At 43.8% G+C, this 144179-nt stretch overlaps 1 protein-coding gene across 1 annotated transcript; it reads right to left on the bottom strand.

The window, feature by feature from the left end:
• Positions 1-51908: 51908 nt before the first annotated feature.
• On the bottom strand, positions 51909-130902 carry edar (ectodysplasin A receptor). The gene is made up of 12 exons (XM_060929051.1): positions 130689-130902; positions 99377-99450; positions 96547-96669; positions 93692-93873; positions 88527-88612; positions 86844-86924; positions 82892-83017; positions 80576-80650; positions 79531-79573; positions 62683-62875; positions 60936-60996; positions 51909-53640 (listed from the first exon to the last, which is right to left on the bottom strand). The coding sequence occupies exons 2-12, from the start codon at positions 99425-99427 to the stop codon at positions 53312-53314; spliced, it is 1350 nt and encodes a 449-aa protein (XP_060785034.1). The 5' UTR covers positions 99428-99450; positions 130689-130902; the 3' UTR covers positions 51909-53311.
• Positions 130903-144179: the final 13277 nt, after the last annotated feature.

Raw genomic sequence — 144179 nt, 5'->3', positions numbered from 1 at the left:
GAAGTCGAGACAAAGCAAAAAACTGAGCCTCTGGAATCTCTCCCAGCCTACCAGTCACCTCCAGCATCGGTGCCTCCCCTTGCTTCTCCATCACACACGAGATCCGGTCTTGCATATGGCAACGGAAGAGACACTCTCCTGGACCTGACCACATGCTCACCACTGGGTCCACAAGGCCATAACCTAAAGTCTGAAGTCCTTCATCTTCCAATGGTGGAAGTGGCTGGAGCTGACAATGTGCTTCTAGTCCACAGACCCTGGACGACAGCTGATATCAAGGAAAGCATGGCTTCTCTTCTCAACGTGAGAGAGGTAGGAGGAAAGAACTGTTGATGTTTTGCAGAGAATTCCAACCGACCATCCATGAACTCCGCCACCCACTCATGACCAAGATGGGTATAGATTGGAGCAAGGTTTCCAGAGAGTGGCCAGAAGCTGACCAGCGGATGGCAATAGTGATTTATAGAAATACCCTCACTGCTCTCTGTGCTTGTCTGATTGAAGCTTTTCCCTTGAACATAGACATGACTAAGAACAGTGTGTAAGCAAGAACATGGTGGTGTCAGCGTTTCTCATTCGTCTCACTGCCGCGCATGAGAAACACAGTGGCCTGACCAGGCCCGTGACCCTGGCTGCAGTGGAGGGCACTCCTGAGCCTCACCAAGATCGAGCAGTACGCTGTGCACGCAGAAAGGCTGCTGAAAGAGAAGGAGAAGACAGTCAACAAAAAGAGACCAAGGACCTACATGCCGCCACTCTCACTCTTCTCCGGACTGCTCAGCCTGGACCCAAAGGAAGAGGTCAAGGTAGGGGCTGAGGCAGGATGACCCGGGGTGACCCGTCCTGGATAAAAGGCGCAACCTGCTACCACTGCAATCAGAAGGGACACATTGCTCAAGATTGTCTCCACAGTAGCAGCCAGAGGCCCCGTGAGGAGTACAGCAAAGCAGACTGACGGGCGGACTCCGGGAACGGGCCCCACACAGAGAACAGGGGAGGTAACACACACACACACACACACACACACACCTGATGATACACATAACGTTAAACACATTAGTAGCAGCACCTGGATGGAACAGCAAGACTACACAGAAATGCCTGATACACCAGTCCAGGTAGATACACCTGAAGTTGCATTAAGTTTGTTAAAATACACAACTACTCCCTTCTCTAAACTCCTTTGTATGCCCCTCACTGCATGTGGGCATGTGTTGACTTTAGTAGATTCTGGAGTGGGACACTCAGTGATACAACATGGTCTTCCAGTGAGTCTTCCAGTAGACTCACCGCTCAGCACAAATTCTATTCAGATGATGGGCATCTCAGGATGACCTGTAACCGAAACTTTGTCAATCAGTCAACCTCCCGTGTACAAGCGAGGGAGGAATAGTTATGTCCCACTCATTCCTCATCTCACATACATGTCCAGTAATTTTGTTAGCATACGATTTAATGTGCAAATTAGGAGTAAATCTCACGTCCACTCCAGATGGACTAAATATTGAAGTAAGTGAAATGAGCAGTGTGCAGTATGGTCTTGGAAGCCCCCTGTATGTGTGTGTATGTCTGGCGGCTCTGCTCAGATCAACTCACACAAACTCCCAAACACCTTGTACAGCTCGCACACTTGAACACCTCATCAGTTGACACAGATTATATGAAAGAGAAAGATTTGCATTGCACAGCACATGTTCACCAAGGGCAAGATGTAGAGTTTGAAAAGACTTGGTTTGCAGACTCCCATGCACGTGAAAGATTGACCCTCAAAACTACATATTGGCCTAAACATTATTGCGCTGTGCAGGTTCATCTTACTCGTTGTCCGAAGAGCTGCATCAATGTTCATCGTAGTGTTCTCAAACATGTTATGCGCGGCCTCGTGTCCGAGGACTCTGAGGTTGGCTGCTGTCAGCATGATTTCTTTGACATCATTAATTCCATACCCCATGTCTCATTAGCAAAGCCACGAGCCGCCCATTGGAAAGATGTGAGGAAATGGGTCAAGAAGTGCACAGCCAATGGCAATGAATGGTCCCAAACAGAGGACCCTAGTGTGTTGTTTTACCAAAGGCTTGGGGTCTACAAACAGTCATGCTGTGTGTGTGCGCATGCATGTTGAGCGCAGCGTAATATTAGCCACTGATGACCAGGGTCCTAGGGACCCCGGCTATAGTGGCCTGTTTGCCTCGGTTTCCACAGGCATAACTCCAGCAGAGGTGCACCCCAAATTGGCGGGAGTTCCAAATTCCGTCTGGGCGAAGGGTAAACATGATGTAGGCCCCCGGCTATAGTGGCCTGTTTGCCTCGGTTTCCACAGGCATAACTCCAGCAGAGGTGCACCCCAAATTGGCGGGAGTTCCAAATTCCGTCTGGGCGAAGGGTAAACATGATGTAGGCCTAATAAAGAATGCTGAACCAGTGGTGATCACCCCCAAATCAGATTTCAGGCCTAAACAGACCCAGGACCCACTCAGACCAGAAGCAAATCGCAGGTATAAGACCGGTCTTTGATTCGTTGCTGAAGGCAGGTGTAATTGTCCCTTGCCCGGACTCTCCAGTGCACACTCCTATTTTCCCCGTTAAGAAGGCAAGAAAACCGTCCCAGCCCGATGAGTGGAGGTTTGTCCAAGATCTGCAAGCAGTCAATGCTGCGGTTGTTCCACATGCACCTGACGTCCCTAAAGAGCGCTCTGCAGACCACACCCACTCTGAGATTGCCTGACCCCAATAAACCATTTGTTCAAACAGTAGATGAAAAGATATTGTGAGGTATTCTAACCTCACCCTTTTGGTCCCACATGCTGTCTCCCTGCTTCTGTTGGAGAAAAAGACGTCACATTTGTCAACACAGAGATGGTTAAAAGTATAACACTGTCATACTTGATATGCCTAACATCATTGTAAAACGTTGTACTGTTCTGAATCCTGCCTCTCTTCTCCCTATGGAGAACCACATGACTGTGTTGCTCTCACTAATGATTTTTGTTCCCCCAGGGCAGACTTAAAGAGCGACCCTTTGGAAAATCCAGACATGGTCCTCTATGTGGATGGTTTAGCCTCCAGAGATGGGAAAGAACAAAGTAGGTTTTGCTGTAGTCTCAGATCACGATGTCCTCAAGACATCGTGTTTGCCCTCAAACCTGTCGGCGCAGGCTGCAGAGCTCTGTGCCCTTATCGAGGCATGCAAATTGGCTGCAGGGCAATCTGTCAATATTTTTACAGACAGCAGGTACGTGTTTGGCATTGTGCATGATTTTGGCACCATTTGGAAAAACAAATTCTCTCACTAGCACAGGATCTCCCATTGCACTTCATAAACTGGTCTCCGAGTTGTTGGATGCTATTCTACTCCCTAGAGCCAATGCTGTGTGTAAGTATGCTGCCCATACTAATAATACTGATCTTGTGTCTCAAGGAAATGCCAGTGCGGACGCAGCAGCTAAGTTTGCAGCCTCAGCTTCCAGTTCACACTCTAACCTTGCTTTTCCTCAGGTTTCTACCCCCTGTTTACAGCTAGCGGACCTTCAGAGCACTGCTACCCAGGACGAGAGATGAGTTTGGAAACAGGCCGGCTGTATCTTTGCAAACTTGGTCTGCGTTTGTCCCTCAGGCCGTCCCCATCTACCAAAACACATGCTCCCTTTCTATGCAAAATTGGCACATGGGCTCACCCATGTGTCAAAAGAGGGGATGGTAGCAGAAGTAAAGAGATGGTTCACAAAGGGGTTTTCAAACTATGCTGCGAAATTTTGCAAGCAATGCTTGATACGTGCACAACAATGCAGGTCAAGGTATCAAACTAACTCAAGCAGCACACCCAATACCAGACAAACTGTTTGATCATCTCCAAATGGACTTCATTGAACTGACACCTAGTGAGGAAAAAAGTACTGCCAGGTAATAATTGACATGTTTTCAAAATGGGTAGAAGTATTCCCCACACCTAAACAAGACTCGGAGGCAGTAGTCAAAGCACTCCTGAGAGACATAATTCCTAGGTGGGGTATACCTAGCAAAATCTCAAGTGACAATGGAACACCCTTTATTAATGCAGCCCTAAAGAAAATAGGAGCATTCCTAGGGATAGACCTGAAACAACATTGTGCCTACCATCCTGCCAGTGCGGGAGCAGTGGAGAGGGAAAATGGGTCCCTTAAAAATAAACTAAGCAAAGCTTGTGCAGAAACAGGGCTAGGATGGACAAAGGTCCTCCCTGTAGTACTCACACAAATGAGGATGCAAACTAGGCCTAAACATGGGTTAAGCCCATTTGAAATTCTGTTTGGACGAGTATCCAACAGACCAAGGAACACTGCCAGACACCACACTGTGTGATGATGCAATGTTGAATTACTGTGCAACGCTGTCCTCCGCTTTGAAATCTATCCACAAACAGGTAAAAGAAGCGCTTCCCAAGCCCGCTGAGGGACCTCTGCATGATCTACAACCAGGGGATTGGATAGTGGTGAAGGACTTCCGATGAACCAAGTGGAACAAGCCACGGTGGAATGGCCCATACCAGGTCCTGCTCACGACCCCAAGGGCAATGAAGGTCACAAGCAGAGTGACGTGGATCCACGGTAGCCACTGCAGGAGGGTTCCTGAACCGACTGAGCAGGAGGAAGAGGAAGGCCTGAAGGATCTAGGTGCTGACTAAAGCGTGCGAGGAAGAAAGGCATCACTGCATGGAACAGTGCGAGTGTCACATCAATCACGCATGCACTCTCAATAGGGAAGAGTATTTCAGTGTCTAGGCGATAGACAAGTCTTAGGGTTTTCGAGTTTCCTCCAAGACCCAGTGAGGTGGGACGAGGGCTGATGGGGCTTGCCCACCCTCTGAGCACCAGCAAACATCGAGAAGGGCAATGGTTAACTCAGTAACATCACTGAGGCACTGAACAAGATGCGCAAGGTTGCTGAACAATTATGAGCAGATGAACATGGAGGAGTCGAAGACAGTTGGTGGCGTTGGTTCAGTGGATGGAAGATTCTGATTCCATCCACCATACCGGTCCTGGGCTTAGTGATTGTGATGCTATGTTTGCTCCCCATCTTCTGTCAATGTTGTATGTCTGTTTCAGAGGCAGCTGACAAATATTGGCTACCAGATGGCAAAAACAGACCCAGACGACTTGCCTGACTGGCCTCCAAACCCACACAAAGACTATAACACACCGTTTGACGACGTCAGCACAGCTGATATGAAATTAGCCCTAGCTTAAAACACTCATTTGTGGTAATTTTCTATTGTTTCCTGATCTATGTATATAGCTTGTTAGCATTAACTTAAGACGTCCATGTCTTATAAAACAGCCTTAGCATTATCCCTTGTGATGGAAACTTCTAATACACACTTCAGAACCCTTAGCAGTTGTCTTTTCAGTTATTTATTATAGTAGATCATATAAAAGAGATAAAATAGGAAAGGAAAAAAGAAGAGGAAAAGAAAAGACATCACTTCAGTGATGCCGAGAGTATGCACTCTGAGTTGTTTTCATGGCTGTTATCTATTATACACTAAAGGCATTCGCTTACTGCTCGCATCTTCACGTGATTGGCTCAAGATTTTCTATGAAGCTTTGTTAAAGCCTGCACCTGGCGTGCTCTGGGATGTGCAGGAACTCAGACACCCTGCTTATCACCAGCCAAGGCCACAGAAGAGCAATTACAGCATGTGGGGAAAACAATGCAGTACACTAGGCCACTTGAGCTCAACACACAGAAACACAGAGAATAGGAATTTCATTCACTAAATTTCCTTCGCATCCTGTACACTCAATGACGTGTTAAGTCGAATCTCTCCAGGAACTCTTACCACTGAAATTGTGTAATTTCTTTCCTTTAGCAATTATTATCCTGTAGGATAAGGGGGAAATGTGAAGGAAATTTAGTGAATGAACATTCCTATTCTCTGTGTTTCTGTGTGTTGAGCTCAAGTGGCCTAGTGTACTGAGAAAAATTTTCCCCCCTCAACCTGTAATCGCCTGTGTCCTTGGCTCAAGGCTGGTGATAAGCAGGCTGTTTGTTTCATGTTATGCCTAACCACGCATCCGCTGAGCATCTCAGAGCACACCAGGTGCATGCTCTAACAAAGCTTCAAGGAAAGCCTCAAGCCAATCATGTACAGATGCGAGCAGTAAGCGAATGCCTTTAGGAGTATTATAGATAACAGCCACTAAGACACAACTCAGAGTGCGCACTCTCGGCATCACCTGAGGTGGTGTCTTCTTTTCCTGTTTTATATCTCTGTAAGATCTACTATAATAAATAACTAAATAGTGGGCGGCGCGGTGGTGTAGTGGTTAGCATGGTCGCCTCACAGCAAGAAGGTTCTGGGTTCGAGCCCAGCGGCCAGCGAGGGCCTTTCTGTGTGGAGTTTGCATGTTCTCCCCATGTCTGCATGGGTTTCCTCCGGGTGCTCTGTTTTCCCCCCACAATCCAAAGACATGCAGTTAGGTTGACGTGGGGCGGCCTTGGGCTGAGGTGCCCTTGAGCAAGGTACCGAACCCCTGACTGCTCCCTGAGCGCTCTGGTGTGGCTGCCCACTGCTCTGAGTGTGTGTTCACTGCTTCAGATGGGTTAAATGCAGAGGATGAATTTCACTGTGCTTGAAGTGTGCATGTGATGAATAAAGGTTTCTTCTTCTTAACTGAAAAGACAACTGCTAAGCGTTCTGAAGTGTTTATTAGAAGTTTCCATTACAGTATCATGGACTTCATGAAGTACCAGGAGACTGCAAATGAAAATCTAGTTGCCTCTTCCAATAAGGTACAGTTGGGTCAGCTGGGTTGTGGTTGAACTTTTCAGCAAGACAGTGATCCAAAACACATGCAAAACTGCTTCAGTGACTATAGAAACAAGCTTTTCACATGACAGTCCTTCAAAATGATCCCAAGGCATGCACTGTGCCTTTCTCAACAACCATGATTGGTTAAAATAAATTGTAATTATTGAGTAGTGAGTTAACATGTCAATCCTGAGATCAAGATGCTGAACTCTTCTGCTCCTCGGACCTGCCTGATCCATCCTGATGCCCTATGTCTGGTTGGAGTCTCATCACATCGCTCCTGTGGAGGACAGCCCCATATGGACAGTTGAAAGTCACACTTGGAAGACGCTCTGGACACTTACAGTAACACTTATGGCTGAGTACTACAGTTGACTTGCTAACTTTAGGACTGCAGTTGTCATGAACAGTTTTGCACTCAAGTTTCCATTAATGAAAAGCTATAACGAGACTAACTTCATGTTAAAACTGTTAATGTTATAGTCATGTTGTCTGTTGTTGCCCAAATGAGGATAGGTTCCCTTTTGAGTCTGGTTCCTCTCGAGGTTTCTTCCTCATGTCATCTGAGGGAGTTTTTCCTTGCCACAGGCTTGCTCATTGGGGATAGGTTAGGGATAAAATTAGCTCATGTTTTTAGTCATTAAAATTCTGTAAAGCTACTTTGCAACAATGTTTATTGTTAAAAGCACTATACAAATAAACTTGACTTGACATCAAAACGTTATTATCAAGCACTAAGTGTTTATGATGTAATTACAACCTTATTGTTGTGTAGTAAGGTGACTGGAGTACAGCTGAGCTTTCCAGGCATTGATGGTGAGGAAATTGAGGCATTGATGAAAAAAGGCAAATTATGTTAATAAATTCAAATCCATGTTTAGTTAACAGGCCAGACTGTTTACAAACACAAACATTTGTGACATAAAAGAAAATGGTGCATCCTCAAATAATCACTCAGCAGTATGGAAAATTTTAAGGGTAATAGAAGTAGAAACAGTCAGACCTTCACATGTGAAGCTTGCTTGCAACTACTCGCTCGAGGTAAAGACACGCATCATGCTCCGCCCCCGGACATCCACTCTGGAGATTATGGATCTCCCATGCCAGCGCCAAGCCGGGACAGGAATTCCCTCTCACCCGTATTCACTTCCTGGTTTTCACTGCTGTGTATACATTTTTTTTTAAAGTTTTTTTTGGGCTTTTTTCACCTTTATTGGATAGGACAGTGTAGAGACAGGACAGGAAATGAGTGGGAGAGAGAGACAGGGAGGGATCAGGAAATGACCTCGGTTCAGAATCGAACCCGGGTCGGAATCGAACCCGGGTCCGCGGATTTATGGTATGGCGCCTTAGCCACCTGAGCCACGACACCCCACTACTGTGTATAAATAAGCCGTTTTCAGACTCAGACTTTGCCAGAACGTCTCGTTTTGCTATTCCAGCCGTTTCTTTGCCTTTATTGCATTTCATGGTTTTTGCTCAAGCTATTTCTTATGGTTTTTGCACTTAGGGTTTTCTTCTTGTTTGTTTTTTTTGCTCTAGCGTTTTTGTCCTTATCTGCCTTGTGTTTTTGTCAAGTTTTTTGTCTATTTTTACCTGGACTATTTTGCTATTTGTTTGTCCCGTTTGTTCACCTTTTTGCCACGCCCTTTTTCCCTGGATTAAATCACCTTTTTTTTATTGGATTACTGTCTGTGTTCTGCTTGTAGATCCTTCTCACCACACTTCCACCTCCCCTAACAGTACGTTCTGGCCATCATGGATCCAGCGGAACTCACCCATCTGAGAATGGCCATCCAACAGCAAGGGATTCTCCTCAGGACCCATCAACAACACCTCCAGCAGATCACCCAGAACCTCGCCACCCTGTCCAACTCACTCAACCTCCTCACCACACGGATGCAGCGCCATCAAGCTGTGCCTACCAATGCCCAGCCATCACCTACTGCAGCTCCTGCCACTGCTCTTCTCCACAAACCAAGACTTCCAGCACCTCAGCCCTATGATGGAGAACCAGGTACTTACAGATCGTTTTGGTCTCAATGCTCTTTGAGCCTAGAACTGCAACCTCTGGCCTTCCCCACAGAATGCTCCCGGGTAGCATATACAATCACGCTTCTCACTGGCAAGGCATTTGGGAACCGTGTGGGGAACAGTGGTCTGGGATGCCGATGCACTCTTTTGTTCCTGTTTCAAGGATTTCTCCGAGGAGATGAGGCGAACTTTCGACTGCTCTCTGTCCAGCCAGGAGGCGGCTAGAGGGCTCATGGAGCTGCGGCAGGGGTCCCGGTCTACCTCAGGCTACGCCATCGAGTTCCGGATGTTAGCAACATCGTGTGGTTGGAATGAGAGTGCCCAGATTGCCGCGTTCCTGCAGGGCCTGTCTGACGCCATTAAGGATGAATTGGTATCACGGGAACTGCCGTCGAACCTCTCCAACCTCATGGACCTCGCCAACCACATCAATGCCCAGGTCCAGCAACGAAGGAGAGAGAAGAACCGCCCCAGCTTCACCTCCTCTCCACCCCCCGTCATGTCCCTGCAGGGCCTGTCTGACACCATTAAGGATGAATTGGTATCACGGGAACTGCCGTCGAACCTCTCCAGCCTCATGGACCTCGCCAACCATATCGATGCCCAGGTCCAGCAATGGAGGAGAGAGAACCGCCCCAGCTTCACCTCTTCTCCACCCCCCGCCGCATCCGTAGAACCCATATAGGTAGACCGGGGTCGGGTGTCAGAGGAGGAACGACAGCACTGGCAGAGCACGGGGCCTGCTTCTATTGCAGTCAGCGAGGACACATCTGCTAAGCCTGCCCACTAAAGGGAACGAGACCACCAGTGAATCAAGGGGCCCTGGTGAGAGAGACACTCAGAACCAGCCCCCCACTGATGGACCGTTATTCCCGGTCATCGTCATCCACGACAACCAGCATCACCATCTCCAGGCTCTCGTTGACTCAGGGGCAGACAGGAACCTGATCTGCTCCGCCACCGCCAAGCGTCTGGGAATTCTGATACTCGTCCTTGACGTCCCTCTCACAGTCCTGACACTCAGTGGCACTGGCTTGAGCACAATCACCCACCTTACTGCCCCGCTCATCCTGAGGATTTCCGCCAACCACTCTGAAACCATCCAACTCCATGTCATGAACAACCCCCACATACTCATCATCCTAGGATTACCCTGGTTAATGCAACACAACCCCCACCTAAACTGGGCTGATAATACCATCCTAGGCTGGAGCCATTCCTGCCTAGCTTCCTGCCTGAACTCCGCACTGCCTCCCGCCAAACCAAACCAAGCCTTCAGCCAACAAGTTTCCCAACCTCGCTCATGTGCCTCTGGAATACCTGGACTTAAGACTTGTTTTCAGCAAGACCCAAGCAGCATCCCTCCCTCCTCACAGACCCTATGACTGTGGAATCGACCTCCTGCCCAGGACGGCACCACCCAAAGGGCGACTCTACTCTCTTTCTCCCATTGAAAGGCAAGCCATGGAGAAGTACATCCCCGAGTCTCTGGCAGCTAGGATAATCTGCCCTTCCTCCTCCCCAGCAGGGGCGGGATTTTTCTTCGTGGAAAAGGACAAGTCGCTCCACCCCTGCATTGACTATCAAAGTCTCAATGCCATCACCATCAAGAACCGTTACCCCCTACCACTCATGTCTATGGCCTTTGAACTACTCCAGGGAGCCAAGATATTCACCAAGTTGGACTTACGCAATGCCTACCATCTTGTCAGGATCAGGGAGGGGGACGAGTGGAAGACGGCCTTTAATGCCACCACTGGCCACTATGAGTACCTCATGGTCCCTTTCGGCCTGACCAACGTGCCCGCAGTCTTTCAGGCACTCATCAATGACATCCTCAGGAATTTTCTTAACATCTTCATTTTTGTGTACCTGGACGACATCCTGATCTTCTCTTGCTCCCTCGAGGAACATCGGGGCCACGTCTGGCAGGTCCTCCAGCATCTGCTAGAAAACTGTTTGTCAAGGCGGAAAAGAGTGAATTCCACCAGAGCTCTGTCTCATTTCTGGGGTTCATCATCTCCCTAGCTAGGATCCAGCCAGACCCCCTCAAGTTTGAGGCAGTCGCCGACTGGCCTACCCCCATCCTTGCAACGAGAGAGTGCCAGCGTTTCTTGGGAGTCGCTAATTTCTACAGGCACTTCATCCACGACTTCAGCACGGTGGCCGGACCTCTCACTACCTTAACCTCAATTAAGACCAAGTTCAAGTAGGGGGAGGAAACAGAGAAAGCCTTCTGCATGCTCAAGCACTTGACGGGAATTGAGCACAGCACCCATTCTCACCATACCCGATCTGACCAAACAGTTCATCGTGGAGGTCAATGCTTCCAAGTCCAGGGTTGGAGCCATTCTCTCCCAGAGGGCCAGTGATAACAAGGTCCACCCCTGCTCCTTCTTCTTGCACTGGCTGTCCCCCGCTGAACGTAATTACGACATAGGCAACAGAGAGTTGTTGGCCATCAAGCTAACCTTGGAGGAGTGGAGGCACTGGCTTGAGGGGTTGGGTCTCCCCTTCCTAGTCTAGACCGACCATAAGAACCTGGAGTACCTCAAGTCTGCCAAACGTCTCAATTCCCATCAAGCCCGTTGGTCTCTCTTCTTCTCCTGGTTCAACTTCACGCTCTCCTACCACCCAGACTCCAAAAACGGCAAACCCAACGCCCTGTCCAGGATGTTCTCTTCCCGCCAAGAGGAGTCCAAGCCACCCGAGACCATCCTTCCTCCACGCTGCTTGGTGGGAGCCACCATTCTAGAGGTTGAGACGCTCATGCAGAAGGCCCTGGAGCAGGACCCCAGTGAAGGTAACTCAAGCAACATACCACCTAACCATCTGTTTGTTCCCTGTTCTGTGCGAACCCAGGTGCTGCAGTGGGGTCATGGCTCCAAGTTGGCTCATCACCCGGGAGCTGCTCGAACCCTGGTACTCGTCCAACAGCGCTTCTGGTGGCCATCCATCAAGGAAGATGTCCAGGAGTTCATGGCAGCCTGTGACACATGTGCCCGGAACAAAACAGCCAATCGACCCCCTGCCGGCTTGCTAAGACCCCTCCCAATTCCTCATTGACCCTGGTCTCGCATCGCCCTGGACTTCATCACAGGAATCCCCAACTCAGGTGGCAACACGTGCATCCTCACAGTTATCGACATGCAGTTTTCTCTCAAGATAGAGGAGTCAAGGGGATCTGCCAATATCCCTTTGTCAAATCCAGTGTCAAAAAGCACCTAACCGATTGAGCAACTCCTCAACGCGAGGCACTGGGTACACGGCAAATTTAGACCCCACGTTGACTTTTCTATAGTCCACACAGAACTGCACTAAGCCATTAGCCTTGGGTACTCGGAACACCGGGCTGCTCCAGTCACTGTGTGACTCCTTGATTATGCCCATATCGAGCATGACCTTGAGTTTGCCCTAAACCACCTTTTTTTGTGTTTGGGTAAGTGGTACAGACGGCTACGCACCACCACCCCGGGGGCATTTCAACGTGGTGTTCTAGGAGATGGGTGCGGCCGGAAAGGGGCGAGAACACGTCAGAAAATTCCTCCTACAACTTGGCTACCTCTGCAACTTGGGCCAGTGAGGGGTGGTCTCCACAAGGAACCGGAGTAGTTTGGGTTGTGGTTGTTTTTACCTCCAGCCCCAGCTCTGCCTTCTCTGGAACTACCGACGCCAACGCCACAAAGACCCCTCATTCCAACGCTTTAATAGATTGAGGTGGTATATTTGTAAAGCCCCATCCCTATCTGTTCGCCTCACCTCATAGTCAACATCCCCGACTCACCGTGTGACCTTGAAGGGTCTTTGCCACTTGGTGACTAATTTGGAACTCGACATGGGATAATACGAGTACTTTGTCTCCTGGAGTGAACTCCCTAAGGTGTGTGCCCCATCATACAGCAGGGCTTGATGTTCTTGTGCCTGCCACAAATTCTCCTCGGTTAAGTGCATGAGAGTGTGACGTTTTATGGCAGGACCCACTCCCTACTATATATTCCAATAAAGTTCGAAACCCTGGCCAATCAGTCCCCAAAATCAGCAAGTGGGTGAGATGAGAATTGACCACCGCCTTAACTCTATGCTTTTGGCCCTGAAATAGAATATGGACAGACACTAGAGGATAATTGTGAACATCCCCATGTGCACACAACACCTTCACTGCTTGGGCTCTCCCCAATGCCTCACCTTGCACCAGGCGTTGGTAAATTGAGGTCCGATTACAACCGGAATCCACCAATGTGTGATATGTATCCCCTTGAACGCTTACCAGTATGCAATACATTCCGGCATGATCAGGGATGGTCTCTGGTGCATCGGGGATGTGGATCACAGCTCCCACCTCTGCTGTGGAGCCCTGGCTTAGGAGATGCTCCGGCTCCCCACCGCACCAGCAGACTGGGCCCAGGCTTTCCCCCTGCACCAGGGTTATGAGCGCCACTCACCTGAGGGGGAGGAAACACCACAGGTGCAACTGGCCGCCTCAGGAGGAGCCGGCCGCTGCCTCAGGAGGAGCCGGCCGCCGCCTCTGTGGTGGGGGAATGGGGTGGGGGGGAAGGAGAGAGAGAGAAAGAATATATGGAGAGGAGCCTCATCCGCCTGCCATCAGAACCGCCTCCAGATGGTCCGCCACCAACTCGATGGCTCGTTCTAGCGATGCTGAGTGATGACACTGGACCCATTCCGCTGTTCCTTCTGGAAGTTGAGAGATGAGCTGTTCTAGTGCCACCAGATTGATGATCCCATCAGCGTTGCGGTCTTCCGCCCTCAGCCACCACTGGCAGGTGTCCCGGAGTCGCTGGCCAAATGCGAATGGCCAGCCAACCTCCTCCAACACCAGCATCCAGAAGCGCTGGCAGCGTTGTTCCGGGGAGTGGCCGATGCACTGCAGGATGGTTTTCTTCAGGTCAGCGCACCTGAACTGGCTGTCAGCAGGCAGGTGCAGCGCTGTGAGCTGCATCTTGCCAGTCAGAAGTGGGAGGAGGCGCACCACGCGCTGCTCAAGTGGCTACCCCCATGTTTTGGCTGCTTGCTCAAAAAGAGCAAGGAAAGCTTCCGGTTCATCCTGTGGGCCCATCTTCATGAGGGTGGCATGAGGAGGGTCTGCCGTGGAGATGGTCGAAGCCGCTGCTGACGCGAGCAGATAGCGGAATGCCTGGCGATCTTCCTGCTGGGCCAGCATCAAAGCCCAAAGCGTTGCTCTTGCTCCTTCTGGAGGGCAGTAGCAAGGGCATGGATGAGCTCTTTGAATGGGGAGGACTCCATGTGGTGGTTCCCTTCTGTAGGTCCTGGATTTCAGCACCACTATAACAGTTCCCTGATGTGGGTGGAGCACAGAAGCATGGCAGGCAGGAGTTGATCTTCACACACACCATTTGTTTCCGTAGCTTTCCAGCCACACACTCACTCTCCCAGTCGGTCAGTGTCTCCATCTGCCTGTCTCTCTCTCTCTCACACACACACACACACACACACACACACACACACACACACACACAGGTCAGGAGAGCATCTTACTCTTTCCCTCCTTTTCTATCCTCTGTCACTGCAACACACAACATTAATTAGGCACAGGTGCATTGACACTGCCACTCACCTTCCTTGGCCTTGCCCTCCATTCACAAACCAATGCTACTAGGCCATGCCCCCGCTGCTACACATATCCATACAGTAAATATAGCATATATATTTACTCTATGAGGCAGTAGCCACAAAAATGAAGCGTAATCCAAAAATTAACAGTTTAAAAGTCACAGAAGTAAAATATACCAAGTGTCTGTACTTTATATCATTCTACTCTTACCTCTTACACTTTTCGAAACTGAAACCTCCGAACCGAGGACGACATACACACACCATCGCCATGACAAACTCTTATTTCCTGAAAATGGCCTGGAGCCAGGGCTCAGTGGAATGCACTTTTCCTCTGTAACAGTGGTCTCAAAGTTTAGGGGAATAAAAGGGTACGAGGCAGAGAATAGGAGGGTACAATTAAAAAGGCTGAAGCCCTTCACCGTGAACCATAGGCGAGAAAAATGGAAAACTGGGGTTATTTGAGAGACAGTTTCAAAGCTTTTGGGGAAGAATTTCCAATTTAATGTAAACAGCAAAATGGACTGTTTCTCTTCGAGCTATTGAACAGACCAGGGGCTCAGTTCAGTTTTCCTGAGGCTTTTTTTTTTTTAAGGGTGATTGGCATAGATTGGCGATGTTATATCTAACTTTAGAAGAAATATCACCACCCACACACATTCACAGGTTAGGACATCTTTATCACTGATTTTTACACTGCTCTTTTTAAATATATGTCATTCACTTCACTTTCTGATTCTTTACTATTAAGTTAACAACACCCATAATGTCTCAGGAAACTGAGGCACGTGTCCACTGACTTAACGTCACTAGTAAAATTGTCAGTTTAATGAAAATCTCATTTTTCGCTCACATCTCTCTCCTTAGACACACATTCTAAGCTACATTATTATATTACAACATTCAAATTCCCAAATGACAACCAAGACAGTTGTTTTCTATTAATCTCTTACTTTTGTGAGGGTGAAAATACCCAGGGGCTATCGCCCAGAAACTGAGCTCCCCAAAGTCGCTTGCCGGCTGACAGCACTTTCAGTTTAGCTTTTTTTTTTTTTTAACCGACCCCTGTATTACTGACACTGCCAGATGTGCTCGGGGATGGTGGGGTCTGAGTGTGCCTTCCCCGTGACTGTTTCGGCCCTTAAAATCATCTTCAGTGCTTACAGAAGTTTGCTTAAAAAAAAAAGTTTAGACTGCGCCACTGTGTGGTTCACACAGAGATTACTACACGCCCACACCAGGCCGATTAAGACGCACTGTGAGGTCAAAAACTTGGTGCTCATGTGTAGTCGATTTTTATTGGTCACAAGAACGCACTCACTGTTCACACTCCAGCTTCCCAAAGCCTCTTCACTGGGGCTGGATTTCAGCAAATGGAAGGATTTCTATAAAAGATGACTTATGATCATGATGACACACAGTCACTGTGACGACTGCTAGTAATTTTCTCTTCGTCACTGATGGATTATGCTCATCAGTGACAACTGTGAGGAGCGCCAGCGGGAGCCCTGGACATTATTTAGTTGAATGAAACTTAGTTTCACATCGCACTGCTCAGTTTTGCACACATATGTAAACAAAAAAATTTTTTGTTACTCAGTAAAAAATAGATGGCGGCAAATCCTACTACAGACGGTGATTTGCCGCCGCTGACCGGCTACTTTTGAGACCTCCGCTGTAATAAGCATAAACATGTCTGAAAGAGATTTCTTTAGTCTAGTCCGTAGCTGGCAAGGTAATAATAAAAACTTCCCTGCTCTGTTGATTTTATCAATGGGGTTTAAAAGTGGGCGTGGCCAAAACCCCTTCCTTTGCATATGTACACAAACTACGAAACCATCCAATGACAACACATTGTATGCAAATGAGGGAGGTAGCGATCCAATAAGAGTGCTTGTGGGAAGAGTCTTTCCAAGTCAGCACTCCTACAGTCTGAGGTTTTTTTTTTTAAACCTTTTTGGGTCACCGTGACCTTGACCGGATGACCCTCAGAATGTTGGAGGTTCTATTTGAGACCAATGCCCATCTATCCTGAAAGTTTCATGAAGACTGCTCCATAATGTTGCTTTAAAAAAAAAAAACCCAACCAAAAACAATACTTCGCCTCACTCAGTCCATAGCGGGCGAGGTAAACTAAATAAATAAATCAATAAATAAAACAGGAAGAACACCCCCTCCCACATACACGTCAAAAAAACTGAAGGGCCCAGATAAGTGCCAATGCCTCCTTCTCTATGCAGGGGTGTAGCTAGGATTTTTCGGGGGGGGTGTCTCACACTGACTGGCAGCCTGAGTACATTAGAACAGAATACTAGAAACGGCACACAAACTTGGCTTCGAAACCACAGAATGCAACTTTGATGGAAAAAAAAGTATAATAAATTGCTTACCTCTCTTCATGTCAAAAGGGAGGAGGAAAGTTTCACTTGTTTTGACATGGCGAATTATTAAACACGAGGAAATTCTCGTAATTCGCAACTAAAAAGACTGCAGCTACACTGGCAGCTTGACCACTTTGTGTAAGATTGAATTTACTAAACTGAAAGGTGAAACGTTGTTCAAAATTGCCATTAAAATAAAGATGGCGAAAATGAGTACAATGCCTCTCAAAAATGCTCTTAAATCTATGGATGGTGTAGAAAGGAGGACATCCTGTATCTTCTAACGTGAAACGTTTCCATAACACGACCATGTGAGATAGCTGCAGCAGCCTTTTGCAGGTACTCGGCAAGCTATGGAACACTGCCGAGAGCAGTAGGTGCTTCATAATTTTCAAGATTATTTCATCTGGCAAATCAAGAAAGCCTACATCGACCAAAAAGAATGGATGAGCTTACTGACCGTACAAATGTTTTGGGCTAATTCTATCAAACCAAACAGTGACCATAGCATAAGCAAACCAAGCTCACTCACCGGCAACTGCCACTTGGGCTGGTGTTTCTTGGTCTGCCAAAGGCAATGATGCATCTTGTTTTGAGTCCGTTTTATCATGAAAAAAAAAATTGACTTAGTACTAGAATAGAACTATGAAAAATATGTAACAAAGAATAATTACCATTGCTAGTTTTAAGTAGCTTAGAAACCGGCTCTTCCATTATTGCTGTTTCTTCCATGTTTTCTTGATGTGTTCTAGAAATGGCACACTAAAACTTCGAAGCCACAAAATGCAACTCACGTCGAAAGGAGGAGGAAAGTTTTGCTTGTTTTGACATGGCGAATTATTAACAAGAGGAAATGCTCGTAATTCGCAACTAAAAAGACTGCAGCTACACTGGCAGCTTGACCATGCTTTCTAGTGCGATCGTGTTGCGCTTGCACAGAACTGGGTTTTTGTGCCTAAACCACAGGAAGTCCATACAAGGTTATAGAAACTAATGAGGCGGAGGGGACAATATAGTTTGGAAAAAAAAAAAAGGTTACAAAAATTACAGTGGGCGCTTTTCTAATATTCTTATGCAGCTATTGAAAAAAAAAGTATGATCCAACAAAGGGGGGCACCCCAGGACCCCCCGCTACACCCCTGCTATGGTGGAATAATTGAGCTGATGTTTACTGAACTTCTTAAAGAAGAAAGGCATGGGCCCATCTATATCATCCATCTGCAACAAAACAGTACCTGCAGCTACCTGACTGGCATCCACATGAATTTGAAAGGGCTGATGGTGCAGCCAGGACAGGAGCAATGCTCAACAATAATTTTACAATTTCAAAAGCTTTCTGACAAACCAGAGACCATTCAAATTTAGCATTAGCTTTTAAAAGATCAGTTAATGGAGACACCACTGCAGAAAAGTTCACAAAAGTTTCTGTAATAACCTACAATCCCCAGGAACCACATCAGTTCCCTCTTGGAGGTAGGTGGCAGAAAACAATCAGTGGCACAAACCTTGACATATACAGGCTGCACCTGCCCTTGTCCAACCACTTTATCTAAATACATGACAGCGACTCTTGAAAACTCGCATTTCACTAAATTGACCATTAAAACAGACCTACTCTAATCTCAGAAACAGCACACAGATGTAAGCTATGTGATCTTTGGACGCATCACTGTATATGACCACATCAAGATAAACCACAACCTTCCAGGCCAGCAACCACGCAGTTCATCAAGTGCTGGAATATTGAGGGTGCATTTCTAAGACAAAAACTCATAACGTTGTACAAATACAAACCAGACGGAGTAACAAAAGAATAAATTTCTTGAGCCGAATGAGACAGTGGAACCTGATAACCTTTAAGCAGGTCAAACCTGCTAACAAATCTTGTCACACCCACATGGTCCAAACAGTGTTCCATCCTAGGAAGGGGAAAAGAGTCAGGCTTTGTTATACTGTTTAGTTTCCTGTAATCTGTACAGAACCAGTACATGTCAGGTTTACTGATCAAGCATGGAGAAGCCCAGCTAGAAATAGAAGGCCTCACTAAGCCATGATCCAACCTTACCTCTGCCTCTAAACACTGGAGAGACTGTGAAGGAAATTTAGTGAACAAACATTCCTATTCTGTGTTTCTGTGTGTTGAGCTCAAGTGGCCTAGTGTACTGAGAAAAGTTTTCCCACATGCTGTAATCACCTTTCTGTGCCCTTGGCTGGTGATAAGCAGGGTGTCTGAGTTCGACCTAACCATGCATCTGCCTGCACATCCCAGAGCATGCCAGGTGCATGCTTTAACAAAGCTTCATAGAAAGCCTCGAGCCAATCGCGTACAGACGCGAGCAGTAAGCAAATGCCTTTAGAGTATAATAGATAACAGCCACTAAGACACAACTCAGAGTGCGCAGTCTAGGTATTACCTGAAGTGGTGTCTTCTTTTTCCTTTCCTGTTTTATATGATCTACTATAATAAATAACTGAAAAGACAACTGCTAAGCATTCTGAAGTGTTTATTAGAAGTTTCCATTACAAGACTCAGTAAAAATGTTGGCACATAGGTGATACATCCCCCACATCTATGTCATGCTCAATCAGATGGGCGCATGTTGGAATATCACCAAACAAGGCGGGAAAATCAGAAATCAGTTTCTAAAAACAGCACATCTCTCCGCAGACAAATAATAGAAAAGAATCTAGATCTACCAACTTCTCAGAATTCTGAAGTCTAGGCTGAAAAACAATCATTGGGAGCACTCACATCTTCCTCACAACATTCTGCCACCACACTAGAAGTGACGGACTGAACCTGTTCACCGACTGACAGTCCTACCAGTTTCACCTCAGCCTCTACTCCTTCCTCCACCACAGAAGACTGACAAAAATATGGCTTCAACAAATTAATATGACAAAGTTGAGTAGATTGCTTACGATCTGGGGGTGGAGACCAAATAATTCAACTCAGACACTTGCTTAACCACAGAGTACAGACCAGAAAACTTTGCAAAAAAAGGAGAACCCGAAATGAGTAACAAAAGTAAGCACCTTGTCCCCAGGACTAAAAGTTCTATGCACAGTGGATCATACCACTTCATATTTCTTTGAGCTTTAGCAAGGTTCTCACAAGCTAACCTGCCAGCTAAACACAACTTGCAGCAAAACCCACTGATATAATTAAATCAAATTCAATGGTGGTTCAGAATTCTCCAAATTCCCTTATAGCACTGCTAAAGGACCACGCACCTGGTGGCCAAATACCAGGTTATTGGGACTGGTCCCCGTACTTTCTTGCGTGAACTCATGTGCTGCTAGAAGAAGCCACGGGAGACCATCCTCCCAGTCCTTATTCAGTTCATTGCAGTAGGCACGCAAGCGTGCTCCAAGGCCCCCTGACTTTAAGCATGATATGCACTGCTTTGTTGGTGAGTGACACCTAACTGCTTTAAAACCTCCTCAAAACATATGAGGTGAAATTTGAACCCCTGTCTGTCTGTATAGCCTTCAGAATACCAAAGATAGAAGTGAATTAGGACAGTGCCTTAAACACAGACTTTGTAGTAACTGACCTCAATGGATATGCCACTGGGTACCAGGTGCGCTGACATTACTGTCAGCAAATAGACAGAACCAGACTTGGAGGGACTCGATGGACCAACACAGTCCAAAATTAAATATTCAAAGGGTTTGCCAACTGATGGTATAGGATACAGGGGCACAGGTTTCATTACCTGATTTGGCTTCCCTGTTAACTAGCAAGCCTTGACAAAACAGGAAACATCTTTCTTCAGACGTGGCCAATAGAAATACCACATGACCCGGTCATAGGTCTTTCTGACCTCGAGATGGCCAGACACCTCACCATGATTAATCTTTAAAACAAGGTCTCTGTATTTAGTTAGAACAGAGGTCAGCAACCCATGGCTCCGGAGCCACATGCGACTCGTTCATCCCTCTGCTGTGGCTCCCATGGCTTTGAGAGAGCGAGCTCATCTTGGGGAAAAAAAAAGTGAATAAATAATGGCCATCTAATTTAAATTGATTTTTATTTTATTTCTTTAGTTTTTTCATTGTAATAGTTATATCTTTGGAGATTGAGGTGTTCTTGTGACATTAAAATAAAACTTGTTTTAATATTTTGTCGATCAAAATACGCGTCACGTCCTGTATGTGACACCCTACAAGGGTCAAACGGATGGCAACGGCCCAATATGTCCCAGTTCGAGAAAACAGCTTCAAGTACAGAAATGATGCAAAATCACAAACAAGTAAATGAGGTCTAAATGAAGAAACATGCTGCAAAAAACAAAGACAAATGCATCAAACGCAATGCAAATAGAGAAACGATCTGCAACGAAAAACGCTGCATTACCTGTCACTACAAACGGAGATGCTCCAAACCTGCAGGAGGCACTCTCAGCGTAACAGCTCAATAGAGAGACACACGGGCTGGAGAGAGACAGAACAGCTGACTGAACCACAACAGTACATGAAAATACAGCAGGAATGCACCGTTGTGGTTCAGTCAGCTATTCTGTCCCTCTATTGAGCTGTTACGCTGAGAGCGCCCCCTGCAGGTTTGGAGCATCTCCGTTTGTAGTGACAGGTAATGCAGCGTTTTTCGTTGCAGATCGTTTCTCTATTTGCATTGCGTTTGATGATGCATTTGTCTGTTTTTTGCAGCACGTTTTTTCATTTAGACCTCATTTAGACTTGTGTTTGAGTTTGTGATTTTTGCATTGTTTCTGTACTTGAAGCTGTTTTCTCGAACTGGGACGTATTGGTCCGTTGCCATCCGTTTGACCCTTGTCGGCCACCGTAGGGAGACACCTGTTGCTGCCAGACAAGTTGTTACGAAATGCCATTTGAATCAGCCGCATGGTGGCGCAAGACCTGCACGCGCCACCTGACCGTGGTGTGAAGGAGCAGCGCGGTGGTCGCCCTGCACTCCCTTAGTCTGGCACCTACCCCTCAGCTGTACAGACATGCTACGTGGCGGGGGTTAGCAAGACACACCCCTGGGTTATCAGACTCATTTGAGTCTGCTGTTATGAGCTGGTGAAGGTTCCCGGCGAGTTCAGGTGTAGCTTTTCGATACATGGAATACCATTCCCGTCACTTATATGAACATGAAAGTATGCATTTGGAGTCCTGTCGATTTTTGTATCCACATACTTGTGCAAGCAGGTTTTTTCCATCATGCACTACATCAAAAGTAAATGTCACTCGCGCCTTACAGATGAGAGCTTGCAATCCTGCACAAAAATCAAAGTGACGTCTTACAACCCTGATATGGATAAGCTGTGCAGTGAAGCTCAGGCGCAGAATTCACATTAACCACGTCTACACCACGTGAGGAAATTAAGGAACTGAAATAATCAAAATAAACTGGGATTTCTTGTTTGCCCTTTATGCTGCAGCTGTAGGATTTTACAATGTCGGTGCATGAAAAATTTATTTTCAGTTAAAAAAAAAATCCTCAAATAAGGGAAGGACTCAAACAGGCCTGCACTGAATATTTTAGTTGAAAACTTTAAATGCCAGTGCCTTTTTTTTTCATATGTAGTGAAAGTTCATTATGTCTACCTATTGAAACTATTCTTTAAATTCGTTTCTTAAGACAAGAATTCTTGTCTTAAGAAACTAATTTAAAGAATAGCTTTTTTTTTTCCTTTCAGAGTTCAAAAGAATTGTGTTTTGCATTGTTAAAAATGGGAAATAAAAAGTCAGCTGTCTTCTGTTTATACAGTAGTTTATTAATTTCATAAAAGCAACACACTATAGTTCATATATGAAGCATAACTTTAAGGAAACTATATAATGGAGTGTTACCTTCAATTTAGCTGTCAAATAGGTTTTGTGGCACAGAGTGGCTTTTAATTTGGTGAGAAACAGGCCCAGATGGCTTTTAATGCTAAAGGCTGCCGACCCACGTTAGAACCACAACCTGATAAACAGGGCTAGCTATCTCTTCACCACTAAAAGGTAGCCACTTGCACACTAAAAGATCATCCTGCAGAAAATAACCACAAGACACCTGATTCATCTGCTCCATGGGTTGAATTGCTGTAAACAAGTCAGCCAAGCCTGCATCCTCTCACTGTGCTTCAATCAGCTCACCACGAGAGAAAGGAGCAGGGAAAGTCGGCAAACAAAATAGATTTCTCTGACTTACGGCCAGTCACGAGAGCATCCTCATTTGACAAAGAATAGCTCATAGCGCAAGTCACTACACAAGATGGAAACAAGAAAAATCTATGGCACAGTTATCAGGTTCAGACACAGATGGTACATTTCTGACAAGGGGTGGTGTTACATCACGCCAAACATGTCCACCTGGCAAATTATTCCCCAGTATCACAGCTACTCCTTCCACAGGCAGAGATGGGTGAACTATCAGATTTGACTGCAGGGCACCCTTATGCAAAAGAAGCAGAAAAGGTTTGCAGTCCAATACCTTTAAATCAGGACACTGCAACCAGTACTAGACTGTGGACAAAATGGCAAAACAGACTCTAAAATAAATGACTCAATCATCTGTGTCACAAAGTATCTCCACAGCCACCTCCTCTGATCTGCCAACCAGACACACAACCCTCAGTGATAAATGGAGCATACTCACACTCAACATCCATAACTTTTTCAACAGCACTTTTCAGACACAAACCTTACCTCAGAACACTTTATAGACTTACTTGTTTGAGTCACCAACACAACTGGCCTAGCCTCTTCAGACCCAAGTGAAAGACACTTCTGCCTGACCAGACTTTGACACGCTGGCCAATGCCACTGGCCGGCCAGAGTCATGCCTTTTACCTGACTTAGTTCTAGAGCACAACAGAAGGCATTCATTCTTCCAATGCCCATGCTGAAGGCAATAATGACAATTGGAACTAAAAATCACCTTTAGACTTGGGATTAAAACCAGCCCTGGGTGTGGCAGACAGCACCAAACCTTCCCTGTCATGCTTCCTTACAACCACACTCATAGCGAAAATTGTAATCCCTGCTAACAGTTTTATGGTTAAGGACAGACTCCTCTGCCAACACAGCAGCCTCTGCTGGAGGCTTCACTTTAGGCTCATTGATACATGTAGTTATACAATCTGGGACAACACTTAAATTGCTCCAACACAATCAAGTCACACAGAGCATCAAAATCACTCACCCCTTCTGACACTAACCGATGGCAAAAGTGAGTGTTCAGTTCCCTGGCCACCTCTACATGAGCCTACTTATGCCGCACTGGGTGGCACAGTGGTTAGCACTGTTGCCTCACAGCGAGAAGGTTGTGGTTTGCACCCAGTGGCTGATGGGGGGGCCTTTCTGTGTGGAGTTTGCACGTTCTCCCCGTGTCTGCATGGGTTACCTCCAGGTGCTCCAGTTTCCCCCACAGTTCAAAGACATGTGGTTAGGTTAACATGGGGCAGCCATGGCCTGAGGTTGGGCTGAAGTGCCCTTGAGCAAGGCACCTAACCCCCAACTGCTCCCTGGGTGCTGTAGCATAGCTGCCCACTGCTCTAGGTATAATGTGCGCGCATGTGTTCACTGCTTCAGGTAGGTTAAATATTTCACTGCATGCTCAAGTCTGTGCTTGAGTGTATACGTGGCAAATAAAGGCTTATCATCACCAGTTCCTAAACCACTGGTGGTAAGCCTTCACCACCAACTCATACATGTTCAAGACAGCTTCTTTAATGGACTTGTATTGAACAGGCCCTGGCAGAGATATACAAGCCTCCTGTGCTTTACCAAAAAGAACACTTTGCAAAAATAACACCCTGTCTACATTACCCCAACCCCTACTATACTTTCAAACAGAGGGGGGAAAAAAAATCCAGATCTCATTAAAATGTGGCAACATCACATGAGCAATATTAATGTCCACTGATCTTGCATCTCCAGAACCTAATGGCTCTGAACCATCTGAAGACCCAGCACTAAGCTTACCCTTGGCAATTAAACAAAGCCGTTCAGCATCATGAGCTTGATAAGTTGAACACTTTGCAAAAAGCTTTTTCTTCCAATTGCTGTGAAACATGAATTCTCTCCATTTCAATCTGACATGCAAGCTCCTGGATAGTTTGCACTTTAGCGGGCACAATTCCACCATACTGTATTGAGCAAATTTAAGCGGGGGTTCGGGGGCAGCAGCCCCCATGTTATCAGTGATAAAAGCTTACTTTGTTCTATTAGCTGTTGAAGTCATCAAAACTGGTGTTTGTCTGTGCTTTGGGATTAAACCATCATCTAGCTGCATTGGCTTTATAGGCACAGCAGCTGGTGCATGAGCAGTCGACATTGCGACCTGCTCCTCAGCATCTGAGAGAGGAAAATGCCAACACCTGTCTCTCTACCAATTTCTTTTTAATAACATGTATTGTGTTTTAGTGACCTTAGTTACTGTAACTTCTATCTGAAAATATGTTTAGCTACTTTACACAGCTGGTCTTTATTTAAACCCTCCAAACCATCCTCGGTTGGAGACGCCAACAATACACCAACCATATCCATTTTATGACTTCAGATTAGGTTGTGTACTATAGATAACTAATCAGACTCAATAATGAAGGTAGGCTGCTTACTAATTCGCTGTGCACTCAATCAAATCCTTAAACTAAAAAAAAAAACAATCACAGTGTGACTTTAAATGACTGATGCCTTAAATCCTATTGAGCAAAAGCTTCCCCCATAATCTATTTAAATGCACATAACACCATTCACTAAACACAGAAAATATACCAACAATCAGGAGCTTCCCCACATCTGACTAATACCCATTCAATCTCTCAAACATGCCCACATCTTGCCTTCCCCAAGAACCGAGATCATTCCTGCACAATACTCCTGGAAGCAGACTATCCAGGTAAAGCCTCTCAAGCCTACAGACCATGACAGTGCCCTCAGCCCAGGGAGTAGCATGCCTATCAAGAACAAAAGTGGTCTACAATCTAACGCAGGGTTTCACAATACTAACCCCCCCCCCCCCCCCCCCCCCCCAAAAAAAAAAATTTCCATCCACATCACAGTCCAGCAACCAATGCCATATGCACTTACCTAAATACAGTTGTTGCTCACAAAACAGCCTGGTAAAATACCAGACTGGTTTCCCCTTCTACATGCTTTAAACGCAAGCCAACACCCCCCACTTTTTTGCCATCAAGGCGATTCCCACACGGATCTCCCAAAAATATTTCCCAAAGGCCTAAGGTGCAATGAAACACAATCGAAGTGGCCAGTCAAGTATGCTAATCACCGCAGCAACAGGCTGCATCCTCAGACCGCCTACCCATTCACAATTTCAGGTGGTACAAATCACTTACCAAAGGCCCTGATGTTAATCCCGGACGAGCCCCCAAATATTACCTCACCAGGCTGCAACATAAAGAGAGACCACGTTTGACAATAGAATTATTTTTTAAAGTAAATAAGTATATTTAAAAAAATTCCTTCAACGTGATGGCAAGAGATAAAAAATATAATACAAATCAGTCATGCGCTATAATGCAAAACAAAAAGCAATGCTTGTTGAAACGGAGAGGGGGAAACACAAAACCCCTGCCAGGTAGTCCTTTTTAAAGTACCAGTACTACCATCAAATGACTAGCCACACCTATGCATTAACTCCACCCTGTAAAACAGGCAGGCAAGCTGTGTCAGTCTAGCGTGCTTTGGCACGTGACTCTCTAGGCACGCGCGCTGTTAAAGGTGGAGTACGAGATTTTTTTCCAGGAGTATTTTTTTACCATATTGCTTGAAAAGCTCCTCACACCCATATTGCAAGCAGTACAATAGAAGGTTTGACCCCAAAATGAAATATTTTAATCCAGTCTACAGTGTAAAATAAAGGAAAAACGCTATCAAATCCTATCAAGGTACCACCTCAAAATGATTGGATACTGACACGTCAATCAGACTGAAGCCCGCGAGCAGCCCGTCCCTGTGTGTATGTGTGAGAGAGCGAGTATCCCCTCCCCCAACCCACGCGCTGCGAGCAGAGTGTCACACAGAAAGCGCAGGATTTTCTCAGTGCGCTCCCTCCAAACAACGGGGATTTACACGAAAACGGAAGGAGATATTCACACAATTCTTTCACAGTGAGCGCCACAAGGCTCTCCTGAACACACTGATGTAATTATTTTGTCTGTAGTGTAAAAAATGAGGTCACTAGAGCGAGTTAACAATGAGTGACTTTTCTGCCAATTTTATAATGGCAGTCTATGGGGCTGCGCGCCTCCCCTCTCCTCACTTTCAGGCTTCTCATTCAAAAACTGCAAGTCCTATCGTGTAGGTAGACACATTGTGTGAATCAGGACAAGTGTGGCTACTACTTTTGAGAAAATTGTGTGTGTGGAGTGAAAATTGGGGCTGAACACACAGTTTAAATGAGAAAGTTTGAGCTATTTTTCCAAGCTCTGTACACTCTAACTTAACGAGCTCCACTGGTGTGTAACGCAATAGACACCCATTATAAAGTCTGACTTTCTCAGGCTTTATAAGGGGGAGGAGGGGTGGAGACGCGGGGGGTGGGAGCATGGCGAGGGCTGCTGTGTTTCTTTTCAAAATATGGCTTGCGGGAACCGTTATTCCAAAATCTCGTACTCCACCTTTAACTATGCACACCTGCACATGATTGAGGGGCAATATGTGCACCTATATAAGACTTAAACGCGCGCTCAGTGCGAAGCATTACCAAGCCTTATTTCCCGTGATTTTCTCTACCTATGACATTCCGTTTGTGCCTCACCCGACCCTTTGCTCATTTAATGGTTTTTTATATTGCCTGCCGATTTGGACCGTTTACCTGTGTGCATTTCCACTATTATTAATACATTTTCTTCTGCACATACACCCGCTCCTTATGGCGCCCTGACAGGCTGCAACAGACCGGTCCAAATTTATGGGGCTTTTCCACTACCAACGTGGCTGAGTTGGGCTGAGTCGAGCTGTTGGGGTTGCATTTCGACTACAACGGCGCTGAATCGTGCTGGCTGGAAGTGGGTGGACACATTGGGTGGAGTTAGCGAAAGTGGGTGGACGTCACGTGATGTCATTAGGCGATGCAAACAGTGACATCAGTGACCCTTTTAAGCGGTAGTCTCACGACCCGAATAGTAAACAATAAACATGGAGGACATGGAGTCGTTAGTGTTGCTGGTCTTGGTGCTGTGGCTTGTTGTCACCGACAACGCCAACAGATACCGGCAAGAGTGTATAGATGAGGCAAGGTGCATCATAGATTTATATAGAAGACTAGATGCCTCGTCCCCGTTGCCCGTCAATGAAGTCGAACGTCCGCACATGGCGGCCATCTTACCTCAGACAGCTGGGTTACCCATTACATTGTGTTGGTAGCGATATGTACTTTTCAGATGACCGTAACTTCCTCAAATTTCAATCGATATTCAAACGGTTTGGTTTGTTATATAAAAACAAACAAACGGATGTATTTATGATATTAATGATGAATAATCATTTTGTTTAAAAAAAAAATACGCATAGCTTGGCAAAAATATTTCAGTATACTACAGACTGTAAGACAGGATGCATGCTGAAATTCCTATGCTGTGAGAAGCCTAACACTGCATACTTATGGATAACTGCGGCCTTAGGACAAATAACCATACAATTTATTTCCAATTTTTAGTGAAAATATTTTTACATGTGATAGGGCCGTAGGGGAAGCTAAAGTTAAAAACAGCTTACTCACTTCTGAAACTTCAGAAATACTTCATCCACCTCAAAAACCTAATGCACTCACATCATAGCATAATAACAAATGTAAACTCACATCATAGCATAATAACAAATGCACTGCCCGTGTAAGTAAAACAGTGACAGCTACTTATAGTAGTTTGTGACAAAAAAAGCATTTAATCACATGTGGTTATACTTCCAAGGATAAAAAGATATCTTTACATTTACAAAAAGAACATTCAAAGCTGATCATCACGTCAAAGTCAATATATGTTAGCACAGAAGATTGACATTTCATTTGACTAGGCTCCAGTGTGCAGTTAAAATAAAACTAAACATACTGATATAAACATCTACAATTAAAACACACACAGACACACATCATCTTGTCATCAAAGTCAGTACTTTGATTTCCTGTAAATCATAATGCGAGTGCCGGGCTGTGCTGTGCTTGCGCAAGTCTTCATACCCCTCGTCTGTGGTAAGATGGCCACCCTGTGCGGACGTTCTGGAATACGCGGTGAGGAATCTAGTCTTCTATGTAAATCTATGAGGCGCATAAGGCTTCAGAAAGAGAATTCTTCTTCCGGGTTTACAGATCCCAGCGTGCTCGCGGGGCGTGTGTGGGCATGTGAGGACACTCCTCCTCACCAATCAGTGCACAGGGGAGTGTCTCCTCACGCCCCTAGCCCCACTCGGCTCAGTTGGGCTCACTTCAACCCCACTCCAAAACCGTGCGAGTTTTGGGTGCTGAGTAAGGCTGAAGTGAGCTCAGTCGTGCTGCTCTGAGGTAGTCGAAACGCGAGACGTGTTGGGCTGAAGTGAGCTGAAAAAGGGTAGTGGAAAAGGCCCATTACTGAAGTGAGTCATTTGTATTTTGTTGCTTTACACCATTGTAACCAATTTGCACCAATTTCTGTCGTCAGTTATGCACTTGGGAAATACACGGCTACACCACGTGGTTTGATCTAAATAACAGTTGTCTAGTTAAACGTTCTTAGACTGCCATTTTATGAAACACCAAGATCAACAGCACACAGAATTCATTCTAATGAGAAGCCTTGTGTGATCTGTAGCACACCACTGAGGGTGTTAATCTGTAACACAGCTCGAGGTCAAATGTATTTAGCATGCCTCGTTCTCGGTGAGGTATTAGCGGACTGTTAAGCCAGTTTGTCAAGTGCTAATCACTACTTTTCCTGACTAACGGGCATGCTGCAGAGTTATGGCTTTAAAAAAAAAAGTCCCAAAATGTTTATGGTTTGAGTCAAAATCTTGTCAGGACAAACCCTGTAACACATCCAGTCATTAACCTAGTTGTAATACTTTCCAAACGAAGTTGCTGTCTAACGTTACCTCGGATGAGACAATTACATAGTCTTTGCTAGCTCAGGGGAGATCCCACTGTCAGGAATGCAAGTGACAGACAAATGCAAAGGCTGATAAATAGCTTATTCAGGCAAACTAGCAGACAAATCCAAATCATGAGGCAAAAGGCAGAAAAAAAAATCAATGGTTAGAGACAAGGCACAAAGAGGATAGAGGCAAATGAGCAAAATCCAAAATCAAACCAGATATCGTTGGGCTGTGGGTCCCCATCTGAGCAGAGAAAAGGGAACATTGTAGCAGGAATCCCTTGCACTCAGATACTTCAAGAAGTTTTCAGAAGTGTTGGGGTTCATAACTGCCACAGGGTGGGCTAGAAGTGCCTGCCACACAGCATTAGTGAGTTGGGTAACACAGGTATCACGTTCACCCAGACATTACTGCTGTTCTCCTAGGAGATGACCCTGTGCAGACAAGGCAGCCTGGCTACTCACTTCTGCTACATCCATGATGTATTCTGTCAGAAATGCAGGCAACAGATGGATGCAAAAGCTGAAAGAGAGTTTATTTAGACAAATTGGCAGACAAATCCAAATATTGAGGCAAAAGGTAGAATAATTTTAAAAAATGGTCAGGCAAGACACAAATAGGGTATCAGAGGCAAAGGCAACCAAGTAAAAGTCAAATTATTTAGTAAAGTCAGGTACAAGGAACTTTACTTTGTAATAAGCATGTGCACTGAATGTCCTTAAATAATCTGGCTGTGTGACTGAGAAGTGATTGATTTCAGGTGTGTGTGATTAGAACTCTGGAGATTGTAAGCAGTGAGGTGCAGGATGGTTGTTGTACTCTGTGGTGGTCATATTTGAAAGCTGCTGTGAATTCTGGGAAGTGGAGGCTTGAGTGCAAGCAGATTCAGATGCGACACCCACAGTTGAGAGTAAGGGTGTATTCAGACCAGGATAGTTCGATAGTTCACTTGCTTTGGTCCGAACCAAATGTTTTTTTTATTTTTTCATTTTGGTGCGGTTCGCTTTCACACTGTACATTTTAGTAAGCGGACCAAAATCTGTCAACAAAGCCACGCGCCCTGAGGTCATTCAGCTATTGGTCAGAGACGACACACGCACAAAGCGTTAAGTTCAAAAGTAGTCATGGAGGCTTTCCGTGCTGTTATTCTTTTTAATGTCATCAAAGCTATATGTTTTTTCCAGTTTTTACTGTTTTCACAATTGTGCGATTACTATGCTGTTGTACAAGTAATTTATCAATGATGATGACAAAGGGCAAGGCGGCTACGGAGGATAGCGCTGATGAGCGCACATCATGTTGTGACAGTTCTGGCTCTTCACGCAATAGATGAATTTCTTTTTTGCGTCGCTAGTACCACCACTTTTTGAAAGAATGTCCCCGATTTTAATGTAGGTCTGATGGAGTTTCTTCACTTTTAGCTGACATTGTTCTGGGGAGCGCGTGAACCCCTTCTCCTTCATTTTCTCACTGAATACAGCAAACACGTCAGCATTTTTGTGTGTTCTCTCCAAAAGCTCAGATATGTGGACATCTGCCCATATATCCACAAGGGTACGCGTTTCTTCCTCGGCCCACGTTTGCCCCTACTCATTTTTTGTACTCTGTAGTCTAGCCTACCACTGGTCTGAATGACTGAATGACTGTTGTAAGGTTCCCTTGACAACCGAAACAGTTTTTGCATTTTGCGGTGGAGTGTCAAGACTCTGTTTCCCATAATGCTCGACAAACGACGGAAGCTCCCAAGGTACAAAAAAGCAAAACTGTCGGATTAGGTCCGGTCTGCTTTCACACCTCCAAAAGATCCGCACCAGGGTTCCTTTGGTCCAGACCGAGTCTGACCTTGCAGCTCAGTCTCGGTCCGCTTGTTTGGTCCGGACCAGAGTTCGGTGGTTTGTATTCAGACCAACCCAAAAGGTCCGGACCAAGGGAAATTTGGTTCGTTTGGTCCGGACCAAACAACGTAGGTGTGAATACGCCCTAAGACCAATGTCAATCCAAGGCAACAAATTGACAAGAAAACAACAGGAATTATAAATCACCGAAATGGCCAAAATCAGGTGAGGGAGAATTGTGGCAGAATTGTTCTGCTGATACTAAAAAAGGCAGGAACCGGGGCTGGACCTGAAGACATTATGAGGACAAGGAAGAAGTTGGCTGATTACAGAGCACTGAGCACATTCACTGGGCACATCAGCTCAATTTCTTTAGATATACCCAAAAGCTACCTGAGGACAAAACTGGATGTCACCAAAGAGCAGTGTCACATCACAGGCCAATCCAGAGACCAAGCAAGGACAACTACACTAGGAATGGCAGCTAAACACTAATCCCTCTCCCAGGATAACATTGACCTCTACAAACTTTGTAAAGTCTGTTCGAGCCATAAAAGTCAAGTCAAGTCAAGTTTATTTGTATAGCGCTTTTAACAATAAACATTGTCGCAAAGCAGCTTTACAGAATTTGAACGACTTAAAACATGAGCTAATTTTATCCCTAATCTATCCCCAATGAGCAAGCCTGTGGCGACGGTGGCAAGGAAAAACTCCCTCAGATGACATGAGGAAGAAACCTCGAGAGGAACCAGACTCAAAAGGGAACCCATCCTCATTTGGGCAACAACAGACAGCCTGACTATAATATTAACAGTTTTAACATGAGGACAGTTTTGTTGATGTTATAACTCTTCATTGATGGAAACTTGAGTGCAAAATTGTTCATGATAACTGCAGTCCTAAAGTTAGCAAGACAACTGTAGTCCTCAGCCATAAAAGCATTACTGTAAGAGTCCAGAGCATCCTCCAGGTATAACCCTCAACTGTCCTCATGGGGCCGTCCTTCACAGGAGTGGTGCGATAAAACTCCGACCAGACACAGGGCACCAGGATGGACCAAGCAGGTCCGAGGGGCAGAAGAGGCCAGCATCTCAATCCCAGGACCAACATGAAACTCAGAGGGACAGATTGGGGGGGGAAGAGAGAGAGAAAGAAAACACATGTTGTTAGGTATGCCCTAAAAATGACAAATATTAAATCTGTGTGGTAGGCTCGCAGAGACGAGAGTCTTTACATCAGGCATAACACACAACAATGGCATGTTAATATGGTAAAAAATATATCATGACCTGCTCTGGCTGGATGCTTGATTGGGTGATGGGAGCACACTCCTCAGCAATGATGAGATGCAGATGGGACCCTTAGGGCTGGCCAAGACAATTCAGTTACATTTCACCGGGTCTGGGACATGCGACAGAAAGTCTGACGGCTGATTCCCTGCAGGCTACAATAGCCAGTCGAGGTCTCCACCCTCTCCACCAAAAGATTTCCTGTTGACTCCATGTAACTCAGAGGGACAGATTTGGGATGGGAGGGGGAGGGAAAGAAAACACAGGTTGTTAGGTATGCACAATGTCACCTGAATAAGTAGGAGCAGTATACATATTATACTGAGTACAAGCAGGGACTCCGGCAACTAACTATGACAGCATAACTAAAAGGAGAGAGCCAGAAGGTAACACAGGCATGAGGGAGCCCCTGGACATAAAGCAGCCAGCCACTACACCGTCAACAAACTCGAGTGAGCAAGCGAGTGGGGACTGACAGCATCCATACATCCCAGTTTACCAAAACACTCTATGTCTGAGGACCCTCTAGACCCTCTAGACCCTTTACCTCATAAACACCATTAACAAAAGGCTTGACTAAACAGATATGTTTTCAGCCTAGACTTAAATGCTGAGACTGTGTCTGATTCCCGAACATTACTTGGAAGGCTGTTCCATAACTGTGGGGCTTTGTAAGAAAAGGCTCTGCCCCCTGATGTAGCCTTCACTATACGAGGTACCAGCAGATAGCCTGCACCTTTTGATCTAAGTAGGCGTGGCGGGTCATAGAGGAGCAGAAGTTCACTCAGGTACTGTGGTGCGAGACCATTTAGTGCTTTAAAGGTCAATAGTAGTATTTTATAGTCAATACGAAATTTAATTGGGAGCCAATGCAGTGTGGATAAGACAGGCGTGATGTGGTCATATTTTCTAGTTCTAGTAAGGACTCTTGCTGCTGCATTTTGAACTAACTGGAGCTTATTTATGCACTTATTGGAACATCCAGACAGTAAGTGTTAGGATTGCGCTGCGTGCTGTTCAGATGCGTTACAAGGAGTACTCCGAGGACAAAAAGAGAGCAAACCACATGACTTAAATCAATCTGGTTTATTCTCAGCCGTGCCCCAACGCGCAGCTGCGTCGGGGCTTTATATACACTCTTCACAGGGAGTATCAGCAGTGGAAAATTATGGAATGTGCTTTGCACACTCAGTCAAGGTCACACAAGAGTTATGCACAGTTCAACAGGATGTTTCACACAAAAACATAGACAAAATCAGGATATGAAACGGGAACAGAACATGTGGAAGTGCAAAATATACAGAGCAGCACGTATTGTAGCTGGCCTAAAGTAAACCCTAAACTGCTACACTACACGACAGTCACCCTTGGGCCGCGCATTTACAAGAGTAGGTTTAGGAGTATTCAGGATTATATTCTTACAATCCCCTCTTTAATACTCTGACGCAAGCCCAGAGTATTATTCACACCCCAGTGTATTGACAACCTTACCTCTGGGTCTGTATTGTCTGTCAGGAAAACCTTAGTTTGAGTATACGAGGGCCACAGGCTGAGCCGTGTCATATTAACCTTAGAGTAGTTAGACGGGGCTATTCGGACCGGAAAAGGAGCGCTGCTGTCATGGGGTAACAAAGAACACACATAACAGGGTTTACTCATATTCATTGATGTTTTTACAGTGAAGTTTACATATTTCCAAAACTCGTTATCCCTTGGGTCCCGGTGTATTGCTTGTGCGGGTAACCCTGCCCCAAGCGTTGAGATCAGCACGATGATGAAGAAAGTCATACTGGTCACTGACTTTGTTCTCTAATGCTCACAGGGTGCAGACGGCGAAAAATGTCACAGGCTCCCGTGCTTTTCAGACTCTTCAGCCCAGAACTTTGCAAGACTCACCAACCATCCCCTCTTTGTAGATCAGCCGAAACTGGATTGCTCCAGATGCTGGAAGGGGATCCCTGAAAAGGCCGTCAGCTATTGTCACAGCAACTTTCTGAAACACAAAAGTCTGTTAAGCATCAACAATATAGATTTCTATTACATTGGAGCCTTCTTTATTCTGCTGGCATGGATCCACTGTGGAAAAAGGTCCGTTAGCACAGCCGTGCGAGTTACAGCGAGTACATCGGTGGGCCCACTGTAGGGTGACTCCTCCATGGGAGCGTTTAGTTTAGCGAATCTCTTTACTAAAACTCTGTCCCCTACCTCAAAGGGGTGAGTGTGTGCCTCTGGAATGGGAGGCTTTTTGGAATTTACTCTCGCCCAATACTCATCCAGCACCCGCATGAGACCCACCGCGTACTCGCTGAGATGTACTTCAAGATCACCCGTTCCTATAACCTGCATGCCTCTACGCCAAGGGACAGGAAAGGGGCGTCCCATGACGAGCTCGTACGGAGATAAATTGTCGAGAGCGACCTGAGCAGTCATGCGCATATCAGCGAGGACCAATGGTAAAACTTGGACCCAATTTTTCGTGCCTGCGTCTTGCATAGCCTTACGCAACTTACCCTTAATTGTTCTATTCGCGCGCTCCACAATGCCAGAGGACTGTGGATGGTATGGGATATGAAAACGCCAATTGATCTTGAGGTCTTTACATAGCTCCTGCGTTACCTTAGAGGTGAACGGCGTTCCCTTATCAGAGTCAATTCCTACCGGAAGACCGTAACGTGGGATAATTTCCTGTGTAAGTTTGTTCACTGCTGTTCGGGCGTTCTCTTTGCTACATGGGAAAGCCTCAATCCACCGTGAAAATTTGTCAATCATGACCAAAAGGTATTTGAACGGGCCCTGCTTTGGCATGTGAGTGAAGTCGATCTGCCATTCTTGGAAAGGCGTGTCGGGTATGGGAAGGTGCTGATGTACCGCGCCTGGTTTAGATAGATTATTCTGGGCGCACGTTAAACACTTGTCCAGAATGTTGTGTGCGTCTGTGTGCAAATTATTGATGCAGAATGTTCTGTTCATATCCTCCACTACCCCTCTTCGGCTGCGATGAGTGGGACCATGGAACTCGCGGACGAGAAAGGGAGTACAGTGACGAGGTAAACAAAGACGGCCCTGTGCGTCAAGCAAAACGCCACTCTTCTCTGTCGCGCCCTAGGCGTCCCAGAACTGCATATCTGCCACAGAGGCCGAGGCCTGGATAGAAATGAGATCTATGTCAGGTAAGACAGCGCTAACCATGCGATCAGTAGAAACTAAAGCGCAATTAAAGCCTGGAGGCAGGACACCGGATGCAGCTGCAGCTTTAGCGACTCGATCAGCGAATGAATTGCCCTTTACTTCAAATGAGTCCCCTCTTGTGTGCGCGCGTGTCTTAACAATGGCCAACGTGCACGGAAGGAGACAGGCGGTGATTAAATCAGTAACAAGTGAAGAATGAGAAATGGGCTTACCGTCGGCTGTCATAAACCCCCGAGACGCCCAAATGCGGCCGAAGTCGTGCGCCACGCCGAAAGCGTAGCGTGAGTCGGTGTAAATAGTAACGTCTGTGTCTTGAGCCAAAATACACGCGCGAGTCAAAGCATAGAGCTCCGCAGCCTGAGCAGAAGAAAAAGGCAAAGAATGAGCTTCAACAATTTCATCAGGGAGGCGACAAACAGAGTAACCACACAGGAACACACCATCCGCAGGGCGGGAACAGGAACCATCTACAAAAAGAGAATCGCCTGTGGAAAGAGGGGTGGAGTGTAAGTCTGGGCGGATGCTAGTCTCAAAAACGATATTAGAAAGACAGTCATGTGAGTCAAACGCAACATCGTCATCCTGTGAGTTAAGAAGACGCTGAAGAGCGTGGGCGACAGAATCAAACGACGAGGAGGGCTTAACAGTGAGATGCTCTGTGGCCAAAAGAATAAACTCATAGCCAGAGCGACGCTGAGCAGACAAATGCTGAGTGCTAAGATTCCGCAGAATGTACACGACGTCATGTGAAGTGTGTAAAATGAGCGGATGCGACAAAACAAGTTTTTCAGCGTCCGTGACCATGAGAGCACACGCAGCAACAGCCCTAAGACAGCCAGGAAGCCCTTGTGCCACAGCGTCAAGAGTTTTAGACAGAAACGCGCAAGGTCGCATGCCCCCCCCCGTGCTCCTGAGCCAGCACCCCAGAGGCGGTCCCCTTCTGATTGCACACATACAGGTGAAACGGCAAACGATAGTTCGGCAGCCCGAGAGCAGGGGCTGAGCACAAAGCTTGCTTCAGAGCCTTGAAGGCCATTAGCATGTCCTCAGTCCAGACCAGGGGCTGAGTCAAAGGATCTGAGTGACTTATAGCTGAACGCAAACACTTGTCATAGATTGAACAGTCAGGGATCCATTGACGACAGTAATTGATGAGGCCCAGAAATGCCATGAGAGCGTGCTTGGTTGCAGGCACCTGAGTGTCCATAATGACTTGAACGCGTTCCGGGCTAAGCCTCCTGGAACCCTGGGAGAGGTCATGTCCCAAGTAGCGAACAGTTGTGAGGCAAAACTGCAACTTCGTGCGGGAGACCTTGAAACCCTTCTGCGCCAGGAGTGTGAGGAGAGACAATGTGGCGGCAGCACAAGCGTCTTGATCCTCCGCCGTTACCAGGAGATCATCCGCGTACTGGAGCACCGTGGAGCCCCGGGGAAGACAGAGATCAGCCAGCGCGTCCCGCAATACGGCAGTGAAGACCGCCGGTGAGTCAATGAAACCCTGTGGCAACCGCGTCCACGTGTATTGTCTTCCCCTGTGTGTGAAAGCAAACAGGGGCTGAGTATCATGGCCCACAGGAACACTGTAAAAGGCAGAGCACAAATCAATCACAGAGAAATAAGTATGGTCACACGGAATAGAAGACATAAGAGAAGGAACGTCAGGGACCACTGGAGCCACGGGAACGATGAGTTCATTTATTTTACGTAGGTCTTGAGTGAGGCGCCATGTGCCATCCGGTTTTGGGACCGGGTTCACTGGGGTGTTATACGGGCTGACACAAGGAACCACGACACCTTGCTGCAAAAGAGATTGTAGAATATTGTCAATACCATCGAGCTTACTAGGAGACAGAGGGTATTGTTTAACATAAACAGGTGTAGAGTGTTTAATAACAGCTTCATACGGAGAGCAGCTCACAGAGCCCACATCGTCCTTATGATCCGCCCACAGAGTGTTAGGAAGAGCAGAGAGAACAGGGGAAGGAGCTTGGGACGTACAAGCAGCGTTCAGAATGTTATGTGGCAGCACAGAACTGGATAGGGCAAAAACATCAGGCGGAGAAATACATAGTTAACTGCTCACGCAGGAGCTGCAAAGCATTCGGTGTGTCCCTCCAAAAAAAATGTCGACACGGTGCATTGACGCGGACGGCCACCTTCCTGAGCCGGAGCTATTTCTTCCTTTATATTCACAGCGACGTCATTTCTAGGTTGCAACACATCGACTATTTCGAGCAAACGCTCCTCATCATATAATCTGTGTCAACTGATGAGGTGTTCAAGTGTGCGAGCTGATCTGAACAGAGCTGCCAGACATACACATACAGAGGGCTTCCAAACCCATACTGCACACCGCACATTTCACTTACTTCAATAGTTAGTCCATCTGGAGTGGATGTGAGATTTACTTCTAATTTGCACATTAAATCATGTGCTAACAAATTTACTGGACATGTATATGAGATGAGGAATGAGTGGGACGTAACTATTCCTCCCTCGCTTTTACATGGGAGGTTGACTGAGAAAGTTTTGGTTTTGGAATAGCCTTTAAAACAGGTCTCGGGGTGTAAACACCCTTTGATTTATCCCATACCTTCTTCATGTCAAACCATTGCTTTCGTAAATCATACGGTGCGCTGAAGCAAGGAAACCTGGATTAAACGTCCCATCACGGGGATACGATGGAATCTGAGGATTTGCCTCCGTCCACCCAGCCAAATTGTCCAGCCACGGCGTAACGTAATAGCCTAAACCACACTTATTCATCCATTCCGCCGGGGTGTCTGTGACCTCAGGTTTAGGATACGAGCCCCCCATCGTACAGTAAAGCAAACGGATCTGAACAGAAACAAACAGCAGATATTTATCCAAATTTCTATAGCGCGCTCTTCCTGGACTCGAACCAGGGAAAACAAAGCCCTCCTTAGGGCGCTACACAAATTTCTATAGCGCGCTCTTCCTGGACTCGAACCAGGGAAAACAAAGCCCTCCTTAGGGCACTACGGAGCTACTTCCAACCAGGTAGTCAATCAAACATGTCTTACCTGATTGAGAGTATCACGTCGGGGTCACCAAATTGTTAGGATTGTGCTGCGTGCTGTTCAGATGCGTTACAAGGAGTACTCCGAGGACAAAAAGAGAGCAAACCACATGACTTAAATCAATCTGGTTTATTCTCAGCCGTGCCCCAACGCGCAGCTGCGTCGGGGCTTTATATACACTCTTCACAGGGAGTATCAGCAGTGGAAAATTATGGAATGTGCTTTGCACACTCAGTCAAGGTCACACAAGAGTTATGCACAGTTCAACAGGATGTTTCACACAAAAACATAGACAAAATCAGGATATGAAACGGGAACAGAACATGTGGAAGTGCAAAATATACAGAGCAGCACGTATTGTAGCTGGCCTAAAGTAAACCCTAAACTGCTACACTACACGACAGTCACCCTTGGGCCGCGCATTTACAAGAGTAGGTTTAGGAGTATTCAGGATTATATTCTTACAGTAAGGCATTATAATAATCCAACCTGGAGGTAACGAAAGCATGGACTAGTTTTTCTGCGTCACGCAATGACATTAAATTTCTTATCTTTGCAATATTTCTGAGATGAAAGAAAGCTATCCGGGTGATGTTATCAATGTGAGTTTCGAATGAAAGACTGGGGTCAATAATCACTCCGAGGTCTTTTACTGCTGCACGTGAAGAAACAGAAAGGCCATCCAGAGTCACTGTGTAATCAGAAAACTTACTTCTAGCTGTATGTGGTCCTAGCACAAGTACTTCAGTCTTGTCAGAGTTAAGCAGAAGGAAATTAATAAGCATCCAGTGTCTAATGTCCTTAACACATTCCTCAATTCTATTAAACTGATGTCTCTCATCAGGTTTTGCAGAGACATACAACTGTGTGTCATCAGCATAACAGTGGAAACTAATACAATGTTTACGAATAATATCACCCAGAGGTAACATATATAGAGAAAAAAGCAGTGGACCCAAGACAGAACCTTGTGGAACACCAGACTTTACCTCGGTACGTCTAGAAATATCACCATTTATATCAACATACTGATAACGATCAGTTAGATAAGACCTGAGCCAGGAGAGGGCCATTCCCTTAACTCCCACAACATTTTCTAGTCTATCCAGAAGAATGGAATGATCAATGGCATCAAATGCTGCACTAAGGTCAAGCAACACAAGTAGCGAGACACAGCCCTGATCAGACGCCAACAGTAGGTCGTTTACTACTTTAACTAGTGCTGTCTCTGTGCTATGATGAGGTCTAAATCCTGACTGATACATTTCATGGATGTTATTCCTATGTAAATATGAGCATAACTGCTGTGCCACAACTTTTTCAAGGATCTTGGAGATAAAGGGGAGGTTTGATATTGGCCGATAATTGGACAGCTGACAGGGATCAAGGTCAGGTTTTTTAATCAGGGGTTTGATAACTGCTAGTTTAAAGGATTTGGGTACATAGCCAATCGTAAGAGAAGAATTTATTATTTTTAGAAGCGGTTCAATTACTCCAGGCATTATCTGTTTGAATAGATGTGTAGGTAAGGGATCTAGTACACAAGTTGAGGCTTTTGATGTAGAGATTAATGAAAGTAATTCAGTTTCTTTAAGGGGAGTAAAACATTCTAACTGATGATCTGATACAGTTATATAGTTAACTACAAGGTCACTTTCATTGTCTGACCTTAAAGGAACAGTCCACCGTATTTCCCTAATGAAATATGCTCTTATCTGAATTGAGACGAGCTGCTCCCTACCTATCCGAGCTTTGCGCGACCTCCCAGTCAGTCAGACGCAGTCAGACGCGCTGTCACTCCTGTTAGCAATGTAGCTAGGCTCAGTATGGCCAACGGTATTTTTTGGGGCTGTAGTTAGATGCGACCAAACTCTTCCGCGTTTTTCCTGTTTACATAGGTTTATATGACCAGTGATATGAAACAAGTTCAGTTACACAAATTGAAATGTAGCGATTTTCTATGCTATGGAAAGTCCGCACTATAATGACAGGTGTACTAACACCTTCTGCGCGCTTCGGCAGCGCATTGATACGGAGCTCAGATATCAATGCGCTGCCGAAGCGCGCAGAAGGTGTTAGTATGCCTGTCATTATAGTGCGGACTTTCCATAGCATAGAAAATCGCTACGTTTCAATTTGTGTAACTGAACTTGTTTCATATCACTGGTCATATAAACCTATGTAAACAGGAAAAACGCGGAAGAGTTTGGTCGCATTTAACTACAGCCCCAAAAAATACCATTGGCCATACTGAGCCTAGCTACATTGCTAACAGGAGTGACAGCACGTCTGACTGCGTCTGACTGACTGGGAGGTCGCGCAAAGCTCGGATAGGTACGGAGCAGCTCGTCTCACTTCAGAAAAGAGCATATTTCATTATGGAAATACGGTGGACTGTTCCTTTAAATTAGTAGTTTGAATTTTTTGTCGGATATTCTCAATTTTGTCATTAAAAAAATTCATGAAGTCGTTGCTACTACATACTGCAGGTGTGCATGTGTCGATAGTGGACTTATTCCTGGTTAATTTTGCTACAGTATTAAATAGGAATCTAGGATTATTTTTGTTATCTTCTATTAGGGAGGAGATGTTAGGGTTTTGCTGGGATTTGAACCTGGTTCGTTGGTGTGATAATCCAGCAAACCCCCACTAGGCCACCAGGGGGATGACTCAAATGCAGAGGCGTGAGGCGGAAGTAGAAAAAGAATCAAAAGGTTTATTTAAACTATATACACTATATACAGGGCAAAACAAAAGACAAAAAAAAAAACCAAAGAGTATAATCCAAAAGAAAAGCAAAGTGCAAAAATTCAAAAGCTAAGAAGATCAAAAAACACAGTACAAAGGAAACTGGAGATAAACATAACAGCACAAAGACTCCGTGACAAGAGGACTGAACTCAGGGGTATAAATAGACAAACTAATTAAGGACACAGGTGAAGATAATTAGGCAATTAACACAAACACAAAACACAGGAACAGTGGCGGCCTCTAGAGGCCAAAATAAACACGACATGAAAAGGAAATAACAGCGGCCTCTAGAGGCCAAAACAGTCCTAGTCCTGACAGGACCCCCCCCTCTAGGAGCGTCTCCTGACGTTCCCAGGGCGATCCGGATGGGTCGAATGGAAGTCCCGACATAGTTCTTTATCAAGGACATCCCGAGCAGGAACCCAGCAGCGCTCCTCAGGACCATAGCCCTCCCAGTCCACCAGATATTGCAACCCGCCGCGGACCCGGCGGGAGTCAAGCAGGCGATTCACAGTGAACACAGTCTGCCCCTGGAAGATGCGGGGGGGTGGGGGGTTCCTAGGGGCAGGGGCATACGTAGACGTCAGTACGGGCCGTAACAGGGAAACATGGAAAGTGGGGTTGATCCTCAGAGTCCGGGGCAACTGGAGCCGGTAGGAGACAGGGTTCACCCTGCGCACCACCTTGAAGGGGCCAATGTAGCGAGGAGCAAGCTTGCGGTTCTCCACCCGCAGTGGAAGGTCCTTAGTGGACAGCCAAACACGCTGCCCAGGGCGGAAAGCGTGTGCAGGTCTTCTATGGCGGTTGGCCTGAGTCTGGTTGGTTCTGGAGGTCTGTATGAGGGTCTTCCTGACCTTGCTCCAGGTCTTGCGACACCGTCTCACATATTGGTTGACCGAGGGCACCCCCGCGTCCTCCTCCTGGTCCGGGAACAGAGGTGGCTGGAACCCGAATTGGCACTGGAATGGCGACAGCTTGGTGGCCGATGACTGCAGGGTGTTGTGGGCGTACTCCGCCCATGGCAGCCAGGTGCTCCACGATGTCGGGTTATCCATAGCCAGGCCTCGCAGGGTGGTTTCCAGGTCCTGGTTGAGCCTCTCCGTCTGACCATTGGACTGTGGGTGAAACCCAGAGGAGAGGCTGGCAGTGGCTCCGATGACCTTGCAGAACCCGTGCCACACTCGGGAGGAGAACTGGGGCCCTCGGTCTGAGACGATGTCCTGTGGAAGACCAAAGACTCGGAAGACATGATTAAACAAAAGTTTCGCAGTTTCAAGAGCAGAGGGGAGTTTGCACAGTGGTATGAAGCGGCAGGCCTTGGAGAATCTGTCAACTAAGACCAAAATGACCGTGTTACCTTGTGACTCAGGGAGACCCGTGATAAAGTCGACTGCCACGTGGGACCAGGGACGCCGGGGAATGGTCAGAGGATGCAGGAGACCCTGGGGACGCTGTCGTGGGTTCTTGGTTCTGGTGCAAACCTCACAGGACAGGACAAATGACCTTACTTCCTTCTCCATGTTAGGCCACCAGAAGCGTCTTTTCAGGAAGTCCAGGGTCCTCCGAGCTCCCGGGTGGGCGGTGAGAGGGGAAGAGTGACCCCACTGGAGAACCTTGGCCCGGGCTTGATGTGGGACGTACAAGAGGCCTGGTGGCCCCGTCCCAGGACCGGGGTCCTGGCGTTGGGCTCGTCGGACAGCCTCCTCAATACCCCAGCGGACAGGGGCCACAATCCGGGACACAGGGATAATAGGCCCGACTTCATTCTCCCTGTTAGTGGCAGAGAACAGTCTGGACAGTGCGTCAGGTTTGGTGTTCTTGGAGCCGGGGCGGTATGAGAGGGTGAAGTCAAACCGACTGAAAAACAGGGCCCACCTAGCCTGTCGAGGGTTCAGTCTCTTGGCTTGCTGGAGGTACTCCAGGTTCTTGTGGTCAGTCCAAACCAGGAATGGATGTTGTGCTCCCTCCAGCCAGTGCCTCCACTCCTCAAGGGCCAGTTTGACCGCTAGCAGTTCTCGATCCCCCACATCGTACCGGGACTCAGCAGGACTCAGGCGGTGGGAGAAGTAAGCGCAGGGGTGCAGCTTTCCTTCCGAACGTTGAGAGAGCACCGCGCCGACACCACTGTCCGAGGCGTCCACTTCCACGATGAATGGTTGGGAGGTGTCCGGGAGAACCAGAATGGGTGCCGTGCAGAAGCGGTCCTTGAGGTCTTTGAACGCCTTTTCTGCCTGAGGAGACCAGCCATAAGATCCACCTGTCCCTTTGGTGAGGTCTGACATGGGTGCTGCCACAGAACTGAAGTTCCTGATGAACTTGCGGTAGAAGTTAGCGAATCCTAAGAACCGCTGAACCTCCTTAACGGACTTGGGAGTAGGCCAGTCCCGGACGGCCAGGGTCTTGGCAGGGTCCATTTGGAGTTGGCCTGTCCGTACAATAAATCCCAGAAAGGAGACCTCGGGAACATGAAATTCGCATTTCTGGGCCTTGGCGAACAGATTGTTCTGTAGCAGCCTCTGGAGAACCTGGCGGACATGGTGGCGGTGCTCCTGCACGGTCTTGGAAAAGATAAGGATGTCGTCGAGGTAGACAAAAACGTATAGGTTAATCATGTCCCTTAAGACGTCGTTGATTAGGGCCTGAAAAACAGCTGGTGCGTTGGTGAGTCCGAAGGGCATCACCTGGTATTCGTAGTGCCCAGACGGGGTGTTAAAGGCAGTCTTCCACTCGTCTCCCTGTCGGATACGGATGAGGTGGTATGCGTTCCGTAGGTCCAACTTGGTGAAGATGGTGGCGCCTTGGAGCAGGTCGAAAGCTGTGGACATCAGCGGAAGGGGATATCGGTTGCGCACAGTGATCTTATTCAGGCCCCTGTAATCAATACATGGTCGGAGCCCCCCATCCTTCTTGCCGACAAAGAAGAAGCCGGCTCCAGCAGGTGAAGTGGAGGGTCGAATAAACCCAGAGACCAGGGCATCTTTGAGGTATTCCTCCATGGCCTTGCGTTCTGGCTGAGAGAGTGAAAACAGTCTGCCACGAGGAGGGGTAGTCCCAGGGAGCAAGTCGATGGCACAGTCGTAGGCCCGGTGCGGAGGAAGAACGGCGGCCCTGCTCTTGCTGAATACCTCCTTGAGATCCCAGTACTCTGTGGGAACTTGAGATAACTCGGTGAGATCAGGGGGCTCGACAGGAGACACAGGAGAGCTAGAGAGCAGACAAGAGGCATGGCATGCAGGGCCCCATTCCACAACCTGGCTTGTTACCCAGTCTATGCGAGGGTTGTGGCGAGTAAGCCAAGGAAGGCCTAGAATAACTGGGAACTCAGGTGAAGGAATCAGGTGCAGGGATATTTCTTCCTTGTGACCTTGAGACTGGAGGAAAACTGGAGAAGTAACTTGGGTGACTCTTCCATCACCTAACGCTTGGCCATCGAGGGCAGACACAGACAGTGGGACTTCAAGAGGTGCAGTCGGAATATTGATGCTTTGGGCAAAGTGAATATCCATAAAGTTCCCAGCCGCCCCTGAGTCTATCAAAGCTTGACAAGAGTGGACAGACTCACCCCAGGAGATGGAGACCGGGATGTAGATTCCTTGGCCAGGGAGTCCGGGAGAGAGGGTAGGCCCCGTCACAACCCTCCCTCGGCTGGACGGGGCGGTCCTTTTCCCAAGAGTTCGGGACATGATGCTCGGAAGTGACCAGGCTTGCCACAGTAGATGCAGCACTTGTCCCTCCTTCTGCGCTCCCTCTCAGATGCGGAGAGGCGAGTACGACCCACTTGCATGGGTTCTGGACAGTCACTGAAGGAGGTAGACGGTCTCCAGGTAGAGGTAGGGAGGCTGGGGGGGCTCAAGGCTTGGTGGCGTTCTCTCATCCTGTTGTCCAGACGAATAGCATGTGAGATGAGGGTTTCGAGGTCACTTGGGCATCCAATAGAGGCCAGACCGTCCTTGATGGGGTCAGACAGACCATGGTGGAAGGCTGACACCAGGGCAGTCTCGTTCCATCCACTTACTGCTGCGAGTGTTCGGAACGAGATGGCGTAATCTGCGACGCTTCCTCCTTGCCGGATGGACATGAGCTTTCGGGCTGCGTCGGTACTGATGTCTGCCTGATCGAAGACCCGAAGCATCTCTTCAGAAAACAGCTGGAAATCAAAGCACTCAGGTCCCTGTCTTTGCCAGATAGCAGTAGCCCAGGCTCGCGCCTTACCAGCTAATAAGGTGATCACAAAGGCAATCTTGCGGCGATCCGTAGTGTAGGTGGTAGGCTGAAGCTCAAAGGTGAGTTGACACTGGGTAAGGAACTCTCGGCACTCACTGTGCTTGCCGTCATACCTCTGTGGTGCAGGAAGGCTGGGTTCGCGAGGTGAAGAAGGCAGCATTGCAGGAGGCACTGGAGCAGGAGTGGGAGCTGGATCAGGAGCAGGAACTGGATCAGGAGATGCAGGCAGAGATGTCAGCTGTGCCAGGGTTTTCCCAATTTGCTGAAGCAGTTCCTCGTGGCGAGCGAGGGCCTCACGTTGGCTGGTGAGCGTACGTCCATGAGCGTCCATGGTCGCTCCGAAGCGTGTCAAAGCTGCCATAATTCCCTGAAGGTTGGCCGGGTAGACAGTTGAAGCAGCCTCTGCTGAGTCGGTCATGACGGAGTCTTTCTGTTAGGGTTTTGCTGGGATTCGAACCTGGTTCGTTGGTGTGATAATCCAGCAAACCCCCACTAGGCCACCAGGGGGATGACTCAAATGCAGAGGCGTGAGGCGGAAGTAGAAAAAGAATCAAAAGGTTTATTTAAACTATATACACTATATACAGGGCAAAACAAAAGACAAAAAAAAAAACCAAAGAGTATAATCCAAAAGAAAAGCAAAGTGCAAAAATTCAAAAGCTAAGAAGATCAAAAAACACAGTACAAAGGAAACTGGAGATAAACATAACAGCACAAAGACTCCGTGACAAGAGGACTGAACTCAGGGGTATAAATAGACAAACTAATTAAGGACACAGGTGAAGATAATTAGGCAATTAACACAAACACAAAACACAGGAACAGTGGCGGCCTCTAGAGGCCAAAATAAACACGACATGAAAAGGAAATAACAGCGGCCTCTAGAGGCCAAAACAGTCCTAGTCCTGACAGGAGAAATATGTTGATCTCGCAGCACTAAGAGCTTTTCTATACTTCAGGAAGCTCTCCTTCCAAGCTAATTTGAACACTACCAATTTTGTTTGACGCCATTTACGTTCCAATTTTCGAGTGGTCTGTTTTAATGTGCGAGTGTCATCATTATACCAGGGTGCTAATTTTTTGTCTCTGACCATTTTCCTTTTTAGAGGAGCTACATTATCTAAAGTATGGCGGAATGTTGACTCTAAGCATTCAGTTGCCTGATCAAGTTCTGCAGGGGCCGACAGTGACCCAATCAAAGTTGACAACTCTGGGAGATCATTTATAAAGCTCTGTGCAGTAGTTGACGTGAAAGTACGGTTAATACAGTAGCATGGTGAGGTGCATATATTATTACTCAGACATAGTTTGAATGAGATGAGATAATGATCTGAGATAACTTCAGACTGTGGAAGTATGACTATATTGTCTACATTTAATCTGAATGTTAGTATTAGATCAAGGGTGTGACCACCATTATGGGTCGGTCCTATGACATTCTGCTTAATCCCGACTGAATCTAAGATGGACACAAACACTGTTTTTAAAGGGTCTTCTGGGTTATCGAAGTGAATATTAAAATCTCCGACAACTAAAGCTTTGTCTAAGGAAATAACCAGATCTGAGATAAAATCTGCAAATTCAGAAAGAAACTCAGAATATGGCCCCGGGGGCCTGTAAATAATAAGCAATGGAATTAACTGGGTAGACTTATTTTTCGAGGCTACATACATTATATGAGTATGAAGAACTTCAGATGTATTAAATTTATAACCAGGTTTTTGTGTTACACCTAGATAATCGTTATGAATAACCGCAACGCCTCCTCCTCTGCCAGTTAGACGAGGCTGGTGTATATAACTGTATCCAGGAGGACTCGCTTCATTTAATGCTATATATTCATTTGGCTTAATCCATGTTTCAGTTAAACAAAGTACATTAAACTCCTGATCAGTAATGAGTTCATTAACCATTAGCGCTTTAGATGTAAGAGATCTAATATTTAATAGCCCCACCTTTAGATCAAAGGTGCTGGCAGCAGCTGTACAGTCAGTATGATCTAATTTTATATTGATTAGGTTACTGGAACAAACTCTCTGAAAATTTCTACCTTTTTGTTGAGCTCGGGGAACAGACACAGTCTCGATGTAGTGGACCCTGAGTGACGACTCTGTGCAGCTAGCAGACAGTCAGTTTAGCCTGTTCGTCTGCTCCCTGGCCTTGGCTCTGGATTGTCAGAAATTAACTAGGCCTGTTCTGAGACTATGACGTATGCTGCAGGAAATGAGAGCAGCACCTTCCCGAGTGGGATGGATACCGTCCCGCCCTAACAGGCCAGCAGTGCCCTCAAAATTAGCCCAATTATCTATAAAGCCCACACTGTTTTCAGAGCACCACCTGGACAGCCAGCAGTTCAGCGACCATAACCTGCTGTAAGGTACATCGCCACGCCGCATTGGGATGGGGCCAGAGCATACTACAGCATCGGACATCGCCTTCGCTAATTTAAACACCTCTACAAAGTTACTCTTAGTAACCTCAGACTGACGAAGGCGTATATCATTAGCTCCTGCATGGATAACTATCTTTGAGAACCTGTGCTTGCCTAGGACCCTAAGATTACCTGCTATGTCCGGCACCCTGGCTCCCAGTATACACCTGACTAAAGCTGCTGGTGCCCCTAAAGGCTGAGCTAATTTCACATGCCGTATGATAGAGTCCCCTATAACCAGAGCTCTTTCAGGTTTCTCAGCGGGTGCATCACTAAGGAGAGCAAACCTGTTCGGCATGTGACGCGGAGAGGAGTGGTGCTCCCATGGGTGAGCCTCAGCAGTAGCTTTGGCTCTACGCTTATGCCGCCGAGCCGTCACCCATTCGCCCTGCTGTAAGGGCTCTAATGCCGGAGTTGGGGGATTACTACACTCTCAAAAGAGATGTGTTAAAAACAACACATATTTAACACATCAGCGTGTTTATATAAGGACAACACAGTTTGTGTTAATAAATGTGTTGAACTCTATAACACAGTAACTGTGTTGAACTATTTAACACACTAGTGTGTTAAAACAACACAGTTTGTGTTTTATTTAAATAAAACACAAACTGTGTTGTTTTAACACACTAGTGTGTTAAATAGTTCAACACAGTTACTGTGTTATAGAGTTCAACACATTTATTAACACAAACTGTGTTGTCCTTATATAAACACGCTGATGTGTTAAATATGTGTTGTTTTTAACACATCTCTTTTGAGAGTGTAACTCCACCTAGGGCATCCAGACTTTCCCCTACAGAAACTACACTGTTCTCACGCTCACTAACCTGCTCTAAAGCCTGAACACGCGCTTCTAGCACTGTAATCTTCTCTGTCAGAGAGCTAACTAATCTGCACTTATCACAAATAAAGCTAATAAAACTATCGCTAGCGACGGAGGAAGAATGACTAAACATCCTGCACTCAGCACACTGAACAGGCAGAAGGTGTGCCATGATGAAAAGATTCACGTACCTTAAACGAAGATCTGTTGATATTAAAGCAGATCCGATGTGGATGGCCTCCACTTGTGGTCTTTACACAGGAGGAGAGAAAAAGAAAGCTTCCGGTCTCGGCGTTCTTCCGAAAAAAGAAAGAGAAAAACCGGAAAAAAAACCCGGAAAAAAGAAAGCGAAAGTGAAAAGTACAAAAAGGAAAGCGACAGTACAATAAAAAATGAAGAGGATACTGGAAATTTATTTGTAAAAAAAAGTTAAAGTGCTTCCCTGGATTCCTATTGAATCCAGATCGAATGGCAAAGGTCAGTGATGGTCTTAATTCCTATAAGCAGCAGAATACCAGTGGCCTCAGTGATTTCAAAAAACATTAACCTGGGAAGATCTCCATCCTGGACAAGAGGATGACCTCATGAATAAGAACACAAGCCCAATACAAACCGGAAAAACAGTTATGTGTGCCAGGCTTTCTTTGGTGTTAGGAGCATTTGGTGGGAACAAATCTGACCAAATTAGACTTCTCTGAAAAGTTATGGTATTGACCAAAAGACATGCTCAGCATCATCTCCAGGTTGTAACAGCATACCCTACATGCTGCCCTGGCATCCTAATGATCTTGTGGAAACTGACGAAGACCTGCAGGAAGAACTGAAGAACCACTCTATCCAGAATAGGGCAGAATGCCAGTGATATTGGTGATTTCAAAATGAAAAGGGGAATATCTGTATTCTGGCCAAGATGATGACCTCATGGATAACAGCAACATCAACACTGGCTGTCAAAAATATTCTAGGCTTTCTTAAACAAACAAATTCAAGGAACCAATAAAGAAAATAGTGATTTTAACTTATGTGATTGGAGTTTGCTGATGCCTGCAGATCTCTCCCACTTCTAGTTCATTTAACTGTAGTGAAGTTCTTCATATCTGTGTGTATGCAGCATTGATAAATGAGGATCCTGTCTTTTTCCCATGTACACACACCCCTACTAACTACAAAGGCATTTTTTAAACTATGAAAATAAACGGTGTCCTCCACTGACAATGCCTCTGACACAACCATGTAAATGAACTACCACTCTCTCCAAAGCAGGGTTTAATAGCTCTTTAGTCAATCTGACATCAATGCTGAGAGAGAAGGAAATAGGGCTGGAACCGTGCCACGTTTCTCCTCCCATAAGTGGACTTTGTTACACTTTTTTGAGCGCTAAATGTTAATAATGTGGTTTGAGAACCAAACCCTCAGGAGCTTATCACACTTAAGCTTCTGAAATCCTGAGATCACTGTCCGAGGTTAAAAAAACTCACCATTTGAAATCTGAGGAAGACAGGATTTCACAAGCTGTGGTGTGTTTAGATGAAGTAACTAATCCCCAGCCAACTCAAAACCCAAATGCAGCATTTGGAACAAAGCCAAATTTAATAAATGATATGAATTAACTGTGATGTCATATGCAGTAATTTAACCTTTATGGGAAAGCCTTACTCGTAATGTAGAATTTACACAGTGCTGAAGTCACACCTACAGCCCTGAATGAACAAGTTCACATCTATAAACACTGGATTAATTTTTACAGTGTTTAACACATACTGTACTGTGTTAACATCTTTGGTGCAAAAGCTAGCTGGCAAAATCAGCTTAAATCTGCAAGCAGGTGAAACAACCTGCTCTAGCTACAGCACTTCCACAAGGAAGGTACATAAGGTCAGTGTATTGTTTTTATGTTTGTTTTCCTTTTAAAAGTTTCATTTAATTAGCTGGATGGGTGGGAACAAATGTTTTGCCCACTTTGTAATAACATAACTAGCAACACTTAAGCCCTATTTGCTTCCATTCAAAAGACATCCACTCATTAGCCAAAATGAAAGTTGTTTTTATGATGTGTTTTGGATGTTGAACAAAGGCATTTAAAGAACATCTTTTGGATGTGTTCATGCTCAGTGTTTTTTTTTCCACAACATGGAATTTCATTGGAATTACATGTCGTGTGTCATGAAGCATGGTGGTGGTATCAGATTTTAAGTTACCCTTGGGTTCTTGATGTTTCATATGATTGAATCTCAACAAAACATCTTTAAAATGGTTTAAAATGAGTTTTATATTCATTATTATTACAACATCAAATTAAGCCTTATTTCAGACATTTTATCATACTACAGTTTAATCAACTTTACATTTTAAATTTAACACAATACCTTTTTATTTACAAGAAAAGCACAATTCCACACTTTCATTTATTACATGAATGTCAGCTTTGATCTGCAACTATGAAATAATAATTAAAATCTTATTTAAAAATAATGTCAGACAATAATCAGCAGTCTAAATATAATTCTTTTATTGATAGTTCTTAACATGATGCATATGTACAATAATAAGTTAATAATATATATACACTCATATTTGGTAAGAAGCTTTCTTTTGCCTTAATGCTATAAATGAGGTCACTTGAGCGGGTCTGTACATGGTGAGATTAACCAGACATCTTGATAGCTTTAGTTCCTCTTGGAGCTCTGCTCTATTTAGCTGTCAAACAGCTCACAATATGAAAGAAACACACAAACACATTAAAAACCGTGAAACGTGCAATGTCATTTCCGTATGGTTCTGCTGCTTGTCACTGATTGCTTGAAATGATCAAGCACATGCCATAAACGCAGATCTGGAGCTCTTTGTAATAAGTGAAAGATTATTAGCCATCTTTTAGTCTTTCCTTCTGCTGTCTTGCTCATTGCTCCAGTTAGCTGCTTGCTGTTTTTTTTTTTAAGTTTACGAGGTGCTGGAACGCGCAGGCACTTAATATCGAAAGTCGTAAATCCCCTAATTTCAGCAAAAATAAAGAACCAGAGAAGTAGCCCATGGATACAAGGGCATCACACACACACACACACACACACACACACACACACACTTTCATCTCACAGTCCAACATTTGGTCTACGAAAATTTGAAGTTGTTAAAAAATGTTTTTGTCAGATCTCATACATCTCACAATATCGCTATAAATATATATTAGACATGTGCTGATAATATTTTATATGATATATTGTGATATTCAACACAGAATTGTGATCATGCATACTTCAAAATACCGGGGGTCCGTTTAGAAGCCCTGCTGTGTTTGGAAGGCAGCACAGGGATGACTGCCCTCCAAAGATCATTATTTTGGACAAGTTGAAATGAAAACTGCTCTTTTAAATACAATTAAAATCCAATTCAAATTATCTTTCAGTTTAAATGCTGTCCAGATACCATGTACCTTTTTAAAGATGTACCATGGTCTGATGGCTGTAGCTATCAGGATTGTTAATATCATCAGTTTAATATCAGCATCCTAACTGTGAAAAAAAAAAGTAGATGTTAGACTAATTCTGGAAAACGTCACAAGAAACAGGACGTTTCAGATGAAATCCTTCACTGTAGGAAGAAAAGCATTCTTAAGAAACTGTATACAATTTTTGAATGTGTCTAACCTCTAATTTTTGCAGGACAGTCACGTAATTCTGGAGAAAAAGAAGAAGTCCTTAATTCCAGGTGTCCAGCACAACATTGGTCTTTTTTGGACTTTTCAAAGAAACATTTTTTGTGGCACCTCAGAAGAAAACTCTAAACAAAAAGAATGATGGCCAGATGGGGGCAGTGGTCTGTCTGATACTCTGAGAATATCAGCACCAAAGTTTGGAGAGGATTTTCTTCATTGTTGCTTAAATTGTGGGATCTCAAACACTAGCGCAACGTGAAGAAATCGTCAGATGCTGGCCAGAATGGGGTGCACCGAGAATATCAAAGCATAGCGCTTCGACAACATCCAACCTCTCGATCTGGACGAGACGAGCTAGCAGATCCGGGATGCTGTATCCTGCTGTACTGACACGGTCGAAGAGCTGCATGCCATCAGTCATTCCTCCGATTTCATCACGTTTTAATCCAAAGCTCTCAGCCAGATGACGCCACGTCCTGACTAATGCCTTCTCTGTGCTGTAGGTGGTGCTCAGCATGCGGCTTGTTCGCTCCAAGCAGTCAAAGGGCAACTCAACTGGGCTTAAACCTTTAGGAGGAGATATATGACACCACAATGGGGTTAAAATGACTTCATAGAAAAATGATCCCACTTTGAATAATTACCAGTTAGTTATGTCATGGTGTGCATATATGTTATTTTCTGAAAGGTGGATGAGGATTCATAATATTGTGCTGTTCACTATATCTGTTATATGGATATTGTACCCACATATGACAGATCAAAACAAATATCTAGACCATAGACTTGGGAATATATTCAGTGCTTTTCAGAAGTACTTTGAACCCTCTTGAACTTCTCCACATTTTGAAATGTTACAACCTGGAACACTGGAATTAATTTGTTGTGAAGCATGGTGGTGGTAGTGCCATTTTTTTTTTACCTTGGCCTCTTGATGCTTCTCTGACTAATCCACTCTTTACCAGGTCATTAACTTTTGGTGGACATCCTGCTCTAGGCAGAGTCATGGTGATGACATATTCTTCCCATTTTTAATAGTTTAATAAACCTCTGATTGATACTTTTCCAGAACCTTGTCCCAGATTTGGCTCCTTGGTTTTCATGATGCTGTTTGCTTCAGTATGTATGTTGTCTAATAGGCTCTGAGGTTTTCCATAACAATGTGTATTTATATTAAGATCATACAACACTTTAATTGCACATATTCAATTAAATCATGCGATTTCTGATAGCATCAGAACTGATTTAAGGGTTTCCTGGGGGAATGGGGTGAAAAACTTAAAGCCATAATATCCCTCTTTGAGTATTATAGGTTATGTTGTGTACATTCATGACATAATTCCAAATTTAGTCCATTTCAGTTCCAGGTTGGAACAAAAGGTCAAAAGGGGGTGAATACTTCAAGACAGTGTATATTAGGGGTGGCCAAACTACGGCCCGCGGGCCAACTGCGGCCCGTCGCTCTCTTTTATGTGGCCCACCATGAATTATAAAAATTAAACTGTAATTTGGCCCGTTGTAATGTCAGTCTGAGTACATTGCACTTTTTAGTTTCAACACTGGGTGGCGCTGCAATTTTGAGCAAGATTTGGCTCCGCTCTAGACTCTTTGGTTGAGTTACTCACGTTCGCTCACGTTACTGTTTACTTTATTGGTTGTTGCCTTGGAGACGAGCAAAGCACTCAGATGAGCAATTACATGTGCTATCACAGTAACTGACAAAAGATGGAAGTGAAAAGACGAAAAATAGAGTGAATGTAGAAAATTTCAGACTAGATGGGAAAATGAATACTTTTTCGTAGAGATTAAGGGAAAATGTGTTTGTGTGATTTGCAAGGAGTCTGTAGTAGTGATGAAAGACTATAATGTTTGAAGACACTATGAAACTAAACATCAATCATGCACTTCATACACTGGCCTGGAGAGGGAGAGAAAAGTCAAACAGATAGCCTGTTAGCGCAACAGCAGCATTTTTTTTCCTGCCAACAAACTTCAAGAAAACAGCACCAGAGCTAGCTATGAGGTATCTCAACTGATCGCTGAGCATGGAAAACCTTTCTCAGATGGTGAATTTGTTAAACACTGCCTCACTAAAGTTGCCGGGATAATGTGTCCAGAGAAGATTCAGGACTTCAGAAATGTGAGTTTGTCCAGACAAACAGTTGCCAGATGAATCGAAGACCTCTCAGCTAACTTGAATCAGCAAGTATCAGACAAGGCAAGAGCATTTAAGTTTTACTCAATTGCGTGTGATGAGAGTACCGATGCTACAGACACAGCGCAGCTGCTGATTTTTTTACGAGGCGTCGACATTAACTTTGGCATTACCGAGGAATTACTTGATCTTAAGAGTCTAAAAGGTACCACAACAGGTAGGGACATTTTTGAGGCTGTATCGGCTGCGATTAATGACATTAACCTGCCCTGGGACAAGCTGTGTGGAGTTACCACAGATGGGGCTCCAGCAATGACTGGCGAACGTAATGGGATGGCCTCCATGGTGTGCAGAAAAGTTCGCGAAAGCGGAGGTGAGGCTGTAAAAATGCACTGCATTATCCACCAGGAAGCACTCTGTGCTAAGACTGTTCAGGTGAATGATGTGATGGACATGGTGGTTAAAGCAATCAATCTCATTCGTGCAAAGGCGCTCAATCACAGACTGTTCCAAACTTTTTTGTCTGAAGTTGAAGCTGAATATGGAGACGTCATCTACCACTCAGATGTGCGCTGGCTCAGTCGCAGCACCGTTCTGCATAGGTTTTACTCACTGAGATCGGAAATTGACCAGTTTTTGAAAGAGAAAGGCAAGCCTCTTCATGAACTGGATGATCCCCTATGGTTGGCAGACCTGGCTTTTTTGGTAGATCTGACCAGCCATCTTAACACACTGAACAAGAGCCTTCAAGGCAAAGATCAACTTGTCTCTCACCTGTATGCACACCTGAAAGTGTTCTGTGTCAAGCTCAAACTTTTAGAGGCGCAACTACGCGACTTCAATATAGTTCACTTCCCCACAATGTTGGAGCTGAAGACAGCTTTCCCGAATGCCAACATCTCTGCCCAAAAAAATAAATATGTATCGGTGATCACATCTCTTCTGGCAGAATTTCGTAAGTGCTTTCAGGATTTTTCGGTCATTGAGAAAGACATGAAACTATTCACAACACCATTCTCGGTTGACGTGACAGATGTTGATGAGCGTATGCAGATGGAAGTTATTGAGATCCAGTGCGACGATTCACTGAAAAGTCGGCATCAGCTTCTCCCCCACCAGAGTTTTATCAGAGTTTGAATAAGACCAGGTTTCCTCTCATGAAGCGCCATGCTGCAAGAATGATTAGTCTGTTCGGGTCTACATACATATGCGAGCAGACATTTTCTCTTATGACTCTGAACAAAAGCCAACTAAGAACGAGGCTGACCGACAGACATCTCTGCGACGTTCTTTGCATTGCAACATCAAGGCTTACTCCTGACCTGCCAGCTATTCTTCGGTCCAAGACTCAGCATCACTGTTCCCACTGAATGACATTGCAATTTTTTTTTTTTTTACCTGCAAATGTTTTCATCAATCTTGTTGCACCTTTGTCACTGATCGTGACCCATTTTCAGTTAGGCTACTTAACAAAGCACTAAGATTAGGCCCATACACAGGCATGTTTTCTTGATGTCACTGCCTGTACTGCCTTTTTCCTTTTCTCCTTTTGGGCTACATGTGAATGTGTTATTTATTCATTTGCAGACCTTTGTGACATTGTCAGTTATTAAGCTAATTGAAATTAATTTCATACCAAAGTAGGTTGTTTTATTAGGCTATGTTCTTATGTAAGCCATTCACATTTTATACCAAACTACATTAGCTTACACAGCCACTTTCTCTCAGAAGTGTTGAAACTGCCTTGACCCTCTGTGTTGTTCACTCAGACATTTATGTTCATAGCCTGTTGCATTCTACATATTTCAGGTTACATTCTGAGATTTTCAAATGTTTATTTGAATGAAACCAAGGATAAGTAAAGGTGTGTACTGTAAACTTAATAAAGTACTCAGACATCATTATGTGTTTAGTAGGCCTATAATTCACATCATATCAAGTAGGCTACTATTGCAACAAAAATACAATGTTTTGCATAGTCTAAAACACACTGTAACTAGTCTTAAAGACACCTTTAATTTCTATTGGCCCTTGGTGGCTCATATTTTTCTTTATGTGGCCCTCAAGCAAAAAAGTTTGGCCACCCCTGGTGTAGATCAACTTTTGAGCAAGTAAAATGCGTAGTTTGCCAATTCATGGTATTATATTTGATCTTATATTTATCATGCAAAATGCTTCTTTGCTACATAACACTGTTGTAATATTTCATTTCAAAATCTTTCAAGCTTTATTTTTGTGAATAATTAAATCCAGGTTCATTGGTCGGATTTGAGTTGGACTGTGTCCTGATTTCCACTTCACAAAGTTCTCTAGACTTAAACTGTCTCCTTAGTATAGTCATGGATGATGTGAAAAATGAGTTTGACTTATTTCTGCTGGAACGTATTATCCCCGAACCTCTGAAAGGTCACTGTTAATTCTGTACAGTGCCAGTCGCTGCAGGTGGCATTAATTTCACTGTCAAAACATCAAGATTTTAAAAAATGCAGAAGTTGATCCCTGTAAAAAAGCCTGGTACAAAATGTCCTGCTTTGTTTGCTCAAATTTAATGCATTCAAGACACAAGATGCATGACAGATGTCTTTGAATTCACTTTCTCCACATGCACATTTTGAGAGTTTATACAGAAAACCACTCTTTTATTGCATTCTTTAAACTTGAAACTAATTATTCCTGATCTTCTAAGAGGAAAGCTGTTGAGTCATATCATGTGTCAATGTTTACTCAATAGGAGTTTTTCTTATTTATTTTGGGGAAAACACAATAAAAATACTTGAATACCACCATCAGAATATGAATTAGAGGGAAATGACTGAGTAAGGATTTAACACTGAAACTGAGTACGTCAGTATTCAGACCTCAGATGTAACTACAAAATTATTATGAGGTACCATGAGTGTTACACATATATGGGTGGAGTTTGTCTAAAACAATTGTGTATCAGTTACACATGATTCTGAAGTTGGAATTAAGCATGATATTGCCTTGAGTGAGGAGTGGTATCAAGTCTAGTGCCACTCTGTGACAGTTTGGTGCAACTTATGGAGTACCACTACATGCTGACGTTGGCATGATTTAATTCATTTTTATTTTATAGCTCAAAATAGCAAATTAAAAGCATGATAAAATTATTATGCTCTGCACAAACATTTTGATTTCATGCCCTGGATTTAGTACAGTGGTGCTTGAAAGTTTGTGAACCCTTTAGAGCAGGGGTCTTCAATCCTATCCGCAAAGGGCCGGTGTAGCTGCAGGCTTTCATTACAGCCAAATTGGAGGCTCACTTGATTGTTGACTGGAGACGAGGGTGAAATGATTAAACAAGTGAAATCAGGTGTAGCTCCTGCTTGGTTGGAATGAAAGCCTGCAGCCACACTGGCCCTTTGTGGATAGGATTGAAGACCCCTGCTTTAGAGTTTTCTATACATCTGCATAAATATGACTTAAAACATCATCAGATTTTCACACAAGTCCTAAAAGTAGATAAAGAGAACCCAGTTAAACAAATGAGACAAAAATATTAGACTTGGTCATTTATTTGTTGAGGAAAATGATCCAATGTTACATATCTGTCAGTGGCAAAAGTATGTGAACCTCTAGGATTAGCAGTTAATTTGAAGGTGAAATTAGAGTCAGGTGTTTTCAATCAATGGGATGACAATCACATGTGAGTGGGCACCCTGTTTTATTTAAAGAACAGGGATATATCAAAGTCTGATCTTCACAACACATGTTTGTGGAAGTGTATCATGGCACGAACGAAGGAGATTTCTGAGGACCTCAGAAAAAGCGTTGTTGATGCTCTTCAGGCTGAAAAAGGTTACAAAACCATCTCTAAAGAGTTTGGACTCCACCAATCCACAGTCAGACAGATTGTGTACAAATGGAGGAAATTCAAGACCATTGTTACCCTCTCCAGGAGTGGTTGACCAACAAAGATCACTCCAAGAGCAAGGCGTGTAATAGTCAGCGCGGTCACAAAGGACCCCAGGGTAACTTCTAAGCAAATGAAGGCCTCTCTCACATTGGCTAATGTTAATGTTCATGAGTCCACCATCAGGAGAACACTGAACAACAATGGTGTGCATGGCAGGGTTGCAAGGAGAAAGCCAATGCTCTCCAAAAAGAACATTGCTGCTCATCTGCAGTTTGCTAAAGATCACGTGGACAAGCCAGAAAGCTATTGGAAAAATATTTTGTGGACGGATGAGACCAAAATAGAACTTTTTGGTTTAAATGAGAAGCATTATGTTTGGAGAAAGGAAAACACTGCATTCCAGCATAAGAACCTTATCCCATCTGTGAAACATAGTGGTGGTAGTATCATGGTTTGGGCCTGTTTTGCTGCATCTGGGCCAGGACGGCTTGCCATCATTGATGGAACAATGAATTCTGAATTATACCAGCGAATTCTAAAGGAAAATGTCAGGACATCTGTCCATGAACTGAATCTCAAGAGAAGGTGGGTCATGCAGCAATACAATGACCCTAAGCACACAAGTTGTTCTACCAAAGAATGGTTAAAGAAGAATAAAGTTAATGTTTTAGAATGGCCAAGTCAAAGTCCTGACCTTAAGCCAATCGAAATGTTGCAGAAGGACCTGAAGCGAGCAGTTCACGTGAGGAAACCCACCAACATCCCAGAGTTGAAGCTGTTCTGTATGGAGGAATGGACTAAAATTCCTCCAAGCCGGTGTGCAGGACTGATCAATAGTTACTGGAAGCATTTAGTTGCAGTTATTGCTGCACAAGGGGGTCACATCAGATACTGAAAGCAAAGGTTCACATACTTTTGCCACTGACATATGTAATATTGGATCATTTTCCTCAATAAATAAATGACCAAGTATAATATTTTTGTCTCATTTGTTTAATTGGGTTCTCTTTATGACTTGTGTGAAAATCTGATGATGTTTTAGGTCATATTTATGCAGAAATATAGAAAATCCTAAAGGGTTCACAAACTTTCAAGCACCACTGTATCTCACAGATTCCTTAATTTCAATAAACTGTCCATGCACAATATAAAAAAAGAAATGCAAAACAGCAGCATGTGCTGGATCAAGTGCTGTTTTAGATGCTGTTAAATAATCAAGCCATATTGTTAATTTAAACCAAATTTGTGGTGATTAATGCAACAGTATGACTAATCATGGAGAAATATATTGGAAATATATATATTCATAATTGTATTATTTTACAATATACTATTTTTCATTTTTAAATTGTCTGTTCTCGTTATCTTGCACATTATTACATCTGTCAGTTGACATTTTCTAGCCCTGATTATTTTCAGGTTTAAAGGCGAGTGTGTTTGAAGGTGGTGGTCTAGGCACTGGAGAAGAACTGCCCATCTTGGATGCTTCTACTAAAGACAATTCTGTCAACCTCAGAGACATGCAGGTGATTTTAATGATCTGAAAGTGGAGGCCAGAAAATCCACATAAGCACGTGCGCAACCCAACTCTGAACACCAGGAACTTTTCCCACGTAAATATAAACATGACTTTTGGATTTAGATGATCAACTCTGAATATGTCCCAATGTTTCTGTCATTTATATTCAGGCATTTGAAATTTTTTGTATTTACTACGTTTTATTTATTTATGCATATACTGATACTCATTTGCTATGCTGTTTGACTTTTGTGACAAGAACAGTTTAACTTCATGATCAATGAAATTTCTAGAAAGAGAAGATGACTTACCCTCGGCAACACTGCAAGCTTTGGCGTACAACTCTAGGATTTTTTTCCTTCGACTGTGAATCTGCAGGCAACAGAGAAACACAAGTGGATTAGTCACAATCAGATGAAAGCTTTATTTTTCATAATGTATATTATATTATATATACAGTGGATATAAAAAGTGTACACACCCCATTAAAATGATATTTTTTTACATCAGAAAAACCTGAGACCACGATAAATAATTTCAAAACTTTTCCCACCTTTAATGTGACCTATAACCTGTACAATTCAATTGAAAAAACAAACAAACCTGTTAGGGAGGAAAACAAACAAACAAAAAAGTACAATAAGCTGGTTGCATAAGTGTGCACAACCTTAAACTAATACTTTGTTGAAGCACCTTTTGATTGAATTACAGCATTCAGTCTTTTGGGGTACACACCTGCCATCAATTAAAATGACTCTGATTAACCCCAAAGAAAGTTCAGACATTTACTCAGTTGCATCCTCCAGCAAAAGCTGTGGTTAGCAGAGAGCTTACAAAGCATCAAAGGAATCTCATTGTTGAAAGGTATCAGTCAGGAGAAGGGTACAACAAAATTTCCACAGCATTAGATATACCATGCAGCACAGTGAAGACAGTCATCAAGAAGTGGAGAAAATATGGGACAACAGTAACATTACCGAGAACTGGACGTCCCTCCAAAATTGATGAAAAGACAAGACGAAAACTGGTCAGGGAGGCTACCAAGAGGCCTACAGCAACACTGAAGGAGCTGCAGGGATTTCTGGCAAGTATTGGTTGTGTACTACATGTGACAATCTCCCATATTCTCCATATGTCTGGAGTATGAGGTAGGGTCAAAGAAAAACATCCAGGCCAGGCTAAATTTTGCAAAAAAATTGCATCAACTCTCCCAAAAGCACGTGGGAAAATGTGTTATGGTCTGATGAAACCAAGGTTGAACTTTTTGTCCACAATTCCAAAAGGTATGTTTGGCACAAAAACAAACACTGCACATTACCAAAAGAACACCATACCCATGGTGAAGCATGGTGGTGGCATCATCATGTTTTGGGGTTGTTTTTCTTCAGCTGGAACAGGGGTGAACAGAACACAGGGGTGACTGGAACACAGTCAAGGTGGAGGGAATTATGAGCAGTTCTAAATACCAGTCAATTTTGGCCCAAAACCTTCAGGTGTCTGCTAGAAAGCTGAAGATTAATTTTATCTTTCAGCATGACAATGAACCCAAAAAAGTTTTGGAATGGCCCAGCCAGAATCCAGACCTAAATCCATTTGAAAATCTGTGGGGTGACCTGAAGAGGGCTGTGCACAAGAGATGTCCTCACAATCTGAGAGATCTGGAGTGCTTTTGCAAGGAAGAGGGGGGAAATATTGCCAAGTCTAGATGTGGCAGGCTGATAGACTCCTACTCAAAAAGATTGAATGCTATAATTAAGTCAAAAAGTGCTTCAACAAAGTATTAGTTTAAGGATGTGTACACTTATGCAACCAGCATATTGTACATTTTTTATTTTTTGTTCCCCCCCCAACAGATTTTTGTTTTTCACCTGAATTGTACAGGTTATAGGCCACATTAAAGATGGGAAAAGTTTTGAAATTATTTATCATGGTCTCTTTTTTTTTTACATCAGAAAAACCTATAATTTTAATGGGGTGTGTGCACTTTTTATATCCACTGTATTATAACATATTATTCCAGGATTTTTAGAATTAGCTTGCTTTTTTTTTCTGTCTCACCCCCATAGTTCTGCTGTTGTTGCTGCAGTTGTTGTTGTTGATGGTGATGCTCGAGCAGGTCTTGTCTCGAGTGAGATTAACGAGAGATAAAAGGCAAAGATCAGTAGATCCCTGCTTCTCATGTGCCGCTTCTTCATCACTGTCAATGCTGCGGCTCAGCAGCTGCTCATTCTCAGAAGACGCATCGTTTTCACTGAAAAGAAACACGTGTGATAATAGTAATGTTCAAAATGGCTGCCAAGTTGTACCGCAGGGTCAGCTGCTATTGCTTTAGCATCTAGACTCACTGGCCACTTTAATAGTGTCAGTAAACCCGTTGAAAACACACAAACTACAAACATGGAGACTCGGAACTACAAGCCCCAAGAACCACAGCACCCTTTGTCACCTGAATACTAATCACAGCTGTCACGCATTCCTCTAATCAGCACCCCAACAACTTAAAGGTCTTAGGCAAGGGTCAGAGGTGGAACGTAGAATATCCACTTTATTTTCTAGAAGAATGACCCAAAAAGCAAATTCAATCTTCCTGGTGTCTAATTTGCACCCTAAAATTGAATAAAACAGTTAAAATATACTGGTTTGCGCAAGTTCCGAAGGTTTGTTTACATCTCTCTCACGCTACTTTTACCGCCGGGGACAGTCGCCGTGACGTCATTCAAGGCAAACAGACTGGGAGCAGTTCTGTTTACACTTGCGAACCGAGCACACGTGTACAGACTTTGGTTGTGAGAGGTTGTGTAAAATGTCTAAAAGCGACAGCGATTTTGAAGTAGGAACTCTCCAAATTGAATATCGAGAGGTGAAACCATATACAGTATGTATGAACCTATGGCCGTTGCAAAGCCATAGTGGATATAGGTAATGATTACTTGACAGTGCGCCAGTAGGCCACATTAGCCTGCCATCCGCGGCATTTCCCGGTGTCAATATATCAGGCCTGACATCTCATCTCGTCTATAATGATTTTTTTTCAACTACCAAGTATTTAAATGAAAAGGGTAAAAACGTTTACCTCCAATCTTCTCCTTTTTGCTTGAGCGTTGCTGGTCCATTTCTTCTTTGACTGCTTGATTTTGTGCTCGAATTTTGTAGGAACAGCATCAGGTTTGAGCAGGGGTGGAAGTAACTTTTATTTCTTGCCGGTACAACAACCCCGATTCCCAAAAAGTTGGGACAAAGTACAAATTGTAAATTAAAACGGAATGCAATAATTTATAAATCTCAAAAACTGATCTTGTATTCACAATAGAACATAGACAACATATCAGATGTCGAAAGTGAGACATTTTGAAATTTCATGCCAAATATTGGCTCATTTGAAATTTCATGACAGCAACACATCTCAAAAAAGGTGGGACAGGGGCAATAAGAGGCTGGAAAAGTTAAAGGTACAAAAAAGGAACAGCTGGAGGACCAAATTGCAACTCATTAGGTCAATTGGCAATAGGTCATTAACATGACTGGGTATAAAAAGAGCATCTTGGAGTGGCAGCAGCTCTCAGAAGTAAAGATGGGAAGAGGATCACCAATCCCCCTAATTCTGCACCGACAAATAGTGGAGCAATATCAGAAAGGAGTTCGACAGTGTAAAATTGCAAAGAGTTTGAACATATCATCATCTACAGTGCATAATATCATCAAAAGATTCAGAGAATCTGGAAGAATCTCTGTGCGTAAGGGTCAAGGCCGGAAAACCATACTGGGTGCCTGTGATCTTCGGGCCCTTAGACGGCACTGCATCACATACAGGTATGCTTCTGTATTGGAAATCACAAAATGGGCTCAGGAATATTTCCAGAGAACATTATCTGTGAACACAATTCACCGTGCCGTCTGCCGTTGCCAGCTAAAACTCTATAGTTTAAAGAAGAAGCCGTATCTAAACATGATCCAGAAGTGCAGACGTCTTCTCTGGGCCAAGGCTCATTTAAAATGGACTGAGGCAAAGTGGAAAACTGTTCTGTGGTCAGACGAATCAAAATTTGAAGTTCTTTATGGAAATCAGGGACGCTGTGTCATTCAGACTAAAGAGGAGAAGGACGACCCAAGTTGTTATCAGTGCTCAGTTCAGAAGCCTGCGTCTCTGATGGTATGGGGTTGCATTAGTGCGTGTGGCATGGGCAGCTTACACATCTGGAAAGACACCATCAATGCTGAAAGGTATATCCAGGTTCTAGAGCAACATATGCTCCCATCCAGACGACGTCTCTTTCAGGGAAGACCTTGCATTTTCCAACATGACAATGCCAAACCACATACTGCATCAATTACAGCATCATGGCTGCGTAGAAGAAGGGTCCGGGTACTGAACTGGCCAGCCTGCAGTCCAGATCTTTCACCCATAGAAAACATTTGGTGCATCATAAAATGGAAGATACGACAAAAAAGACCTAAGACAGTTGAGCAACTAGAATCCTACATTAGACAAGAATGGGTTAACATTCCTATCCCTAAACTTGAGCAACTTGTCTCCTCAGTCCCCAGACGTTTACAGACTGTTGTAAAGAGAAAAGGGGATGTCTCACAGTGGTAAACATGGCCTTGTCCCAACTTTTTTGAGATGTGTTGTTGTCATGAAATTTAAAATCACCTAAATTTTCTCTTTAAATGATACATTTTCTCATTTTAAACATTTGATATGCCATCTATGTTCTATTCTGAATAAAATATGGAATTTTGAAACTTCCACATCATTGCATTCCGTTTTTATTTACAATTTGTACTTTGTCCCAACTTTTTTGGAATCGGGGTTGTATTATTTTGAGTCATAGTGCGCGCGCACAGCACGCGCCGAAAAATACACCTAATTATTTATTATTGTCTACTTATCAAGCATTCACTCGGACTTCTTATCACTCAGTAGTACTAGTATAGTACTTTATCACACTATCACTCTTTCATCCACCTGTATCAGTTTTTGATTATAAATAAATTGCAAACACATCATTTCAACAACACAATCGTTTTAATAACATTTTTTTTTACCTGAACAGTTGAAAACTAACTTTTCATTTTGGACATTGGACACTGAACAGTGTAACAGAACAGAAAAGTAAAAGTTACTTTGATTACCAGCTGCGCACGTTATAGCACAAGATCTGGTTAAGCCGTATGCGCGCTGTAGCTCGCTCATTGTTTGTCCAGCGAAACACTGCACACATAATAGAATATTGAAACATCAACATATGTTTCTGCATATGTTGTTTTTATTTGGGAGACTTTGCAACAAACGTCTGTCTGCTAAAACACTTTGGATACCAGCTGCGCACGTTGGCGCAAGATGGTTAAGCAGTGGGCTACGCGCACTATCTCGCACGTTGTCTGTCGAGTGAAACACGGAAGGAATTTACTTCAGACATAATTCAGAGACCGGTCAGAACGAGTTATATGCAATGTATATTGAGGAAAAAGTGTTGCTTTTGGTAAATTGACGTTAGCAGGTGTGTTGTTATGCTGAAAGTACTTTTTTTTTTCAGAGACAGTATATTTTTCTTTCCGGTACGGCCAAATCTTTTAGTGGTATGCCGGACCGGCCAGGACCAGCTTACTTTCACCCCTGGTTTTGAGCCTTCTCTGTCCGACATGGACACCTAAACTCTCCAACAGATGGGGATTCTTCAAAAATAAATCGTCGAAGTGATCGGAGCACAGAGTGGCGCATTTACCTGGCTGCCAACCCTCTGGCTTCACGCGCACAATCCACTCTCTCCACCTCATCTCCTCTTTCGGAAAAAGCCAACCCACTTGCTCCGCCTCTTCTCTTTCGGAAAAAGCCAACCCACTCGCTCCGCCTCTTCTCTTTCGGAAAAAGCCAACCTACTCGCTCCGCCTCTTCTCCTCTTTCGGAAAAAAACCCCTCTCGCTCCGCCTCTTCTCCTCTTTTGGAAAAAGCCAATCCACTCGCTCCGCCTCTTCTCCTCTCTCAGAAAAAGGTAAAAACTTCTTCCTGAACCAGTCCCGTTGTTACAGTTCACTGCACAACAATAAGGCATGGTTTTTCTTTGGAAATTCCCGATTGAATGTCTGCACTCAAACCAAACGGCAATGCAAGGAAACGGAAGTGGACTCAACTCAAGTGGTTTGTTTGTCTTGAATGATGTCATGTGCCGAGTGGTCACGAAAATCGCCAAACAGAAATTCGCCACAATCTGCACTAACTTATTTTAATTATTACTTATTAACAATACTTCTTGGGACCAGAAGAAAATTACAAGGGTTTTTTAACATATAAAGTTTCAAATGTGCATAAATTGAAAACCGTTGCCTACGATCTTTAAGCCACTCTCACACTCCACTTCAGTGCAAAGTATTGTCCTGTTTGCCCAGTACATACCAAGCCTTGTATTCTCCTGTTTGCCTCTCTGTTTTCTGACTCTTGCTTGTGTTATTCTACTACGACTCCTGTCTCGCCTATTCCACATTGTTTGCCGATCGCCCGACCCACGCTTGTTTCCTGACCTCACTTCTGTCTTCTGTTTTGGCTTTGTCAACCGTCTACTTCCCCGCTCTCCTCTGCACATACATCAGTAAGTGCCTGCATTCTGACAGGATACTTTGCCATTATGGATGTAGCAGAAGATGCGAAGCAGATGGCTTTGAATGCTCAGGAACACCTATTAGGAGAACATCAACAGATGCTAGCAGACCTCAACACCCGTATGTTGCAGCTAACAACCGTGATGTCGCAGGCCCTCCTACCATGCCCCAAGTCCCTTCCCAGCTCCGCGCTACAACTTCTGCCTCCAGGGAAATTTGCCAGGGACCCCATTGATTGCAAAGGTTTCTTGCTTCAGGGCAATTCCATGTAAATGTCAACCTCACCATGCAAAAATAAAGCAACATGTAATACATCAAAACCACTCCCAGAGATATCACCTAGGCCTGTATTTTACAGATGTGAATAAGTTGAACCAATTTGTAACCAACCTAATATGTCACTGTCAGTCTTTCTTTCTTATAATGTAAAACCCAAGCTAAAATCAACTTTGATCATGTACAATTCTATATTATTGCCACAAGCCACAGAAATGTATGCTAAAATCCACAAAACAGCAAAACAATAGCCATCCTAAATATTATTTAAGAACTTTGATAGTTTTAGCTGATATTTAGAGAGTTTTTCAAAGGGTTATGGTGGTTAAATTGCTGATTTTCTAAACATATGCCATGTCTATTTCAGACGCGTCACATCCATAACGGAATTTCGTCACATCCATAACGCTGACTTTTCCTTCCGAAACTCTGCATGAAATACAAAATATTTTAAACAAAGATTTTTTAATATTCACCTTGGACCCCTCTATCAAATGAATATCTTAATTTCGACATTAGGTTTACAATTTCACAGAGTTTGATAAAAATGTAGTCACCCAAGAAAAAAGTGATACTTTTTCTGTCACATCCATAACGCATCTTTTATTGGCGTTTTCTGGCATGCCCTAGATGTACTATGGGAATTGTTCTTGTTCTATCACTTCTCCAGTATGGTACAGCCTTAAAATATGCAACACCTGTTTAAATACTGGGAGACAATAAAACATGCACTGGGTCATTTGTTGCCATTTTGAGTTCAAGTGTCACGTCCATAACGCTGGAATTGCTCTTCAGTGCTCAATGTATTTCGCTACCATGCCTACCCTTTCTGACAATCATAAGATCGTGAAGTTTATTACTTTTCTCATGGGCAAAGCACTGCACTGGGCCAGCATGATTTGGGACAAGGAACAAGATCAGACAACTTCCTATGAGCAGTTCCTCTCCATGTTTAAAAGGGTTTTTAACCACGAACCAGAAGGAATTGAAATAGGAGAGAACCTGCTAACCATTTCACAAGGTTCCCATAGTGTGGCGGAATATGCTCTCGATTTCAGAACAATAGCAGCAGCTAGTGGATGGAATGAACCCACTTTGAAAGCTGTTTTTCGCCAAGGTCTACACCCTGCAGTTCTGAGTGAACTCGCCTGCCGTGATCAACAGCTCAACTTGGACTCGCTGATCGATCTAGCTATTCGACTGGATCATCTGTTGACTCACAGACCCTCCATTCAGGAAAGCGCAAAACCTGACACTACTTCTGATGACAGCATGCCCATGGAGGTTTCACATACCAGACTCTCTCGTTCTGAGCGTGAGAGGAGAAGGGAGAGATTATGCTTTTACTGTGGAAATTCAGAACATTGACTGAGTAACTGTCCCGATCATCTTCCCCGTAAGGCGCCAGCAGAGGAGTCTACATGCACAGTGAGTCCAGTGAGAAAATTTAACTCTAAATCCTTAAAGGTTCCTGTCTTATTATAGCTCACAGATGCCACGCATACCCTATCCACTTTCATTGACTTGGGGCAGAAGGAAACTTTACCAGCCACATGGTTTTGCAGAAATTCAACCTGCCAACAACCCTTCTGCAAAGCATGCTCAACATTAAGACCATTGATGGAGGACCTATCAGAGATGGCCTAGTCACCACATGGATTGCACCTATTCACATTCAGGTGGGAATTCTGCATTCAGAGCACATCTCCCTTTATGTCACCACCACAGACAATCACGATCTCATCCTTGGCTACCTGTGGCTTCGACTTCATGACCCACTGATATCATGGCAGAACAAAGAAATCCTCCAATGGTCTTCCACCTGCTTTCAAAACTGCATTTCATGCCTGCAAATCAACCTTGCCTTCACTTCTGTAGAGCGCCCTCAACCTGACTTCCTAGACAAGGTTCCAGAGTGTTACATGGACCTACTGGAGGTCTTCAGCAAGGGAAAGGCATGTGGATTACTACCAAATCGACCCTATGACTGCACCATAGATCTACTACCAAGTACAGTACGTCACCACCTCATGGATGCATATATCCCTTGTCCCAGAAGGAGCACGCTGCCATGGAGGAATACATTCAGGAGGCGCTTAAGGAGGGTTGCGTCCAACCATCTAAGTCTCCAGCTTCTGCGGGCTTCTTATTCGTTGAGAAGAGAGGAAGTGGACTTCGTCCCTGTATTGATTATCATGGTCTAAACCAAGTCTCTGTTAAGTATCCATATCTTCTTCCTCTGGTTCCTGCGGCTCTAGAACAGTCGAGATTGGCCAACATTTTCTCAAAACTTGATCTGTGAAGTGCTTACAACCTGATCCGGATCAAAGAAGGCGATGAGTGGAAGACCACCTTTTGCACTACTGTCAACCATTTTGAATACCGGGTAATGCCATATGGTCTTTCTTCAGTGCCCAGTGTGTTTCAATGTCTTATTAATGATGTTCTACAGGGCATGGTGGGTAAATATGCCATTGCATACATTGATGACATCCTAATCTACTCTCCTGATGAGAAGAGTCACCAAGAGCATGTCAGAGCAGTACCACAACGTCTTCTTGAAAATCACCTCTCCGTCAAGGCCGAGAAATGTGAGTTCCATCAGAATTGCATCTCCTTCCTGGGGTACATCGTTAACGCCGAAGGAGTCAGCATGGACTCCTCTAAGTTATCTGCAGTAACCTTCTGGCCAACTCCTACCTCCATCAGGGAACTTCACTGCTTCCTTGGTTTCACCAGTTTCTACCGTTGGTTCATTAGGGGCTTCAGTGCCATCACAACCCCCTAACTATGTTACTCAAGAAAGGACCCAGACACCTCCAGTGGAATCCCCAGGCTGAAGAGGCATTTCAGTGTCTCAAGAAGTCCTTCACCACTGCTCCAGTCCTACAGCATCCAGACCCTACTAAACCCTTCGCTGTAGAAGTGGACGCATCAGACACTGGAGTAGGGGCGATCCTATCCCAGTGCTTTGGTGAGAAACAAAAGCTCCATCCCATAGCTTTCTTTTCCAAGAAACTCTCCTCTGCTGAAAAGAACTATGACATCAGCAACAGAGAACTGCTAGCCATAAAACTAGCCCTAGAAGAATGGAGACACTGGCTAGAGGAAGCTACTCACCCCTTCATTATCCTCACTGATCACAAGAATCTCAAGTACCTCAAGTCAGCCAAGAGGCTGAACCCTTGCCAAGCCAGGTGGGCGGCCCTATTCTTCACAAGATTTAACTTCACCATTTCATTTCACCCTGGTTCCAAGAACACTAAGGCTGATGCACTTTCTCAAAGTTTTTGTTCTGCACACCAAGAGTCCATCAGTCACCCCATTCTTCCTTCCCAATGCTTCATACAGTCCATCACATGGGACCTAGACAGAGAGATAAGACATTCCCAACCATTTACACTACCTGACAATCTACCACCCAGCCTACTCTATATGCCAAAACCATTTTGAGGTTGTCTCATTATATGGGCTCACTCATCTCCTGCCACAGGTCATCTGGGCAGCCAGCATACACACCTAATGCTCAGAAACAAGTATTGGTGGGAAAATATGCTGACTGACATTAACCAGTACATTGCCTCTTGTTCCACATGTGTTCAAGCCAAAGTTCCCAGAACTCCTCCCACTGGCAAGTTATGTCCTCTTCCCACACCTCAAAGACCATGGTCACATATCACCATTGACTTCATCACTGATCTCCCCTCGTCTGAAGGTAATACAACCATCATGGTAACCATAGACCGTTTCTCGAAAGGTCTCAAGCTCATCCCTCTACCAGGCATCCCCAATGCATCACAAACAACTGAGCTCCTCTTCCAGCAAGTGTTTAGGTACTACGGTATCCCAGAAGACATTGTCAGTGACCGGAGCTCCCAATTCATTTCCTGTTTCTGGACAAGTTTCATGGATAGACTCGGGGTATCAGTGAGCTTTACCTCCAGCTACCACCCCTAGTCCAATGGGCAAGTTGAGAGGGCTAACCAAGAAATCGGCCACTTCCTCAGAATGTTTTGCATGCACAACCAGGGGGATTGGGCACATTATCTCCCATAGGCAGAGTATGCACAAAACTCCCTGAGACACTCTGCTACACAGCTAACCCTGATTCAGTGCATACTCGGCTACCAGCCTCCCTTATTCCCCTGGGATGACACTCCTAGCCAGGTCCAGTCAGTGGAGGATTGGTTCACAAGCAGCCAAAACATATGGGAGGAGGTTCACCAACGTCTAGAAAATGGTCATATGGGAGGGGTATGGACCCAAGGAACAGAGCTGGGTCCTCACCAAAGACATTCTTGACCCTCTCCTCAGGCAAGAGTTCCATGCCCCAAATCCTCACAAGCCCGCACCACGAGGTAGAGGTCATCCTCGTAAGAATATAGCTCCCAGAGGGAGCTCTTCGGGGGGTGTTCTGTCAATAAATCCACTGAAAACACACAAACTACAAACATGTAGACTCAGAACTACAAGCCCCAAGAACCACAGAGCCCTGTCACCTGAGTACTAATCACAGCTGTCATGCATTCCTCTAATCAGCACCCCAACTACTTAAGCCACTCTCACATTCCACTTCAGTGTGAAGTATTGTCCTGTTTGCCCAGTACATACCGAGCCTTGTATTCTCCTGTTTGTCTTTCTGGTTTCTGACTTTTGCTTGCGTTATTCTACTACGACTCCTGTCTCTCCTATTCCACATTGTTTGCCGATCGCCCGACCAATGCTTGTTTCCTGACCTTGCTTTTGTCTTCTGTTTTGGCTTTGTTGACCATCTACTTCCCTGCTTTCCTCTGCGCATACATCAGTAAGTGCCTGCATTCTGACAAATAGGAACTTGTTCTTGATTCTAAGATTCCTGTTCTTGTCTGGCAGAAGTGGAACTCAATATGGTCTTCTGCTGTTGCATGCTGAGATACTTTTCTGCTCACCATGATTGTAAAGAGTGATTAAATGCGTTGCTATATCCTTCCTGGCAGCTTGCATCAATCTAGCCATTTTCCTATGACCTTGCTTATCAACAAGGCATTTCTACCCACAGAACTGTCGCTCACTCACTGTTTTTTGCAACATTCTGTGCAATGCTCAGAAAACCTCATGTCCGATCATCTGAGACGACTAAAGTCTGTGCAAGGACAAGTAAAACTTTAATGGTAATCGTCCAATCGGATGACAAAAGTTAGTGCTGGCAACCGAAGCAACATAGGCACATAGGCAAGGAGAGCAGGGAATCAGTCTAAAGTAGCTCGTCTCATTTCACAGCAAATGCATTAAAAAGTTTTATTCATCAACACAACAGTATATAAAAGTACAAAAAATATTTTGAGGAAATCATTCAAATTTACTTGTTTTTGGTTATAATTCATGGAAGTATGCATGTGTTTGAGTGTACTGCAAAAGCTTGGCTCAGAGAGGTCCATGTAATGACGTAATTATACCAACTAGCTAAGGGCGATGAGGGTCAAGGACATCGTGCGCCAGCAGCGTGGTTGAAGAGGGCAGGTGTCAAACTTGGAACTTTTATATCACAATTGGAGTTAATAATAAACAATATCACTGAATAATGTTTATTATTAACTCCAATCGTGATATTGTTTATCACTGAATAATGTTCCTTACCTCTAACCTGTGTGTGTGTGTGTGTGTGTGTGTGTGTATACACTAATATGTATGTATATGTGGTGTTTGAAAGTTTGTGAACCCTTTAGAATTTTCTATATTTCTGCAAAAATATGACCTAAAACAACATCAGATTTTCACACAAGTCCTAAAACTAGATAAAGAGAACCCAGTTAAACAAATGAGACAAAAATATTATTCTTGGTCATTTATTTATTGAGGAAAATCATCCAATATTACATATCTGTGAGTGGCAAAAGTATGTGAACCTCTAGGATTAGCAGTTAATTTGAAGGTGAAATTAGAGTTAGGTGTTTTCAATGACAATCAGGTGTGAGTGGGCACCCTGTTTTATTTAAAGAACAGGGATCTATCAAAGTCTGAGGTTCACAACACATGTTTGTGGAAGTGTATCATGGCATGAACAAAGGAGATTTCTGAGGACCTCAGAAAAAGCGTTGTTGATGCTCATCAGGCTGGAAAAGGTTATAAAACCATCTTTACAGAGTTTGGACTCCACCAATCTACAGTCAGACAGATTGTGTACATCCATCCATCATCTGTAGCCGCTTATCCTGTCCTATAGGGTCGCAGGCAAGCTGGAGCCTATCCCAGCTGACTATGGGCGAGAGGTGGGGTACACCCTGGACAAGTCGCCAGGTCATCGCAGGGCTAACTCAGACAAAGACAACCATTCACGCTCACATTCACACCTACAGTCAATTTAGAGCCACCAATTAGCCTAACCTGCATGCCTTTGAACTGTGGGGGAAACCGGAGCACCTGGAGGAAACCCACGCGGACATGGGGAGGGCATGCAAACTCCAAATTGAAAGGCCCATGCTGGCTGCTGGGCTCAAACCCAGGACCTTCTTGCTGTGAGGTGACAGTGCTAGCCACTACACCACCGTGCCACCCCAGATTGTGTACAAATAGAGGAAATTCAAGACCATTGTTACCTTCCCCAGAAGTGGTCAACCAACAAAGATCACTCCAAGAGCAAGGCGTGTAATAGTCGGCGAGGTCACAAAGGACCCCAGGGTAACTTCTAAGCAAATGAAGGCCTCTCTCACATTGGCTAATGTTAATCTTCATGAGTCCACCATCAGGAGAACACTGAAAAACAATAGTGTGCATGGCAGGGTTGCAAGGTGAAAGTCACTGCTCTCCAAAAAGAACACTGCTTCTTGTCTGCAGTTTGCTAAAGATCACATGGAAAAGCCAGAAGGCTATTGGAAAAATGTTTTTTAACAAAGAGGAAACTTTTTGGTTTAAATGAGAAGCACTATGTTTGGAGAAAGGAAAACACTGCATTCCAGCATAAGAACCTTATCCTATCTGTGAAACATGGTGGTGGTAGTAGTATCATAGTTTGGGCCTGTTTTGCTGCATCTGGGCCAGGACGGCTTGCCATCATTGATGGAATAATGAATTCTGAATTATACCAGTGAATTCTAAAGGAAACTGTCAGGACATCTGTCCATGAACTGAATCTCAAAAGAAGGAGGGTCATGCAGCAAGACAACGACCCTAAGCACACAAGTCATTCTACCAAAGAATGGTTAAAGAAGAATAAAAGTTAATGTTTTGGAATGGCCAAGTCAAAGTCCTGACCTTAATCCAATCGAAATGTTGTGGAAGGACCTGAAGCGAGCAGTTCATGTGAGGAAACCCACCAACATTCCAGAGTTGAAGCTGTTCTCTATGGAGGAATGGGCTAAAATTTCTCCAGTGCAGGACTGATCAACATTTACCGGAAACGTTTAGTTGCAGTTATTGCTGCACAAGGGGGTCACACCAGATACTGAAAGCAAAGGTTCACATACTTTTGCCACTCACAGAAATGTAATATTGGATCATTTTCCTCAATAAATAAATGACCAAGTATAATATTTTTGTCTCATTTGCTGAACTGGATTCTCTTTATCTACTTTTAGGACTTGTGTGAAAAACTGATGTTTTAGGTCATATTTTTGCAGAAATATAGAACATTCTAAAGGGATCACAAACTTTCAAGCACCACTGTATATTTTGTAATGATAGTTTTATTTTCTAAATATTTATCAACATACCGCCATTATGGCGTGGGAGCCTGTGATTGGTGGACAGCCGACAAAGGGTGTCTCCCATTGGTTGTAAATCATGAAATAAAAATCATAAACACAAATGGGACCCGCTGATTGGCTGTTCACATACTGAAGCCAAGTGGAGATGTATGGCATCTGTTGCTGTTGTCCGAAGAAAATTACAGCTAAAAAAGCTCTACTAGCGGATTACTTGAACAATCTTAGTCAGACAGAAGCAAAGGATATATATACATGGAAATTAGAGTTTATTAGCAGTTATGATCTGTACAAAATTCCTCAAAATGACTGGAGTGACGGTGCAGATTTGTGGCCTAGCATTAGCTACATGTTGGAATATACCTTCTTTTTCCTGAAAAGTCCCAACACACAGCTTTAAAGAACTAGAGAAGCAAGAAAACCTTCTTTGTGTAAAGACTTTTTCCTGACATCAGCTTTTGGGAACAGAATGTTGCGAAAGCCAAAGCATTTACTCTCAAAGGGTTCTGATCTAAACTGTGGGCTGGATGGTAAACTATTCTCTGTCATTTATACAGTAATGCTCATTATTGTTAAAGCAATATCTGAAGTGTTATTATTTGTAAAATATTATCTTGCTCTGGACTTTCAATGTTGTAAGATTTTATTTTAATTTTATCTACAGGGAGTGCAGAATTATTAGGCAAATGAGTATGTTGACCACATTACCCTCTCTATGCATGTTGGCCTACTCCAAGCTGCATAGGCTTGAAAGCCTCCTACCAATTAAGCATACCAGGTGATGTGCATCTCTGTAATGAAAAGGGGTGTGGTCTAATGACATCAACACCCTATATCAGGTGTGCAAAATTATTAGGCAACTTCCTTTCCTTTGGCAAAATGGGTCAGAAGAGGGATTTGACGGACTCAGAAAAGTCAAAAATAGTGACATATATTGCAAAGGGATGGAGCACTCTTAAAATTGCCCAGTTTTTGAAGCGTGACCATCGAACAATCAAGCGCTTCATTCAAAATAGTCAACAGCGCGTTGCAGCAAGAAGCGCGTTGGAAAAAAAAGGCGCAAACTAACTGCCCGTGAACTGAGGAAAGTCAAGCGTGAAGCTGCCAAGATGCCACTCGCCACCAGTTTTGCCATATTTCAGAGCTGCAACATCACTGGAGTGTCAAAAAGCACAAGGTGTGCAATACTCAGGGACAAGGCCAAGGTAACAAAGGCTGAAAAACGACCACCACTGAACAAGACACACAAGATGAAACGTCAAGACTGGGCCAAGAAGTATCACAAGACTGATTTTTCTAAGGTCTTATGGACAGATGAAATGAGAGTGAGTCGTGATGGGCCAGATGGATGGGCTCGTGGCTGGATCAGCAAAGGGCAGAGAGCTCCAGTCCGACTTAGACGCCAGCAAGGTGGAGGTGGGGTACTGGTATGGGCTGGTATCATCAAAGATGAGCTTGTGGGACCTTTTCAGGTTGAGGATGGCGTCAAGCTCAACTCCCAGTCCTATTGTCAGTTTTTGGAAGACACCTTCTTCAAGCAGTGGTACAGGAAGAAGTCAGCATCCTTCAAGAAAAACATGATTTTCATGCAGGACAATGCTCCATCACACGCATCCAAGTACTCCACAGCATGGCTGGCCAGAAAGGGTCTAAAGGAAGAAAGATTAATGACGTGGCCTCCTTGTTCACCTGATCTGAACCCCATAGAAAACCTGTGGTCCCTCATCAAATGTGAGATCTACAAGGAGGGGAAACAGTACACATCTCTGAACAGTGTCTGGGAGGCTGTGGTTGCTGCTGCACGCAATGTTGATCGCAAACAGATCAAAACACTGACCGAATCCATGGATGGCAGGCTTTTGAGTGTCCTTGTAAAGAAAGGCGGCTGTATTAGTCACTGATTTGGTTTTTTTTTTTTGTTTTTGAATGCCAGCAATGTATATTAGTGAATGTTGAGTTGTTATATTGGTTTCCCTGGTGAAAATAAATGAGTGAAATGGGTATATGTTTGTTTTTTGTTAAGTTGCCTAATAATTATGCACAGTTATAGTCACCTGCACACACAGATATCCTCCTAAGATAGCTAAAACTAAGAAAGCCCTACTCCAACTTCCAAAAATACTCAGCTTTGATATTTATGAGTCTTTTGGGTTCATCAAGAACATAGTTGTTTTTCAATAATAAAACTAATCCTCAAAAATACAACTTGCCTAATAATTCTGCACTCCCTGTAATAGCTGATGGTACAATAATTACAAACACCAACAGAATCAGCACATTTCAGTTGTAGCTGTAGTCATACAGTAACTATAATCACCCTTGTAATTATAATTTCAATAAATGGTTAAAGTTCAGTTCCCTTTTCATTAATTCTCAATTCAAAGGCACAGCTGAGTCACACAGATTGATCAGTGTGTAATGGACCATAACAATTTTATCCAAATTAGTTTTTGCTGCCTGAGTCGATCTATTTCCATTTCACACGCGTGCAGCTGTTGTAAAGTTCAGTGTGTGTGCGCGTGTGCGTGTGTGTGTGTCTGTGTGGAACTCTCTTGAACTGCAGATTCATTTCTACACTCTGGTTCCACGGTGACATTTTGCACAGGACTGTGTTCCTTTGATAACAGAAACAAAGCTCCAACATTATTATATTCCTTCAAAACTCTTCACAGCTTAATATACCCTAAATTATTCATTCCTCTGCTACTAGAACTTCTTTCTTTCTGAATGTGTCTGCATTGGTGCTATTTTTTGTGGATTTATGATAATTATGCTGCTTCACCTATTTAAAAAAAAAAATCAACTGCGTTCTGTCCTCTCCAAAATAAAATAAAGCTCTGGGCAAGTGGAATTGTTTTTTGGGCAAGTATGTTTTGGGTGCTGCTTGCCCACTGGGCAAGTAAGGCTGGGAGATTTTTTTCAAGGACTGCTGTGTAAACTCCAGGACTGTTGTGTGGTGAAAACCCCAGGAGATCAGCAGTTTATGAAATACTCAAACCAGTCCATCTGGCACCAACATCCATGCCACAGTGAAAGTCACAGAGATCACAATTTTTCCCATTCTGATGTTTGAAGTGAACATTAACTGACACTCTTGATTTGTAGCTGCATGAGTTTATGCATTGTGCTGCTGTCAAGGGATTGGCTGATTGGATAATGGCATAAAACAGCAGATGGATATATAACAGGAAATATAAATATAACAGGAAATATTTTAAATATGACCATGTTAAAATGTAGCAATTGTGAGCACCACTGCAGCTAAAGCTAATCTTCACCTTAACAAATTCTAATGTTCAAGGAACACATTTGGAAGTTGAAAACCTGCTCTTTAAAAATGTGTTACCTCATGTGAATAATACTCTGTACACAGTGAGGCACTGACTCGCCTCCTGTTTGTCCCATGTAGCTAAACAAACTGTAAAAGCTTTCAATTCAGTCTTGCCTTCATCCCGGGCCAGAAAAATAAAAGCGCCTTGTTGATAGAGACGAGTTAGAGACACTCACAGAACGTCATTGTTCCTCAGAAACATGACACCTGCGTCAGGGTTTGCAACCGCTAGCATTAGCGAATTGGCTGGCATGCGCCACTTAGCTGCCATGTATGCGGTGAGGAGAAAAAATGACTCTTACTGTACGTCATCCCATGTAAATTATGACTCCAGGCTCCTAGAACTCTATTTTCCCTCAGATTTATGAAAGACCTTGAATAGATGTGAATTTTAAAGCTAACTTTAAGCTAACGTTTCATAGGAGTTTGTATTTAATACATGATGGTTTTTCTCCATGTGGCTTATGTCCAAAATGTTTATCGAATATGTTAAAAAAAATTAAATCATAAATTTCACAGCTCAATAACAGTAATAAGCAGGACTGTGTAACTGAGGTGAAGCTGATGAGTGTAATTATTGCTGTCTGTTAGAAATGACTCAATGGCCTGTCACTCTGTACCAGACGGGGGGGAAGACTCACCTTCTTTATCCCTCAAAGCTGTGTTTGTGCAAAACTAACATCTCCTTCGCCCCGAGGTGCGTTTTCATCAAACTACCTCAAACCGCGTAATGTTTCCAGTCCAAAAAAAATAGAAAAAGAGAAGGAGCCTGAAGTGAGCTTAGCTTAGTTCTCACTCCCGAACATGCTGAAAGTGCTAGCAGCTAAACCTTTGCTGCTGGAACTTGTCCTGTGGTGACTTAATTAACAGCAGAGAAAAAAAAAAACTGTGAAGAAAGAGGGGAAAAAAGCTCGTTGTTTCAAGTTCAAGCAGAGTGCAGCTGCCCTGATGTCTCTCTCATTCACACTTGGGATGGAGTTTTCTTCACAAAGACATGTTTGAGTTTTTAAAAACATTCCTTACCTTTTTACTGCCTTTGTTGGCGGAGGCTTGAACTCGTCCTTCTCTGTGAATATTACAGAATTCTCTTTTTAAAAAAATGAACTTAAGAACTTTTGATTTGCGACTGAACAAACATCTACATTCATTAACATTTGATTAGATATTCATTTTTAAATATTTGAAATTTTTAAAAAAAGTATTTATTCATGTGATACAGGAAAGCAACATTAATAAGTGGTTATGCGATATGTTCAACATACTGTTAGCATGAACACTTCAAATTATCGACTATTAAGTACAAGTTAGCTGGGTGTCTTTTTTTTTTCTTTTATTGCTCTACTAGTCAAATTTGGGTTTGGTTACCTTTAGGTAGGTAATGTAGCATTACATGGTTCACTAGCTAAACTGAACCGCTCACAGGGAACAACTCGACAGTCTCATTCAAAAAAAAACAAAACCTGTTAATCAGAACAATGAGGTGGAGGAAAAGGCAAGACAGCTAACTCATATTTGTAAATATATGGTCCTATTTAGCTAGCTCAGCACTATGTAGCGAGTTGTCCATGAGGTAACATTGCATTAACTAGCTAAATGGTGTGTACCATGCAATACGTGCAATTTGCTAGTTTGTTATTAGCTAGCATTTCAATACAAAAGCTAACTTGACCATTAAAATATTTTACTAACACATCTTTTTCATATTAGTATGATGTCATAGAGAGAGTAACATTAAATAAAATACTATTAAACAGTAGTGTTTGGAACATGCCTGATCTCTCCATCCCTCACTTTCAGCTAATAATAAGTGCTTTTTTGACCTTTTGCCATAAACTGACAGCTGAAGTCTGTAATCGCGGTGAGGATAAGTGAAGCAGGATAATTGAAGCAGGCGAGAAAAGAGAGTCATTATGCTATTGCAAAGTCGGAGAATTTATGGCCCGAAGCAAGGAACGGACGCCAAACATTCCATCACACACTTCCTTGAATGAGGGAGTGGAGTGTCTCGAGATAAGCGTGGGGTAATTTTATTTTAAATGATGATTTGTTTTTACATTCCTGTCCCCACCTTGGGCATCTTTTTTCTCCTCTTGCTTGTTTGTAGGAGCCTCTATGGTTTTCACCATCTGGCCCGAACAGCATGCTGGGGGGAAAAAAAGACAATAAGACATACCTAATTATTAAATATAATAATATTATTCATTAACTCGTACATTTTACCCCTCAGAGTTAAAGTTGTTTTTTATTTAAAAAAATTAATAATCTCTTGATCATGTAAAAGCTTGCTTTCTGTCTCTTTTCTCCAGCTGCTGTTTTCATTTCCAGTGATATGGAAACTCAAAGCAAATATCTGTGTGTGTGTGTGAAGTTGCGAGACCACCATGTAACACTCATATGATTTCACTTATAGTTTTATTCCCGAGGCTGCACTCTTGTACCAAGCTAATGTGGTGGCTCAGAGTGAGCTAAATGTAAAATATATTAGATGAAAAAGTGAGCTAATGTGAGAGGCAGCCGGACGCAAGTCACGTCTTCCTGCTAACTAGCTCTGGGTTTTGTTTCAGTCCTGTTTTCAGGACAATCATTTTACTGAATCACATGCTTCCTTGGATCGTAAAAGGCAGCACAGAATTGAAATCTCATAAGAAAATCACAATGTGTTTACGCCATTGCTAGCATTAATGCCTTTCACTATGCATCATGTTCAGCTAAATAGTTTATACCTGTTGAATTCTTGACTCTGATTGGTCAGAAGGAGTTGGTGATTAGTTTTCTGTAACAGCAGCTCTGACAGTAGTGCAGGTTTGTTAAAAATGAACATGCTTGTTCTAATCAGTTATTGTTTCTATAGTAACAGCTCAATGACAAGGACATGTACAGTGGACTCTCTGATGTGGTGAAGAAAACGTTCCACAGCACTAAGGTGGGGTTTACATTAGACCGTATCAGCGGATCATCAGATTAACGTTTTTAAAACGATTAGCGTGCACACAGCAACACCAATACACGATTCGCGTGCACACAGCAACGCCAATACACGGATACGCTCGGCTCCGCAGGCATCCTGCGCTCCAAATCACTCCGCCCTGAACAGCGAGTGCCCTCTGGAGGGTGCGCACTCCGGCCCTGCGCAGCTCACAGAGCGCGCGCGAGTGAAGCGCACGAGCAGTGATTCGGGACTGAGCCGCTGTGTGTGTGATCCCAGTGCATATCGGGCATGCGCGTCACTTACCACTTGCAAGTGGAAGGATGGCAAGCCTAAAGACAATCATAACTACACAATAGGCAGTATTTGCAGTATTTTCATACTTTTATACTCTTTAATGAAAGGTGATACAAGGCGGAAGTCCACGCCGTTTTTCAGCAGTCGCGTCACATGACCAACGCCAGTGAATCAGGAAGGTGGATGTCACAGTGACGTTGTCCAATGACGACGCCAGCTAGAGCTCAGCACAGCGTATCTGCGTATTCTCAATGTTTACACAGCACCGGACCAGACACGATCTGGATTGAATACGTGGACCCTGGCGGATTCCCGTTTCCCGGCGTTTCCAGGCGTTTTAATGTAAATGGACAGTGCATCCGCGAAGAAAACGAGACAGATACGGTCTAATGTAAACTTGGCCTAAATGTGACTATAAATGGATAAATAAATGACCTGATTTTTAATAAGTTATAATTTGTAATTGTTGGCAATTTGCTGTTGTAAGATAAATAAAACACTTAAGAACATGCTTCTAATGGAACATAATTGACTGTGCTTTGTGATGTGTTGCATCACACTACCTTGTTTTTGATTATTTTCATAAAACAGTGCACCCTGTTGCCTTTTTAAATTAACCCAGCACTAGGTTAATTACAACTAGTAGCCAAGGCTGTAATGGTTTCCATCAAATTCTGAGGGATTCCAGGAGAGATGTTCAGTAAACACCACCATAACCTTTACTCATGGATAGATAATTAGCATCAGGATAAAACCTTCTGTTAAAGTACCATTGGAGACCACCAAAAACCCATTACAAACCACTAGAAATCTGTTATGGTTTTCAATAAATGTTTGCTTTTTTTGTTAATTAAAATTAGGAAGTAAATTTGCTACCAAACTAGTGGTGTGGTGATGAAATAAACTCATGTCATATGATCAATTTTGCGATATTTTACTCTGTTAGTGATTTAGCAAGCTAACATGATTGTGTACAGCGTGTGGAAAAAAGTGTATAAATCATATTCTTGGTGCTAAGGCCAAGTGTGTTCCTGCTGGACATTATGTATTTGCATATTTACGTATGTATATACATACTCCTGTGTTTAGGGAATCTACCGAGGCTACATTACATGTACCTAATGTACCTTTTGCATTAAAAAACACATCACACTCTCTCACCTTGGCCGCTTGGCTTAGCTTTCAGGATGTAAAACATGATGATCATCACTATGGCGATGGCCATGATGAAGATGGTGGACATGGCGATGATAAGGGCTGTTGCTAGGTGACCCTGCCCTGTTGGATCTATAATGCAAAAAAAAAAAAGAAGATATTAAACACACACACACGCGCATGTGTATCACAGGCTTGCTCATTGGGGATAGATTAAGGATAAAATTAGCTCATATTTTAAGTCGTTCAAAGTCTGTAAAGCTGCTTTGCGACAATGTTTATTGTTAAAAGCGCTATACAGATAAACGTGACTATATATATATATATATATATATATATATATATATATATATATATATATATATATATATATATAAAAAAATCTCCTTCTCACCCCCGGCGGGGGGGTGGTATCCATGTCATCCTCAAGCTCGGGTCCTCTACCAGAGGCCTGGGAGTTTGAGGGTTCTGCGCAGTATCTTCGATGTTCCTAGGACTGCGCTCTTCTGGACTGAGGCTTCAGATGTTGTTCCTGGGATTTGCTGGAGCCACTCTCCCAGTTTGGGGGTTACTGCCCCAAGTGCCCCCACTACCACGGGGACCACGCAACCCTTGACCTTCCACATCCGTTCCAGCTGCTCTTTCAACCCTTGATACTTCTCAAGTTTCTCATGTTCCTTCTTCCTGATGTTGGCGTCAGCTGGGATCGCCACATCTATCACCACCACCCTCTTCTGCTCTTTGTCCACCACCACTATGTCCAGTTGGTTAGCCAGGATCTGTTTGTCAGTCTGGAAGCTGAAGTCCCACAGAATCTTGGCCCTGTTGTTCTCAGCCACCTTCTGTGGTATGGCCCATTGGGACTTGGGTATTTCTATTCCATACTGGTTGCAGATGTTCCTGTATACTATCCCAGCCACTTGGTTGTGCCTCTCCATGTATGCTGATCCAGCTAGCATCTTACACCCTGCTACTATGTGCTGGACTGTTTCAGGAGCTTCTTTGCACAGTCTGCATCTTGGGTCTGATCTACTCTGGTAGATCCTGGCCTCTATGGCTCTTGTGCTCATGGCCTGTTCTTGTGCTGCCATGATTAGTGCCTCTGTGCTGTCTGTCAGTCCTGCATTATCCAGCCACTGGTAGGATTTCTTGATATCAGCCACTTCCTCTATCTGACGGTGGTACATGCCATGTAGGGGTTTGTCTCTCCAGGTTGTCTGTTCCTCCTCCTCCTCTGCACTCTCATCAGGGTTCTGCTGCCTGAGACATTCACTTAGCAGTTCATCCTTTGGGGCCATCTTTCTGATGTATTCTCGGATTTTCGATGTTTCATCCTGGACCGTGGTCTTGACGCTCACTAGCCCTCGGCCTCCCTCTTTCCGCTTAGCGTATAGTCTCAGGGTGCTGGACTTGGGGTGGAACCCTCCATGCATGGTGAGGAGCTTTCTAGTCTTGATATCTGTGGCTTCTATCTCCTCCTTTGGCCAGTTTATGATACCAGCGGGGTATCTGATGACTGGTAGTGCGTACATGTTGATGGCTCGGACCTTGTTTTTACCATTCAGCTGACTTTTCAGGACCTGCCTTACTCTCTGGAGGTATTTGGCTGTGGTTGACTTCCTTGTGGCCTCTTCATGGTTTCCATTAGCCTGTGGGATGCCAAGGTACTTGTAGCTGTCTTGGATATCACCTATGTTGCCCTCTGGTAGGTCAATCCCTTCAGTCCGGATCATCTTGCCTCTCTTTGAGACCATCCGGCCACACTTGTCCAATCCGAATGACATCCCTATGTCATCGCTGTAGATCCGGGTGGTGTGGATCAGCGAGTCTATTTCTCGCTCATTCCTGGCATACAGCTTGATGTCATCCATGTAGAGCAGGTGGCTGATTGTTGCCCCACTACGGAATCGGTACCCGTAGTCGCTCTTCGTGATGATCTGACTGAGGGGGTTCAGGCCTATGCAGAACAGCAGTGGTGATAGCGCATCTCCTTGGTATATGCCGCACTTGATGTTGACTTGGGCAATGGTTTTTTTTGAGTTGGCCTCTAGGGTTGTCTTCCACATTTCCATTGAGTTCTGTATGAAGGTCCTTAGGTTCCTGTTGATCTTATACAGTTCCAGACATTCCAGTATCCATGTGTGTGGCATTGAGTCGTAGGCTTTCTTGTAATCAATCCAGGCAGTGCACAGGTTGGTCTGTCTCTTCTTACAGTCTCGGGCGACTGTTCTATCGGTCAGTAGCTGGTGCTTGGCTCCTCTGGTGTTACTGCCAATTCCTTTCTGTGCCTCGCTCATGTATTGAGCCACATGCTTACTCATTTTTGCCGCAATGATGCCTGACAGGGCCTTCCATGTTGTGCAGAGACAGGTAATTGGCCGGTAGTTGGATGGGATGGGTCCCTTCTGGGGGTCCTTCATGATTAGGACTGTCCTGCCTTGGGTTAGCCATTCTGGGTGGGTTCCATCCCTCAGCAGCTGGTTCATCTGTGCTGCTAGGTGTTCATGGAGTGCAGTTAGCTTCTTCAGCCAGTACGTATGGATCATATAGGGGCCTGGTGCTGTCCAGCTCTTCATCTTTGACACTCTTTCTTGGACGTCTGCCATTGAGATGGTTACTGGTTCTTGTTCTGGGAGGTTGCTGTGGTCAGCTCTTAGGTCCACTAACCATTGGGCATCGGTGTTGTGTGATGCCTTTCTTTCCCATATGTCTTTCCAGTATTTTTCCACCTCAGCTCTTGGTGGGTCTGACCGGTTGTTGTTCCCCTGCCATTGAGAGTACACCTTGGCTGGTTCAGTGGAGAACAGCTTGTTTATTCTCCTGGCCTCTCCTTCCTTGGTGTATCTCCTCAACCGGGTGGCCAGAGCTGTTAGTCGCTGTTTGGCAGTTTCGAGTGCCTCTGGTATGGAGAGTGAGTTGTACTTCCTGGGCGCCCCTTTATTCACCATGTTCCCTTTCTGTAGTTCAGCTAGCTGGCTAACTTCTCTCCTTGCTGCCTTTATCTTGGCCTCTAATCGTCTCTTCCATGGTGGATACTGTTTGTTATGTCCCGAGCCCACCTTGTGTCCAAGCATCTCCATGATTACTGTTGCTGTACTGTGTATCAGCTTGTTGGTCTCAGTGATGGTTCTTGTGGAGATTGTCTTCAGAGCAGCATTCACATCTACTAGTAGATCTTCTGAAGGTACTTGGCAACTCAGCTTCGGTATTTGTTGGGGGCTCCAGGTTTCCAGTTGGGTCACGATCTTCCTTCTCAGGTCAGCAGCTCTTGTGTTGAGGCTGTTAGCTGTTGGGGCTTGGTACCCAATCTCTGGTTGTGGGGATGATGACATCTCCCCGCTGACCTGTCTTCCTGGCTCCCCCTTGCCGTAGCATCGTTGTTGTATTTCATTAATCTCTAGTTGTGATAGCAGATTTCTATTGATGTCTATTGTTCAGATGTCTATTGTTAAAAGTGCTATAAAAATAAACTTGACATTTGAACAAAATTTTGTTCCACTGGCTTACGTGAATAAAACTGCTGCATATAACTATCGCACATAGTCCGGTAAACACATTATCAAATTTTACGATTAGATACTTTAATATTTGGTGTGAGACGACCCTTTGCTTTGAAAAAATAGTAGTTTCAGGTACAATGAGTGCATGTTTATAAGGAAATGAGCTGAAGGTTTTACTGAGCATCTTGCAGAACCAGCCACAGTTCTACTGGACACTTTGTCACATTTGCTTCTTAATTTTGCAGCAAATCCCAGTAGCCTTCATTAGATTTTCTTTTTTTAATCCGAAAAGTGGCCTCTTATGTAATATGCTGCTCAGATACAAACTTTTTTTTCTGTAGCATTTAATTTTGTGCTGGAAAACGAATGTTTGGAACTCTAAAACATTTTTGTACTGACTCGATAATGTAGAAGTCATAAGATAGAAATCTATAACAAAGTTTGTAAATTTTTAGTACCTTTTTCAGCATGAGGGAACGTAGTGGTGCTGGTGGATGTTCCTGAGCCACGGTTCAATGAAATGGATGTCGTTCGCATACCTGGGGGAAAAAAAATCATCACTACTTACACCAACTTTTTATTTCATTGAATGTCAAGCAGGTTGTAGATACTAATAGTCAAAATTTGATTCAGATGGGCAGGAGGTTTCAAACACACACGTCATATACCAGCACAGATACATCCTGTGTCCGTGTACCTGAAGGGAGTACAGCCAAAGACACATACCTATGTTTCAGGACAGAGGAGAGAGGGGGTTTTGTTCTTTAGCCTGGTCCTTACAAAGTTTTTATTCTCATATCGCTTCTGTAATACTGAAGAGACTTCAGATAACAGCAGCAGATACAATTAAATCTTCACACTAACTAGTATATCAGTCCACTAGTGGTGTGTGTACTATGTGTAGTGTGTTACCAGAGAGGACATTTTATATATATATATATATATATATATATATATATATATATATATATATATATATATATATATATATATATATATATATGAAGTCGGTTGGTTTGAGTTTCAGCTGTTAGCATATGAAAAAGTTGGAGTTGTTGTAATAAGAAAAAAGTCACTCCTCCACCTTAATGTTAGTGAATATGATAAGCTAAGCCTTGCTTTTTTCCCAGTTCACTTATCGGCTTGTTTTTAAGTCAAAACTTTGACTGATCGTGATGTTTGCAGTGAAACCTTTGACTCGCTAATTACTAAGTGGAATTTGAGTGCTGTTTTGGCAGAAGACTAAAGCAAGGATTTCAGCAACTGTGTTGTATGGGTTTTAAATTCTTTGTTATCCATTATTTATTTGGTCTATGTTGAAAAGATCCCGTTGTCTTTCACACATAGCCATTAGCACTAGCTTTTATTTCAAATAACAACAATCAATCCTGAGGTTCAAGCTAATTATAAGGTCAGATTCTGTGATTAATGATGCTAAGATTAAGAGTCGTAGTAACAGTGATGTCCAATAATGTTGCAGGTGAAAGAAGAGGATGTTCATCTCTTGTGTTAAAGTTGTTAAACTTTATATGGATGTTCATAACACTTTATGAACACAGACTTTACTGAAAGTCAATCGTTTCCCTGCATGCAGAAGCAAGTTAATAATTTTTTTCAGCCTCTGGACATTTTTAGTTTTTTTAATTAACAGATGCAAACTCTGCTGTGCACGACTGTAATTTGTAGATTAGCTTGCGAGCATCGGCTCGTCTGTAACCTCCGTGTCTGCATAGTTTTTAACCATTAAAGGTCTTCAAGGCTTGATGTGAAGTCTTTAATTAAAAATGTTTTTCAAAAAACAAAAACACCAGACTCATTTCTGACTTTCTGGAAATAAACAGCTGGAGTGTGTAGCAATATATCAATGTCATTTTCTATCATGATAAACTGATGAGAAATTGTGTATTATTATATTTTCCATGTATTGTAGTCCAATCCTCTCTCTCTGTGAGGTGGCTTTTCCATGCTATATTTTCCATGTTAGATATAAAACCATGACAGCTCCATCTGAGCAGCTGGCTTTAGTAAGACAGTTGAATGAGAATGAGAACCAAATCCAAAGTCATGTCTTTTTTGTTCTAGCCTTGATGTAAAAAAAAAATCTAAGAAATGTTTGTTTTTTTAATTTGATCTCATCTTACACTCTTTCGTGTTCCGTGGAGCGTTGTGACAAGAGTGACACACCATGCCATAGATGTTTCTCGGACGATTTTCCAAAATGTAGTACCTGTGTAAGGAAGAGGAAACACTAGCTTTATGTGTGTGTATATACATACATATCTATGCAAAAGTCTTGGGTACATGCAAAAGAATGCTGTAGAGAAAAGATGCCTTCAAAAAGTAATGAAATTAACTGTTTCTACATTAAAAATATCATGGAGGCTTTGCACCATCATTTGACTTCCATAGCAATGGTAACTATGCCGCCATGACAGGGAGGCATGCTTGTAGTGCTTCATTTAGCCAAATTAGTTGTTATTGATCGGTATGGGAAGGTTTTGCTGCATTTTTGGAGGTGCAAGTTGTTCTGAATGAAACAAAGACATCAGATTTTTTAATTTACCAAAAGTAATTCATAATCGGGGGAAAAACTGGAGAGATTTCTAAACATAGAAGAGAAAAATGGCTTGCAAACATGCAAAGTGCAGCAAGGTGCTTATTCCTAAACAGACATGCTTTGCCATGGGTTATCGATGAAAATGAGGTGCTTTGGTGATGATTCATGGTGATATCCATGGCTTCCCTGCGAGAGACAATGGGGGTTGCCATGACACCCATCTCTCTCAGATGCCGGTCTTTGATTTCTAGTTTATCCAAGCAGCTGAGGCTGAGGGAGCCGAATGTAGCTGAGCAGAGCTAGCTACGACAACCATGTTTTAGTCAGAGGATAATGTCTTTTTATATTATGTCTTTTTCTGGTTCAACATGTGCCGTCGTCGGGTGCACAAACAACTCGTGAAAGCTTAAAGATTTTATGAATGGAATCTGTTTTGAGCACAAAAAAACGGACTCACAAAACATGTTGTCCAGCACCATACACTGCTCATCTGTACATGTGACTCCTGTCTTTCCACTAACCACTGCATTTTGGACCTGAATAAACAACATTAATTCTATGTAATTGTTGTTTAGATATTGTACATTATTCAAATATTACAGCCATTTAGCTGATGTTTTTATTCAAAGCGACTAACAATAAGTGCATGGACCCAAGAGAATCCAAGAGCGACCAGTTCTGAAGTACTAGTGTAAACAAATAGCCTACAAATACCATCCAATATAGTTAAGAAGTTGAAGGAGCTTGGACAAATATACTAGTGCATCTCAAAAAATTAGAATATTGTGAAAAAGTTCAATATTTTCCATCAGTTATTTAAGAAAGTGAAAATGTTATATATTATAGACTCATTACACATAAACTAAAATGTTTCAAGCATTTTTCTATTTTAATTTTAATCAGTATGGCAAACAGTACAAAAACATAAAAAAAACCCATCTCAAAATATTAGAATATTTCATTTCGAGTTTGAGTAAAACAGTATGAACACAGTGTATCTCTCGGTCTAGTTCAGTACACACAACCACAATCATGGGGAAGACTGCTGACTTGACTGTTGTCCAGAAGATGATCATTGATGCCCTCCACAAGGAGGGTAAGCCACAAAAGGTCATTGCTGAAAAGGGTGGCTGGAAAAGGTGCACAAGCAACAGAGATGGCTGCAGTCTTGAGAGGATTGTCAAGAAAAGTTGATTCAAGAACTTGGGAGAGCTTCACAAGGAGTGGACTGAGGCTGGTGTCAGTGTATCAAGACCCATCACGAACAGACATCTTCAAGAAAGGGGATACAACTTTCGCATTCCTAATATCAAGCTACTCCTGAGCCAGAGACAATGTCAGAAGTGTCTTATCTGGGCTAAGGAGAGAAAGAAATGGACTATTGCTCAGTGGTCCAAAGTCCTCTTTTCAGATGAAAGTACATTTTGCATTTAATTTGGAAATGACGGTTCTAGAGTCTGGAGAAAGAGTGGAGAGGCACAGAATCCAAGGTGTTTGAAGCCCAGTGTGAAGTTTCCACAGTCTGTGATGATTTGGGGTGCCATGTCATCTGCTGGTGTTGGTCCACCGTATTTTATCAAGTCCAAAGTCAACACAGCCATCTACCAGGAGATTTTAGAGCACTTCATGCTTCCATCTGCTGACGAGCTTTTTGGAGATGCTGATTTCCTTTTCCAGCAGGACTTAGCACCTACCCACAGTGCCAAAACTACTACCAAATGGTTTGCTAACCATGATATTACTGTGTTTGATTGGCTAGCCAACTTGCCTGACCTGAACCCCATAGAGAATCTATGGGGTATTGTCAAGAGGAAGATGAGAAACACCCGACCCAAAAATACAGATACGCTGAAGGCCACTATCAGAGCAACCTAGGCTTCAATAACACCTCAGCAGTGCCACAGACTGATCACCTCCATGCCACACCGCATTGATACAGTAATTCATGGTAAAGGAGCCCCAACCAAGTATTGAGTGTATAAATGAATATACTTTTCAGAAGTTGGACATTTCTGTATTGTAAATACTTTTTTTGATTGATCTTAGGGAATATTCTAATAATCAGAAATCCAGTATCTCAAATTTTCATGAGCTATAAGCCATAATCATCAAAATTTAAAACAAAAAAGGCTTTAAATATTTCACTTTACATGTAATGAATATAGAATATATTAAAGTTTACCTTTTTGAATTAAATTATGAAAAAAAGGAACTTTTTCATGGTATTCTAATTTTTTGAGATGCACTAGTATAGACAGGGAATTATTTAAGTATGGTATGTTTATTGTGGGGCGGCATGGTGGTGTAGTGGTTAGCGCTGTCGCCTCACAGCAAGAAGGTCCGGGTTTGAGCCCCGTGGCCGGCGAGGGCCTTTCTGTGCAGAGTTTGCATGTTGTCCGCGTGGGTTTCCTCCAGGTGCTCCGGTTTCCCCCACAGTCCAAAGACATGCAGGTTAGGTTAAGTGGTGACTCTAAATTGACCGTAGGTGTGAATGTAAGGCCAAGTTTACATTAGACCGTATCTGTCTCGTTTTCTTCGCGGATGCACTGTCCGTTTACATTAAAATGCCTGGAAACGCCGGGAAACGGGAATCCACCAGGGTCCACGTATTCAATCCAGATTGTGTCTGATCCGGTGCTGTGTAAACATTGAGAATACGCGGATACGCTGTGCTGAGCTCTAGCTGGCGTCGTCATTGGACAACGTCACTGTGACATCCACCTTCCTGATTCGCTGGCGTTGGTCATGTGACGCGACTGCTGAAAAACGGCGTGGACTTCCGCCTTGTATCACCTTTCATTAAAGAGTATAAAAGTATGAAAATACTGCAACTGATGCAAATACTGCCCATTGTGTAGTTATGATGGTCTTTAGGCTTGCCATCCTTCCACTTGCAAGTGGTAAGTGACTTGCGCACAGCGGCTGAGTCCCGAATCACTGCTCGTGCACTACACTCGCACGCTCTGTGAGCTGCGCAGGGCCGGAGTGCGCACCCTCCAGAGGGCACTCGCTGTTCAGGGCGGAGTGATTTGGAGCGCAGCCGCTGAGGAGGAAGCGATGAGCTGCACTGACACATTTCAACTTATGTGCCGAATTAGTCATGTGATTAGCGTATCCGTGTATTGGCGTTGCTGTGTGCACGCTAATCGTTTATAAAAACGTTAATCTGATGATCCGCTGATACGGTCTAATGTAAACCCCACCTGAGTGTGAATGGTTGTCTGTGTCTATGTGTCAGCCTTGTGATGACCTGGCACAATTGGGCTTTCAGTGATGTCTTGGAAGTGTACTTATTCAGTTTCCTGAAATCATCACATGGTCATAATTATATCTACAGCGCGTGTAGTATTTGGTTAAATGTCTGTTAGCAAGTTTCACCTTGACCCAGCGTTTCTGATCAGCTTCAACAAGCTTCTGTCAGAATTCTGGTTGGATATTTGTTCACTCTTCTTGACAGAATTTGTAGAGTTCAGTTAAATTAGTGTTTCATGGCACACACCTGACTTTTAAACACAGTTCACATATTTTCGATAGGGTTGAGGTGAGGACTTGTTTTAAGCTTAATGTTAACCTGCTTTATCCATAACCAGCTCTGATGTGTGTTTGGGATCATTGTCCTATTGGAACACTCAATTGTGTCGATGTTTCTGATGGTTTGAGGTTATGCTGAAAAATTCTAAGGTTCTTAATTTTTCCATAGAATTTGTGTAATGCACCAGTTCCACTGGCAGCCAAACAGCCCCAAGCTACCACCACCATGCTTAACAGTTGGTACAGGGTTCCTCTGTACTTTTTGTCATTGTGGGCAAACAGCTCAATCTGTGTCTCATCTTCCTTCAGAAGGATTTTTCTTTGTCTATGTGGTCAGCTGCAAAGTTTAGTCGAACTTGAAGGTCTTGATTTTGAAGCAGGAGCTTCTTTCTTGAACAGCAGCCTCTCAGTCCATGGTGATATAAAACTAAAGTATGTACATTTATTTTGGTATTATTGAACTTTAACATTGACCTGCACACATAAATAACTATTGCTTGGACTTCATGTGGTGAACAGTATCATGTCAGTATTGTTTGCTTATAAATAATAAAAAAAAAAATGGCAGTCTATGGTGGATTAATAATTTAGCTCTCATTTGCTGTCTACTGCTAAATACAAAGATCAAAGAGAAATATCTCTATCTCTCACACACACACACACACACACACACACACACCTACCTTTAGGTGGATAATTATACGCTATCTTTAACACATTGTGGTGTGAGACACAGACTGAAGCAGGATATTGATCAGCTGTGTAAATAGTAACATCGCTTTAAGACAACTTTTGTAGTTCAGCGACTGAATTAAGGACACATCGAGGACTGCAACTAATAAAATCCCAAGATCTCATAACAGCCATATTTCCAAACTTCTTTAGATCTGAGATGGATTTACAGGATTTACTATTTTTTGGGGTTTTTTTTAATAAAGAAGTGGTCATATATTCAGAGACTTCTTAAAGCTCCAGCCTTCAGTTTATTAAAGACACTCAATAACGTTCCGCTAAAAAGCAGCACTTTGTATATTTACATTAAAAGTGATTGAAAGCAGATCATCCTCTTTAATTGGGTACAGTAACATGTGTTAGGCGTGTGTGTGTGTGTCTGACTCTGTGACAGTGCATCTTCCTCCTTGCTTGTCAGAGTGCTCTACATGTAAAACACTGATTCAGGACACATTAGTGTGTGTGTGTGTGTGTGTGTGTACACACCCAGGTAAACAGGGTCCACACTCGGCATCGCTCTCCCTCGTACCCAGCGTGAGCACCGTGGCTCTGTACAGTGCGTTGCAGTCTTTATGACGACGACAAATCTCATATTTTCCCCTGGAGAATTTCCCCGGTGGGCATGACACACAGTCATAGTCTTCATCCTTAACACCATAGCCACAATTCTGCAGGCACACACACACATTTGTATTGTGCTTCTGGGAACCAAATGTTCTCATAAACCTAGTACTGTGACTAATTCACAAATACATTTCTCCCTCTTTGTCTCTTGCGTGTGCGTGCATGCACACATGAACACACACTTTCCAGTATTATATTGTATTAGTGGGGACCAAACAAATTGTCACCTCTGAGGTTGATTCACAAATGTAAATAATGCCAATTTTAAATAGGAATATCAAATCATTAATTTTATATCATACAAATATTTACGGCGGCACGGTGGTGTAGTGAGTAGCGCTGTCGCCTCACAGCAAGAAGGTCCTGGGTTCGAGCCCCGGGGCCGGCGAGGGCCTTTCTATGCGGAGTTTGCATGTTCTCCCCGTGTCCGCGTGGGTTTCCTCCGGGTGCTCCGGTTTCCCCCACAGTCCAAAGACATGCAGGTTAGGTTAACTGGTGACTCTAAATTGACCGTAGGTGTGAGTGTGAATGGTTGTCTGTGTCTATGTGTCAGCCCTGTGATGACCTGGCGACTTGTCCAGGGTGTACCCCACCTTTCGCCCGTAGTCAGCTGGGATAGGCTCCAGCTTGCCTGCGACCCTGTAGAAGGATAAAGCGGCTAGAGATAATGAGATGAGACAAATATTTACACAAGTGAGCACTCCAAGCTTTCAGGTCTTTGATCTTACACTCAAAGATCCTCGGTAGGTGCCCTTCGAAGGCTGCCTGAAGATCAAGGGCAATTTTTTGATCTCCTTTCTGAAAGAGTTGGCTTTGAAAACAAAAAAGATCACAGGCTGCGTGTATTACAGGCCAAGATTGGCTAATTAAAGAAGATTGATAAACGAAAGCGAGAGAGACAGGAAGAGGAATGAAAGACAAGAGAGAGAGAGAGAGAAGAGTGAGGGTGGATGTGTCTGTACTCGTTTAAGACCACTTGTTATTTTCAAACCTAAGATAAACCATGGCAAGGCATGGTTATGTGCGATTAGCTGTACTCGATTTGTTTTGTTTTTCTTTTTTCCAGTACAGTGGGGCAAAAAAGTATTTAGTCAGTCACCAATTGTGCAAGTTCTCCCACTTAAAAAGATGAGAGAGGCCTGTAATTTTCATTATAGGTATACCTCAACTATAAGAGACAAAATGAGAAAAAAAAATCCAGAAAAATCACATTGTCTGATTTTTAAAGAATTTATTTGCAAATTATGGTGGAAAATAAGTATTTGGTCAATAACAAAAGTTCATCTCAATACTTTGTTATATACCCTTTGTTGGCAATGACAGAGGTCAAACATTTTCTGTAAGTCTTCACAAGGTTTTCACACACTGTTGCTGGTATTTTGGCCCATTCCTCCATGCAGATCTTCTCTAGAGCAGTGATGTTTTAGGGCTGTAGCTGGGCAACATGGACTTTCAACTCCCTCCAAAGATTTTCTATGGGGTTGAGATCTGGAGACTGACTAGGCCACTCCAGGACCTTGAAATGCTTCTTACGAAGCCACTCCTTCGTTGCCCGGGCGGTGTGTTTGGGATCATTGTCATGCTGAAAGACCCAGCCACGTTTCATCTTCAATGCCCTGGCTGATGGAAGGAGGTTTTCACTCAAAATCTCATGATACATGGCCCCATTCATTCTTTCCTTTACACGGATCAGTCGTCCTGGTCCCTTTGCAGAAAAACAGCCCCAAAGCATGATGTTTCCACCCCCATGCTTCACAGTAGGTATGGTGTTCTTTGGATGCAACTCAGCATTCTTTCTCCTCCAAACACGACAAGTTGAGTTTTTACCAAAAAGTTCTATTTTGGTTTCATCTGACCATATGACATTCTCCCAATCCTCTTCTGGATCATCCAAATGCTCTCTAGCAAACTTCAGACGGGCCTGGACATGTACTGGCTTAAGCAGGGGGACACATCTGGCACTGTAGGATTTGAGTCCCTGGCGGCGTAGTGTGTTACTGATGGTAGCCTTTGTTACTTTGGTCCCAGCTCTCTGCAGGTCATTCACTAGGTCCCCCCGTGTGGTTCTGGGATTTTTGCTCACCGTTCTTGTGATCATTTTGACCCCACAGGCTGAGATCTTGCGTGGAGCCCCAGATTGATGGAGATTATCAGTGGTCTTGTATGTCTTCCATTTTCTAATAATTGCTTCCACAGTCGATTTCTTCACACCAAGCTGCTTACCTATTGCAGATTCAGTCTTCCCAGCCTGGTGCAGGTCTACAATTTTGTTTCTGGTGTCCTTTGACAGCTCTTTGGTCTTGGCCATAGTGGAGTTTGGAGTGTGACTGTTTGAGGTTGTGGACAGGTGTCTTTTATACTGATAACGAGTTCAAACAGGTGCCATTAATACAGGTAACGAGTGGAGGACAAAGGAGCCTCTTAAAGAAGAAGTTACAGGTCTGTGAGAGCCAGAAATCTTGCTTGTTTGTAGGTGACCAAATACTTATTTTACCAAGGAATTTACCAATTAATTCATTAAAAATCCTACAATGTGATTTCCTGGATTCTTTCCCCCCATTCTGTCTCTCATAGTTGAAGTGTATCTATGATGAAAATTACAGGCCTCTCTCATCTTTTTAAGTGGGAGAACTTGCACAATTGGTGGCTGACTAAATACTTTTTTGCCCCACTGTATATATGTGTGTGTGTGTGTGTGTGTGTGTGTGTGTGTTTACCATGTACGGCTCCTGGCCTGGTTGGCACTGTGGACACGGCCGGCAGCTGCTGCTGCTGTGGTTATAAAACTCATTTTCTCCACAGCTGGAGTATTCGGCCCTCAATGGATACACACTGAAAGCCTGTGACACACACACACACACACACACGTATTCGGGTAATTCGGTAACAGAACTAGCAGCAGAATAACACTCTCTCAGTTGTAATTAATACATTTTTTTATCACATTATATTGTTGTGTATGATATAAATCATTTCTGTTTATTGTTATGATTTTTTTTTAGATTATACCGTATGTCACTTCAGACTATAAGCTGGACTGTTTTTCTCTTAATGCTATTTACTTTAGGTACTCCTTGAATTTTTTTTTCATTTCACGTTATTAAATATACAGTATATCACAATATACACCGATCAGCCATAAAATTAAAAACACTGATAACAATGATTATCTCATTACAATGGCACCGGTCAAGGGGTGGAATATATTAGGCAGCAAGAGAACAGTCAGTTCTTGAAGTTGATGAGTTGGAAACAGGAAAGATGGATAAGTGTAAGGATCTGAGTGACTTTGACAAGGGCCAAATTGTGATGGCTAGTTGACTGGGTCTGAGCATCTCCAAAACATCTTGTGGGGTGTTCCTGGTATGCAATGGTTATTATTTACCAAAAGTGGTCCAAGGAAGGACGACCGGAGAGCCGGCGACAGGGTCATGGGTGTCAAAGGCTCATTGATTCGCATGGGGCACAAAGACTAGCCCATATGGTGCAATCCTACAGATAAGCTATTGTAGCACAAACTGCTGAAAAAGTTAATGCTGGAAAGGCTGCGTTGGAGTAGACGTGTCTCGCTCCCGCAACTATTTTCATTTTCACGCTTTAAGACCCCGAAAGTCACGACAATAGCAGTACTCGTCTTTTCTGATGAACACGCTAGTTAAATATGTCGACGTATGCGACCAGACAGAATGTTAAAGACCAGGGTGCCAAGGTCAGTTCCACGCTCGAGGCAAGTGATGAATTTAGCATGGCGGCCATTGCTAACCTCCTGGAAGAACACCGCCAAGCCCTCTCCACTGACTTCAAATCTTCCATCTCAACACTCGAATCAAAGCTGGACCACGTCTACACCACGGTGTCAGACCACACTCAGAAGATAGTCTCTCTCGAGGTAAATGCTACTCTACAAGATGAGCGCTTGCTGTCATTGGAGGCATCCTGTACACTCAACTGTCTTAGGTCTTTTTTGTCGTATCTTCCGTTTTATGATGCGCCAAATGTTTTCTATGGGTGAAAGATCTGGACTGCAGGCTGGCCAGTTCAGTACCCGGACCCTTCTTCTACGCAGCCATGATGCTGTAATTGGTGCAGTATGTGATTTGGCATTGTCATGTTGGAAAATGCAAGGTCTTCCCTGAAAGAGAAGTCATCTGGATGGGAGCATATGTTACTCTAGAACCTGGATATACCTTTCAGCATTGATGGTGTCTTTCCAGATGTGTAAGCTGCCCATGCCACATGCACTAATGCAACCCCATACCATCAGAGATGCAGGCTTCTGAACTGAGCGCTGATAACAACTTGGGTCGTCCTTCTCCTCTTTAGTCCGAATGACACGGCGTCCCTGATTTCCATAAAGAACTTCAAATTTTGATTCGTCTGACCACAGAAGAGTTTTCCAGTTTGCCACAGCCCATTTTAAATGAGCCTTGGCCCAGAGAAGACGTCTGCGCTTCTGGATCATGTTTAGATACGGCTTCTTCTTTGAACTATAGAGTTTTAGCTGGCAACGGCGGATGGCACGGTGAATTGTGTTCACAGATAATGTTCTCTGGAAATATTCCTGAGCCCATTTTGTGATTTCCAATACAGAAGCATGCCTGTATGTGATGCAGAGCCGTCTAAGGGCCCAAAGATCATGGGCACCCAGTATGGTTTTCCGGCCTTGACCCTTACGCACAGAGATTCTTCCAGATTCTCTGAATCTTTTGATATTATGCACTGTAGATGATATGTTCAAACTCTTTGCAATTTTACACTGTCAAACTCCTTTCTGATATTGCTCCACTATTTGTCGGCACATAATTAGGGGGATTGGTGATCCTCTTCCCATCTTTACTTCTGAGAGCCGCTGCCACTCCAAGATGCTCTTTTTATACCCAGTCATGTTAATGACCTATTGCCAATTGACCTAATGAGTTGCAATTTGGTCCTCCAGCTGTTCCTTTTTTGTACCTTTTAACTTTTCCAGCCTCTTATTGCCCCTGTCCCAACTTTTTTGAGATGTGTTGCTGTCATGAAATTTCAAATGAGCCAATATTTGGCATGAAATGTCAAAATGTCTCACTTTCAACATTTGATATGTTGTCTATGTTCTATTGTGAATACAATATCAGTTTTTGAGATTGGTAAATTATTGCATTCCGTTTTAATTTACAATTTGTACTTTGTCCCAACTTTTTTGGAATCGGGGTTGTATTTATGTTGAAATGTTACTGACCCAAACAATATTCAGCGGAGCATGTGATGAATTTGCCTTTAATTTTATGTTACTTGTTATTATTATTATTATTATTATTATTATTAGAAGGTGTAGTAATAGAAGTAGCAACTTTAATAGAACTAGTAGTAGTAGTAGTAGTAATAATAATAGTCCTACTAGTAGTATAATTTTGAAATAAAGTGTGTATATATAGTTACAATTTCAATTTCAAGATATAAAGGATACATTTTATGCAGTAAAATGTAAACTGTGTGTTCTGTGTATTGTCATTTCTGATTGGCTGAATGGTGTCAGTGGGTGTTTTTTTTTTTTAAATCAGGACTCACCAATAGAAACGAAAGAAGGCAAGATTCAGCCACTGGTATCTTTCGGGTCATCGCGTCCCTCCTGAGATGAAAGCCTAACAGGAAGTGAAGCAGGAAACAATAAGTAAGACAGGAAATAGCTCCTGATGTAGGAAACCTGTAGAGAATATGACATATAAACAGTCTACAAAGTTCACATTTTCGCTACATGATATTACTGCTCTAACCTTTGTGAGGAATGGAAGGAATCGAATCTAATTTCACTGAATTAAATTAATCAAAAATAATTACAGTGACTCAAATGAATCAAAAGTAATTTGACTGAATCAAATAAATTTACACTAATTATGCTGAAACATTAAATTAAATTAATCATAAGTAATTACACTGAATCAATTAAGTCAAAACTAATTATCTCAATTCAAATGAGTCAAAACCAATTACGTTGATTGAATTGAATCAAAACTAATTATCCTGAATAAATATTTGCAAAGTTTGAGTTCAACTCTAAAATATAAGAATATCTTTAAATTATCTTTAAATTATAATCTTTAAATTAAATATAAGAATTTAAAATTCATATCAAATGAACCTTCATGTCAGTAAAGGCATTGAGAATGACAGTGCTAGCCAAACTACAAACATGGCTAATCAGGACTACAATGCCCAGAGAGCACAGCGCCCTCTGTCAGCTGTAGCTCATTCACAACTCATCAGTCACACTACTTAAGCCTCATTCACACTCCACCTCTTCTGTGTTTTCCAGTTCATATCAAGCCTTTCTATCTCTGCCTGACTCTAGTTATTCTGACCTTTGTGATCTCTCTTTGCCTTCGCTTCTTGTCTCTTCTTTATTGCCCTGTTTGCCGATCGACTGACCATTGCCTGCTTTTTGACCATGCTTCTCGTTTTGCAATTTGGCTTTGTTACAAGTTTGCTCCCCGCTCTCCCCTGCACATACATCCATAAGGGCCTGCACTCTGACAGGATACTTTGCCCACCATGGATGTAGCAAAGGAGGCGAAGCAAACTGCATTGAATGCTCAGGGACATCAACAGATGCTTGCAGACCTCAACACCCGGATGGTGCAGCTTGCAGTTGTGATGTTGCAGGCCCTCCTAACGCACCCTGAGGCTTCTCCAAGTCCTGCACTACAGCTCTCCATTCTGGAGAAATAGGCCAGGGATGCTCTCACCTGTAAGGGATTCTTATTTCAGTGCTCCATGTACTTCTCCACCATGCCTAACATCTCTGATGAACATAAGATCGCTAAATTTCTTTCATTTCTCACTGGCAAAGCACTACAGTGGGTGAGCGCCATATGGAAGAATGGAGGTGAGCACATGACTTCATATGAACATTTCCTCAAGTTGTTTAAAAGAGTATTTGATCGCGAACCCGAGGGAATTGAAGTCGGCGAGAGTCTGCTCACCATCACACGGGGTTCAAGAGGAGTCACTGAATACGCCCTAGACTTCAGAACTCTAGCAGCAGCCAGCGGATGGAATGACCCGGCTCTAAAAGTGGTGTTTCGCCAAGGTCTTCATCTGGAAATTCTCAGTGAACTGGCATGTAGAGATGAGCAACTAACTTTGGACTCCCTCATTGACCTTGCAATACAGTTGGATCATTTGCTTACCAACCGGCCCTCTCTCAAGGAGAACTCCAAACCAGTCCAGCCCTCTGAGGATGCCACACCTATGGAGGTTTCTCACACCTGTCTGAAACATTCCAAATGTGAAAGGAGGAGAGAGGGTCTCTGCTTCTACTGGGGGAGTTCAGAGCATCATATCAACCAGTGTCCCATCCGTCCATCTCATACCAGCCCAGTTGAAGCCCCAGCTCACGAGGTGAGTCCAGTTAGAATATTTAATGCAGATTTAAAGTACCTGTGGTGTTAAAACTGGTATCCTCTACACACGTTCTGTCTGCCTTTGTCGACTCGGGGCGGAGGGGAATTTCATCAACAGCATGATCGTCCAGAAGTTATGACTGTGCCATTGATCTACTACCAGGCACATCACCTCCATGTGGTCGCATCTATCCCCTTTCTCAAAAGGAACACTCAACTGTGGAGGAGTACATCCAAGAGGCCCTCAGACAGGGTTATAAATGTCCATCTAAGTCACCAGCATCAGCGGGGTTCTTCTTTGTGGAGAGGCGAGATGGTGGCCTCCGACCCTGCATAGACTATTGGGGACTTAACCAAGTCTCCATCAAATATCCCTATCCTCTTCCTCTTGTTCCCTCTGCCCTAGAACAACTTCGATCTGCTAAGATCTTCTCCAAACTAGACCTACGCAGTGCCTACAACCTGATCAGAATCAAGAGGGGTGATGAATAGAAGACTGCCTTCAGCCTGACTGCTGGCCATTTTGAGTCCAGGGTAATGGCCTATAGCCTTTCTTCAGCACCCAGCATGTTCCAATGCTTTATTAATGACGTGCTACAGGACATGCTAGACAAGTTTGTGATCGCATATATCGACAATATCTTGAGCTACTCTCCTGACGAGAATAGTCATTTTGAGCACATCAGAGCCGTCCTCCAATGTCTACTAGCTAATCACCTCTACGTGAAAGCAGAGAAGTGTGAATTTCATTTGAATCAAATCTTCTTTTTGGGGTATGCCACTAGTGCAGAAGGAGTCAGTAGAGGTTTGCACGAGTCGGATTTTTCAGTCCCGCTCCCGCCCGCATTGTGCAGTCACACCCGCGCCCGCAAAGAATTATGATTTTCAGTCCCGCTCCCGCCCGCACCCACAAAAAAATTATGATTTTCAGTCCCGCTCCCGCCCGTGCCTGCCATATTTTGTCCCGCTCCCGCCCGCAAATCCCGCATGATGCAGACGTTCGCATTATTTCTCAGGAAAGTTCTTGTCTTGACACAGCGTGATGGTGCCCCGCCCCCTACTTTGAGTAGATTTGAGCATAAATGTCTACAGCTCACGTTCACATTTGTTATTATTTACCTTGTTTCTGAATTCAGCATGTAGTGTCTCTAATAATAATAATAATAATTAGTGCTGTCAAGCAATTAAAATACTTAATCGCGAATCGCACCTTTTTATCACGAGAAACCATTGTAATTCTCTGATCAGCATAAAAAAGTGAATGGGCTTGCTTTGTACCAATGGTGTTTTTTTTTTTTTTTTTTTTATTGCAAAGCAGAGCTAGCAAGAGGAGTGAACTTCACTCTTCTTCCACTTCACTCAGTGAAGTGCTTGAGTCACTGCTTGAGTTAGTCTACAGCTCTAATCAGAGAGACAGGTTACACAGTGACGGTAGGCTTGACATGCTTGATTATAATATAAAGTACACTATTATATTAACTTTAAGTTGTTCGTTGATAAATATTGCATTGAATCTGATCTTTACTGTTTCATCTCACTTAACACATTTCGTACTTTTACACTTTTTCTGCCTGTTGATGCATCGCGCTGTCCAATCAGAGGCGGCCAAATTTGCATATTACAGGAAGGATTTCTGGGATAGCATTGAGTTTACAGACACTGTCTTCTTAAAACTGAATAAATATTTAAAAAGAGCCAAATGAGCCAGTCTTCTGAACGGCTCTTTTCAAAGAACGGATCACAAAGATGCGGATCCCATCAAAGAGCCATAAATCCCATCTCTACTAGTTTCAAAAGCTTATGAAAAACCTACATCATGTCACAGAGCGTTAATCTCGTGATAAAAAAAATTATCGCCGTTAAAATTGAGTCAAGTTAACGCAATAATAACGTGACATTTTTTACAGCACTAATAATAATAATAATAATAATAAAAGACAGGCAAGCACATAATTCCAAGTGGAAATTTGGTATATTTATTGTTCAGCCATACAAAACATTAGGCTAACCCAGTTTACATTTGTTAAGCATTTCTAACTAGAATATCCTATAGAATACCCTATAAGCACAGCATATATAAATGTTATAACAAAACACAGTCCTAGCCTACAACAACAAAAAATCGACAGTATAGGCTACTGTAGACATTATAGGGCTATGGTTGCACATTTCTAAAACTATTTGGGCTTGAGCCTCCGTGCAAGTGTTAAACTCAATATAACATAGCTGACCTTGTTTGAATATGAATAAGAAAAACGAGAAAATCAAACGCAGGTAAACGAAACAACTAAGCCTATTGCTTAGGATATCGGGTTTTTTGAACAGCTATGGAGAAACAGCAAATTGTTCACTGTTGAGGGCTTCAACATACTGTGCCTTTCCTCCAGTATGCGACCACATATGCTGAACGCGCGCTCGGATAGTGCGCTGGAACCTGGAATGGCCAGTACATGCCGTGCCAGTTTGGTAAGTGTGGGAAAGTCATAGCAGTGATTTTTCCACCACAGCAGGATATCTTTAGATTGGTGTGATTTGGATCCAATGAGTTTCACTTTCAGATAATCATCAATCTCAGAGTTTACAGACTTTGATTCAGCACCCATAGCACCGACATCCTCCCATTCCTCAAACTCACGAAAAGTGACCTTTTTAGGTGGAGGTGGCTCCACGCTTTCATCAGTTTGGACATCAATCCCCAACTCCTCGGTCATCTCTTTCACAGCTTCCATCACGTATTGTCTTTCATTTGCATTGATCATCCTAAGATGACGCAGCTTTGGAGTAAGGAAAGTTGCTACTTTATACAGCATGTCAATTCCATTTGGGACAAGGTGACTTGGTGACAGCAGTGCGTCTAGGCGTTGTGCACACGCAGATGCGATGACACTGACTAGGGGGTCAGCCTTGGCCACTTCACAATGCTCCCTTAACTTCACGGACCATGGCAGAACAAGCGCAGCACTTAATGCCATATTGTCAGACTCCAGGTCATTCGTTGCGTCTTGGAAGGGTTTGAGAAACACCACCAGGGATGCAAGGATCTGTTTATCGATGCAGCTTATTTTGTCATATTGGTTTTTTTCAAGTAGAACTGTTGTCACCTCGTCATACTGCTGTGAGATAGAATCCAGCATGTCTACAGTCGAATTCCATCTCGTCTCCACTGACTGTTTGAGAGACTTCGTCAGCTTGACTTGCAGGCCGGAATGTTTAAAATAGCTGACCAGCTTCTTCGCGTCGCTAATCAGCTGGCCTGCTTCAGGGACTTCGCTCATCACAGTAGGAGACAGGGCATGCGAGAGAACTAAATTCAGTACATGGGCACTGCAGTTTAGCCTTGTGAATCCTCATAAGGAGGCTATCATATTCGCTCCTCTATCTGTCACAAACACAATCTTTTTCCCCAAGACTGAACAATCGATTCCGAAGGCTCTTAAATCCTGAAATAATAAAGCACGAATATTGTCTCCAGTCTTTGAGGTTCCTTCATCAAATGGGGCAGAAAATAGCACTCTAGACTGTAAGTTGTAGTCTGAATTGATGTAATGCAGGGTGGCTGAGAGGAAAGAGGTTTTGCGATATGTTTCAGTCCAGACATCTGTTGTCACAGCACACCCGTATTTCCCAATCGTCTCGTTTATGTCATCAACAAAAGCTCTTCTAAATTTGAGTGCCCTATCATCTACATGACGTGACACAGTTGTTGGATGGGGCAGAAGATCTCGCACATCGAATTTGCCTATTGTGGCTGCCGTGTCAACTAAGTATTGAGCAAACTGAGCTAATCCCTGACCAGCGATGCTGTCATACGGGCGGAGGTCCGCAGCAGCAAAATCAACACATTTCTCCACGGTCTTTGCCTTCAACGCATCTGTCACTTTTGCGTTGTTCCCTCTGAACTCCAACAATTGTTGTCCTTTTAACACAGTACATACATGGCGATTCAGGCCTGATATACCTGATTTATGGCCGTTGTATGTCAGAACCTTTTGGCACTTATCACAGCAAGCAAAGGGCAGCTGATTTCCATCCGCGTCGTACACGAGTGAGAACGACTTCCAAATGTCCAATTTCAGGACTCTTGACTTTTTAAGGGTAAATGTACCTCTTTTTAAACCAGCACTTACTTTTGAAGCACTGTGAGATTCAGTAAAGGAGCTCTGCTCTTCTGCCATGATCGGAGATCTCAAACACGGAAGAGGAAAAGAATCGAGAAACGAACGAGAGATATTTATCCTCTCCTGAATCAGAATCATAATTCTGATGACCAGCTCATCTAAGGTGTCATTGAGGTATCATGTTAGTGTGGGTCACTGGAGGCTGGGTGTGAACGGCGAGTCATTAGTGATCAAAGGATTTCCCGTTAGGGTGATCAATGGCAAATTTAAGATGCCATTCCTCACTCAATCTGGCAATCTGACTCTCTCTGCAAATTTAGGTGGGGTTTACATTAGACCGTATCAGCGGATCATCAGATTAACGTTTTTAAAATGATTAACATGCACACAGCAACACCAATACACGGATACGCTCGGCTCCGCAGGCATCCTGTGCTCCAAATCACTCCGCCCTGAACAGCGAGTGCCCTCTGGAGGGTGCGCACTCCGGCCCTGCGCAGCTCACAGAGCAGTAATTCGGGACTGAGCCGCTGTGTGTGTGCTCTCAGTGCATATCACTTACCACTTGCAAGTGGAAGGATGGCAAGCCTAAAGACAATCATAACTACACAATGGGCAGTATTTGCATCAGTATTTGCAGTATTTTCATACTTTTATACTCTTTAATGAAAGGTGATACAAGGCGGAAGTCCACGCCGTTTTTCAGCAGTCGCGTCACATGACCAACGCCAGCGAATCAGGAAGGTGGATGTCACAGTGACGTTGTCCAATGACGACGCCAGATAGAGCTCAGCACAGCGTATCCGCGTATTCTCAATGTTTACACAGCACCGGACCAGACACGATCTAGATTGAATACGTGGACGCTGGTGGATTCCCGTTTCCCGGCGTTTTAATGTAAACGGACAGTGCATCCACGAAGAAAACGAGACAGATACGGTCTAATGTAAACTTGGCCATAGGCATCTTAAAATGTTTTTATTAATGCCAAATAAAATATCCAGCACAAATTATATATGATAGACATAAATTAATAATTTATAAATTTGATTTCAAACATGTTTTTAGTTAGCAGGACTGCAGCTTATCACCGCTCCCACCCGCGCCGCATATGTGCACTCCCGCTCCTGCCCGCGCGCGCATATGTGCACTTCCGGTCCCGCCCGCGCCTGCAATGAGCTTTCAAAATTTGTCCCGCGCCGCACTGCTTTGCGGCGGGTCCCGTGGGACTCCCGCGGGAGTGCAGGGCTCTAGGAGTCAGCATGGATTCCTCCAAGGTATCTGCGGTCACGTCCTGGCCAGTACCCACATTCATAAAGGAGCTTCAACATTTTATTAGGCTTTACCAACTTCTCCTGTTGCTTTATTAGAAGCTTCAGCACAATTGCTGCTCCCCAACGGCCCTGCTCAAGAAGGGACCCAAGCATCTCCACTGGAACTTCAGCAGAAGAAGCCTTTAATCGGCTCAAGAACACCTTCACCTCCGCCCTGGTCATACAGCACCCTGACCTGACCAAGCCATTCACGGTTGAAGTCGATGCCTCTGACACAGGAGTAGGAGGAGTCTTGTCCCACAAGACTCCTCCTATAAGATGGCGAGAGACACAAGCTTCACCCAGTGGCATTCTTCACTAAGAAACTCACCTCTGCAGAGAAGAATTATGATATTGGGAACAGAGGACTGCTTACCATCAAACTCACTCTCGAGGAGTGGAGACACTGGCTGGAGGGAGCCACGTACCCCTTTGTGATCCTAACCAACCATAAGAATCTCAAATATCTTAAGAAGGCCAAAAGATTGCACCAATCCAGATGGGCATGCTTCTTTACATTTTAATTTCACCCCTCAAAGACCCTGGTCCCATCTAGTCATTAATTTCATCACAGATCTACCTCCCTCCCAGAGCAATACCACCATCATGGTGACAATTGACAGATTTTCCAAAGCTCTGAAACTCATTCCTTTACCTGGCATCCCCACGGCACTCCAAACAGCTGAATTGCTGTTCCAACAGGTGTTCAGGTACTTTGGCATCCCTGAGGACATAATCAGCGACCGGGGTCCCCAGTTCATCTCACGCTTATGGACCTGTTTCATGGAACGGTTAGGAGTTTCAGTGAGTCTCACATCCGGTTATCATCCCCAATCTAACGGCCAAGTGGAATAGGCCAACTAAGAGATCGGATGCTTTCTAAGAATCTTCCATATGAGGAACCAGGGGGACTGGTCTCGATTCCTTCCATGGGCCAAGTATACACAGAACTCAAACACTCTGCTATGCAACTAACACCCTTTCAGTGCATACTCTGCTACCAACCGCCCCTGTTCCCCTGGGACGATGCACAGGTACAAGCAGTTGAGGATTGGTTCTCTCATAGCCAAGCCATATGGGAGGAGGTACATCAACACACTGAGACGGTTAACACCAAATACAAAGAATATGCAGATAAACACAGAAACAACAACCCAGATTTCGCCCCAGGTGACAGAGTATGGGTCTCCACAAGAAACCTCAGAGAACCAAGCACTTGCCGGAAGCTACAGGCATGCTATATCAGCCCCTTTAAAGTACTTGGGTGTATCAACGATGTCTTGTACAGGTTAGAGTCCCCCCACACAGCTGGATATCCCCCACGTTTCATGTTTCCTGTCTGAAACCTGCGATTCTGGGCCCTCTTGCTGAGAACACTTCCATCCAAGAGCACCCATTGTTAAGCCTAGAAGGTGAGTCCATCTACCAGATAAACAGAATACTTGATTCCAGACACAGAAGAGGTTAAGTCCGGTATCTGGTAGACTGGGAGGGCTACGGGCCAGAGGAACAAAGCTGGGTGAGAGCCAAGGACATTCTAGATCCTCTGCTAAAGCAAGAATTCCATGCACAACACCCTGACAAAGCTTCACTTAGGAGGAGAGGGTGCCCCAGGAAGAATTCAGCTCTCAGAGGGAGCTCCTTGAGGGGTGGTGTTCTGTCAGTAAAGGCACTGAGAACAGCACTAGCTAAACTACAAACATGGCTAATCAGGACTACAACGCCCAGAGAGCACAGCGCCCTCTGTCACCAGCTTATTGAACTCAGCTGTAGCTCATTCACAACTCATCAGCCACTTGTCTTAAGCCTCACTCACTCCACCTCATTGCCTTTGCAATGAGGTGTATCATTCTGTGTTTTCCAGTCTATATCAAGCCTTTCTGCCTGACTCTAGTTATTCTGACCCTCACTATCTTTGTCTACGCTTCTTGTCTCTTCTGTATTACCCTGTTTGCCGATCGACCGACCATTGTCTGTCTGCCTTTTGACCACACGTCTCATTTTGCAATTTGGCTTCATTACAAGTTTGCTCCCTGCTCTCCTCTGCACATACATCTGTAAGTGCCTGCATTCTGACACTTAACACCCTGTGAAAACCTATTTTAAGCCAGATGAATCATGGGGAAACAAAATTTGCCTTGAATGAAATAAACATGATTTTAGTTGGAAAGAAATTTTAATATGGGTTCATCGTTTCATCTTTTTTTTTGCCCTTAGGTCTCAGCTTTCATTCAGTGTACTTTTTAAAACAGTATTATCAATACCTGGAGTCCATTTAGCATAACCTGCACTACTAGTGTGATGTAGCCACTATGAAACATGCAACTTCTGCTTCTCATTCCAAATTTTTGCATTTTCTGCCATTCTATTGTGTGCTTCATTTGCATCACCTTTTATAACAAAATTATACTGACAAATTTAACACTTCTTTTACCAACACACACAGCTCACTTACGTGGTGGTTTTGTAGAAGAGCAAAAAATAAATAAATTGGTGTATGAAATGCGCATATGAATGGTAACCATGGCAAACATGAGGCAGAGAGAAAGAAAGAGAGACATGCTGTAATTACTGCTAGCAGGTAAATTTCACTTGGAGCCTTTCTGACTGATAATTATGATCACTGCATGAAGCAACAGGTTCTGAGAGTGCTATCATTTTTCTCCTACTTATTTCCCTTCTTTTCTGTCTCAGACTCCAGAACAGTGCAAGAAAAACATAAACCATCTCACATTTATAAAAATATTTAAAATATCTGCTTAAAAAAAATTATCATGGAGCTAACACTGCTTGATAAAATCTGAACTAATTCAGACTTAAGTTTTCAGAATGAATCAACATATGCATCAATGCAGCGAGTCAAAATAAAATAGCACATAGATCAAACAAATCACCATGATGTGCAATTTTATTTGTTTTTTTTTTACCCCTCCTAGAACTGCCACCTTATTGTGGTGGAGGGGTTTGTGTGCTTGAATGATCCTAGGAGCTATGTTGTTGGGGGCATTACACCCTTGTTAGGGTTTCCCAAGGCAGACAGGTCCTAGGTGACAGGCCAGACCAAGAGTAGTTCACCAAACCCCCTTATGGAAATTAAAAAAATCAAGGCCTGTGACATCGCCTGGTATGGCGCAGCTGGGGCCCCACCCTGGAGCCAGGCCTGGGGTTGGGGCTCGTAGGCGAGCACCTGGTGGCCGGGATTTTGCCCACGGGGCCTGGCCAGGCTCAGCCCGAAGCGGTGATGTGGGCCCGACCTCCTGTGGGTTCACCACCCACAGAGGTAGCCGTAGGGGGCCAGTGCAGTGTGGCTTGGGTGGCAGTCAAAGGCAGGGGTCTAGACGACCTGATCCCCGAACACAGCGGCTAGCTGTTGGGACATGGAATGTCACTTCGCTGGGGGGAAAAGAGCCTGAGATTGTGCGGGAGGTTGAGAGGTACCGGCTAGAGATAGTCGGGCTCACCTCCATGCACAGCTTGGGCTCCAGAACCCAGCTCCTCAAGAGGGGCTGGACTCTCCACTTCTCTGGAGTCACCCATGGTGAGCAGTGGCGGGCTGGTGTGGGCTTGCTTATAGCTCCCCAGCTCAGCCGCCATGTGTTGGAATTTACCCCAGTGAACGAGAGGGTCACCTCTCTGCGCCTTCGGGTCAGGGAGAGGGCTCTTGTTGTTGCTTGTGCCTATGGGCCGAATAGCAGTATAGAGTATCTGGCCGCCTTGGAGGCCCTGGGAGAGGTACTGAGAGGTGCTCAGACTGGGGACTCCATTGTTCTACTGGGAGACTTCAATGCTCACGTGGGTGACGACAGTGACACCTGGAGGGGCATGATTGGGAGGAATGGCCTCCCCGATCTGAACCCGAGTGGTGATTTGTTATTGGACTTCTGTGCTAGTCACAGTTTGTCCATAACGAACACCATGTTCGAGCATAGGGGTGTCTATAAGTGCACGTTGCACCAGGACACCTTAGGTCGGAGGTCGATGATCGACTTTGTTGTCGTTTCATCTGATCTCCGGCCCTATGTCTTGGACACTCGGGTGAAGAGAGGGGCTGAGCTGTCAACTGATCACCACCTGGTGGTCAGTTGGATCTGCTGCCAGAGGAGGAAGCCAGACAGACCTGGCAGGCCCAAACATATGGTGAGGGTCTGCTGGGAACGTCTGGCCAAGCACTCTGTCGGGGAGGTCTTTAACTCCCACCTCCGGGAGAGCTTCTCCCAGCTTCCGAGGGAGGTGGGGGACATTGAGTCTGAGTGGACCATGTTCTCTGCCTCCATTGTCGACGCGGCTGTTCAGAGCTGTGGCCGCAGGGTCTCCGGTGCCTGTCGTGGCAGCAATCCCCGAACCCGGCGGTGGACACCGGAAGTAAGGGATGCCGTCAAGCTGAAGGAGTCCTATCGGGCCATGTTGGCCTCCGGGACTCCTGAGGCAGCTGACGGGTATCGGCAGGCCAGGCGTGCCGCAGCTCGGGCAGTTGTGAAGGCAAAAACTTGGAACTGGGAAGAGTTCAGTGAGGCCATGGAGGAGGACTATCGGTCGGCCTCGAAGAAATTCTGGCAAACCTTCCGGCGCCTCAGGAGGGGGAACCAGTACTCTGCCAACACTGTTTACAGTGTGGGTGGGGAGCTGTTGACCTTGACTGGGGATATTGTCGGGCAGTGGAAGGAATACTTCGAGGATCTCCTCAATCCCACCATCATGTCTTCCACTGAGGAAGTGGAGGCTGATGACTCAGAGGTGGACTCGTCCATTACACAAGCCGAAGTCACTGAGGTGGTTTGCAAGCTCCTCAGTGGCAAGGCACCGGGGGTGGATGAGGTCATCCCTGAGTATCTCAAGTCTCTGGATGTTGTGGGGCTGTCTTGGCTGACATGCCTCTGCAACATCACGTGGCAGTTAGGGAGAGTGCCTTTGGAGTGGCAGACTGGGGTGGTGGTCCCTCTTTTTAAGAAAGGGGACTGGAGAGTGTGCTCCAATTATTATTATAGGGGAATCACACTTCTCAGCCTCCCCGGGAAGGTTTACTCCAGGGTACTGAAGAGGAGAATTCAGCCAACAGTCGAACCTTGGATCCAGGAGGAACAATGCAGTTTTCGTCCTGGTCATGGAACACTGGACCAGCTCTATACCCTTCATAGTGTGCTCAAGGGTTCATGGGAGTTTGCCCAACCAGTCCACATGTGCTTTGTGGATCTGGAGAAGGCATGCGACAGTGTCCCTCATGGTATCCTGTAGGGGGTGCTTCGGGAGTATGGGGTTCGGGGCTCTTTGCTAAGGGCTGTCCAGTCCCTGTACAAATGGAGCAGGAGTCTGGTTCGCATTGCCGGCAGTAAGTCAGACCTGTTCCCAGTGCATGTTGGACTCCGGCAGGGCTGCCCTTTGTCACCGGTTCTGTTCATAATTTTTATGGACAGAATTTCTAGGCGCAGCCAGGGGCCAGAGGGAATCCTGTTTGAGAACCACAGAATTTCTTCTCTGCTTTTTGCGGATGATGTTGCCCTGTTGGCTTCTTCAAACCAGGACCTTCAGCATGCACTGGGGCAGTTTGCAGTCAAGTGTGAAGTGGCTGGGATGAGAATCAGCACCTCCAAGTCTGAGGTCATGGTTCTCGACCGGAAAAGCGTGGCTTGTCCTCTCCAGGTTGGTGGAGAAATCCTGCCTCAAGTGGAGGAGTTTAAGTATCTTGGGATCTTGCTCACGAGTGAGGGAAGGATGGAGCGTGAGATCGACAGGCGGATCGGTGCAGCCTCCGCAGTGATGCGGTCACTTTACCGGTCCGTCGTGGTGAAGAAGGAGCTGAGCCAAAAGGCGAAGCTCTCGATTTACCGGTTGATCTACGTTCCGACTCTCACCTATGGTCATGAGCTTTGGGTAATGACTGAAAGAACAAGATCGTGGATACAAGTGGCCGAAATGAGTTTCCTTCACAGGGTGGCTGGGTGCTCCCTTAGAGATACTGTGCTTCTCACCCTCACTCGGGAGGAGCTCGGAGTAGAGCCGCTGCTCCTCCACATCGAGAGGAATCAGCTGAGGTGGCTCGGGCATCTCTTTTGGATGCCTCCTGGACGCCTCCCTGGGGAGGTGTTCCAGGCATGTCCCCCTGGGTGGAGGCCCCAGGGAAGACCCAGGACACGTTGGAGGGACTATGTCTCTCGGCTGGCCTGGGAACACCTCGGTGTTCTTCCCGAGGAGCTGGCCGAGGTGTCTGGGGAGAGGGAAGTTTGGGCTTCCATGCTCAGACTGCTGCCTCCGCGACCCGGCCACGGATAAGCAGATGAAAATGAGTGAGTGAGATGAGTGGGTTTTTAAAATTCTTTTTATTGTTTAGTAAACCTTAAGAACTAGCCATCAAAAGAGTGACACTTTTTAAAATTTATTTATTTTAATGTAACCTCTCCTGGAAGCAAAGACTTTATGCCCCAGACTTTTCCCCCTTCAGTGAATTGCCTTTTCTACCAATTACATTTTATTGGCTGTAGTTTTAACTGACATAACAGGGAAGTGTATTTTTCGGGCATCTCCCATGTTGCTGTAGCAGTGAGTCAAAAATGGTGTCATAATGCTGTAGATGTTGGCACCTCTGATAATCAGGCCATGGGGGCAGTCATGGCCTAAAGGTCAGAGAAGCAGGCTTGGGCCCAAAGGGTTGCCAGTTTGATTCTCAGGACTGGCAGGAAAAATGTGAGGTGAGTTGAGTGAATACATAGCACTTTCCTCTCCCTCTGCATCATGGCTGAAGTGCCCTTGAGCAAGGCACCTAACCTCCAACTGCTCCCTGGGTGCTGTTGCTTAGCTGCCCAATGCTCTGGATATGTGTGTGTTCATTGCTCACTTGTGTGTGCATGTGTGTTCACTGCTTCAGATGGGTTAAATGCAGAGGAGGAATTTCACTGTATTTCAGTGTACACATGACAAATAAAGGCTTCTTCTACTTTCATCTACATTCATGTCAAACAGTTAAAGAAATCTAAAACAAATTTAGTGCATATTTTGTTTTTGAGCACATGTGCAACTCTGCATGGCCAGCGAGATCACTAATCAGTCAGTCATGCAAAAACATATTCTCCTAACTCATACAAACCTTGAAGTTGGATTGCAGGTTAGCTCATATTTAATACTGCTTTTGTCATGAGCAGGGGCGTCGTAGTGGGGGGAAAGGGGGACTGAGTTACCAGGGCCCCAAGTGGGGGGAGGGCCCTTGAGGAGTCTGTAATTTTATTTTCCTTTAAATATCAATACCATTTAAAGATCACAATATATGTTGCTAACTAATGTAAATATAATGTTTTGGGTAAATAAATTGTTTGATTAATGGATTGAATTGTGTGTCCTTGCCTACATATAGTGTCTGAGGACAGGCCCCCCCCACCCTTTGCACGAAATGTTTTAGTCTGCTTTCACCGGGCTTTTTAACTAGGTGTATTTAACGTAACATTCATTCTGCTGAAGCAGTACTGCGCATTGTGGGCTATCTGTGCTATGGAAGATGATGCACAAGAAAACAAAATCTGGTTTTCAGAAACAAAAAGAGAGGCAGGAAAGAGACAAGAAAAGAAATGAGGGAAAGCAACTGCTCACAAACTTCTTTCCCAAGAAAGGTGAGCCCAAATGTGAAAGCAAATAGCCTACATTAAAAGTTGTTAGATACTTTCAGCATTGTTAACTGCTGAGCTTTTTTTGGGGCCCATGGCCACTGCTTGTGCATAGGGCCCAGAATTTGGTGCTACGCCCCTTGTCATGAGTGCTAAGTCACATTAGTAATGAAAACAAAACTCACTTGCTATTTATTTAGCAAGTTAATTTGCAGAATTAAACTAGCTAGCTAATTTAACTTGATAATTTACCAAACTTCTAGTAACTGTTTTTACATAATTTGAAATTTAAAGGCTATTTAATTTTTATGTGGCAGGCAAATGAGACTCCTCATCCTGTATGATTTGGTAACTCCAGCAAAACAACAACAATGAAAATCTTACTAAGAAAAATGTCCTGCCATTTGAGATTTGTAATTGGTACTTTGAAGGTAAAAAAAATAGTTGGTTGCGTAAAATACAGATCTTCCAAAATAGTACTTAAATACAATAACAAAATATGATGACTGAAGTGTTTTCCAGTCCAGATCATTGACATGTCATGTTTATGGAAAGGGCTTTAATGTGTGTATTGTTTCTTATTTATTTAATCATCATATTAATTTTGCATTTGTGATTTATTTGGTCCAATAGTGTGTTCTTGATTTATTAGTGTCTTCAGAAGCTGTGAATCATTTGCAGTGAATCAAATGAATTACCAAAGTAGTGTGCAGGAAATGTTGGCTTTACATTTTCAGTTTGGAAATAAAGTGGTCACATGTTTGTCTGTATATTAGCTACTTACTATAATTAGCTAAAGGACCTTAGGGAATCATTCTAAAGGATTCTATGATCCCTGTGTGGATCTGGGGGCAATTTATAAAGTCAACCTCTCACTTGGCAGATGAAATGACAGCCTATTATTATGTGATAATCAGAAAATAGTACTTTCTGTGTTTTGGAGGAAATGCTGCTCCTGAGATTTAAATTAACTTAATTGTGCAAATCTTCATCTACTGGAGCCCCTTCGGCACTGTTTAATCAGTGTAGCGGAAATCTTTGCAGGGAGGGGAAAAAAAAGTTCTTTTCTTCAGGAAATACAAAGTCTTGCCAAATGCCTTTTCACCTCCGAGCCGCCGTCGCTCATTTCTCAGACTAAACGAATCCACACACAAGAAGCTTTTCATCGCACTCCAGGACTTTGCCAGGACTCGCCTCCATTTGAAAAGCGACCACAGGGTTATTAATCTTCTAACAGCCACATAATCTAAGATAAATACACAGAAGTATCATTACCCTTATCATTAACAAGCCTGAAATATCTATTCCTAGGGGATGGATTACACATGGAGGTATTATTACAATCCGTCGGACCGACTTAAGCAGGAAGAGAATTTATTGCCATTTAAAGTTCGCAGTGTTGTATTTACACAACAGGGCATTTCATGGTGGTATTTATGAATCAAGTTTGGCTCATTTTCTCACATCTCAGTTGCTGTTGCTATTGTGCTAATTAATTTTTTACTAGTGCAATTTTACAATACTAGCACTATTAACCAGTACTACAGAAATAAAGATAATTTGCAAATTCACATTATTGGTTAATATTATGGGGCTATTTTTGACCACATTATTGACCATTTCTATAAGACAAATTTCTATTGAGCTAATTAGCCATTGCTACAGTGCTAGTGTTAATTAATAGGTCCTACAAGACTAAAGGTACTTTAGAAATTCATGTAATTTGCTTATTTTACATGGCTAATTCATGTAATGCATACTTAATAATTAATAGTTAATTCATAGTACACATTTTTTGCTGGGCAACTTACTGGTTACCTGTTTCTATTGGCCTCAGTAACCTGCCTTACGAGGATTGTAGTACTTTACATATCACATTCACAATACTGGCTGTGTGCACAGGATGACTGGTGCACAGTGTTTATGGACATAATTCATTTTATTGGAGCATTGTTAAAGTGCTTGTACTAATTTACAGATTTAATATTATGCCAGGTGTTTGTTTGTTTGTTTGTTTGTTTGAGTTTATTTACAGATGTAATTAACATTTTTAATCAGTGCTAAAAAAAAGTTTAGGTACACATTACTGGTTAATTTTACAGCGCTGATTTGCATTATTGGCTATTTTTATAGTGGCACTAATTTGTGTTCATTTTTATAGAACTAATTAACACTGTTGCCTATTTTTAAATGGCTTACGCCACATGAAAAATGTTTTATTGGTGTATTTTAAGTTTTTCATGGTACAATATGGATTTAATTTGGGCTCTTGTCCATTAATCTTCATTTTTGCAGGGCTAGTTTTCATTATTAATTGTTTTCCAAAGCTAATTTGCATTATTGGCCATTTTTACAGGGTCAGTGTTACTTTACTGATCTAGTTTTTATTAAAGAACTTTCTGGATCGAATTTGTGCTACTGTTCATTGTTGACTGTTTGTGAAGGTTTAATATTACTTCACTGAACTGTTTTATGTTTTTGGATATTTTGTGTTCTTGACAATTTAGACCCCATTTACACCTGGTCACTTCCTGTGTTTTGTATCCAGATAAAATGTTATCCACAAACTTTAATCCTAATGTGTTTCTAGTTAGCATTGTGTCTAACATGCAAATCAGCTCAATACCTGACCACCAACTGAACGATGGTTGATGAATGAAAAATAGTGACCATCAGCAGTCATGGATCATGTGTGTTTCTGTACCGAGTATTGAGCGTGGGAGCGGTTTTGGCTGTCGACTGTGTTTTGGAGAGATGGATGTATTTATACTTGTACAGCATTTGGATGAAATGTGTCTCAGACTTTCTTCTGAGGTGGTCTGAGGGAACACATTTAAATCTGTTTTATATTTTACAAAAACTATTTCTGTATCTGGATAATCCTGATCCAGATATAATCATGAAGACACATGAAACAACCAGGTGGAAATGAGGTCCGGGTTGACTTTTTTGGGTTGAAAATGCACTAAAAATATGGAATGTCATCTTATATTAAAAGCATAAATATGACACAAATTAATTAATTAATTAATTAATTAATTGTAAGTCTATAAAAAATTTCAAGTAGAGGACATGGCATCTTACAATGAATAATCTCAAAGTTTCATCCAGCTGGTTGATAACTAATCTTAAACACAACTGAAGAAATTTTCACTTACTTATGACGTTTCGATGTCTTTCTTAGCTGACATCTTGATCACATCTAATGCTTGGCATCTTTGGCCACTGCTGGATGGTGCATGTGACCTAGAAATCAGCTAAATTTCTAGGTCATGTGTACCATTCAGCGGTGGCCAGAGACGCCAAGTGTTAGAATGTGATCAAGATGTCAGCTAAGAAAGACATTGAAACGTTATAAGTAAGTGAAAATTTCTTCAGTTGTGTATAATAAGAACTTTTTTAAGATTACTTACAGTGAATAGTTTGAGTTTTATGGAAAAATAACAAGGTTCACTGGATCAAGTGCTATTCTATGTGCTGCTGTTTAATGAGTGTGGAAGTCATTATATTCAGTGAAACCAGTGATTTAATGTGATCATTACAATTAGAACTATTCACGCAGTAGTATATTAGCAACATACAAGACTCTTATTAGAGTTAAAGTGCTCACCTGCTTCTCATTCATAAATCATCATATTAGTCTTTTTATTTTTAAAATAATTTTTAATTTTAAAACAACATAAAAAAAAAACACTTTCTTCTTCCTTTGGTCCTTTTTCACTTGTGTTTAAAGGTGGTGGTCTCGGACACTTTTACTCAAAAAAACTCAAATTTTACCTGTAGGTTATTTTTAATTATCTCAGTGTGAAACTTAAATGAATTGTCTAAGTGTTTCGTGTGTAACCCCACTCTGAATACCAGGAACTTTCCACAGCTAAATATTGAAGCCTAAACCCTCACTGTAAGTCTCCAAATCTAGTTAGTTACTTTACTCATTTATTTTTATAAAACTTTTTTTTTTTTTTTTTACATTTTTGTCCCAACTCTTGGTTCTTTATGTATATTTGCATTGTTGGATGTTTTCTTTCTACAGATCTAATGGTCAATTTCTACAAATAGACACTGAGTTTGACAGTTGTGTCCATGTTTATTTAAACTTATGAGGCTTTTTATAGTGAAAAGGTAGTTGAGAGCAAATTAAAAGACAATTGTCTGATCATTGATGGTATTTATAGTGAGGAAATGGGCCTGCTGTGAATTAGCTTCAAGAGAGACAGGGCTGTGCTTTCACATCTCAACATCTGATGATGTCTGAAAGGTTCCCCCCTTTCATCTATATCTTTCATGATTTTATGTGTGTGAGTGAGAGAGAGAGATATAATCCCGTACCATTTTCCTGATATTTGATTCAAAGCAAATGTTTTCCATCAAGCAGGAAAATCACTTAATATCCCTCCGTTACTTTTGGTGTAATTAGGAAATGACTTGTGACAGCACAGTGATCAGTGGGGAAATTAAACAAGCATCATGATTAAGTGGAGCTGCGATTCTTTTCCTGTTTTTTTTCTCCCTTCCTTCAGTTGTTTGCAAAATCATGCTAAATTAGGGTCCTCGAAGCCAAATTGCAGAGGTTTTTGAGGTCACTGAAAGTGTTTCCCCTACAAAACAATGTGCTTTATAGACCGCATCATTTATGTTCTTAAAGAGGATTAGTTTTGTTTAGTGATGGATCAGTAGTTTTACTGTTTTATATCCGCTCTTAATCCTGAGACCATTCTCAGGAAATGATCAACACATGGTCCCTATGGCACCCACTAAGAAAACAAACACCTATTAAACCTATTTATAAAACATGAAAGCTAAAAAGAACTGCCTGGATGTTTACAGACTGTTTGTTCCTTCAATCAGAAATTCATTAAAATAAAGTGCTTTATAACTTCCCACCATTAGCAAGCCAGATTGGAGATCAACCTTGTGTGTGTGCACTCTACCCTGATTTACACAGAAAAGATCTCCTGTTAAAAAGGTGAATGTAAACAGAGAAAGAAACTGATATTTGGCAGGTCAGAATGATCTCCTCATATTTAGCATGTTGGAGGTTTGTGGGTTTCGCCTCGAGCCTCAGTGACACACAGAGGTGAAGAGTTGAGCTCAGCATAAAAACCAAATCAAATGTAAATGTGATTACTCATGCAGAGATTTCTCTTTACATTCTTTATGAAAACACACAGCAGTGTTACACATCCTTTAATTCACATCATCTCACTTTTAATATAAGTATATTTTTATATTTATGTACACTCATTATAGAGGTAAAGCTCACAATATTAATACAGATACACAGAAACAAAGCGATAGAGAGAAATAAATAGAGACAAGCATAGATAGATCTATCTATATAGATAGATAGATAGATAGATAGATAGATAGATAGATAGATGTTATCTATCTATTTACATTTATTCATAAAGCAGACTCTGTCTGTCTCTCTTTTACTCTATCACTCTACATCTAACTGTTTCTCTCTCTATCTATCTATCTATCTACAACCCTGATTCCAAAAAAGTTGGGACAAAGTAGAAATTGTAAATAAAAACGGAATGCAATGATGTGGAAGTTTCAAAATTCCATATTTTATTCAGAATAGAACATATATGACATATCAAATGTTTAAACTGAGAAAATTTATCATTTAAAGAGAAAAATTAGGTGATTTTAAATTTCATGACAACAACACATCTCAAAAAAGTTGGGACAAGGCCATGTTTACCACTGTGAGACATCCCCTTTTCTCTTTACAACAGTCTGTAAACGTCTGGGGACTGAGGAGACAAGTTGCTCAAGTTTAGGGATAGGAATGTTAACCCATTCTTGTCTAATGTAGGATTCTAGTTGCTCAACTGTCTTAGGTCTTTTTTGTCATATCTTCCGTTTTATGATACGCCAAATGTTTTCTATGGGTGAAAGATCTGGACTGCAGGCTGGCCAGTTCAGTACCCGGACCCTTCTTCTACGCAGCCATGATGCTGTAATTGATGCAGTATGTGGTTTGGCATTGCCATGTTGGAAAATGCAAAGTCTTCCCTGAAAGAGACGTCGTCTGGATGGGAGCATATGTTGCTCTAGAACCTGGATATACCTTTCAGCATTGATGGTGTCTTTCCAGATGTGTAAGCTGCCCATGCCACACGCACTAATGCAACCCCATACCATCAGAGATGCAGGCTTCTGAACTGAGCGCTGATAACAACTTGGGTTGTCCTTCTCCTCTTTAGTCCGAATGACACGGCGTCCCTGATTTCCATAAAGAACTTCAAATTTTGATTCGTCTGACCACAGAACAGTTTTCCACTTTGCCACAGTCCATTTTAAATGAGCCTTGGCCCAGAGAAGACGTCTGCGCTTCTGGATCATGTTTAGATACGGCTTCTTCTTTGAACTATAGAGTTTTAGCTGGCAACGGCGGATGGCACGGTGAATTGTGTTCACAGATAATGTTCTCTGGAAATATTCCTGAGCCCATTTTGTGATTTCCAATACAGAAGCATGCCTGTATGTGATGCAGTGCCGTCTAAGGGCCCGAAGATCACGGGCACCCAGTATGGTTTTCCGGCCTTGACCCTTACACACAGAGATTCTTCCAGATTCTCTGAATCTTTTGATGATGATATGCACTGTAGATGATGATATGTTCAAACTCTTTGCAATTTTACACTGTCGAACTCCTTTCTGATGTTGCTCCACTATTTGTCGGTGCAGAATTAGGGGGATTGGTGATCCTCTTCCGATCTTTACTTCTGAGAGCCGCTGCCACTCCAAGATGCTCTTTTTATACCCGGTCATGTTAATGACCTATTGCCAATTGACCTAATGAGTTGCAATTTGGTCCTCCAGCTGTTCCTTTTTTGTACCTTTAACTTTTCCAGCCTCTTATTGCCCCTGTCCCAACTTTTTTGAGATGTGTTGCCGTCATGAAATTTCAAATGAGCCAATATTTGGCATGAAATTTCAAAATGTCTCACTTTCGACATTTGATATGTTGTCTATGTTCTATTGTGAATACAATATCAGTTTTTGAAATTTGTAAATTATTGCCTTCCGTTTTAATTTACAATTTGTACTTTGTCCCAACTTTTTTGGAATCGGGGTTGTATCTATCTACAGTTGTGGATGATATAAATGTCATCTTGGATATGAATGTCATGGCAATATTTGGGCTTTCACTAATTTCTTTGAATTGTTCTTTTTCTGTGGCAGAATGTACAACATACAATTTTAATAATAAAAAAAACACTAGAATTTGTGCACAAATTTTAATTTTCTTTGGGTTTTCTGAAATCAGCACGAGTCAAAATTATACATACAGCACACCTAATATTTGGGTAAAATGTCTCTTTGCAAGATTCAGCTTGACCAAACATTTTTGTTTCTCTATGAGCAAGCTTCTGGCAGAATTCTAGTTGGATATTTCATGACTCTTCATAGTAGAATTGGTAGAGTACAATTAATTTTTTTTTTCTTGGCATGGACTTAACTTATAAGGCTATATGTTTTCAATAGGGTTGAAGACAGGACTTGTCAGCTTGAAGTCAGCTTAATGTTAGCCTGCTTTATTCTCCACAACCAGCTCTGATGCGTGTTTGGGTTCATTGTTCTGTCATATGCATATGCAAGTTTCTGATTGTTTATGCTGAAGAATTCTGAGGTAGTCCTCCTTCTTCATTATTCCATCCACTTTGTGCAATGAGCCAATTCCACTGGCAGCAAAACAGCCCCAGAGCATGATGATCCTACTTCCACCAGTTGGTACATGGTGATCACTGTGGCCAAACAACTCAATCTTTGTCTCATCTGACCATACAGCTTTCCTCCAGAAGGCTTTTTCTTTGTCTGTGTGGTCAGCTTCAAACTTTAGTTAAGCTTGAAGGTGTCAATTTTGGAGCGGGGGTTATTTCTTGGATAGCAGCCTCTTAGTCCGTGGTGATATAAAACTCACTGAACTGTAGACAGTGATCCATCAGCTTCCAATTCATGTCAGGGCTGTGCCATGGTGGTTCCCAGGTTGTTCCTGACCATCCAAACCAATTTCCTTTCAGCTGAGGGTGATAGTTCGGGTTTTCTTGAAGCAAAGTGGCTTGGCAAAGTGACTACACCTCACAATAACTTGGATACAATTGTTTTAAACTGATCTTGGAATTTGCAGTTGTTTAGAAATGGCTCCAAGAGATATTCCGCAGTTGTAATGTAAATGTATGTAAATTTGTATATATAAATTTTTGACCCTGCATGTATAATTTTGACCCTGTGTTGATTTCAGAAAACTCAAAGAAAATTAAAATTTGTGCACCAAATTCTAGTGTTTTTTTTTTATTAAAGTTGTATGCTGTACAATCATTCTGCCACAGAAAAAGAACAGTTCAAATAAACTAGTGAAAGCCCAAATATTGCCCTGACATTCATATCTAAGATGACCTTGGTATCACTGTATGTAAACTTCTGACCACAACTCTATCTATCTATCTATCTATCTATCTATCTATCTATCTATCTATCTATCTACAGTGGTGCTTGAAAGTTTGTGAACCCTTTAGAATTTTCTATGTTTCTGCATAAATATGACCTAAAACATCAGATTTTCACACAAGTCCTAAAAGTAGATAAAGAGAACCCAATTAAACAAATAAGACAAAAATATTATACTTGGTCATTTATTTACTGAGGAAAATGATCCAATATTACATATCTGTGAGTGGCAAAAGTATGTGAACCTTTGCTTTCAGTATCTGGTGTGATCCCCTTGTGCAGCAATAACTGCAATTAAACATTTCCGGTAACTGTTGACCAGTCCTGCACACTGGGTTGGAGGAATTTTAGCCCATTCCATCATACAGAACAGCTTCAGCTCTGAGATGTTGGTGGGATTCCTCACACGAACCGCTCACTTCAGGTCCTTCCACATTTCAATTAGATTAAGGTCAGGACTTTGACTTGGCCATTCCAAAACATATTAACTTTATTCTTTAACCATTCTTTGGTAGAATGACTTGTGTGCTTAGGGTTGTTGTCTTGCTGCATGACCCACCTTCTCTTGAGATTCAGTTCATGGACAGATGTCCTGACAGTTTCCTTTAGAATTCGCTGGTATAATTCAGAATTCATTGTTCCATCAATGATGGCAAGCCGTCCTGGCCCAGATGCAGCAAAACAGGCCCAAACCATGATACTACCACCACCATGTTTCACAAATGGGATAAGGTTCTTATGCTGGAATGCAGTGTTTTCCTTTCTCCAAACATAACACTTCTCATTTAAACCAAAAAGTTCTATTTCGATCTCATTTGTCCACAAAACATTTTTCCAATAGCCTTCTGGCTTGTCCATGTGATCTTTAGCAAACTGCAGACGAGCAGCAATGTTCTTTTTGGAGAGCAGTGGCTTTCTTCTTGCAACCCTGCCATGCACACTATTGTTCAGTGTTCTCCTGATGGTGGACTCATGAACATTAATATTAGCCAATGTGAGAGAGGTTTTCGGTTGCTTAGGTGTTACCCTGGGGTCCTTTGTGACCTCGCTGACTATTACACACCTTGCTCTTGGAGTGATCTTTGTTGGTCGACCACTCCTGGGGAGGGTAACAAGGGTCTTGAATTTCCTCCATTTGTACACAATCTGTCTGACTGTGGATTGGTGGAGTCCAAACTCTTTGGAGATGGTTTTGTAACCTTTCCAGCCTGATGAGCATCAACAACGCTTTTTCTGAGGTCCTCAGAAGTCTCCTTTGTTCGTGCCATGATACACTTCCACAAACACGTGTTGTGAAGATCAGACTTTGATAGATCCCTGTTCTTTAAATAAAACAGGGTGCCCACTCACACTTGATTATCATCCCATTGATTGAAAACACCTGACTCTAATTTCACCTTCAAATTAACTGCTAATCCTAGAGGTTCACATACTTTTGCCACTCACAGATATGTAATATTGGATCATTTTCCTCAATAAATAAATGACCAAGTATAATTTTTTGTCTCATTTGTTTAACTGGGTTCTCTTTATCTACTTTTAGGACTTGTGTGAAAATCTGATGATGTTTTAGGTCATATTTATACAGAAATATAGAAAATTCTAAAGGGTTCACAAACTTTCAAGCACCACTGTCTCTATCATGTAGTCATTAGTCATTGGGTTTTTAGTGTTATCGCATCTCCATCCTTCAAATATCAACGGTGAGAAAAGACACTGTTTGGCTATTTCCCCCTTCATCTTCATCTTCACCTTGTTTTATCTTTAAATGATTTTAATTACAGCTTCTGTCATCCTTTCGTTTTGTGAGCAACAATCTCAGAGTGAAAGATGAAAAAGGTAAATAAATCCTCCTTCAGGCTCCGACTTCTGCTTTGATTTGTCCTTTTCTGAGAGAGAGAGACGCAGAGATGTCTTTCATCACACACACACACACACACACACACACACACACACACACACACACACATCCCTATGTTGACTCAGGGCTATGCGTTTATCTCCTGTGGCGACAGAATGGAGGGAGTCGGAGGAAGAAGAAAGAAAAAGATTGATAGTAGAAGGCTGGAATTTAATCCTCCTGCCCTTTAAACACATAAATCCAGATATTGCTGACATTTTCATGTTCACCTCTGTTTCTCCTTCAAGGATAGATAGATAGATAGATAGATAGATAGATAGATAGATAGATAGATAGATACCAAAAACAGCACTGAGCTAAAAAAAATCTACAAGCTCACATCACCTGTCTTTGGCAGTAACATCAGGAGTGAGAAACACTGCAGAATAACAGAACAGCAGTAATAAAACACATCCATTGGTTAAACCGTGAGTTGGCCTAGTGGTTAGTGTGTCCGCCTCTTGACCGGGAGATTGTGAGTTCTATTTGTGGTTGGGTCATACCAAAGACCATCATAAAAATGGTAGCTACTGGCAAGGCAAGCTGCAATACAGATGCGAGTAGGGAAGTCATGGTTACAGGATGAGGACTAGCCCCCCACTGTAACCCTAGCTGTATAGGCGAGAGGCCTTTTTATGATTGGTTAAACACTCAGACGCATACAGAGGAGTGAAAGCTTTAACACACCTGCACACCTGATCACTGAGGAGATCTGTTCAGGTGCATTACACCATGAGATCACAATAACACTGATCTAACACACATTAACAGTCTGACACAAGTCTATCACACTATAAAACACACACTGATAAATATTTTATCTGGGCTCTGTATTCGAATCTTACTGCGCTGTAATGTATATGTGACTAGTAAAGGCTTCTTTCTCTTCACACACAGACCAGCACTCCCATTTTAACCCCACACAGGTTCCAGTTTTCTCTACAGGTACATCACATGTAAGCATTAATCACGTCACGTGCCGTTTAAAAAGAATCTCAGTTCACATTTTAGAAGCAGGTAAGTGAAGTATTAGATTCCAGCTCCCATGCTACACTGCTCTGTTTTAATTTGTTTATTGTGTGCGTGAGTGAAGCGTAAACTCCATAGACACTCACTGAAATCTTTCTCAACTCTGTGGACATTATTCAAACCCATTCAAGATTCTCGATGTCTCACTGTCTCAGGATCTCAGTGTTTCAGTGTCTCACTATCTCATGGGTTCACAGTCTCACTGCCTCAATGTCTCACTTGCTGTCTCAGTGTTTCAGGGACTCACAGTCTCATAGCCTCACAGTCTCACTGTCTTGCGGTTTCAATGGCTCAGTGTCTCATGAGCACCCTGTCTCACTGGCTCACAGTCCCTGTCTCACTGTTTTGCTGCCTCACTGTCCCAGCATTTCAGTGTCTCACTGTCTCACAGGCTCAATGTCTCACAGTCTTGCTGTCTCAGTGTTTCAGTGTCTCACTGTCTCATGGGCTCACTGTCTTACTGTCTTGGTGTCTCAATGTCTCATGGGCTCACTGGCTCAGTCAAACTATCTCACTGTCTTGCTGTCTCAATATCTCAATGTCTTGCTGTCTCAGGGTTGTCACTGTCTCATGGGCTCTTGGTCTCACTGGCTCAGAGTCTCATTGTCTCACTGTTTTGCTATCTCAATGTATCACTCTTTCACTGTCTCATGGGCTTGCTGTCTTGCTGTCTCAGTATTTCAGTGTCTCACTGTTTCATGGGCTCACTGTCTCCCTGTCCCATTGTCTCACAGGCTCACTGTTTCAATGTCCTGCTGTCTTGATTTCTCTCTGTCTCACTGGCTCAATATCTCACTGTCTGTGTTTCAGTATCTTACTGGCTTGCTGTCTTGCTGCCTTAATGTCTCACTGTTTCATGAGCTCACTGGCTTGCTGTTTCACTGTCTTATGGTCTCACTGGCTCATTGCCTTGCTGTCTCAATGTCTCACTATCTTTCTGTCTCATGGGCCCACTGTCTTGCTGTCTCATGGGCTCACTGTCTCAGTGTCTCACTGTCTCAATGTTTCAGGGTCTCATGGGATCACTGTGTCTCATGGGCTCACTGTGTCACAGGTTCACTGTGTCACTGTTTTGCTGTCTCAATGTCTGTGTCTCACAATCCCAGTGTTTCAGTGTCTTACTGTCTCATAGGCTCACTGCCTCAATGTCTTGTTGTCTCAAAGTCTCACTGTCTGTGTTTCAGTGTCTCACTGTCTCACAGGCTCACTGTTTTGCTGTCTCAATGTCTCATTGTCTTAGTGCCTCCTGGACTCGCTGTCTCATGGGCTCACTGTCTTACTGTTTTGCTGTATCAATGTCTCACTGTATCACTGCCTAAGTGTTTCAGTGTCTCTTGGGCTCTCTGGCTCATTGGTTCACTGTCTCATTCAAATTGTCTTGCTGTCTTGCTATCTCAATGTCTCACTGTCTCAGTGTCTTGCTGTCTCACTGTTTCATGGGCTCTTGGTCTCACTGGCTTACTGTCTCTCAGTCTCATTGTCTCACTGTTTTGCGATCTCAATGTCTCACTATTTCTCTGTCTCATTGGCTTGCTGTCTTGCTATCTCAGTATCTCAGTGTCGCACTGTCTCATGGGCTCACTGTCTGTGTCTCACAGGTTCACTCTCTCAGTCTTAATGTCCTGCTGTCTTGATGTCTCTCTAAGTGTCTCAATGTCTCTGTCTCACTGGCTTGCTGTCCTGCTGCCTTAATGTCTCACTTTCTCATGGGCCCACTGTCTCAGTGTCTTACAGTTTCACTGTCTCATGGTCTCACTGTCTCATTGTCTTGCTGTCTCAATGCCTCCCTATCTTACTGTCTCATGGGCTCACTGTCTCACTGTCTTGCTGTCTCTGTCTTGCTGTCTCATTGTCTCACTGTCCCACTGTCTCAATGTTTTAGTGTCTCACTGTCTCACAGTCTCAATGTCTCACTGTCTTACTGTCTCAAGGGCTCACGGGCTCACTGTCTTGCTGTTTTACTGTTTAAATGTCTCACTGTCTCACAGTCTGACTGTTTCAATGTCTCACTGTCTCATGGGCTCACAGTCTCACTGTTTCACTGTCTGTGTTTCAGTGTCTCACTGTCTCACAGTTTCATTGTCTTGCTGTCTCACTAGCTCACTGTTTTGCTCTCTCACTGCCTCATGGGGTAACTGTCTCATGGGCTCACTCTCTCACTGTTTTGCTGTCTCGCTGTCTCAGTGTCTTGTTGTTTCAGTGTCTCACTGTCTCATGGACTCCCTGGCTCACAGTCTCAGAGTCTTGCTGTCTCATTGCCTCAGTGTTTCAGTGTGTCATTGCCTCACAGACTCACTATGTCACTGTCTTGCTGTCTCAATGTCTCACTGTCTCAGTGTCTTACTGGCTTGCTGGCTCACTGTTTTGCTGTCTCACTGGCTCAATGTTCCACTGTCTCACTCTCTTGCTGCTGTACTGCCTCACTGTCTCAGTGTTTCAGTGTCTCACTATCTCACTGTTTTGCTCTCTCAATGTCTCATGGGCTCACTGTCTTGCTGTCTCAATGTCTTGCTGTCCCCCTGTATCAGTGTCTTACTGGTTCATTGTCTCACTCTCTCAATGTCTCATGGGCTCACTGTCTCGCTGGCTCACTGTCCTGTTGTCTCACTGTTTCAATGTTACACTGATTCAATGTGAAACACTGATCTCACTGTGTTGCTGTCTCATGGTTTTGTAGTTACAGCTAGAATATCTCTACAGATAAAACTAATAGAACAAATGAGACTTTTCTTTCATTTTTAGGCACTTTATATTCAGGCCATTTTATTAATCCCATCTCCATAACAGTTTTACAAACAAACAAACAAGCAAACAAACAAACAAATCATTTAGGAGTCTGGAGCAGATCTCCTCATTGTGTTGTGAGCTCCAAACTGAGGGAATGTTATAAAAGACACTAGTGAAGTAATGAGTGTAATTAATTAGTGGAGAGTTGTTGTATGGGGGTATGGTTATCTGTGTGTGTGTGTGTGGGGGGGGGGGGGGGGGGGTCTTCCACCTAGACTACTTCTATTAATTATTAAACATTAGACTCTCAAACCAGAACAGACGGTGAATGGATTGACGAGATGCTTGACATGACACTCGTGTAATATGCTCAAATGTAAATAACAAGTGCCAGTATGAACGAAACCTGGTGTGTGTCACAGTAAAGCTCACAAACGTAGCAGAAAAGTCACCAAAACATCGTTTACACTTATACATGTTCACACATTCATACATGCACAAGTCATACATTCTATCTCCGAAATCACTTTGAGTATGAACATAATCCAAATCTTCAAACTTTCACTCTTTTTCTAGAGCCCAAGGCCCCAAGAAAATGGAAAGGATGGAGAAATTTATGTTCCCCTTTGAGCTGCTATAATTTGAAGATCAGAAGGAAAGAGAGGTGGTTTTTTTTTTTTTTTTTTTTTTTTGTGTGTGTGTGTGTGTGTGTGAGAGAGAGAGAGAGGGAGAGAGAGCGTGAGATCAGAGGAAAGAAGACAGGCAGGTGCATGTTTGTGAAGCAGGACTTTCCCCTTAAGGGTTTCTAATCTTGGGTGGAGGGAAAAAGGAGGGAAAAAAACAATTATGTTCTTTTAAAATCTGTAGAAAACTGTTTTCAAATAGGCAGGGAATGGAATTTAATTTATTGGAATTAACTTTATTTCTGTAATAAGCAAGACATTATACTGGTGATTGTGTGAGTCATCCTCCTCCTCCTCATCAAACCACTTGTTAGCACTTTATTCATGCTAATTAAATACTAATTAGTATTTTTTCAAAGAACATTTAGAATCTTAGGGGTCTCTCTAGAACCCTACAACAGAAAGGCCCCTGTATTCGAAGATACATATCCCTTATTTATCCAGTGAACTCTTCTTGACCCACTGAAGAACTTTTCTAAGAGTTTTTGCTGATTAAAAAATAAGAAACTCAATTCATTTTTTACATTTCTCTTCTCTCTCTTTAACAAACACTTTATTTTCTTTTTACAGTGCTAATTTACCATATTTTCTTTTTTTTAGTATTCAATGCATATAAATTCTGACAATAGCAGTTAAAAGTTAAAAAAAGGACTCAAAAATCTTTCTTCTGAGCTCCTGTACTAATTTCACATGCAGCGTTTTGTATTTTTATCATATACAACAATAAACAGGCGATAAAAGTGAATCAAATGTAAACCTAACAGTAAAATCTCATTAATTTTCATGCCCACTTTTTTTCCTGTTCACGCTAATCTGATGCATGTGTTGGCTTAGCAGTTAAAGCTCTGAGTTACTGCTCAGGGGTTCAGCCCCAGCATCACCCTGAGCACAGCTTTTAACTTTCTCTGCTCCAGGGGGCTGTATCATGACTAACCCTGACCTCTGACCCCAGCTTCCTAACAAGCAACAAAATGTGAAGAAAAGACTTGCTGTAATGTTTAATCTTCTTTTAACGTAGGAACTGAGCATATATATATAAAACCAAAACCTTACGACAAGACAGTGCATCACGAGTGTAAAAAATGAACAGCAAATTTTCCTTGCAGTTACTTTTATTCCATTTGTTATAGGCTTTAAAGTAAACAACTGAAGAGACAGAAACAGGAAAGTGTGAAGTATATTAATATTAAAAATGCATAAGAATGGAATGAGTATCTTTTTAGTAATAAAGTATATATTACATGCTATGAATGTACTACAGAAAGGTGTTTTATATGATAGTGTATAATTTACATCAAAATGGCATCACAATAAATAAAATGCAAAGCAAAAACATTTGCAAACAAATATTATTGCATCTTTGCATGCTATTTACAAAAACCATTACATCTAATCATATATCACCAAATATCAATAATGTTAAATTTTCATGCACATCATTGCAATTTCTTTCTTTCTTTCTTTTTTGACGTTGCAGAAACAGTTCACTGTGAAATATAGTTCTGATATAAACGTGGATCATGAGATGTATATATTTAAGTAGAAATTCCCCGCTCTCCTTAAACACAGTGGTCTCTCTGTCTCTATCCCCCCCCCCCCCCCCGTGCATTCCTGAGAGGGGATTTTTTTTTTTAAGGGAAAAAAAATGATTGTCTTACCTGCAGGAGGAGACGGAGCCTTGTTGTGAGCAAATGTGTGAAAATCGTCTTCTTTTCTTCAGGACTGTTGTGAGTCTTAGGCTTTAAACTCTGAAACACATGCAGAAACTCTCAAAAGTCTAAATCCACGCAACGTGTGTGACTTTTTTTCTCTTAGGAAATGAAAACTCCTCCTTGAGAAAAAGGAGAGAGAAAGAGAGGAAAAGGAGGAGTGGACGATCTCCACCCATAACTTTAAAGAACCTGGTCCAGGTAGGAGATAAGAGCAGTAGGAGATAAAGCACACTGCCACCTGGTGGTGTAATTCTGCTCGTTCCAGACTGTCACAATAGTACAACTCATACACAGTACAGTACATAGCTGCTGTATATTATTAACACTTCTCATGAAAAATTAATCATTAAACTGGTAAGACCCGACGTTGCAGAATTACACCATTTTTATTTTTTCTAAAAAATGTATAAATGTTTTGGGGGTTTTTTTCACATTAACATAGTCATTGAGTCCTATTGTTCAGTCTCACAATGGTATCGGATAGGACATTTGTATATAAGTCCGGCCCACAGGTCCCGAACTTTCACAAGCTGCAAAACTTTGGCCGAGCAACAACACTTTTTCATTGGACTGGATTTGTCAGATTTAAGTACGTAAAATGCCTTTAATATTTTTTTGGTGATCATTACACTGACTAGAACATGTACATATGTGGTTATTGTGAAATACATGCCTCAAATGTAAATTAGAGTGTGTTGTATATTTGTTGTAATTTTACAACACTGGGAAAGTGTGGTAGTCAAAATAGCCATGTTGTAAGTTTACAACATACCTGGCTAAGTGTAGTCTAAAAGACCCGACGTTGCAGAATTACAAAATCTATGCAGACAACTACTTCACCTCTGTTCCACTGATAGAAAAGTTCCTCGATCGTGGAATCTATTATGTGGGAACAGCCAGGCAGGTGCGCCTACCCAACTGCAACCTTGAGGATGATAAGAGCTTGAAGAAGAAGGGGAGAGGAACCTTTGACTACAGAGTGGAGGTGAAACACAACATCTGTGCTGTCAAATGGTATGACAACAGGGCAGTCGCACTTGTGTCATCCTTTGCTGGAACAGAACCGGTGCAGAAGATTCAACGCTTGGACAAAGCCAACAAGACCTACGTTGAAGTTGAAAGGCCTTACATTGTGGGTACCTACAACACATACATGGGAGGTGTGGATTTGTTGGACTCATTTACAGCCAAATATAAGTTCCCCCTGAAATCCCGCTGCTGGTACATGTACATCTTCTGGCACACCATCACCCTTGCTGTGGTCAACGCCTGGCTCCTCTACAAGCGGGACTGCCAAGCTCTCAAGATCTCTAAGAAAAAGACACTGATCATGAGACTTTTCCAGGCACAGCTAGCATCCTCTCTCATTCTGGTGGACACAGTCAAAACTCCAAAGAGGAGACGACCATCTTCTGGTAGCCCAGACACACGGAGAGTGACAACAAGCAGCCCTCTGAATGCACAGAAGAGACCATCCTTGGGTGATGGGAGTCCAAACAGCATCCCACCAAAGAGATCATGTGCACACCCGCCACTGGATGCACGCAAGGACCTCATTGGACATTTCCCAATGAAGACTAAGAGATGGCGTTGCAGACATTGCCCCAAAGGGTACACCAACACACAGTGCCGCAAGTGTGATGTTCGTCTTTGTTTTTCGGAGGACAAGGACTGTTTCTGGAATTATCACTGTAAATGATCACCGCACTACTCCCTACATGCATGCACATGCTTGCCTTGCACATGTTCCTGTTTTTTATTTAGTTATTGTTTTAAAATAAAATCGCTATTCATAAAAATATGACTAATGTTGATATTATTATTCATGTTATATACTGTTCTGGGGCCAAGTAATAAGCAATCAACCATGCAAATGAACCCTTAGTTTTTTTTACTGAGGTACAAACATTTGTACCTTTATGTTCAGACAATGAGTACAAATAGCCATCAGGAAATTCTGCTACCCACTTCACCCAACGTTGTAAGATTACAGCATTCCCATAAAACCTTACAAAAACATATTTTTTTTTTGCAAACACTTGATTTTCATCTCCAAAGTCCTCCTACAACACCATCTAAGAGGTTGCATTTTTTTAAAATGTTTTACTATGTCTGGGTTTTCTTAATACTCTCACTATTCTATAATATGACATATTATGAAAAAATATCTCAGTGGCATGATTCATGTTGCCATTCTGAGTATTTCAGAAACTGATAATGTGAGAGGCAGTTCTGGAGACAGAAACACCTTCAGCAAAGAACAGCCAGACTGGTTCGAGTGGAGAGGAAGGCTACGGTAACTCAAATAATCACTCTATACAACTGTGGTGAGCTGAAAAGCATCTCAGGATGCACAATACCCTGAACCATGAGGAGAACGCAACATACAACAGCAGACGATCACATCAGATTCCATTCCTGTCAGCCAAGAACAGGAATCTGATGCTGCAGTGAACACACACTCACCTGAACTGAACAGATAAATACCAGGGAATGGTTTTCCAAACTTCAACATGAACTGAAGCTCTTGGTCTACATGTGCATGATTTCATGTGTTGCACTGCTGACATGTGATTGGATGATGAATGGGCATGGATAAGCAGGTGTACAGGTGTTCCTAATAAAATGGCTGGCAAGTGTATAACCATTATTTAGAAAGAAAGACATTACTGCTGTAGCACAATGTGTGTTCCATGACCCTCAACAGGATAAGATGGTTCTGAAGATGAATGAATTTCAGGCAGACATTTCCACCTAGTGGTTAAACAAACAAACAAACAAACAAACAAACCATGCTTTCTTAAAAGACACTGCACACCAAGTTCAGTTATTATTATACAGGCTCTGGATCCACTGTCACCGTGGTTACTGATTAATTTACATTCTAAATATAGAATGTAATGTTTTGTTTATTATCTTCAATATGGTGTCATTTTAATACAAGTATTGTTTTGTGCCCTTTCTCAGTGATTATTATGAATCGAAGTGTGCCGCTAGACTGAACGATTTGTACCTGGACCCGCTTGACATCACCTACTCCCAGGACACACTCACTCTACTCCAACAGACCAGATGAAAATGTGAAGAAGCTGACATTGGAGGACACACTCTAGTCTAAATTCTAACAGCATAAACTCACACACTCCACTCCATTTTGGCACATGTTCATTTACAAACAAAGGAACTCTGTCTGAGTTTACATGCAGCCCAATAGTCTGTTAATAATCTGCTGATAACACAGTTGAAGGCCAATCTGAATGAAATCTGTCCGGGTAATCTTTTAAATCCTCCATTAAATCAAATGTTTGAGACTGATTGCATTCGTTACTGGTGTTTGGATCATAATACAACAAGAATTTGGGTCATTCTCCAATAAAACAGTTATGTAAGAAAACACAGGTGATGTTACAGATGGATGGACAGCAGGGGCGTCGTAGTGGGGGGGAAAAGGGGGACTGAGTTACCAGGGCCCCAAGTGGGGGGAGGGCCCTTGAGGAGTCTGTAATTTTATTTTCCTTTAAATATCAATACCATTTAAAGATCACAATATATGTTGCTAACTAATGTAAATGTAATGTTTTGGGTAAATAAATCGTTTGATTAATGGATTGAATTGTTTGTCCTAGCCTACATATAGTGTCTGGGGACAGGCCCCCCCACCCTTTGCACGAAATGGTTTAGTCCGCTTTCACCGGGCTTTTTTAACTAAGCGCATTTAACGTAGCGTTCATTCTGCTGAAGCAGCGCTGCGCATTGTAGGCTATCTGTGCTATGGAAGATGATGCACAAGAAAACAAATTCCGGTTTTTAGAAACGAAAAGAGAGGCAGGAAAGAGACAAGAAAAGAAATGAGGGAAAGCAACTGCTCAAAACTTCTTTCCCAAGAAAGGTGAGCCCAAGTGTGCAAGCAAATAGCCTAATGAACACCCGCGGTTATAAATGCTTCAATACCACCGTGATTGTCAGTGCTAAAAACTGCACAACACAAAATTAGAAATAACATAACTTTTTTCTCTGCATTGCAATAGTATACTAATCGAAAATTAAATTATATTGGGCCATAACATAATTAGGCTAATAGCTGGGGTATAAATTCCAGTGTTTAGCACTTTGTGGAAGCCTGTTTTCTTTTTGCCCTTTTTAAAATGAAAAATGACAAGAGAGTCAAGTTTTGTTTACCTTTCATTCTAAAGGAAGTATTTTGTTAATGTAGAAATCTGGAAATGGCATTTTTTTTATGTAATAAATAAGCTACTTGATAAAAATCTGTTCTCTTCAGCCCAATGCAAAGGTGCTCAATTTTCATGCAGGCCTATTATGTTTGGTGACCTTTGGTGGCATTTACTGTTACAACTTTTAATCATTCTGCAAATAAAACAAAGATTCAGTGATGTATTGTGTGATTAGAATTTTTTATTCATTTAAGAGTTGTTAGATTAATGTGTGGCTACATAACTGACTGGACTGGTAGTACGCCCTTGTTGTTAGATACTTTCAGCATTGTTAACTGGTGAGCTTTTTTTTGGGGGGGGGGGGGGGGCCCATGGCCACTGCTTGTGTATAGGGCCCAGAATTTGGTGCAATGCCCCTGATGGACAGTGTGTTGAGCATCACCCTGAAAAAGGCAGAGACCCACAGCTGGCAGCAACAGAATATTTTTACATGATAATAAAGAGGAGAAAATTTTTCTTCAAAAAGACCCTCTTTATTTATTCTGCAGTTATTCCAAAAACAATAATCTTTAATATTGGTGTCAAGGACCAGACAGGAGAGGAGATCAAATGCACTCGAACCACAATTTATTAATAACAGGGGAAAAGGGAGTTGGGAGAATGTGTGTAGTTCAGTGGTAGGAGGACTGAGAGGCAGGGATGGCTGGTGGTGACATCTGAGGTCTCCCATCCAAGTACTGACCAGGCCCAACCCTGCTTAGCTTGTGAGATCAGATGAGATCAGGCATAGTCAGAGAGGTGTGGCTGTAGGCTGATAGCTCTTGGGTTTCAGGCAGTCTCCCAGCAAGCAGTCCCTCAGCAGGCAGGAGATAGAGAGCAGGCTGGAACACAGAGTCACAAATCAGGTAGCAAGATAGGGGACAGAAATGCAGGGTCAGGTTACCAGGGCAGAAGAGTAGGGCTCCAGGCAGGGCTGCTCACACCAGGCAGATGGAGAGGCAGGCGAGCAGCAGGGCTGGGCGAGCTGGAGATCAGGCGAAGGTACAGGAGAGGCAGGCAAGAGGCAGAGTCGACAGGACAGAAGGCAGATCAGGTTACCGGGGCTGGAGAGCAGACAGAGTCAGACGGAACAGAATATCTTCAGGAGTCAGAGTAGTAGGAACACAGAGCAGGTTATGATGCTGAGAGTTGCAGACGATCTGACACAGAAGCTTGGGAGGACTGAAGAGAGAAGCCCACAGGTAGGACCATGACAGAACCCCCCCCCCAAGGGACGGCTCCAGAAGTCCCTAGCCACAGATCCACAAAGACGGGCGGGAGGAGGGGGAATACTGGTGGAGGGTCAGAACTCCTCTGACTGGTCAGTGTCCAAAGCCTCAGGATCTGGTTCAGAATCGGACTCGGGGACAGTAGCGGTTGGTGCATCGTCCTTCCAATAAGGACCCTTAGGTCGACCCCTCCGGTTGGCCGGCTGGTTCGGATGCAGGCGATGAAAGGTGCTGATGAGGGTACGGTCTATGATTCTCCCAGCAGGGACCCACATCCTCTCCTCAGGACCATAGCCCTCCCAATCCACCAGGTATTGGAGGCCCCTGCCCCTGCGCAGTGACTTCAGCAGTCGCCGGACGGAGTAGACCGGGCCACCATCGATGAGACGAGGAGGAGGAGGAGAAGGTGCAGCTGGGACCAGCAGGCTCTTGTGCACTGGCTTAATCTTAGAGACGTGGAAGGTGGGGTGCACTCTCATTGACTTGGGCAGTCGGAGCTGGACAGCAAACTGGCTGATTATCCTCTGGATCGGGAATGGTCCGACGAACCGAGGTGCCAGCTTACGAGACTCCACCTGGAGGGGCAGGTCCTTGGCTGATAACCACACCTTCTGGCCCACCCGGTAGGTGGGCGCAGGCATCCTCCACCAGTTGGCTCCAGTAGAGTAGCTGGTGACTGACTTGAGGAGTGCAGCGCGGGCTTGAGACCAGGTGCGGCGGTATTGGTGTGCATAGGTGAGGGCAGCTGGGCAGGTGACCTCTCCCTCCTGGCTGGGGAACAGGGGTGGTTGGTAGCCATACACGCAGTGGAATGGGGACAGCCCAGTGGCTGAGCTGGTGAGGGAGTTGTGAGAGTATTCCACCCACAGCAGGTGCTCGCACCAGGCCCTAGGGTTGCATGACGCCATGCACCGAAGTGCCTTCTCCAACTCCTGGTTAGTCTGCTCTGACTGGCCGTTGGACTGGGGTCGGAATCTGGAGGTGAGGCTGGCGGTGGCCCCGAGTAGGTGACAGAACTCCTTCCAGAAAGAGGAGGCAAATTGCGGCCCCCAGTCCGAAACGATGTCCTTGGGCAGCCCATGGATGAGGAAGACATGCTGCAGGACAATCTGGGCGGTCTCTTTGGCCGACGGTAGTTTAGGGAGGGGAACAAAGTGTGCCATCTTACTAAAGCGGTCCACGATGGTGAGTATGACCGTCATCCCATTAGAAGGGGGCAGACCCATAACAAAATCCAGGGAAATGTGGGACCAGGGTCGCATTGGCACGGGCAGAGGCTGGAGCAAACTGGCAGAAGGCCGGCTGGAGGACTTATTTTGATTACAGGTAGGGCAGGCTCGGACGAAGTCTCGCACATCCCTGCTCATAGTAGGCCACCAGAACCGTTGGGCGAGCAGGTGGTAGGTGCGAGTGGAACCAGGGTGGCAGGCTAGACGGGAGTCGTGTCCCCATTGTATAACCTGGGATCGCAGGTCTTCAGGAACAAAGAGGCGACTAGCGGGGCATGTGCTGGGGCTGGGTTGGTCACGGAGGGCTTCCCGCACTCGTTCTTCGATGTCCCAGGTCAGAGTAGCAACGATACAGGGGTCAGGTAGGATGGGAGCCGGATCCTTGGAGGGGGCATCATCCTTCTGGAACTGGCGGGAGAGTGCGTCAGGCTTGGTGTTGCGAGATCCGGGCCGGTACAAAAGGGTGAAATTGAATCGGGTGAAAAAGAGAGCCCAGCGGGCCTGTCTGGGGTTGAGTCGTTTGGCGGTGCGGATATATTCCAGATTCTTATGGTCTGTCCAGACCAGGAATGGGACTACGCACCCCTCCAGCCAGTGACGCCATTCCTCCAGGGCGAGCTTGACCGCCAGCAGTTCCTGGTTGCCTATGTCGTAATTGCGTTCGGCCGGCAATAGCCGGCGGGAGAAGAACGCACAGGGGTGGAGTTTGTTGTCATCCACTGACCTCTGTGAGAGCACTGCCCTGACTCCCACATCCGAGGCGTCCACCTCTACAATGAATTGCCGCTCCGCATCTGGCATCCGGAGGACGGGAGCCGTGGTGAACTGAGCCTTGAGGGTGGCAAAGGCTTCGTTGGCAGCTGGAGTCCAGGCGAAGGGCTGTTTGGTGGTGGTCAAGGCGGTGAGGGGTGACACAATGGTGCTGTAATTACGAATGAATTTCCTGTAGAAATTTGCAAAGCCCAGGAACTGCTGAAGCTTCTTCCTGCTCTCTGGTACTGGCCATGAAGTCACTGCTGAGACTTTGGCAGGGTCCATCTGGATGCTCCCCTCTGCCACGATGTACCCCAGGAACCCCACAGACTTGGCATGAAACTCACACTTCTCTGCCTTGACGAAGAGAGAGTTTTCAAGGAGACGACGGAGCACTTGCTAGACATGCTGGGTGTGTTCAGACAGGGTTTGGGAGAAGATCAGGATGTTGTCGAGGAAAACAAACACGAACTTGTTCAACATATCTCGCAGGACATCATTCACCAGAGCCTGGAATACCGCTGGCACGTTGGTAAGGCCAAACGGCATCACCCGGTATTCATAATGACCGGTGGGGGTGTTGAACGTGGTCTTCCACTCGTCTCCCTCCCTTATCCGAACCAGGTGGTAGGCATTCCGGAGATTGAGTTTGGTGAAGACCGTGGCTCCCTGGAGCAGCTCAAAGGCGTAGGTGAGCAGTGGGAGAGGGTATCAGTTCTTGACGGTGATGTCGTTGAGACCCCTGTAATCGATGCAGGCGCGCAGGGATCCATCCTTCTTTCCCATGAAGAAGAACCCAGCGCCGGCGGGAGAGGAGGATGGACAGATGAGGCCGGCAGCCAGAGAGTCACTAATGTAGTCTTCCATCGCCTTCCTTTCCGGGGCGGACAGAGAGTAGAGACGGCCCTTGGGTGGTGCAGTGCCTGGGAGGAGATCAATGGCGCAGTCGTAGGGCCGGTGAGGAGGCAAGGAAGTGGCCTTGGCTTTGCTGAATACCTCCCGAAGGCTGTGATAACACATTGGGACATTAGTGAGGTCGGGGGCAGAGCTGGCAGGTGGAATACAGGGGTGTAGAGTGGCGGCTTGTAAGCAGGTCCGGTGGCAGTCCTTGCCCCATTCTCTTATCGCTCCAGTGGCCCAGTCGAGGTGAGGACTGTGCTGGCGGAGCCATGGATAGCCCAGGATGAGAGGTTGGCCGGGGGAACGGAGCAGGTGAAACTGGATGGTTTCGTGGTGGTTGCCTGACAGAGTCATCGGAACAGGGGCAGTGAGGTGGGTGACGGTGCCAAGGAGATGGCTATCCAGCGCCCTGGCTGGAACGGGAGAGGATAAGTGATGGCTTTGCAGACCCAACTGGTGCACAAGCTCGGTGTCCATGATGTTAGCCTCGGCGCCAGAGTCAACCAGGGCGGCCAGGGTGTGGGTGGAATCCAACAGACGAAGACAAACTTGGAGCATAGGTTTCTGGCTGGTGGAGGAATGGATGGTCATTGAGCTCAGCCAGATCCCTCCTATGTCCGGTGAGCTCGGGCTTTTGCTGGGCAAGAGGCAGCACGGTGACCGTCACCCCCACAGTACAGGCACAGATTGGAGGTGATCCGACGCTGGCGCTCTGTCGGGCTGAGGGAAGCACGGCCGATCTCCATGAGCTCTGACTGGTCCAGAAGGCTTGGCGGAGAAACAGCAAGAGATGTAGAGGGGGCTGGGTTACTCCATGCGCTGGTGACTGGCTGAGTCTGGCGGGCCCTCTCTCGTCGACGGGTCTGGACCCGGCGGTCAATGCGGACAGCCAGGGCAATGGCCTCATCAAGTGTCGATGGTTGTTCATACGAGACCAATTCGTCCTTCATGTAGTCGGCCAGGCTGTGCAGAAAGGCATCCACCAGCACCTGCATGTTCCACTTGCTGCGCCGGGCCAAGGTCCTGAAATCGATCGAGTAGTCAGCCACTGTTCGTCTGCCTTGGCGAATACTCATCAGCCCTCCGGATGCCTCTACTGACAATGAGCCCAGGTCGAAGACCTTAGTCATCTCCGCTGCAAACAGAGAGAAGGAGGCACACGCCGGTGTCCGGCGTTCATACTCAGCAATCCCCCACAGGCGGGCGCGGCCAGTCAGACGAGTGACGATGAAGGGCACCTTCGCCGCGAAGGTTCTGGGCTGCAGGTCGAACAGCAACCGGCAGCTGGTCAGGAAAGCACGGACTTGGGAGGGGTCACCGTCAAAACGCTCCGGACTGCCGACCTTGGGTTCCGGGGCATCGAGTGCAGCAGGAGCACCTCCCAGAGCTGGCACATCAGCAGCAGGTATGACAGGGGCTGATGCAATGAGGGGCAGCGGTGGTTGACTCGGAGGAGCAGGGGGTGCTAGGGCGGTGAGTAGCTGGAGTGCTTGGTCCAGTCGTTGTTGACCAAGCTGGATCAGGGCTGCAATGTTGGCAGACATCCCCTTTGGTGTGCTGCAGCCGGTCTAGGGCAGAGGGTTCAGGCGCTGACTCCATGTTGGTCGGATCATTCTGTCAAGGACCAGACAGGAGAGGAGATCAAATGCACTCGAACCACAATTTATTAATAAAAGGGAATTGGGAGAATGTGTGTGTAGCTCAGTGGCAGGAGGACTGGTGACATCTGAGGTCTCCCATCCAAGTACTGACCAGGCCCAACCCTGCTTAGCTTCTGAGATCAGACAAGATCAGGCATAGTCAGAGAGGGGTGGCTGTAGGCTGACAGCTCTTGGGTTTCAGGCAGTCTCCCAGCAAGCAGTCCCTCAGCAGGCAGGAGATAGAGAGCAGGCTGGAACACAGAGTCACAAATCAGGTAGCAAGATAGGGGACAGAAATGCAGGGTCAGGTTACCAGGGCAGAAGAGTAGGGCTCCAAGCAGGGCTGCTCACACCAGGCAGATGGAGAGGCAGGCGAGCAGCAGGGCTGGGCGAGCTGGAGATCAGGCGAAGGTACAGGAGAGGCAGGCAAGAGGCAGAGTCGACAGGACAGAAGGCAGATCAGGTTACCGGGGCTGGAGAGCAGACAGAGTCAGATGGAACAGAATATCTTCAGGAGTCAGAGTAGTAGGAACACAGAGCAGGTTATGACGCTGAGAGTTGCAGACAATCTGACACAGAAGCTTGGGAGGACTGAAGAGAGAAGCCCACAGGTAGGACCATGACAATTGGTACTGTTAAAAGATAAATAAAAGCATTATATAGTTTCAAGTTTATTTGTATAGTGCTTTTAACAATAAACATTGTCGCAACGCAGCTTTACAGAATTTGAACGACTTAAAACATGAGCTAATTTTATCTCTAATCTATCCCCAATGAGCAAGCCTGTGGCGACGGTGGCAAGGAAAAACTCCCTCAGACGACATGAGGAAGAAACCTCGAGAGGAACCAGACTCAAAAGGGAACCCATCCTCATTTGGGCAACAACAGACAGCCTGACTATAATATTAACAGTTTTAACAGGTATAACCCTCAACTGTCCTCATGGGGCCGTCCTTCACAGGAGCGGTGCGATAAAACTCCGACCAGACACAGGGCACCAGGATGGATCAAGCAGGTCCGAGGGGCAGAAGAGGCCAGCATCTCAATCCCAGGATCAACATGTAACTCAGAGGGATAGATTGGGGGGGGGGGAAGAGAGAGAGAAAGAAAACATGTTGTTAGGTATGCCCTAAAAATGACAAGTATTAAATCTGTGTGGTAGGCTCGCAGAGACAAGAGAGTCTTTACATCAGGCATAACACACAACAATGGCATGTTAATATGGTAAAATATATCATGACCTGCTCTGGCTGGATGCTTGATTGGGTGATGGGAGCACACTCCTCAGCAATGATGAGATGCAGATGGGACCCTTAGGGCTGGCCAAGACAATTCAGTTACATTTCACCGGGTCTGGGACATGCGACAGAATGTCTGACGGCCGATTCCCTGCAGGCTACGATAGCCAGTCGAGGTCTCCACCCTCTCCACCAAAAGATTTCCTGTTGACTCCATGTAACTCAGAGGGACAGATTTGGGGTGGGGGGGAGGGAAAGAAAACACAGGTGGTTAGGTATGCCCAATGTCACCTGAATAAGTAGGAACAGTATACATATTGCACCGAGTACAAGCAGGGACTCCGGCAACTAACTATGACAGCATAACTAAAAGGAGAGAGCCAGAAGGTAACACAGGCATGAGGGAGCCCCGGGACATAAAGCAGCCAGCCACTACACCGTCAACAAACTCGAGTGAGCAAGCAAGTGGGGACTGACAGCATCCATACATCCCAGTTTACCAAAACACTCTATGTCTGAGGACCCTCCAGATCTACTCCTTTACCTCATAAACACCATTAACAAAAGGCTTGACTAAACAGATATGTTTTCAGCCTAGACTTAAATGCTGAGACTGTGTCTGATTCCCGAACATTACTTGGAAGGCTGTTCCATAACAGTGGGGCTTTGTAAGAAAAGGCTCTGCCCCCTGATGTAGCCTTCACTATACGAGGTACCAGCAGATAGCCTGCACCTTTTGATCTAAGTAGGCGTGGCGGGTCATAGAGGAGCAGAAGTTCATTCAGGTACTGTGGTGCGAGACCATTTAGTGCTTTAAAGGTCAATAGTAGTATTTTATAATCAATACAAAATTTGATTGGGAGCCAATGCAGTGTGGATAAGACAGGCGTGATGTGGTCATATTTTCTAGTTCTAGTAAGGACTCTTGCTGCTGCATTTTGAACTAACTGGAGCTTGTTTATGCACTTATTGGAACATCCAGACAGTAAGGCATTACAATAATCCAACCTGGAGGTAACGAAAGCATGGACTAGTTTTTCTGCATCATGCAATGACATTAAATTTCTTATCTTTGCAATATTTCTGAGATGAAAGAAAGCTATCTGGGTGATGTTATCAATGTGAGTTTCGAATGAAAGACTGGGGTCAATAATCACTCCGAGGTCTTTTACTGCTGCACGTGAAGAAACAGAAAGGCCATCCAGAGTCACTGTGTAATCAGAAAACTTACTTCTACACTGTAAAAAAAGAATAGTCGAGAATACTTGAAATTTCAAGGCAACCGTCTGCATTAAGAATTTTATGTTTTGCCAACGATGTATGCCCATGATAATCCAAACTATGATAACACTGTTATCTTTATTAAGAATTCTTAATTAAGTCAATTTTCAATTCCTCATTCTGCCAACATAGATTTCTCTTTTTGCTGAACAGTGGCATTCACAGTAGTACAAAAAGGCAATTGAGTTTATCACAATTTTTGGGGGGCTTTTTTTACCTTTATTTGGATAGGACAGTGTAGAGACAGGAAATGAGCAGGAGAGAGAGACACACAGGGAGGGATCAAGAAATGACCTCAGGTAGGAATCGAACCCGGGTCCCCAGATTTATGGTATGGCGCCTTATCCACCTGAGCCACGACAACATGAACTTCAACCGGAGAGAGAACCACATTGCCCAGCCCTTGCATTTGGGAGAGGAAACCCCGTGTCTTGGTCATTAAGAGCATGCGCTGAATAAACACCTGTGACAATTATGTATTTTCAATTCAGATTATTCACTATTGCATATTTACACATCATTGAGGTGCACCCTATCAGTTTGATGTGGATTTTTCTGTTCGTTAATAATTATTCATATTTTCTTGTCCATTCAGTTGTGAATATGGAATTACTTGAACAAAGCGTAATTCTATTTTTTAGAATTATCCACATCAAGAAAAATCCACATCAAACTGATAGGGTGTACCTCAATGATGTGTAAATATACAATAGTGAATAATCTGAATTGAAAATACATAATTGTCACAGGTGTTTATTCAGCGCATGCTCTGAATGACCAAGACACGGGGTTTCCTCTCCCAAATGCAAGGGCTGGGCAATGTGGTCTTCTCTCCGGTTGAAGCTCATGTTGTCGTGGCTCAGGTGGATAAGGTGCCATACCATAAATCCGGGGGCCTGGGTTTGATTCTGACCTGAGGTCATTTCCTGATTTCTCTCTCCTACTCATTTCCTGTC

Source organism: Neoarius graeffei, chromosome 9 (assembly GCF_027579695.1).
Source record: "Neoarius graeffei isolate fNeoGra1 chromosome 9, fNeoGra1.pri, whole genome shotgun sequence".
Classification (NCBI taxonomy): domain Eukaryota; kingdom Metazoa; phylum Chordata; class Actinopteri; order Siluriformes; family Ariidae; genus Neoarius; species Neoarius graeffei.
Note: the sequence above shows the minus strand (reverse complement) of the source record. Positions and strands in the feature narration are given on the sequence as shown.

Coding starts and splice junctions, on each gene's coding strand:
- edar (XM_060929051.1), bottom strand. CDS start 99,427: ATGACCCGAAAGATACCAGTGGCTGAATCTTGCCTTCTTTCGTTTCTA. Junction 93,874..96,546: donor CAGGCCAGGAGCCGTACATG/GTAAACACACAC, acceptor GTGTGCCTGCAG/AATTGTGGCTATGGTGTTAA. Junction 79,574..80,575: donor GGAGAAAAAAGATGCCCAAG/GTGGGGACAGGA, acceptor TAATATTCACAG/AGAAGGACGAGTTCAAGCCT.